The sequence below is a fragment of the Jaculus jaculus genome, chromosome 2 (genome assembly GCF_020740685.1).
Source record: "Jaculus jaculus isolate mJacJac1 chromosome 2, mJacJac1.mat.Y.cur, whole genome shotgun sequence".
Classification (NCBI taxonomy): domain Eukaryota; kingdom Metazoa; phylum Chordata; class Mammalia; order Rodentia; family Dipodidae; genus Jaculus; species Jaculus jaculus.
In genome coordinates, this window is record NC_059103.1 from 4,594,816 (window position 1) to 4,737,020 (window position 142,205).

The following is a 142,205-nucleotide window of genomic DNA, read 5'->3' on the forward strand; positions in this document are numbered from 1 at the left end:
CTGGCTTACGTGGGTCCTGGAGAACGGAACCTGGGTCCTTTGGCTTTGCAGGCAAACACCTTAATGGCTAAGCCATCTCCCCAGCCCTTTTCTTTCTCTTTCATTCCTTTTTTTTTTTTTTTTTTTTTTGAGGCAGAGTTTCACTCTTGTCCAGGCTGACCTGGAATTCACTATGTAGTCTCAGGGTGGCCTTGAACTCATGGTGATCCTCCTACCTGTGCCTCCCGAGTGCTGGGGCTAAAGGCGTGAGCCCACGATGCCTGACTTACAAACATAGGGTCTCACCCTATAGCTCAGGCTGACCTGGTACTCACCCTGTAGAGCCAGGCTGGCCTCCAACTCATGGTGATTCCTCTGCCTTGGTCTCCTGAGTGCTTGGGATCAAAGGCTTTGAGCATTTCTGGTGGACTGCTCAGGGGCTGCTGTGAGAGAACCACGGTGCTATGAAAGGGCCGGCCTTCCTTGTACCTGTGAGAAGCCCCAACTACCACAACCAAGCAGGTACCTGAGACAGAGTCACCTGTGTCTTAGGGATGAGCCAAATTTACTCCCAGCCAGCCACAGCGCGGGGATCTGTCCAGGTGAACCAGTCCAGCATCCTCCGCGGCCGTGGTCACAGCGCGGGGATCTGTCCAGGTGAACCAGTCCAGCATCCTCCGTGGCCGTGGTCAGAGCGCGGGGATCTGTCCAGGTGAACCAGTCCAGCATCCTCCGTGGCCGTGGTCACAGCGCGGGGATCTGTCCAGGTGAACCAGTCCAGCATCCTCCGCGGCCGTGGTCACAGCAGTCACCCATCTCAGTCGGCTTCCGCTGCCGTCTGTGGACCGCTCGGAGCACCTTCCCCGCGGCCGGCAGTGACGAGTGCTTGGCCACAAACTCTGAGGATAAAAGAAGGCTGTTTTGAAGATCGCCAGACTGGGGGTGAGAAGAGACAGCGGCTCCCTGTGGGGTGTTGCTTCGCTCTGAATGTCCCCAGAGCCATTGAGAACAGTCTATTCTTGGCACTTCTGAAAAATAGACTCCCTTTTCAGGGGAAATGTCTGATCTCCAACCAGACTCAAAGCTCCCCCCGCCCCCCGTTTGCATTGCTACCGACCTTAGCTTCTAAGTACTTTTTCCTTTGGTGGGGGAGGGGCACCTACTGAGCAGAGCACCGTCTGAATGCACTCTTATCAAGGCCTTTGCAAACATGTGAACATAGAATCTGAAAATGTGATCGCACCAGGGAAGACTGGATGGAGCCCAGCCCACATCCACAGTGGGTTAGATTTCATCACGGTCCCAAGTGGACTTCCTCCTACTGGTGGCTGAGTATTTTGAATAATCTCTTTTTTCCCCTCATAAATTCAGAGTTTGAAAAAAAAAATTTAATTCATTTATTTATTAGAGAGAGAGAATGGGCATGCCAGGGCCTCTAGCCATTGCAAATGAACTCCAGATGCATGCGCCACCTTGTGCATCTGGCTTACGTGGAACCTGGAGAATCAAACCTGGATCCTTAGGCTTCACGGGCAAGCACCTTAACTGCTAAGCCATCTCTCCAGCCCAGATTCAGACTTTTATTTTTACCATTTTTGCATTTCTCTGGATGGATTCAGATCAGAGAAAAGTTACATCTCAGTTTAATTTAATCACATATTGCATTATGTATTTGGTTGTCTTGGGGGATGGACGTGTGTGTGTGGTATGATGTAGTGCATCTGTGTGCTGTATGCACATGGATGTGTAGATGAGGTGGCTTGTACTCACACAAAGCCCAGAGAGCATCAGGTCTCCCTCTCCACAGCTCACCAGTGTGGTTTTCTCAAGGAGGCACTTCTCGGAATCTGGAGCTTGCTGTTTTCACCAGCCCCAACTATTCTCCAGTCTCCGCTGCCCATGGACCTAGAACTTGCGTTTTATAAGAGTGAGGAGAGAACATGTTACTGAGGCATAAAATCACAATTTTAATTTAGTGTGATTGAAGGGATTGTATGGCATTTGATATGTGGAATACAGAATCCCTGAGCTAAAGAGATGGCTTAGTGGTTAAGGCATTTGCCTGCAAAGCCAAAGGATCCAGGTTCGATTCCCCAGGACCCACATAAACCAGAAGATGCACAAGGTGGCACATGGAGTTCTTTTGCAGTGGCCAGAGGCCCTGGCATGCCCAGTCTTTCTTTGCATCTTTCTCAAATAAATAAATAAAAATACTTTTTAAAAAACATATTTGGGGCTGGAGAGATGGCTTAGTGGTTAAGCGCTTGCCTGTGAAGCCTAAGGACCCCAGTTCGAGATTCGTTTCCCCAGGACCCAACTTAGCCAGATGCACAAGGGGGCGCATGCATCTGGAGTTTGGTTGCAGTGGCTGGAGGCCCTGGCACACCCATTCTCTCTCTTTCTTTCTCTCTGCCTCTTTTTTTTTTTTAAGTATTTTTACATTTTTTTAAATTTATTTATTTGAGAGCGACAGACACAGAGAGAAAGACAGATAGAGGGAGAGAGAGAGAATGGGCGCACCAGGGCTTCCAGCCTCTGCAAACGAACTCCAAACGCGTGCGCCCCCTTGTGCATCTGGCTAACGTGGGACCTGGGGAACTGAGCCTCAAACCGGGGTCCTTAGGCTTCACAGGCAAGCGCTTAACCACTAAGCCATCTCTCCAGCCCTCTCTGCCTCTTTTTTCTCTGTGTGTGTTGCTCTCAAATATATATGTGTGTGTGTGTGTATGTGTGTGTGTGAAATGAGTGGGGGGATGAGAAATATCTACAGTGATCTATATTATAGATAATACCAGGATATAAATGATTCTGGCCAGTAGGTGGAGCCACAGTGTGTCACTTTCAGCTGGGGCACAGCTGAAATGTGTGGGTGCTGTTCTCATTCACCCTATCCAGTTCCTGCCTGCCTGCCCTTGCTCCTGTGGCAGCTGCCCTTTCGAGCAGTGTGCTCAGGCAACTCATGAAAGGGGACTGACTGGCAGAACGCAAGCTCCACTTCCTGTCATGTTTTTGTTCATAAATCCTCCTCAGCTCTGTCTTAAATGTGATGGGCTGTGTGTGCAGTGGTTAGTGCTGCCTCTCACCTTTGGTTATGGAATTTCTTTCCCGTCACTGCAGTGACTAGTGGCCAGGCTCAAAACACATCAAAGTGCTTTAATGAATGTGTTAGTTACTCTTGTGTCACTGCGACCAAACAACTGCCAGAAACAACTTAGGGGAGGAAAGATTTGTTCTGGCACATGGTTTCAGAGGTTCTGTCTGTGGAGAGCTGGCTCCATGCACTTGGACAGAACGGCATGGTGACAGGAGCCTTTGACAGATATTCTTTCCTTCTGGGCAGACAGGAAGCGGAGAAGGAGACCTTAATACTCCCAAGGACCCACCCCCAGTGACCTACTTCTTCAGGTAGGCCTTGCCTTGAGCGTGGTGGTGCACGCCTTTAATCCCAGCACTCGGGAGGCAGAGGTAGGAAGATTGCCATAAGTTCGAGGCCACCCCGAGACTACATAGTTAATTCCAGGTTCAGCCTGGGCCAGAGTGAGACCCTACCTCAGGAAAAAAAGAAAAGAAAAAGAAAGAAACTTCAAACATGGAGCCAGCAGCTGGGTACCAAGGGTTCAAAACATGAGCTTTTAGGGGATATTTTACGTGAAACTATGAAGCTGTTACTGTGGTGACCAGTACTCCAGCTCACCACCAGCTGTGGGGTCTTTCCTACAGGATGAGGCTGAGGAAGGAGAGGGCATAGCATCCAAACCTTCCGCTCAGACCTGTGGGCAGACAGGAATGATAATGTTCACTTAGTGCTCACCATCACGTGGCTTGTTCGTTAAGAGATATGGTGGGCTGTGTGTGCAGTGGTTAGTGCTGCCTCTCACCTTTGGTTAGGGAATTTCTTTCCCATCATTGCAGTGACTCGTGGGGAGGCTCAAAACACATCAAAGTGCTGAGAACAAGTGTCAGTTGAATGCTCAGCACTGAAGGAGACATCTCTATCACATCCTCCAAGACTCAGGGAACGTTGCAGAAGGAAACAGTTTTAAGAGCCAGAAGGGACCGGAGAGATGGCTTAGTGGTGAAGGCACTTGCCTGACAAGCCTAAAGATCCAGGTTCAATTCCCCAGGACCCTTATAAGCCAGTTGCAAAGGTGGCAAATGCATCTGGAGTTCATTTGCAGTGGCTGGAGGCCCTAGCATGCCCATTCTTTCTCCTCCCCTCCCTTCTTTCTCTCTCAAATAAATAAAATGACATTTTTTAAAAAGCTATAGAGAAGGAGGATGATTCCTATAGAATGCTGTCTCTATACATGACTTGGCCATTGCAGTCATGACTGGACAGGGACCGTCCCTGCACAAGACCTGCACAGTACGGGGCCATCGACCTTCCATCATGAGTGATGGAAGAGCGCAGGAGACCCTCCATCCCTCACTGAGGTGTTACTGGCAGCTAATGATAGCTGGGGGATCAGGAGACATTTACTGCAGCAGTGTGTGCTCTGTAGGCAACCTTAATTCAACTCAGTGGGCCCCATAAATACACAAGAAAAAAAAAAACACATCAAAGGCTGGGTGTGGTGACGCATGCCTTTAATCCCAGCACTTGGGAGGCAGAGGTAGGAGGATTGCCATAAATTTGAGGCCACCCTGAGACTACATAGTACATTCCAGGTCAGTCTGGGCTAGAGTGAGATGCTGCCTCAAAAAACCAAAACAAAAAAAGGTATCCCCCCCACCCCCAGACCCATGGAGAGAGTCGGGCATTTTATCTCTCTCTCCAGAGCTGGTAGTAATGTGTTTTGGGTCTTCAAACAGAAAAGCTTCTCTTTTCAGATGGCAGTGACCACTGGGATGACCCAAAAGGCACCATAGTGCTGAGAAGAAGTGCTGGAGTGTCCAGCACTGAAACATCTCTATCACATCTTCCAAGACTCACGGTCCATTGTGGAAGAGGTGGCAGAAAGAATGTAAGAGCCAAAGGAAGAGTAGGACTCCTTACAATGTAATAACTCGGACAGAGAGTGGCCTTGATATCCGTTACCTCACAGTGCCTAGCACTACCTTCATAAAGCTCTCATAATAGGGAAATTGATGACATCAAAATAAAAGAGAAACTAATGGGGAAAGAGAGGGGATATGATTGGGACTGGATTTGTGAAGGGGGAAGTAGGAGAAGGGAGGGAATTATCATGGTTTATTGTCTGTAATTATGTAAGTTGTCAATTAAAAAGTTTAAAAATAAAGATATATTGTGTAGTCTCCTAAATAAAATACAATCAAAGTAGGAGAGGGACTAGTTGGGAAGAAGGAGTTCAGTGAAAGTGGGCAAGAGAAGGTAATAGGAGATGATGACCAAAAATCACATTATATACATGCATGAAAATTGTTGATGAAAACAAAATTAAAGATTTTAAAATAGATGTGTGGTTAATAATAATTGTCAACTTGACTGGATTTAATTTTTTTTTTTTATTTTAGGAAAGTAAGAGACAGTGAGAATTGGCACACCAGGCCCTCTAGCCACTGAAATTGAATGCCAGACACTTTCGCCACCTAGTGGGCACGTGCAACATTGTGCTTGCCTCACCTTTATGCATCTGGTTTACATGGGATTGCAGGCAAGTGCCTCAACCACTAAAGAAGTCTCTCTAGCCTTTGGCTGGATTTAGAATCACCTAGGAGACAAACCTCTGGGGCATGTCTTTGAGTGGTTTCTAGACTGAGTTACTTGAGGTGGGAAGAGCCACTCAAACTACAGGCAGCACTATTCCATGGGCTGGGGTCCCAGGCTGAATAAAAAGGAAGACAAGGTGAGCAGCAGCATTCATTACTCCCTGCTTCCTGGCTGGACGCAGTGTGACCAGCTCCGTCCACTCCTGTGGCCGTACTTCCTGTCCCAGTGGATTGTGTCCTTTCCTCAACCAATGATCCGAAATAAACCCATCTTCCCTGAAGTGGTTCCACTGGATATTTTCTCAGTTACAAGAAAAGTAACCAATCTCACACCTTTGAAGCTAAGCGCAGGGAGCTGAAACCGAGATGTTGTAGACTACAGGCAGGAATGATTACAAGGCTCAGCAGTTAAAGCCACTTGCTTGAAGGGCTGGAGAGATGGCTTAGTGGTTAAAACGCATGCCTGCGAAGCCCAAGGACCTCGCTTTGATTCTCCAGGTCCCACATAAGCCAGATGCACGTGGCGGTATGGGCATCTGGAGTTCATTTTCGGTGGCTGGAGGCCCCGGCGCGCCCATTCTCTTCTATCTCTCCCCCCCCCCCGCCCAATAAAGAAAGAATAAATCTTACAAACAAAATAGTCAAAGGCACTTGCTTGAAAAGCTTGACTCAGTATCCACAAAAATCCAGATGCCCAAAGTGGTGCATGCATTTGGAGCTTGTTTGCAGCAGCAAGAGGCCTTGGCACACCCAAACACATCCTCTCTCTCTCTCTCTCTCTTAAAATAACAGAGTGTGCACTCAAGCCAGGCATGGTGGAGTGCACCTAAAGTCCCAGCACTTGGGAAGTTGAGGCAGGAAGTTGGTGAGATTGAGGTCAGCTTGGGCTACACGGTGAGGCCCTGCCTCAAAACAAAGCAACACACATGTTCACTCAGGAATCAAGCTTCCCAGCTTCCAGGAGAGCACCCACCTCTTCCACCTGCGGGGCTTTAGTCCAGTTTCTTAACCTCTCTGTTCTTCACGTTCTTCACCTGAAATGTGAGGAGAAGAGAATTTGCCTCAAAGGATTGTTGTGAGGATTAAATGAGATAAAACCTATCCAGTCAACACTGACCACTCTCACACAATCCCCAACATTACCAAATGTGATTAAAATAAGAATGAAGTCAGAAGTGATTCTGCTGCGAAGGTCTAGGGGGCCCCGAACACTTCATGTTGTTAAGGAATAGTCACCCAAGCTGGAACAAACCACAAGGAGACGTGTTGGCCTCTGCCAGAGAAATTTCCAGAGATAATGATGACTTCAAGGATGGACCAAGTCAGTAGCTTAGTATTGCAGTCAGGTTCACATGGCTGGCAGAAATCACCCGACCAAGAGCAGCTTGGGGGGGGGGGGGTGGGGGAGAGGTTTATTTTGGCTTACAGACTCGAGGGGAAGCTCCATGATGACAGGGAAAACGATGACATGAGGGTAGACATCCATCACCACCTGGCCAAAATCTGGTGGACAACAGCAATAGGACAATGTGCCAAACACTAGCAAGGGAGAGCTGGCTATAACACCCGTAAGCCCGCCCCCAACAATACACTGCCTCCAGGAGGCATTAATTCCCAAATCTCCGTCAGCTGGGAACCTAGCATTCAGAACACTTAAGTTTATGGGGGACACCTGAGTCACTTAAGTTTATGGGGGACACCTGAGTCCAACCACCGCACGTAGTGACATCAGTACGCAGGGGTGGGAGAGTGAGAGGCAGGGTCTGACCAGGCAGCTCCATCGTGGCCTGGAACTGACTGTGTGATCCAGGCTGGTTTCACAGTCATGATTCTCCTGCTTCCGTCTCTCAAGTGCTGGAATGGAAGGCATATGCCACCATGACCGGCCAGAGGTTCTCCCCCACCCCACTCCCCTGCTTCATCTCAGAACCAGTTTTCTTCCTGGTGGGAAGACAGGGGCTTCACTCTCCCACATCTGCATGCAGTGAGAGGCGAGGAGGAAAGAGGGCTTAGGATTCCAAGTAGGGGTGCTTAGATTCACCTTGATGGGGGCTAGCATGGACCACAGGTTCACACACACACACACTGAAGCTGCACTGGGGAGACCAGTTACTCCCCAATTCAAGAGCTGCTGATAAAGGGGGAGAGTGCCAGAAGGGAGATCTGAGGAGAAATGGAGATGCTAGTTAGGCAATCAATGAGTGGAGTGGGTATCTAATCAGTTGTAGTATTTGGGATGATGGAAAGAATGTGTCCAAAACTATCCCCCGCCCCCGCACTTTTGTGGGACACTGTCCTCTGAGATAGCAATAGTAGTTTATTTTTTAACTTTTTATTTATTTACTTGAGAGAGTGAGAGGGAAAGAGGTAGACAGAGAGAGAGAGAGAATGGGCAGGCCAGGGCCTCCAGCCACTGCAAATGAACTCCAGAGGCATGAGTCACCTTGTGCATCTATTTTACGTGGGTCCTGGGGAATCAAACCGAAGTCCTTTGGCTTTGCAGGCAAATGCCTTAACCACTAAGCCATCTCTCCAGCCCCCTATTGCTATCTTTTATCAGAAGCAATTGCCACCACTCAGAGGGGTGTGGGGAGGGTCCTCACAGGGGTGTCAGGCACTCCCTGTGCTGGCTGAATGCAGTGTGGTCTTGTGGCCTCAGCAGGAGACAGAGTGCTCAGAGTGGGGAAGAACAAGGGACCCGGCCTCCATCTAAGCAGACTGGAATGACAATTTTCAGAGCTATGGATGCTCTGGGGTCTCCATACTCCATTAAGTAACCCCTCCCCCCAATCTCTGTAAGGAAGCCTGTAAAGGCCAGGCGTGGTGGCGCACATCTTTAATCCCAGCACTTGGAAGGCAGAGGTAGGAGGATTGCCGTGAGTTCAAGGCCACCCTGAGATGACATAGTGAATTCCAGGTCAGCCTGGGCTAGAGTGAGACCCTATCTCAAAAAATAAAAATAAAAACAAAAATAAAAAAGGAAGCCCAGTAAAATCAATGGCTTGCCATGTTGAACTTTGATGGGATCGTCCCTCCGTCTGTCACAAACAAGATCGCACGAGCTTCTCCCCAGGAAAGAGTTCACACTACACTCATATTTCATATTAACCCCCAGGATGAGCGGAGATGCAATAGTAAAAATATGGAATGCTTCAGAGCGTGGCAATAACTTATGGTCAATGCCCTTCAGTTACTGGACTCAAAGACGAATCTATTAATAATATTCCTTCCTGGCAGCCATCTCTTGGTGCAGGCTCAAGGAAATGTACTCCAAGTCAGGGGAGAGAAACTGTATCCAGCCCGCCGCAGCTGCAAGGTCAAGGGGAGCAGAAGCGCTGCCTCAGAGGAGCAAAGGGTGGAAGGAGAGAAGATGCTGAGGTGTTCCGTCCTCCTGGGGTCAGCAGAAAGGAGGAGCTGGTGGGGAAAAAAAAAAAAGGCCAGGATTAGAGGGAGAACCAAGCTGGCACTGGAGGGGTTCGCCTGTACTCTCAGCGCGCGGGAGCTGGAGGACAGAAGATCAGCAATTCAAGGTCATCCTTGGCTACATAATGATTTTGAGGCCAGCCTGGATTACGTGAGACAATGTCTCCACAAAGATGGGGAGGGGGCGCGTACGTGGTGGCGCACACCTTTAATCCCAGCACTCAGGAGGCAGAGGTAGGAGGCTCACCATGAGTTCGAGGCCACCCCAAGACTACATAGTGAATTCCGGGTCAGCCTGGGCTAGAGTGAGACCCTACCTTGAAAAAACAAAATAAATTAATTAATTAAATGGTGTGAGCCCCAAGTTCGGTGAGAGACACTGGCTGACAGAAATAAGGCAGGAGAGTGATACAGGCATTGGAACGGTAAGGCAGATGACAGTCGCTGTCTTTGAGCCTCTATGTGTGCATGAGGCGCACGGACACACGCATCACCCACACACACTGCACACACACACACCAAAAAGAGGAGGTGCTGGAAAGGTGGCTCAGCTGATGAAGTGCTCATACGTGAGCATGAGGACCTGAGTTCAGATCCCCAGCACCCATGTCAAAAAAATCCGGGTGTTCAGGGCTTGGGGGATGGCTCACTGGTTAAAGACAGTTGCTTGCAATGCCTACTGGCCCAGATTGGAGCCCAGGGAAACCAAAGTTCCCGAATCAGCCAGTCTTGACCTTTGCAGTCTGGGACTTAGTTTGCAGCTTCAAGAGACCTTCTCATGGTCTAGCACCCATGCCTTGAAGTTGTCCTCTGAGCTCTACATGCATGCATGTATACACACACACACACACACACACACACACACAGAGAGAGAGAGAGAGAGAGAGAGAGAGAGAGAAATTTTTAGAAAACGTAGTTTTAAAAGAAATGTAATTAAAAAGGCAGGGCTGTCTGGCATGGTGCCACACGCCTTTAATATCAACACTTGAAAGGCAGAGGTAGGAGGATCGCTGTGAGTTCAAGGCCAGCCTGAGGTGACATAGTAAATTCCAGGTCAGCCTGGGCTAGAATGAGACTCTACCTCGAAAAACCAAATTAACCAAAAAAAAAAAACAAAAAAAAAACAAAACAGGCGGGGCTAGAGAAATGGCTTAGTGGTTAAGGCACTTGTACCCAAAGCCAAAGGACCCAGTTTCAATTCCCCAAGACCCACGTAAGCCAGATGTACAAGGTGGCGCATGCAACTGGAGTTTGCAGTGGCTGGAGGCCCTGGCATCATGCCCATTCTCTCTCTCTCTCTCTCTCTCTCTCTCTCTCTCTTTCTCTTTCTCTCTCTGTATCTGCCCCTCTCTCAAGTGAATAAATAAAATGATTTTTTTAATAAAATTTTTTATTTTTATTTTTATTTTTATTTGAGAGCGACAGACACAGAGAGAAAGACAGATAGAAGGAGAGAGAGAGAATGGGCACGCCAGGGCTTCCAGCCTCTGCAAACGAACTCCAGACGCATGCGCCCCCTTGTGCATCTGGCTAACGTGGGACCTGGGGAACTGAGCCTCGAACCGGGGTCCTTAGGCTTCACAGGCAAGCGCTTAACCGCTAAGCCATCTCTCCAGCCCTAAAATGATTTTTTAATAAACAAAATGAGGGCTGGAGAGATGGCTTAGTGGTTAAGGCATTTGCTTGCAAAGCCAAAGGACTCAGGTTCGATTCCCCAGGACCCACGTTAGCCAGATGCACAAGGGAGCACACGTGTCTGGAGTTTATTTGCAGTGGCTGGAAGCCCTGGCACACCCATTCTCTCTCTCTCTCTCTGCCTCTTGCTCTCTCTGTCGCTCTCAAATAAAACTAAACAAAAAATTAAAAAATAAATAAATAAAATCAATCAAAATAAAACATGTCTATGCAAGAATAAAGGGTACAAGCAAATGATAAAATGCTGGAGTCCATGTTGTGAGGCTTGAGAAGGTTCCAAGCACAGAGCTTCTGTCTCAAGGAGTTGAGGCCACCACCTTCCCAAGCGTGAAGGTGTGTTGTTCCCCAATCCAGGCACCTCAGAAGCCTGTCCTTTAGAGATTTGATGTTGCTTTCATTCAGTCGCATGACTGATTACACCATTGGCCACTGGTGACCAACTCAGTTGTCCGCTCTTCTTCTCTCCCTGGAGGCTGCAGGTGGAACTGAAAAGTCCAACCCTCTAATCACAAGCCTGGTTCCCCTGGCAACCAGCCCCCATCCTGAGGCTACCTCAGAGCCCACCCACTCATTTCATTAGCACAAAAAAAAAAAAAATTGCTAGCATTCAGAAAATTGCAAAGGTAATAAAAGTTCTATGAAAAGACCTAGGGCAGAGGACAAGTTATATGTTTCTTTTCATTGCTGTGAGTCAGGGTCTCATTCCAGCCCAGGCTGACCTTGAACGCACAGCAGTCCTCCTACCTCAGCCTCCTGAGTGCTGGGATTACTGGCATGAGCTAACACACCTGGCTATATATTTCATACATGTATTTCAAATATATATTTCAAAGGAATCAAACCTGGGTCCTTTGGCTTTGCAAGCAAATGCCTTAACCGCTAAGCCATCTCTCCAATCCCCAATGTATATATTTCTTATTATTTCCTCTGACAAAGAATGATGAGCTCTGGATACAAAGACAAATACTGCCTCGGCCATTCAGGTTAGTGTGATCCTGGCTAGTCCCTTAATGTTTCCAAAGCTCTATTTTCTCATCTCTAAACTGTAAAGAACATTTCTGGATTTATGGGGGAACTGTGACAACTGAGTGAACCAACAAATGTATGACAATTGTCTGGCCTAAGATTGGGTCTGGCTCAGTAGCTGTTGCTTTGTGAGGTGGTTTCACTCAGGTGTCCCCCATAAGCTTAGGTGTTCTGAATGCTAGGCTCCCAGCTGATGGAGATTTGGAAATTAACGCCTCCTGGAGGCCGTGTATTGTTGGGGGTGGGCTTATAGGTGCTATAACCAGTTTCCCCTTGCCAGTGTTTGGTACACTCTCCTGTTGCTGTTGTCCACCTTATGTTGGCCAGAGGGTGATGTCCACCTTCTGCTCATGGCATCATTTCCCCCTGCCATCATGGAGCTTCCCCTAGAATCTGTAAACCAAAATAAATTCTTTTTGCCCAAAAGCTTCTCTTGGTCAGGTGATTCTGCCAGCAATGTGAACCTGACCGTAACACTTTCCCTAGTAATTCCAGGTATAGGAGTGTACTTAGCCAGCTCTTTGGAATTTGACTCCAACCTGGGTCACATAGTAATACCTGACTTAAAAAAAAAAAAAAAAAGCAAAACAGAACAACAAAAGAAATCAACTTTGTGGAAGTGTAATTTATATGGAATAAGTCAATTTACAGTATATAACCAAACAAGTTTCATCATATATATTCCTGTAACTACAGCACAATAATCTTTTTTTTTATTTTTTATTTTTCATTTTTTGGCAGTGCTAGAGACTAAGCCCAGGGCCAGTGGGAAGATGGCTCCCTAACTAAAGACACTTGCTTGCAAAGCCTACTAGTCTGGGTTGAATTGCCCAGTACCTAACAAAGCCCAATGCAGAGTGACGAATGTATCCAGTGTTCATTTACAGCAGCAAGAGACCCTGGTGTGCCCCCCACACACATGCACAATTAGATGGCTTAGCGGTTAAGGCCGTTGCCTGCGAAGCCTAAGAACCCAGGTTTGACTCTCCAGATCTCACATAAGCCAGACCCTCAAAGGTGAGGCAAGCACAAGGTCGCACATGCCCTCTAGGTAGTGCAAGTGTCTGGAGTTCAATTGCAGTGTGTGAGGCCCTGGCGAGCCAATTCTCTCTCTCTCCCTCTCTAAAAAAAAATAAAAATAGAATGATTGAGCTGGGGAGGGGATATGATGGAGAATGGAATTTCAAAATGGACAGCAGGGGGTGGGAGAGGAGGAAGGGTATTACCATGGGATATTTTTTATAATCATGGAAAACGTTAATAAAAATTAAGAAACAAAATAAAAAATAAGACAGGCATTGTGGCCCACACCTTTAATCCCAGCACTTGGGAGGCAGACTTGGAGGATTGATGTGAGTTCAAGGCCAGCCTGAGACTACATAGTAAATTCCAGGTCAGCCTGAGCTAGAGTGAAACTCTACCTCGAAAATAAATAAATAAATAAATGAAATAAACAAGTGGCAATAGGCCCTGGTGTGCCTATTCTCCCTGTGTCCCCCGACTCCTTACTAATAATTTTTATTTTATTTTATTTCATTTTTTTGTTTTTCAAGGTAGGGTCTCGCGCTAGGCCAGGCTGATCTGGAATTCACTATGTAATCTCAAACTCATGGTGAGGGCTGGAGAACTGGCTTAGCGGTTAAGCACTTGCCTGTGAAGCCTAAGGACTCCAGTTTAAGGCTCGATTCCCCAGGTCCCACGTTAGCCAGATGCACAAGGGGGTGCACACGTCTGGAGTTTGTTTGCAGTGGCTGGAGGCCCTGGCACGCCCATTCTCTCTATCTTCCTCTTTCTCTCTCTGTTGCTGTCAAATGAATAAATAAAAATAAACGAAAAAATTTTGAAAAAAAAAAAAACTCATGGTGATCCAGCTATTTCTGCCTCTGTGTGCTATGATTAAAGGCACGTGCCACCATGTCGGGCATAAACAATTAAAAAAAAAAAAAGAATTGAAAAATGACACACAAGTCACAAAGCAGGAAGGAATTTTTTTCATGAAACACGGCTCAGGAGCAGCAGGCTACGTAAGGGAGAGACCTCAGAAGTGTTGGTCACTGTTTGGGGTTTTCTTCTAGGAGGTCCAGGAGAAGGAGTTGGTTGGTAGAGGGCCAACATAGATGATTTCCTGGGGTTTTTGTTTGTTTGTTTTTGTTTTTCAAGGTAGGGTCTCACTCTAGCCCAGGCTGACCTGGAATTCACTACAGTCTCAGGCTGGCCTTGAACTCACAGCGATCCTCCTACCTCTGCCTCCTGAGTGCTGGGATTAAAGGTGTGCGCCACCATGCCCGCCTGGTTTCCTGTTTTAATTGACAGGCTTGGATTATGTAAACCTTTGTTTACTGTGCATGTTCTTTCCCATAATGCATCTGACTTTAATCACATGCATATACCCAATCATGCATAAGATAATAGACAGGAGATTTGTTTTGTTTTGTTTTTATTTCCTAAAAGTTCACTCAGAGGGTACAATTTGCCTTACCATGCATGCACCCAAAACCAGTCCAGGCTGGATTGGCCTCCTGCCTCTAGTTCTAGGATGTATTTCCAGAATGGCGTGTTTGAACGGAAACTGACCACCAAAGGAGAGTTGCCAAGGGGTTGCTAAGGAGAAATGGCCTGTTACATGGTTTCAAGCCAAGTGCATGCAGCTCAGGGCCGGCGGGGGTCCCAGGTTGCTAAGTGCCCTGCTGGGAAAGGGATGCGTGTGTAACTCCAGCCACACAGAGTCTCAGGCTGCCGAGCTTTCTCTGGGCTTTCCTGTTTCATTTGTCACAGGAGGACACATGAAGGTGTCACTTTGTTGTGTTTTGTTTTTTTCGAGGCAGGGTCTCAGTCTAGCTCAGGCTGACCTGCGTTTCAAGGCAGTCAGAGGGTGGCCTCGAACTCACGGCAATCCTCCTACCTCTGCCTCCCAAGTGCTGGGATTAAAGGCGTGCGCCACCACGCCCAGCAGAAGGTGTCGCTTACGAGGAACAAACAGACCCTTGCTGGACACAGCCTTGGCTGACATCTTGATCTGGCACTGCCCACCCCCCAAAACTGTGAGCTGTTCATTTTTACTGTCCATAAATCACCCAATTTATGGTAATTTTGTTACAGCAGATGGAGCTGACTCAGACAGGTGGGCATATACTGAAGCGGCTGAACACTGTCAAAGACTTCCCGTCATTGTTGTCCTATTTTACACCGTCACCAGCGATGTCACCGAACACCAACTTATCATCCCGGAGGAACATCAGTTTCTTTCTTTTCCTTTTTTTTTTTTTTTTTTCTTTTCTTGTCTTTTTTTTTTCTTTTGTTGACACAAGGTCTCATGTATCCAAGGCTGGCCTAGAACGCTCTCATTTATCTTTGTACTTATTCTTTGCGTGTGTGTGTGTGTGTGTGTGTGTGTGTGTGTGTATGCATGTGTGTGTGGAGGGTAGCAGTCATCATCTCCTTGCGGGGACAGAAACCTGACCAGAAGCTGCTTAGGGAAGGAAAGAGTTTATTTCAGCTTACAGTTACTTGCTTCATCAATAGTTGGGAAGGGAGGGCAGGGGTTCAGAAGGCAGATGAGGCATCACATCTTTTAGTTTTGTTTTGTTTTATGTTTATTTATTTATTTGAAAGTGACAGCCAGAGAGAGAGAGGGAGAGAATGGGCGCGCCAGGGCCTCCAGCCACTGCAAATGAACTCCGGACGCGTGCGCCCCCTTGAGCATCTGGCTAACGTGGGTCCTGGGGAATGGAGCCTTGATCCGGGGTCCTTAGGCTTCACAGGCAAGTGCTCAACCGTTAAGCCATCTCTGCAGCCCGAGGCATCACATCTTGTCAAGCAACAGAAAGGAAGTCGTCTGAGTCAGCTAGCTCCCAACACCCAGTGGGCTAGACAAATAAACCTCAAGGTTGACCCCCAATGACACGCCTACACAAGCAAGGCTCCACCTCCCAAAGACCCTACCCACTGGGGAACAAGCATGAGGCTTCATTACAAACAGACGAGGCTATGGGGGGACATTTCACATTTGAACTATCAAAGCACGTATGTATAGAGGCCTTAGTTTGATGTCAAATCTCTCTTGCTATTGCTCTCCATCTTACTCACTGAGACAGAGTGTGACACTGCCTCAAGAAAACAAACAAACAAACAAACAAGCACAGAGGTGGTTGGAGAGATGGCTTAGTTGTCAAAGCACTTGCCTGTGAAGCCTAAGCACCCGGGTTCGATTCCCCAGTTTCCACGTAAGATAGATGCACAGGCTGGAGAAACCTAGGAACTCATGTTTGAACCTCCAGGTCCTACTTAAGCCAGACACACAGGGATGCAAGCATGCAATGTTGCATATGTGCACAAGGGGGAGTACGTGTTCTAGAGTGTGTTTACAGTGGCTGAAGGCCCTGGCATGCCCATTCTCTCTCTCTCTCTCTGCCCACCTGCTCAAACAATTAAGATTACGCACAAGGTGGTGAGTGCATCTGGAGTTTGCAATGACTGGAGGCCCTGGCATGCCCATTCTCTCTCTCTCCCTCTCTTTCTCATACACAGAGACGGAGAGACAGAATAAAAGAGACAATATGTTTGGATTCCGAAAGTTCAGAGAGCACACAGCTCAATCATAATGGCTAATGGCTGATTACAAGTAACTTCTAGTCTTAGTCCCTGAACAGGTTTTTGTTTTATTTTGTTTTTCCCAGTACTGAGATTAAATCTAGGGTATCACTCAAGTCAGGCAACTGTTCTACTGCTTAGCTACACCCCAGCTACCAGCTACCACACACTGAGCCACGCCCCCGCCCCCTCCCTGGGGGATTCTAGGCAGGAGTTCTACCACTGAGCCACGCCCCCAGCCCCTCACTGGGGGATTCTAGGCAGGGGCTCTACCACTGAGCCACGCCCCCAGCCCCTCACTGGGGGATTCTAGGCAGGAGCTCTACCGCTGAGCCACGCCCCAGCCCCTCCCTGGGGGATTCTAGGCAGGAGCTCTAGTATCTAGCCAAGCCTCAAGTTCCTCACTGGGGGATTCTAGGTGAGCCTTCTGCTGTTGAGCTACAATCCCAGCCCTCTTTTGATTTTTTTTAATTATTAATTTGACATGTCTCACTAAGTTGCCAGTCAAGCCTTGAGCTTATGGCCTCTAGGTCCATGACTTTGAAAACTGTATCTTGTCCCCAGGCAAGATCTTGTCCTCCTTCTCTTTGCTTTCTGACCATCACATGCTGACCAAGGCCCTCTGCCATGATCTACCTCAACAGGGCCGGAGAGCGCTGACGGTAGATGAGCACACACAGGAAGTGAGACAAGATAAACCCGTTTTCTTTCTACAATGTTTCTTTCAGGACTGGAGGGATGGCTTAGTGGTGAAGGCACTTGCCTGCAAAGCCAATGGACCCAGGTTCGACTCCCCACGACCCATTGGGCCAGATGCACAAGGGGGCACATGTATCTGGAGTTTGTTTGCAGTGGCTGGAGATCCAGACATGCCCATTCTCTCTCTCTCTCTCTCCCTGCCTATTCCTGTATCTCTTTCTCTCAAATAAATAAGTAAAAATAAAATATTACAAAAACAAAATGTTTCTTTCAGGCAGTTTTGCCACAATGATGACAAATTAACATAGAAATTCCTTACCTTCCCCTTGTGCCCTCCCTGTGTCCCAGGTTATCCTCCAAGATAGCACAGTGTGTCTATTCACCATGTCCCTTTAGGGTCTTCCAATATGAGGCAATATCTCAGACTTCCCTTGCTTTTATTGATCTGGACAGTTTTCAAGAATCAAAGATTTTGTATAGATGGAGATAATGTTATGCCCAGAAGCCATAGATTGTTATTAGAAAAATTTCAGTGCCAGGGCTGGGATACCTTCCAGAGAGTTGTCGGCCAGGGAGACCTCTGATAACCCCAAAACATCATTACAGGTTATTACCAAGGCTCTTGGTTGCCTGCCAGAACTAGATGGTAGCACCCTAAGAACTAGGTGTTGAATCCTCCACATGCAGGTCACGGAGAATCACACTGGAGCTGAGCAGGAAGCCTCCTTCCATGTTGAAAATTCATCAATGGTATTAGCTATCAGTGGACCCCACAAGCTTTATGGCTGGCCAGCCAGGTCAAATGTACCAACTAATTCAATGATGTCATGTCTGTTATGTGGGAAACCAACTGTTCTCTGATTGGATTTTAGGCTTGCTCCATGATCCATGGTTGGGAATTCCTACCTGGTACTGAAAACCTAATCAAAAGCCTATGGAGCCGGGCATATTGACACACACCTTTAATCCCAGGACTTGGAAGGCAGAGATAGGAGAATCACTTCAAGGTTAGCCTGAGACTACATAGTGAATTCCAGGTCAGCCTGGGCTAGAGTGAGACTCTATCTCAAACAAACAAACAAACAAATAAACAAGCAAACCAAAAGCCTATGGGGCTGGATAGATGGCTTAGTGGTTAAGGTGAGAAGCCTAAGGACCCATGTTCTACTCTCCAGATCCCACATAAGCCAGATGCACAAAGGTGAGGCAAGTGCACAAGGTCGCACGTGCCCACTATATGGCCCAAGCATCTGAAGCTTGATATCAGTGGCTGAGGCCCTGGCATACCAATTATCTCTCTCCTCTCTGTCTCTCTCTCTAAAATTCAAAAAATAAAAATAAAAATAAGGCCTGTGGTTGGGGAGGTCATAAGCCCTAGGAAGGAAACTACTACTGTTGTCTGGCTAAATGCATATATTATGCCCATTAAACTACCCTCTAAACACTTGTGCTTATGCCAATGTATGTGGGTGTTGAGGGTCCTTACACTGGTGCAGGAAGCTCTTTATCCACAGAGCCAGCTCTGCCTTACATTTACAAACGCTATTGATTTCCAGAGTTACATAGGTCAATATCTCCCTCTCACCCACCAATAGCAAAAAAATATTTTTTCCTAGATTTTTCCTAGATTGGTTCTCCCCTCCTGTTGCCAATAAACTCAGCCTGGGGGATTCCTGTGAGGACTGGATCCCATGACCAACTGAGTCACACCATCACTTGTCCCAGTGAAGCAATGGCCACTGTCTGCTTCCCTTGACAACTCAGGTGGGACCTCTGTACCCACGTCCCGAGGCCCAAGGTCAGACAAGCTCTAGGCTCAGCCTCAGCAAGTCTCCACATCTACTTGAAGACCACTGTTCATTCTCTCCACAGGACTATACAGCAGGGGCTGGCCAACTTGGGTCTTGGCCAAGTTGTCCAGCCGAGATCCACCTGGTAACGGGGGACCTTCTCAGGTTACACAGAGGATCACTTTGCCTTAGAAACTCCAGCTGTCCCCTCAGGCATACCAGAAACGGATGCCAAGGCCCTGGGCAGCAGGGAGCCGGTAAGGAGCAAGTGTCCCTGCGTGGTCCGCGAATGCTACACTTTGTCCTCTGACCCCGTGGTCATCGGTGTGGAAGGTGAGTGAGAAAAAAAAAAATGTGTGCAGCGGGCACAGCATCCAGTAATCTGGGATGCAGGATCCCCTGAATGCCTCCCACTCATGCCCTGAGATAGCTCTGCCAGCCTGATCGGGAGCCTGGATTCCTGCACCCAGGGGCTGGTGAGGACAGAATAGCCCAGAGGAGAAGGCTTGCTTGCCCCTGGTGGGTGGGAGAGGACGCTCAGGTCAGTTGACAAGGCAGGGAACGTGACAGAGGGTTTCACATGTTCAGAAGCCTTGGGCGGGGGAGGGCGGACAGCTGCTGACAGCATCTTTGGACTTACAGTCTCCTCAGGTTAAGTGTACAGGTGTTTGGGGTGACCTGCCAGGCAGGCAGCCCATCACCCCAGCATGGGTGTGCTGATAAGGGGAGGTATGTTTGAAAAGAGGCTGTGGAGCCTGTCTCCAATGTTTGTTTCCAATTAGCCACCTCCCCCCAGTCCCAACTTTTTTTCTGAAACAAGGTCTCACTATCTAGCTCAGGCACTATCGAGCCCTTGAACTCACAATCCTTCTGCCTCCGCCTTCACGGTGCTGAGATCACAGGCTTTGGCATACTACATGGTTTAGCCGCTGTTGACGAAATCTTCTGCGTGAAGGATGATGGCTTTGCAGAGACAGGGTTGGAAGGAGGCACTGTGGAAAGAGTCTTGGGGGAGGGCCTGGCTCTGCCTTTCTCCACAGGGCGACCTTGGGTTAGGGCCTGCTCATCTCAAGTAGGAGACATTACTCTTTCTGGGTCTAGGGAGGTTTATCATGCTTCCCTCTGCCCAGGAAAGGGGGATACAAATGGTTGCTGGGGTCTCCTCCTGCTCCAGTGTTCTGGGGGCATATAGAAGAAAAATTCTGTTCCTTTTTTTCTTTTTCTTTTTTTTTTTTTTTGTTGAGGCAAGCCCAACAGACTGTCATTTATTTATTTATTTATTTTCTTTCGAGGTAGGGTCTCACTCTAGCCCAGGCTGACCTGGAATTCACTATGTAGTCTCAGGGCGGCCTCGAACTCATGGTGATCCTCCTACCTCTGCCTCCTGAGTGCTGGGATTAAAGGCATGCGCCACCATGCCTGGCTTGTCCTTTTTTTCTTTTTTTTTTTTTTTTAATGCGAGACAGTGACAGGGACAGAGACAGATACAGAGAGAGAGAGAAAATTGGCATGCCAGGGCCTCCAGCTACTGAAATCGAACTCCAGACGTGTGCACCCCCATGTGGGCACGTGCGACCTTGCACGCTTCTGTCACCTGTGTGTCTGGCTTACGTGGGATCCCGGAGAGTCAAACATGGGTCCTTAGGCTTCGCAGGCAAGCGCCTTAACTGCTGAGCCATCTCCCCAGCTCTCTGTTCCCTTTTTATTGTGTGTGTGTGCCACGTGTATGTATACCATGCTAGTGTATGTACGTGTGTGCACTTGCACGTGCCCTGTGAGCACGCATGCAGAGGCCAGAATGGAGTATCAGGTGTCCTGCTCTGTCACTCTTCCACGTTGCTTCCTTGAGAGGGAGTCGCTCACTGAACACACACTTGCTGTGTCATTGTCCGTCTGTCTGGCCAGCAGTCCCCCGCTGTTCTCCGGCCCCACCTCCCTGCTCCCAGGCTGGGGTTACAGGCGTGCATGGCCATGCTCAGCATTTTATGGGAAACGGGATTGAACTCAGGACCTCGTGCTTGCATGGCAAGGGCTCTTACCCACTGAGCCATCTCCTCAGCCCCTCCCTGTGTTTTCTGAGACAGTGTCTCCTGAAACCCAGGCTGGCCTGGCCTCATGGCCGCAAACTCTTTTTATTTTTGGCTGATTTTTCCAAGGTAGGGTCTCACTCTAGCCCAGGCTGACCTGGAATTCACTACGTAGTCTCAGGGTGGCCTCGAACTCACCATGGCAATCCTCCTACCCCTGCCTCCTGAGTGCTGGGATTAAAGGCATGTGCCACCACCTCAAACTCTATCTGTAATGTAAGCTGGTCTTGAACCACTGATCTGCTTCTCTCCATTTCCCGAGTGCTGGGATGATTGGCAAGTACCGTTACACTTGGTTTATGCAGTGCTGGGGATAATAAGACCCAGGGCTAGGCAAGCACTCTACCAACTGAGTCTCATCCCCAGTCCAAAAACTCTGGTTCTCTTGCAGTGTAAGAATTAACCTTAGACCCTCCCCAAGATGTGGGGATGGATGCCAGGCGTGGTGGTGCACGCCTTTAATCCTGGCACTCAGGAGGCAGTGGTAGAGAGGTAGGAGGATGGCTGTGAGTTCAAGGCTACCCTGAGACTACATAATGAATTCCAGGTCAGCCTGGACCAGAGAGAGACCCTATCTTAAAAAAAAAAAAAAAAAAAGTAGGGATGTCTGCACGCTGACTGTGCCCAGTAGACCACAGGAGCCCAGTGTTTTGAAATGTGACAGATGGGGCTGGAGAGATGCCTGAGTGGTTAAGCGCTTGCCTGTGAAGCCTAAGGACCCCAGTTCGAGGCTCGATTCTCCAGGACCCACATTAGTCAGATGCACAAGGGGGCACATGCGTCTGGAGTTTGTTTGTGGTGGCTGGAGGCCCTGGAGCTCCCATTCTCTCTCTCTGTACCTCTTTCTCTCTCTCTACTCATCACTTTCAAATAAATAAATTTTTTAAAAAGTTGAAAAAAAAAGAAATGTAACAGAGGAAGTGTCCCCCAGGAGTCCATGCCCAGCCTGGTGAAGACAAGGACAAGAACCTCTGGGGTCAGCTCAGGACTGACACCCCAACATACTCAGGATGCATTAGCCTCCACTCCACCCGCTGTGAGACGCTCCCACATGGTGCTCACTAGTGGCCAGGTGACAAGGCCTCTGCACCGATGTCACCTGTAGGACATTTACTTCTAGTTCACCATGCTGTTGGAAATCTGGACTTTTTCCCCCCTTTCCCTCAACTCCCCAGCTTCTAAGAAGTGATCCCCTGGTCTTTTCAGGAAGGATGTGTCCTGGGGGGAGGAAGTCCCGGAGATAAGTCTACAGGACATCCGAGTCTAGGGCCCTCAAAACCCAGCACTCAGAGATCCCCCTAAGTCAAGGTCATCTATCCTTCAGTTCCCCGAGCAGACAATGAGACTGCACACTGCTGCCAGGCATGGTGGCTCAGGCCTGTAAGGAAGGGTGATCGGCAGGAGTTTGAGGCCAGGCAGCCTGTGCTACATAGTAAGACTCTGTCTCAATTGAATAAATAAAGCAACGGCCAGAGAGCGAGTGCAGTGTGCAACATGTTCACCATGAGAGCAAGCGGACCTGAGTTTGACCCCTAGAACACGCCGGGGTGTTTCATAATCCCAGGGCCGGGGAGGCAGAAACAGGCTAATCCCTGGGATTTGCAGGTCAGTCAGTTTAACCTACTTGGTGAGTCCCAAACCAGTGAGAAATCCTGTCTCAAAAAAAAAGGGGTGGCAGCTGGAGAGATGGCTTAGCAGTTAAGGCACTTGCCTGTGAAGCCTGAGGATTCAGGTTCGATTCCCCAGTATCCACATAAGCCAGATGCACAAGGGGGCGCACGCATCTGGAGTTTGTTTGCAGTGGCTGGAGGCCCTGGTGCTCCCGTTCTCTCTCTCTCTGTCTTTCTCTCTCTCTCTCTTTCTCTCTCTGTCACATTTCTTAAGTGGATAGTCTACAGATGTGCACAGGCACACACATGCACACAAGAGGAGACGTTTTACACCCCATACTGTTCACTCTGCAGAGGGCCCTCCAAAGACTCCTGCATGGGGTTTCTGCTCCTGAAACAAACACATAGATGATTCTATCCAACATGTCCTGCCCTTGCCTTCCCAGACTCTGTCTGTGTCCTTAGGACACCACACAGTAGGCCTCTTTTGAGGACAGACATCTCTTCCCCCAAGCCCACCTATAGCTAAGATTTAGAAACCCCCAATCATCCATGGCATCCATCCCCCCAAGAAGGTTAAGAAGGAGGATGTCAGCTTAGAAGGTAAATTCCAACACCCCCCCCACCCCCGGTGGTCCGGCAGCAATCAGAGGTTCACATTTCAGGACTGCTGGACTACAGGGCAAGTTCAAGGCCAGTCAGGGAAAATCCATGTATGGTGCCATATATTTGATATTCCAGCACTCAGGAGTCAGAGACAGGAGGATTGCTGTGATTCTGAGGCCAGCCTGGCCTATATCCTGACCAGTCCTTGCTATATAGCAAGACCTAGTCACACACACACACACACACACACAAATGGCTGGGAGATGTCTCAGTGGTTAAGGTGTTTGCTACTTAAACATAAGGACATTTCAGGCTGGATGGAGACCAGAGTTTGACTCCCCAGAATCCATGTAAAAATCTAGATGTGAGGCTGGACATGGTGGCACACGCCGTTAATCCCAGCACTTGGGAGGCAGTGGTAGGAGGATCGCTGTGAGTTCGAGGCCACCCTGAGACTACAGAGTGAATTCCAGGTCAGCCTGCGCTAGAGTGAGACCCTACCTCGAAAAACCAAAATATGTGTGTGTGGTGTGTGTGTGTGTGTGTGTGTGTGTGTGTGTGTGTGTGTTGTGTGTGTCCACGCATCTGTAACCCCAGTGTGGGGGAGGGGACAGAGACCAGAGGATCACTGGGGCTCCTTGATGGGCTTCAGCTCCAGGTTGAGGGTGAGACCCTGTCTCAAGGAAAGGAGCATGTGGATGAATGGTCAGAGAAGGGCACTGTTGCAGTCATCGCCTCGTTCCTGGCACAGAGCAGCTGCTCGTGAAAGGAAAGGACTTATTTTCGGCTTGCAGACTCAAGGGGAGGCTCCACGGTGGCAGGGGAAACAGGCATGGCAATGAGCAAAGGTCAGACACCACCTCCCGGCCAAAGGCAGCAGGAGAGTGTGCCTAACACAGAGGAGGGGAAGCCAGCTACAACACCCATGAGCCCCCCCTGAACAGCATAGCTCCAGGAGGCTCCAGCTCCCAAACTGCCACCAGCTCAGGATCAAGCATTCAGAACACACAAGTTTATGGGCGACACCTGAATCAAGCCACCACAGTCCACCCCTGGCCCTCGTCAACAGATAACCATCCATGACGTAAAATGCAATACGTTCAGTCCAACTTTTTTTTTCTTTTTCTTTATTTATTTGCAAGCAAAAAGAGACAGAGAGACAGAAGGGCATGCTATGGCCTCCAGCCACTGCAAATGAGTTCCAGATGCATGCACCCCTTTGTGCATCTGGCTTTATGTGGGTACTGGGGAATCAAACCTGGGTCACTAGGCTTTGCAGGGAAGTGTCTTAACTGCTGAGCCATCTCTCCAGCCCCAGTCCAACTTTGAAAGTCCCCACAAGCCGGGGGGGGGGGGGTGCACGCCTTTAATTCCCACACTCAGGAGACAGAGGTAGGAGGACTGCTGTGAGTTTGAGGCCATCTGAAACTACATGGTTAATTCCAGGTCAGCCTGGGCCAGAGTGAGATCCTAACTAAAAAAAAAAAGTTTTTTCTGCCATCTTTCCATGCCACCATCATGGTGCGCATCAGTGTCCCGGCAGACGCTCTCAAGAGCATCAACAATGCTGAAAAAAGGGGCCAACGCCACATCCTTATTAGGTCGTGCTCCACAGTCATTGTTTGGTCTCTTTTTATTTTATTGTATTTTATTTATTTGAGAGAAAAAGAGGCAGAGAGAGAAAGAGAACAGGTACACCAGGGCCTCCAGCCACTGCAAACAAACCACACTCATGCACCACCTCGTGCATCTGGCTAATGTGGGTCCTGGGAAATTGAACCGAGGTCCCTTTGGCTTTGCAGGCAGATGCCTTAACTGCTAAGCCATCCCTCCAGCACGTCATCGTTTGGTTTCTAACAGTGATGATGAAGCATGGTCACATTGGCGAATCTAAAATCACTGATGATCACAGAGCTGGGAAAATTGTGGGGAACCTCCCAGGCAGGTTAAGCAAGCGTAGAGTGGCCAGCCCCAGATTCAATGCACAGCTCAAAGACTTAGAAAAGTGGCAGAATAATCTGCTCCCATCGCGTCAGTTTGGTTTCATTGTCCTGACAACCTCAGTTGGCATCATGGACCGTGAGGAAGCAAGATGAAAACACACAGGAGGGAAAATACTGGGATTTTTTTTCCCCTAGGGGTATAAAGAAAGCATACATATGAATAAAATATCTCAGTGGGAAAAAAAACCCACAGATTTATCCATCACAACACTGCTCAACAACTCTGTAGTCCAAGGTCTCTTAACAGCCCTAAAGCCAAAATGCGTAAAGGCACAGAACATACATTCACACTGCAAAAGATACCACTGGGCATAACAAGGAAAATTAAACTAATAAAAGATCTAAAGAAACAGAGCAAACAAATTCCAAAGCTCCAAGTCTGCCATCTCTAAGCAGTCTCTGGAGTTCCCAATCCATCCCTCCAGCTAGGCCGCTCACAGCTGAGGGAGCCACAGGCATCTGAGTCTCCACCCCAACCCTCAGTTTATCCTCATGGCTCCATCGGTTCCAACAGCCCTGCTTCACACTGCCCATGGCCATATCAAAAAACAAACAAACAAAACTGCGTTGTGAATCCAGTGACCCTCTCTGTCCCGCATTTGTTATACTCTCATAGCACCAAGCGGGCTACTAAATATGTTCATAAAGCAGGACACTCCTTCAGCAGCCAGGCCTTTCAAGATTCTGCATTCTTCCTGCTGCCCCAGTGCAGATCAGCTGACCCAATCTCAATGGTCGTAACCTCGCAAGCAATTGCAGCTGAACAGGCAGTAGTACTTTTGGCTCAAAGGATTTTTTTTTCTTTCTTTTTTCGAGGTAGGGTCTCACTTTAGCCCAGGCTGACCTAAAATCCACTATGTAGTCTCAGGGTGGCCTCGAACTCATGGCGATCCTCTTACCTCTGCTTCCCAAGTGCTAGGACTAAAGGCGTGTGCCACCAGATTTTCTTTCTGTGCTGTATCCTTCCGCTCACACCAGTCCATTTTTATGCAATGCCACCTTACATAAGTTCTCAGGCAAAGCTGGCAGAACACAGCAAGCCTCTCTCACAGTCTGCTTCTAGACCAGTCCCAACAAAGTTCTCTCTTCCCCTCATGAGCCAAACCTCACAGTGTTACTACATCCAGCTCTTTCAACTGTGACCAGAATGGTCCATGAAACTCTGTCTTCAGTTCTTGGTCTCTCAGAACGAGCTTTCAAATCCTTCCACATTCCTCCCACAAATCAGTTCTAAAAGGCCAAAAGCCATAGCCAGGCTTCTAGCAGTGACAACCCCACTTCTCAGTACCAGTTGTCCTGGTGAAGTTACTTTCTCATAGCTGGCACAAAGTACCCAACCAAAAGCAGCTTGTGGGAGGAAAGGGCTAATTTTGGTCTACAGGCTCCATGATGGCAGGCAGGAGAAAACGTGGCAAGAGCAGAGGGTGGACATCACCTCCTAGCCAACTTCAGGTGAACAACAGCAGCAGGAGAGTGTGCCAAACACTGGCAAGGGGGAGCTGGCAAAACCCCCATAAATCCGCCCCCAACAACACACTTCCAGGAGGCTCTAATTCCCAAATTACCACCAGCCAGGGACCAAGAATTCAGAACCCATCAGTTTATTATGGAGGACACTTGAATCAAACCACCAGACATCAAGTATCTTCTCTAGCCTCCCCCCACACTTATGTGGGGCACACACACATGCATACAACACACATCACACACATACTCTACACACAAAAACAATGGCAAATAAATGATAAGACAGAAAGAGACTAAGCAATTTAGCAAGACCCCTGTTTCAAATTTTTAAAAATTCTAGAAAGGGGTTGTATATGTAGCTTAATAGCAGAGTACTTTCCTAGCATTTGCAAGGCATCTGGGGTCTAACCCCAATATCACAAGAAAAGAAGGTCAAGAGAGAGAGAGAGAGCACTCTTCATCGAAGATTTATTCTTCTCCACTTCCTCTTTCCCTTTCCATCTCTCTTTGAGGTACAGTCTCACTTTAGCTCAGGCTGACCTGGAACTCACTACATAGCCCCAGGCTGACCTCAAACTCATGGCAATCCTTCTATCTCAGCCTCAATGCTGGGATTAAAGGTTTGAGCCAATTTGCCTGGCTTAGGTTTATTACTTTAAAAATTCTTGGGGCCAAGCATGGTGGTGCACACCTTTAATCCCAGCACTCGGGAGGCAGAGGTAGGAGGATTACCATGAGTTCGAGGCCACCCTGCGACTACATAGTGAATCCCAGGTCAGCCTGAGATAGATCAAAACCCTACCTCAAAGAAAAAAAAATTCTAGCTGGGCGTGGTGGCACATGCCTTTAATCCCAGCACTTGGGAGGCAGAGGTAGGAGGATCGCTGTGAGTTCGAGGCCACCCTGAGACTCCATAGTGAATTCCAGGTCAGCCTGGACTAGACTAAAACTCTTCCTTGAAAAACAAAAACCAACAACAAAATTCTGGGGTTGGAGAGATGGTTTAGCAGTTAAGGCGCTTGCCTGTGAAGCCTAAGGACCCAGGTTTGATTCTCCAGGTCCCACATAAGCCAGATACACATGGTGGCACATGCATCTGGAGTTCTTTTGCAGTGGCTAGAGGCCCTGGCATGTCCATTCTCTCCTTCTCCCTCTCCCTCTCTCTCTCTTTCTCAAATAAATAAATAAACTTTTAGAAAAAAAAAAAAGTTTTACTCTTTTTTTTTTTTTTTTTTTTTGGTCTTTCGAGGTAGGGTCTCACTCTGGCTCAGGCTGACCTGGAATTCATTATGTAGTCTCAGGGTGGCCTCGAACTCACCACGATCCTCCTACCTCTGCCTCCCAAGTGCTGGGATTAAAGGTGTGTGCCATCACGCCTAGCAAACATTTACTCTTTTAAAAAAAGAAACACAAGTGGGTTGGAGACATGGCTCAGAGATTAAGGGCACTTGCTTGCAAAGCCTAACAACATAGGTTTGATTCCCCAGTACCCACAAAAAGACAGATACACAAAGTGGCACATGTGTCTGGAGTTAGTTTGCAGCAGCAGGAGACTCTGGCATGCCCAAACTCACTCTCCTCTCATAAGTGATTAAAAATATTTAAAGAGGGCTGGAGAGATGGCTTAGTGATTAAGGCATTTGCCTGCAAAGCCAAAGGAGCCCAGTTCAACTCTCCAGGACCCACATAAGCCAGTTACACAAGGGGATGCATGCATCTGGAGTTCATTTGCAATGGCTGGAGGCTCTGGTGTGCCAATTATCTCTCTCTCTGCCTCTTTCTCTCAAATAAATAAAATATATTTTTAAAAATATTTAAAAATAAAAATGCAACAAAGGAGAAGGGCCAGTGGGGCAGGTATGCCTGAGATCCCAGCTATTTGAGAGGCTGAGGCAGGAAGAGCCCCAGTCCATTGCCTGCCTGGGCTATAGAATTCCAGGCAGCCTATGCAGGTGAAATCCTGTCTCAAATTTGAAAGATGGGCTAACATGGAGCTCAGTAGAGAAGCACCTGCCTAGAATCCCCCAGTGAGAGGCTGGGGGTGTGGCTCACTGGTAGAGCTCCTGTCTAGAATCCCCCAGTGAGGGGCTGAGGTGTGGCTCAGTGGTAGAGCTCCTGCCTAGAATCCTCCAGTGAGGGGCTGTGGGTATGGCTCAGTGGTAGAGCCCCTGCCTAGAATCCCCCAGTGAGGGGCTGAGGTGTGGCTCAGTGGTAGAGCTCCTGCCTAGAATCCTCCAGTGAGGGGCTGTGGGTATGGCTCAGTGGTAGAGCCCCTGCCTAGAATCCCCCAGTGAGGGGCTGAGGTGTGGCTCAGTGGTAGAGCTCCTGTCTACAACCCCCCAGTGAGGGACTGGGGGCCTGGCCAGTGGTACAGTGAGTACCTAACATTCTCAAGACCCTGAGTTCTATTGCCAGCACTATCATAGCAGATCGCTATGAGTTCGCGGCTGACCTGGGACTCCAGAGTGAGTTTTATATCAGGTTGGGCTAGAATGAGACTGCTTGGAAAAAAATAATAATAATAATGATTGAGGAAGACACCTGATGTTGGCCTCTGGCCTCCCACACACACGTGTACCCACAAAACAAAATCTAAAAAGAAATTCAAATGAAGACTTGAAGAAAGTGGCAGTTGTCTTTCACAGCAATAAAGGGAATTTTTCGTCCATTCTAGTGTCCAGAGCTTCGGGTATCGCAGAGAAGTGAGTGGGTGTCTTCAGGGAGCCCCACCTGGCCTTTGGCCTTTGCTGTCACCTTCTGTCTCCCTTCCTAAAGGTCACAGGTCTTGGTCACGGCCCTGGAACCGCCATGAAGTCTCTGTGTCTCTAATTGCTTTCTCTTGGGGTCCATCATTCCTCCTGCATTTCAGTGACATAATAGAAACTCCTACCCAGGCAGGCGACAACAGCAGGTAAAATATCAGACAGATGGGTGCTGGTGAGATGGCTTAGCGATAAAGGCTTTTGCCTGCCAAGCCAAAGGATCCCAGTTCGACTCTCCAGGACCCACGTAAACCAGATGCACAAGGGGGCGCATGCGTCTGGAGTTCATCTGCAGTGGCTGAAGGCCCTGCTGTGCCTCTTTCTTTCTTTCTCTCTTTCTCTCTTTCTCTCTTTCTCTCTTTCTCTCTTTCTTTCTTTCTTTCTTTCTTTCTTTCTTTCTTTCTTTCTTTCTTTCTTTCTTTCTCTCTCTCTCTCTCTCTCTCTCTCTCTCTCTCTCTTTCTTTCTTTCTCTTTCTTTTTCTCTCTCTTTCCCTCCCTCCCCCCCTCTCTCTTTCTCTCTGCCTCTTTCTCTCTCAAATAAAAGACACTAACTCAAGCATGTCCTGGGCCTCCATGGACGGGATCATAGTAAGGGGCTTCTCCGTCTCTCTCTCACACAGCTGCAATGCTGACCACCAACCAGGGCTGGCCCGAGGTCTTCGGCTTCCGGCTGGGCGGCTCTGGCCCCTGCTTTGTCCTGGAGGTGGCCGAGGGGAGCAGCGCTCACGCCGGGGGACTGCGTCCAGGGGACCAGATCCTGGAGGTGGAAGGGCTGGCCGTCGGTGGCCTGAGCCGGGAGCGCCTCGTGCGCTTGGCACGGAGCTGTCCTCGCGTGCCACCCAGCCTGGGGGTGCTCCCGGGCCCCGAGGGTGGCTCCACAGCCCCGTGTGCAGCCTTGCTAGGCCGCCGATCCCACCGTGTCCACGCTCTGGGCCGCGAGTGGCCGCGCCCAGCTGCTCGTCTCCGAGAGCGCAGGCGCAAGGCCCAGGAGTTCAGCAGCAAGGTAGGGCGCACGGGGCGGGGCTAAGTGGTGTGGGCGGGGCTTGATGGTGTGGGTGGGGCTAAGTCTGGGGGCGGGGCAACAGCCCACCTTAGGTGCCATAGTGAGACCCTATCTTGGATAAAGAAGAGGAGGGGAGGGTTGGAGAGATGGCTTAGCGGTTAAGCACTTGCCTGTGAAGCCAAGGACCCCGGTTTGAGGCTCGATTCCCCAGGACCCAAGTTAACTAGGTGCACAAGGGGGCGCATGCGTCTGGAGTTCCTTTGCAGTGGCTGGAGGCCCTGGTGCACCGGTGTTCTCTCTCTCTCTTTCTATCTGCCTCTTTCTGTCTCTCAAATGAATAAAAATTGAATAAAATTTTAAAAAAAAGAAAAGAAGAAGAGCCGGGAAGCCGGCTGTGATGGTGGTGGGAGGCACAGGACAGGTAGGAGGATCGTTGCGAGTTTGAGGCCCGTCTCAGACTGCAGAGTGAGTTCGCCTGGGTTTGATTCCCTAGTATCCACAGAGAGCCAGATGCACTAAGTGGCCTATGCAACTGCAGTTTGTTTGCAGAGGAGGAAAGATGCCATGATGCTCCCATGTTCACTTTCTCTGCCTCTTTCTCATTCTCTCTCCTTTTCTCTTTCAAATAAATAAATAAAATATATTTTTGAGGCAAGCCCACCAGGCTGGCCATAAGAAAACTGGTGTGCCAGTGCCTCCAGCCACTGTAATTGAACTTCAGACACATGTGCCACCTAGTGTGCATGTGTGCCCTTGTGCAGCTGGCTTACGTGGGATCTGAAGAGTTGAACATGGGTCCTTAGGCTTTGCAGGCAAGCGCCTTAACTGCTAAGCCATCTCTCCAGCCCTGAAATATTCTTTTAAAGTTGGGCATGGTGGCACATACTTGTAACCTCAGCCCTGGGGAAGCAAAGACAGGCAGATCTCTGAAGGCTTGCTAGCCAAGTTTACTTGGCAGGTTCCAGGACAGTAAGAGACCGTGTCTCCAAAAAAAAAAAAAAAAAAGATGGATAGGGGCTGGAGAGATGGCTTAGCAGTTAAGGTGCATGCCTGCACAGCCCAAGGACCCAGATTCGGATGTCCAGGTCCCACATAAGCCTGATGCACATAGTGGTACATGCGTCTGGAGTTCATCTGCAGTGGCTAGAAGCCCTGGTGCACCCATTCCCTCTCTCTCTCTCTCTCTCTCTCTCTCTCTCTCTTCCTCTCTCTCTCTAATAAATAAAATAAAATAAAATCGTTTCAACAAATGGATGGTACCCAAGGAGCCACACCTGAGCTTGTTCTGTGGCCTCCACATCCATGCACATTCACATGAGCAAACACAAAAACATGCACTGACACCTGCATGTACACACACAAAGAAAGAGGGAGAGAAGAGGTGAGGAGGGGAGGAAAGGGAAGGAAATCTGGGTGTGGTGGTACCCAGTTGTAGCATGGGGAGACGGAAGCAAGAAGATCAAAAGTTCGGTGTCATCCTCAATTATATAATGAGTTTGAGGCCAGCTTTGGTCACATGAGACCATGCCAAATGAAAGACGGGTTGAGGGAAGGAGGAAGGGAGGGAGGGAAAGAGGGAAGCTGGACGTGGAAGAGCACTCACCCCAGAGGTTCTGCTTCTAGAACAAGCAAGATCAGTGCCACATTGCCTTTGTACTACAGAAGTTTATTGCTCACATGAAGTCCACTAGGTGTCCAGGTGACCTTCAAGAATGACTGATGTGGGCTGGAGAGATGGCTTAGCGGTTAAACGCTTGCCTGTGAAGCCTAAGGATCCCAGTTCAGGGCTCGATTCCCCAGGACCCACGTTAGCCAGATGCACAAGGGGGCGCACATGTCTAGATTTCATTTGCAGTGGCTGGAGGCCCTGGCGCACCCATTCTCTCTCTCTCCCTCTTTCTCTGTCTGTCACTCTCAAATAAGTAAATAAAATTTTTTAAAAAAAGAATGACTGATGTCAATATCCCAGATTCCTCCATGTCAACATGAAGCCTCAGGCTTCCCCACAGAAGACCGAATATGCTTTAGGTCTGATGAGGGCACCTTCCTTCCGTAGCCATTGGCCAGAACTAGTCACCTTGCTGCTCCCCATGGTTGCTGGGAAATGTAATCTTTTGTATGTATAACGAGGAGAGGGAAGAATACTGGTGACTTGCCAGTGAACCAAAGACTCCTCCCATCTAATTCCTGCAGTGTTGGAAGGGCATGTGCTCAGAACCTCCAGTCAGGCAAGGTAGACACACAGACCTGCTCAGAAAGCAGGGCTGGCAGAGATGGAACTTGCCGGCAGGCTATCGGGGGAGCTGTGATTCACTCTTTGGCCTGGGGTGGAGGGGGGAGTGGGAAGTGGTAGATTCTGATTAGGAGTCACCAAAGCACCCCCCAAAATGAGTGACTCTCCATAAACGATAGCCTCTGGAAGATGAAGGGCCTCTGGGGAGCCCTAACCAGTTCTCAATAACCCAGGCTCTCAGTAGCAGCCTGCCCGCCCCAGTTTTTCCTCCTTGAAGCGACTGATATTTAACAGCGAATCTGTTAGCGTCCCGTGATGGAGCCGCGTGCTCAGATGTAGGTTGGGAACAGCTAGGTAATGACTGACACCGAAACTGCACTGTGGCACGGGCCCCAGGAGGGAGAACTATTTTTTCCCCCCGTTTCTTATATAAAACGTCTTTGCAGCTAGCCATGGTCTTTGAATGACGGCGACTGCTGGCTTTGATTTCAAACCATCAACCCTCACGGCACAGCAGGTGTATGACGGCGGTCGCTTGCTGTTGTTGTCTGTCCTGCGGGAGGGGAGAGCCACAGAAGTCAGCCGGGGGCCTGCAGGAAGTGTAACAAAACCCGGCTGTTTGATTCCAGCCCTCAAACATGCCTGTGTGCCAGGACCCGTGTTTCAGGCTTGACAGACAACGTTTAGACGGGTGCATCATCATACCTGGCGGGGAGACAGAGAGTGACAAGCACAGACTCACAATGTGTATGTGCTAGGCACAGGCGCACAGAAAGTGGCACCTGCCTAGAATCCCTTGATGTCGCCTGCTAATGCTAGCCCTTCCTCTCTAATGTCACTGCTCTGAAGAGCCTTGTCCTTCCACTGCTGGAACCAGCTAGAAGGCAGTTGGACATAAGTTCAGCTCCAAAATCCAGTAGCAAGGTCTGGACCTAAGATCACGACCTGGGGTCCTTGGCCAGAGCAGCCACGGAGCTTTGCAAGTCAGGGGGTGGGCTGTTCTGGTTAAAAGCATCGCCATGGCAACCACAAGTGCTGACAGCTCTGGGCTAGATAAAGACAGAGATGGGCCAGGTTGCCACATCAACGTGAATTAATTAATTAGTTAATTAATTAATTGTAGCCATTGTAGTAGAGATGCTGAAACCAAAGCCAGGTATGGTGGTATGTGCCTTGTAATACCAGCACTCAGAGCCTGAGGCAGGAGGATGGTGAACTCAAGGCTAGCCTGGGCTACATGAGAACCTGTGTCAAAAAAATAGTGGGGCTGGAGAGGTGACTTATCAGTGAAGGTGCTTGACAGCAAAGCCAAAGGACCCAGTTTTGATCCCTCAGCAACCACATAAAGCTGGATACACAAGGGGGCGCATGCATCTGGAGCTCATTTGCAGCGCCTAGGGGCGCTGGAGTTCTCTCTCTCTCTCTCTCTCTCTCTCTCTTTCTCTCTCCTTGCCTCTTTCTCTTCTTGCTTTCTCTCAAATGAATTTTTTTGTTGTTGTTGTTTTTGAGGTAGGGTTTCACTCTAGCCCAGGCTGACCTGGAATTCACTATGTACCCTCAGGGTGGCTTCGAACTCACGGCGATCCTCCTACCTCTGCCTCCAGTGTGCTGGGATTAAAGGTGTGCGCCGCCGCGCCCGGCTAACTAAATAAAATTTTAACAAAAGATCGCAGCATCTCATGGCCTCGTCACCCTCACTGTCCACATGCCACATGGTATCAAACAATAAATGATCTGTTGCAAGATGCAATGGTTTTTAAATTTTTTTTATATCTTTCTTATTTTATTTGAGAGAGAGGGAGCGAGAATGGGCACACCAGGGCCTAAGGACCCATACGTAACTCTCCATATTCCACATAAGCCAGACGCACAAGGTAACACAGGCACGCACGGTTGCACGTGCGCACAGACGGTGCACGTGTCCGGAGTTCAATTGCACTGGTGGCGGCCCTGGCACGCCAGTTCTCTCTCTCCTCTTTCTCTCTCTGTCACTCTCTCTCGCATAAAAGAGGTACAGAAAGGGCTGGAGAGATGGCTTAGTGGTTAAGGCGCTGACCTATAAGGCCTGAGGACTCACGTTAGGCTCTCCAGGTCCCACCTAAGTCAGATGCCCAAGGCGACGTAAGTGCACAAGCTCACACATGCACACAAGGGGGCGCACGCGTCTGGAGTTCGATTGCAGGGACTGGAGGCCCTGGTGCACCAAGTGTCTCTCTCTCTCTTCCTCTGCCCCTCTCACATTAAAAAAAGAAGGGCACTGGAGAAATGGCTTAGTGGTTAAGGTGTTTGCTTACAAAGCCAAGGGACCCAGGTTCGATTCCCCATGACCCACATAAGCCAGATGCACAAGAGCGTGCACGCATCTTACCTAGTTCTCTCTGTCTCTCTCAAAATAAAGAAGAAAAGGGGGCATGATGACGTATGCCTTTATTCCCAGGACTCAGAAGGCTGAGGTAGAGGGATCACCATGAGCTAGAGGCCACCCTGAGACTACATAGTGAATTCCAGGTCAGCCTGGACTAGAGTGAGACCCTACCTTGAAAAACCAAAGAGAAAGGGCAGGGGACCAGTCTGTTGGGCTTGCCTCAAAAAATGTAAATAAGCCGGGTGTGGTGGCGCACGCCTTTAATCCCAGCACTCGGGAGGCAGAGGTAGGAGGATCGCCGTGAGTTCAAGGCCACCCTGAAACTCCATAGTGGATTCCAGGTCAGCCTGGACCAGAGTGAGATCCTACCTTGAAAAACCAAAAAAAAAAAGTAAATAAATCAATACCAGAAAAGAAAAGAAAGGAATAGCAGCTCCAAGCCTGGTAAGAGTCTGTCTCAAGGAAATTAATTAGAGGAGAGAGATGACCCTTGACTTTTTCCTATGCCTCTGAACATGTGGTCCCTGGGTGTGTGCACCTGCACACATTTGTACATACCACATATTCACACCCACAATGAAAGAAAAGAAACTTGGGCCTGGAAAGATGGCTTGGTGGCTAAGCGCTTGCCTGTGAAGCCTAAGGACCCCGGTTCAAGGCTCGATTCCCTAGGGCCACCCATGTAAGCCAGATGCACAAAGAGGTGCATGCATCTGGACTTCCTTTGCAGTGGCTGGAGGCCCTCATGCATTTATGCATTTCTCTCTCTCTCTCTCTCTCTGCCTCTTTCTCTCTCTCAAATAAATTGGTACTGGGTCACAAAAGTAGTGCAGGCTGGCCTGAAATTCACCTTGTGCTCTGGCTGGCCTCAAACTGATGCCAATCCTCCTGCCTCAGCCTCTTGCATGCCAGGATTACAGGCATGATTCACCAAGTCCAATTCAGAGATGTTGAAATATGAAGAAAAGCTCTCCCTAGAACCCATGATATATAGTGCTGACACTACTGGAATGTCCTGGAGTACTCGACAATGAAAATCCAGCCCATGGACTTAGGGACAGAATCTGTGGGACTGCAAGTTCACAGAACCATTGCTGGAGACTCAGGCTCAGGAGCCAGGAAGGTCTGCCAATCAGGAGCTCAGACGTCGTACATTGGCCGTCAGGAAGCATGCACTCACGGTGCCTTAGACGCTCTATCGCTGCCCTGAAGCGTTTGCATTTCTGCACCATTTATGTTTATTTCTTTTTTGTCTTTGATTTTCATGGTAGGGTCTTGCGCTATCCCAGGCTGATCTGGAATTCACTATGTAGTCTCAGATTGGCCTTGAACTCACAGGGACCCTCCTCCCTCCGCCTACTGAGTGCTGGGATAAAAGGCGTGCGCCGCCACACTCGGCTCTGCATCGTTCCTTTAAGAGTCAAAGAGTAGCCTCCAATTCACCGCCAATTGGTCTCCAATCAACCAGAGGGCCTCTGATTGGTCAAAAGTAAAATATAAAATATAACCATGAGTGGCCGATGAGATTGCTTAGTGGTTACGGTGCTTGCCTACAAAGCCTAAGGACACAGGTCTGATTTCCCAGGACCCACGTAAGCCAGATGCACAAGGTGGTGCATCCATCTAGAGTTTGTTTGCAGCGCCTGGAGGTCCTGGTGTGCCCATTCTCTTCCTTTCTCTCTTTCTACCTCTTCTCTCTCTCAAATAAATATATAAAACATTTTATTAAAAATATTTAAGGGCTGGAGAGATGGCTTAGCGGTTAAGCGCTTGCCTGTGAAGCCTAAGGACCCCGGTTCGAGGCTTGGTTCCCCAGGTCCCACGTTAGCCAGATGCACAAGGGGACACTCGCGTCTGGAGTTCGTTTGCAGAGGCTGGAAGCCCTGGCGCGCCCATTCTCTCTCTTCCCCTCTATTGGTCTTTCTCTCTGTGTCTGTCGCTCTCAAATAAATAAATTAATTAAAATTTAAAAAAAAAATTAAAAAAAATTTAAAAATAAAGCCTGGCATGGTGGTGCACACCTTTAATCCCAGTAATCCAGAGGCAGGGGTAGGAGGATTGTTGTGAATTTGAGGCCACCCTGAGAATACAGAGTGAATACCAGGTCAGCCTGAGCTAGAGTGAGACCCTACCTTGAAAGACAAAAATAAATAAATAAATAATATTTTAAAATAGGGCTGGAGCTAGGCATGGTGGCGCACGCCTTTAATCCCAGCACTCAGGAGGCAGAGGTAGGAGGATCGCTGTGAGTTTGAGGCCACCCTGAGACTACATATTTAATTGCAGGCCAGGCTGGGCCAGAGTGAGACCCTACCTTGAAAAAAAAAACAGGGCTGGAGAGATGGTTTAGCAGTTAAGGCACTTTCCTGCAAAGCCTAAGGACTCATGTTCAAATCTCCACGTAGCCAAACACACAGTGAATGACACAAGCGTGCAATGTTGCAAATGCGCACATGGGGGTGCACACATCTGGAGTTCGTTCACAGCAGCTAGAGGCCCTGGCGTGCATATTTTCTCTCTCTCTCTCTCCTCCTCTCTCTTTCAAAATAAATAATAAAAAAATATTCAAAAAATATATATAGCTGGGCGTGGTGGCACATACCTTTAATCCCAGCACTTGAGTGGCAGAGGAAGGGGGGATCACTGAGAGTTTGAGGCCACTCTGAGACTACATAGAGAATTCCAGGTTCGTCTAAGCTAGAGTGAGACCCTGCCTTGAAAAACAAACAAAAAAAAATTACATATATTGCGATCAAGAAGGTTATGTTACCTCCTGGGTGGAAGAGATGGCCCAATTGGTACAATGTTTGTTTTTGGAAGTGTAAGGATCTGAGTTCTGTCCCTGACACCCACATAAAAAAGCTGGGCATGATGGTGTGCATTTGTAATCTTAATGCTGTGGAAGACAGTGGTAAGCAGGTCCCTGGCACTCACTTGCTGGGCAGCCTAGCTAGCCTAATCGATGAGCTCTAGCTCAGACTGACCTGGAATTCACGATGTAGTCTCACGGCGATCCTCTGACCTCTGCCTCCCCAGTGCTGGGATTAAAGGCGTGCGCCACCACTCCCATCTTGCGGTTTCCTTTTTTTCTTGGCTGAATAACTAAGAAATTACAAATATCCTCCACATGGAAGTGTAGCTGTTATTTAGATAATATTCAGATATTTATAGTGTTCACAACATCTAAGTATTACAAATGCTGCCGGGGTCAACCTCACTCATACGTCACCATGCTTTGTCAGGACCTGACTAGAGTACATTCCCTGATGCTGAGTCATTGGGTAAAAGAATACGTTCTTTTTTAAAAAAAAAAAATTATTTTTATGAGCCGGGCGTGGTGGCGCACACCTTTAATCCCAGTACTTGGAAAGCAGAGGTAGGAGGATTGTCATGAGTTCGAGGCCACCCTGACACTACATCGTGAATTCCAGGGTAGCCTGAGCCAGAGTGAGATTCTACCTGGAAAAACCAAAATAAATAAATAAATATAATTAATTAAAATATAATTTTAAAAAAGAAAGAAAGACAAAGGAGGGCTGGGGAAATGGCTTAGTGGTTAACACGTTTGCCTACAAAGCCTAAGGACCCCGGTTTGATTCCCCAGGATCCACGTAAGCCAGATGCACAAGGCGGTGCATGTGTCTGGAGTTTGTTTGCAGTGCTGGCATGCTCATTCTGTCTTTCTGTCTGCCTCTTCCTCTCTCTCTCTCTCAAATAAATAAATAAAATATTTTTTAAAAAGAAGAGAAAAAGGAGTGCTGGGGATAGAGCTCAGTGGTAGAGCATTTTCCTAACATGTGAGTTCAATCCCTAGTACTGCAAAACACTGAAAAAAAATGATAGATAGATGGATAGATGGATAGACAGACAGACAGAAAGATAGACAGGTAGATAGATAGACAGACAGACAGACAGACAGACAATAGATGATGGACTTTAGACACATTTAAGTAGCAACTTTCCAGAACCTTCCAGGAACATTGTGTGCATTTGCAGGCCCATTTTAATGCCGCCCCACCTCCCCCCGCCACGCCTCTGAATACATGTTCCTTGATTAATATTAGCTTGCTTGTGCACAAAGAGAAAGAAAACAAAAAAAGTTCCAGGAGAGAAGTAAAGGAGTCAAAATTCAGGGCTGGGCATGCCCACTATAGTGCTTTTATGGAACTAGAATATTCTCTGTGGGGACTCTCTGCAAACAGGGCCGTGGAACACAGCATAGTAGTATAATAATAGTAACCAGCAATTAGTGAGCTCTTCACACACACACAAGCTGTCCCATTAAGTACTTTGATCTACAGGGTAGGCATTAGAATGGCTTGTCTCTGGGTTGGAATCTTGAATCAAGAACCCTGTAACGGGGCTGGAGAGATGGCTTAGCGGTTAAGTCATTTGCCTGCAAAGCCCAAGGACCCAGGTTTGACCCACTTAAGCCAGATGCACAAAGTGGTGCATACATCAGGATTTTGTTTGCACTCGCATGCTCAGCCTCTATTTGCCCCTCCCCCTTCTCTCAAATAAATGACATATTTTTTAAAAAAATAAGAAGAAGCTGGTCATGGTGGTGCATACCTTTAATCCCAGCACTTGGGAGGCAGAGGTAGAAGGATCACAGTGAGTTGGAGGCTACCTTGAAACTACATATAGTGAATTCCAGGTCAGCCTGGACTAGAGTGAAACCCTACCTCAAAAAAAAAAAAAGAAAGAAAGAAAGAAAGAAAGAAAGAAAGAAAGAAAGAAAGAAAGAAAGAAAGAAAGAAAGGAAAAGGAAAAGAAAAACAAAGAAAGGAAGAAAGAAAACAAGAAAAGAACCTTGCCACCCACATTGACCCTACAAACTGTCTCTTCTACACATTCCTTTACTGCAAGTCACTTCACCTCTATAAGCCTGTTTCCTTGGATGCAAAACTGAGATACTAGCTGTGCCCATCTCCAGGGCAGCTGAGAGGTTGGAAGTGATATCCTTATGGGCAAAGCACTCCCCATGTCTGCTACCCTGTGGAGGTAAACTGAGGAAGTAGAGAACGGGAGTGATCCTCCGTGACTCACTTTAGATCCCTCCTTGCAGGTGGATGAAATCTTGGGGGACCAGCCAACTGCCAAAGAACAGGTGTATGCTGCCCTTAAGCAGTTTGCGGCTGAGCAGCGGGTGGATGAGCTGGTGTGGGCTGTTACCCTGGCACTGCCCAGCGCTGCCCAGGGGCCACTCCTGGACAATCTCAGGTACCTCCACTGGGGTCAGGATGGGTCTCACTTAAGACTGGCACCTCTCCAGTACCACAACAAGTATCCTGCCAGCCCAAATGGGAAATGGAAACTGCTCTTGAGTTAGCCTGTGTGTGGTGGTAGCAGGGACGGTCAGTCCTGGCCTGGGGCAGGCCTCAGAGAGGACCTACCTCCTTGTGTAAAACCCACTGCAACCAAGATGCTGGAAATATCTCTAAGAGGAAACGAGGATACTCTGGGCTTTATTCTGTGGCTGAGGAAGGACCTGGGGCTACACTCACCTGATGGGAGAGGGAGTTTGAAGAAGCTGTTCACATTAATCCACAGTGAGGAAGGGATTCTCTCTCCTTTTTGTTTTAAACATTTATTTTTATTTGTTTGAAAGAGAGAAAGAGGCACGCACAGAGAGAATTAGCATGCCTTCAGCCACTGCAGATGAACTCCAGACACATGCACCCTGTGCATCTGGCTTACATGGGTCCTGGGGAATCAAAAGTCCTTCGGCTTTTCAGGCAAGCACCTTAACTGCTAAGCCATCTCTCCAGCCTGTCTCTCTCCTTTTTGTATGGTCCAGGATCCTAACCCATGGAATGGTGCCCCTTACATTTAAGGTAGGGCTTCCTGATGCAGTATTTTGGCCCCAGGGAGGGATTAAATTCTGTAAAGATGCAGGTGATCCTAGGCCTATGGACCTCAACTTTTGAGTCCTTATCCATATTAGTAAAGAACTGAAAAACCAAACCCTAAGAAAGGTAAATTATGAATGAAGAGGTTGATTTTAGGGAGAATTAGGATACAGGGGAAGGAAGGCTAGCTGAAAGACTCAAGCCAGGAGGAATTCTCTCCCCTTGTCTAGATGGAAAGGGGGAGGAAAGAAGGAGAAAATGTCCTTCACAGAGATCTCCAGGGAAGAAGCCTCTGGACACACACACACACACACACACAGAGAGAGAGAGAGAGAGAGAGAGAGAGAGAGAGAGGGAGGGAGGGAGGGAGGGAGGGAGGGAGAGAGGGAGGGAGGGAGGGAGGGAGGGAGGGATTGAGGGGGAAGCGTGAGAGCCCAAGCCACAAGACCCCTTTCACCTTCACGCACACACAAAGGGTCACAGAAGACTAACAGCACAGGACTCAGGGCTCAAAGAGATCAGCAAAACAGGGAGTCATGTTCATCAGGCTCAGGTGTGTAAGAGAGGGACTCGATTGGAGGGTGGAGTTGAGAGACTAACTCAGGAAGAACTGCTGAATTGTTGCATGTAGCTATCTTGCACGAGACTGGATTAGACACTGGTTCTAGTCCTGCCAGGGCAGGCAAGGTGGCATCCACGTTCTCGTTGGGCCTGTATCCCTGGCTGACTGCCTATAAAAAGGCTATCTTTCTCCTGTTTCTCCTCCATTCCTGATTAAAATTATCCCTCATAGCTGGGCATGGTGACGCATGTCTTTAATCCCAGCACTTGGGAGGCAGAGGTAGGAGGATCACCGTGAGTTTGAGGCCACCCTAAGGCTATATAGTGAATTCCAGGTCAGCCTGGGCCAGAGTGAGACCCTACCTTGAAAACCCCCCCCAAAAAAAAAAGAAAAAAAAAGGTAATCCCTGACATGCACGCTCAGAGGCTAGTTCTTTGGGGGATTCTAGGTCCTGTCAAATTGGCGATCAATACACACTGCCCTTGGATGCCTTCTTATTCCTTATTTATTTTGGTTTTTCCAGGTAGGGCCATGCTCTAACCCAGGCTGACCTGGAATTAGACTCAGGCTGGCCTTGACCTCACAGTGATCCTCCTACCTCAGCCTACAGAGTGCTGGGATTAAAGGGGTGCTGTGTTACCACTCCAGGCTCTTCTTTGTTATAATAGTCCATCTGGCCTTGAACTCACGATTCTCCTGTCTCAGCCTTCTACATGATGGGGTTGCAGGATGCTTTCGGGTACCATTTTGATGATGGTGACAGGTATATGCCAAAGGCCTCCTCATGCCTTAGAGGGGATACTCTGTCACTGAATTAACCTCACTTCACAGTCACACAGCAAATTAGTGACTGTCACAGTGTCTTGAACGAGGTCAACTCTGCATTGGGCTCACCCTTTAAATTTCTTAGAAACAAAATTAAAAAAAAAAAAAATCCTGGGACTGGAGAGATGGCTCAGCACAGTTAAAGAGCTTGCCTGCAAAATCTAACCTCCTGGGGTTTGATTCCCCAGCACCCACAGCAAAGCCAGAGGCACAAAAGGGGCGCATGCACCTGGAGTTCTTTTGCAGTGGCTGAAGGCCCTGGTGTGCCCATTCTCTGCATGTCTTCCTATCTCTCTATATATACAAGTTTTCAAATAAATAAATAAAAATACTTAAAAAAAAACAAAACAAAAAACTTCTGGTGGGTCCTGAGGTGACCCCCGCCCCCCAGTGTCCTAACCTGGGACCTCCTTCTTGAGGTTCTCATGGACTGCAATTTCCATCTGACCACATTCCGGGGTTTTCCCTACCAGGGTGCTGGATCCTTAAGGGCTTTCTCACCCAGCATTGCCTTCAGGGCCTGCGACTGCTTCTACCCCTCCCCCTTCCGGGGCTCAGCCCACCCTTCCTCCCCCCCCCCCCCGCCGCCATTCACCCCGCAGCCTGCCCCTCCCTCTGGGCCTGGCCAATGTCAGGGACAGGGCTGGCCACCCTCCCGCCCCCACCAGCCCGGGCGCAGCATCTCTTGGCTCCGCCACGAAGCCTAGGAGGCCACCGAAAGAGGCCACCATGAGCTGCCTGGGGTGAGTACGGGGGTCTGCTCTGTGCTGGGTAAGAAAAAAAGAAAAGAAAAGAAAACCTGGAGTGGGGGATGGAAAAGAAAAAGTTATTTCTAGAGCCGAATTTGTCGCGGAGGTGACGCCGGGGGCTTCCTGGGGAGGTGACGACGGATGGGCAGCCGAGGCGTCTGTCCAGTTCCCCTAGGCTTGGGGCTCGGGGGAGGGTCAGGGCTGGGGGGACCCTGATGTCCCCCGGGGGAGGGGGGCTTGGCACGCTGCTCTCCACGCTGGATTCAGCTGAAGGCTCTCTCTCTCTCTCTCTCTCTCTCTCTCTCTCTCTCTCTATCTATCTATCTATCTATCTTCTCTCTCTTCCTCTCTCTCTCTCTTTCTATCTTCTCTCTCTTCCTCTCTCTGTCTCTCTGTCTCTCCATCGGGACTGCCGGGCATCTGTCCCCGCCACCTCTCCCGGGACAGCCCGCAGCCGCGCCTGCCTCTCCCGGCCGCTTTTGGTCCCCAAGCGCGCTGGGTAGCAGCGGGTCAGGGAGGAGAGAGTCTGGATTTAGATCCTAGAAATGGGAACCCTGGACGCCTGGGGGATGCCCAGTGCCCGCAGGGTTCCCCGGGGCGCTGCTGAAGAGGATGGGAGGAAAACCAGTGCTGTCAGCGGGTGACAAGAAAATTGGAGAGGCTGCTGGAGGAGGGGGCGGCGCCCAGCTGGGTTCCTGGAGAGGATTATAGCGCAGCGGAATTTCAGCCAATTTCCCCAGCCATCACCACCTCTCCAGCCTCTCTCCACTTCCCAATACCTCCCTCCTCCTCAGGGCTGGCCAACTGCCAGCCTCCCTCCACTACCACCCCTCCCCCACAATATGCTGGGTGTAGGGATCCGGTGGAGATCCTGGTGCAGCGACTTCTGGAAAGGGCCCAGAGGGGATCCGGAGCAAGCACAGTCACAGCTAGCTGTGATTCTGAGGCCTGAATCCAAGTTCAGAGAAAGCTCGGTTGCTAACCCAACCCCGGACAGCAGGTGTCCGTCCTATAGCTCAGATCGTGGGCGCAGGAGGGCTCTAACAGTGTGTCCCCTGAATAGGAAGTTCAGTCCCCAATAAGGCCAAGCATCTAGCTACAGAGGATAAGAGGCAGTACCACCCCTGGCCCAGCATAGGTTAGGGGACCCCAGAGAGTCTCTGCTGTAGCCAGAGAAGTCCACATGAAGAAGAGAGTAGTTCCAATGGGTTGAACAGACAAAGGCTGGCAGATGATAAAATGTAGATTTGTGTGTGTGTGTGTGTGTGTGTGTGTGTGTGTGTGTGTAGATAAATATCTGGGCGTGGTGGGGCATGCCTTTAATCCCAACAGGCAGAGGTAAGAGGATTGCTGTGAATTCGAGGCCACCCTGAGACTACATAGTGAATTCCAGGTCAGCCTGGGCTAAAGGAAGACCTTACCTCAAAAGAAAAAAAAAAGGGGGGGGGGCGCTGGGGAGATGGTTCAGTCAGTAAAGCACTTGAGACCAAATCCCCAGTACTTGTGTGAAAGGCTGGTTTGGTGTGGTGGCACATCTGTAATCCTAGTGTCCTGGAGGCAGACATGGGGTTCCCAGAGCAAGCTGGCTAGCTAGAATAGTCAAATAGATGAGCTCTGGGTTCGAATGAGACCCCCTGTCTCAATAAATAAGGTAGAGAGCAATAGAGAAAGACACCTGACCTTCACCTCTGACTTCTGCATGCACACCTGCATGTACCCACGTCCATGTGAGCATGCATGCACACCTGCACACACATATACACATAAAGATTAAAACTAACTAGGTAAATGAATAAATCCCTCCACAAAGGCTCCCCACCCAGGTCACAGAGATGTGGCGTCTGATAGATGGTCACAACAATGTCCAACACAGAAGGCTCAGGGGAGCTCCAGGAAGAAACAGCAAAACATGATCCTGGACCATCTGGCACAATGGCCACTAACCACATGTGTTTATTGAATTTGTGTTAATTTTTTATAAGTTAAGGTGGTGCACACCTGTAATCCCCAGACCTTAGGAGACTGAGGCAGGAAGATTACAAGTTTGAAGTCATCCTGGGCTACATAGTGAGACCCTGTCTCAAAAAAAGAAATGGGGCTGGAGGGATGGCTTAGTAGTGAAGACATTGCCTGCAAAGCCAAAGGACCTAGGTTTGATTCCCCAGGACCCACATTAGCCAGATGCACAAGGAGACACATGTGTCTGGAGGCCCTAGAATACTCGCTTGTGCTCTCGCTCTCTCTCTCTCCCTCTGTCTCTCTCCCTCTCTCTTTCTCTGTCAAATAAATAAATAAAAATGAAAATATTTTTAAAAAATGATAGTGAGAGCTGGGCTTTAATTCCAGCCCTCAGGAGACAGGGGTAGGGAGATCACCATGAGTTTGAGGCCACCCTGAGAGTACATAGTGAATTCCAGGTCACCTTTGGCTAGAGTGAGACCCTACCCTGAAAAAAAAAAAAAAAAAGTTGACAGGAGGCTGAAGAGATGGCTTAGTGGTTAAGGTAGTTCCCTGCAAAGCCAAAGGACCAAAGGTTCGATTCCTCAGTATCCATGTAAAGTCACAAGGTGATGCATGTGTCTGGATTTCATTTGCAGTGGCTAGTGGCCCTGGCACACTTTTCTCCCTCTGTCTGCCTCTTTCTCTCAAATAAAAAAATAAAATATTTCACCCTGAGACTACATAGTGAATTCCAGGTCAGCCTGGGCTACAGTGAGACCCTACCTCGAAAAACCAAAATAAAATAAAATATTTTAAAAATAAAATAAAACTTGAAAAAAAATTGATAAACTTCAAGTTGAGGTTTCTCTTCAGGTCATGCTTTACAAACTTAATATGCACATGGAGGGCTGGAGAGATGGCTTACCGGTTAAGGCACTTGCCTGTGAAGCCTAAGGACCTAAGTTTGACTCCCCAGAACCCATATAAGCCAGATGCACATGGTGGTGCATGTGTCTAGAGTTCATTTGCCATGGCTAGAGGCCCTGGCAGGTCCAGTCTCTCTCTTTTTCTCCCTCTCATAAATAAATATCCATGTGTAAATATAATGACTATTACCTGGGACAGAGAAGACTTTAAATGTGTCCAGATTCCTTTGTACAGTGCTGTGGTGAAGGGAGAGATGAGCCTGTGACCACAATGTGCAAAGAAATCGTACTTTTTACGACAGCAGCCCATTCTGGCATCAGAGACCAATTTGGGTCTGTCCCCAAAGGAATCCCAGTCTGATTAAGTGATGGCTTTCTAATTAGGACAAGCCAGGCAGTTTGGAAAGTGTGACAAGACCAGGAGGGAACAGAGAAGCAGTTTCACGGTGGGCTAGCCGTTACGGAAACTGTGAAGAGGAGGGGGGGCGGCTGAAGGTACGGTGAGGTGGGCAGAGGATCGAGCACCTGACATGGCAGAGAGCCTGGAATTTGTGATCGTGACCTGGAACCCCGGAGTCCCTTCACTGATGTTGCAACCTTGAGGAGGCCGATTGACCTTCATAGTTTGTGGAATGGGGTTAGGTATATGTTCCCAGTAGGGCTGTGGGTAGGAAGCCATGTAAGTGAACTGTGCCAAACAGAAAAGAGATTAGCTGGAAGTCTGGGGGTGGAGGAAGGGCCATCTGTACCCCTTTCCTCTTTTTCTGCTTCAATGATAAGTGTCAGGAACACAGTACAGTTATTGGAGCCAAGTGTGGTGGGCCATCCGGGCACAGTAACCACAAACCATGTGTGGTTATTCAATACATGTAATTTTTAAAATAAATTTAGGTGGTGCACACCTATAAATCCAGAACTCAGGAGGCTGAGGCAGGAGGATTGCAAGCTTGAGACCAACCTGTGTTACAAAGTGAGTTTAAGGCTACATAAGAAGACCTTGTATCAAAAAGTAAATAAATATAAACCGGGCATGGTGGCCCATGCCTTTAATCCCAGCACTTGAGAGGCACAGGTAGAAGGATCAAAGTGAGCTTGAGGGGCCACCCTGAGATGACATAGTGAGTTCCAGATCAGTCTGGGCTAAAGTGAGACCCTACCTCAAAAAAATCTAAAAGAAAATAAAGTAAATAAATAAAAATAAAGCAGAGGCTGGGCGTGTAGCCCAGAGATAATGCACTTGCCTAGGCCAGAGTTTGATCCTCTGTACCACACACACATTTAAATATGGGCTGGAGAGATGGTATAGCAGTTAAGGCACTTGCCTGCAAAGCCAAAGGACCCAGGTTCATTTCCCCAGGACCCACGTAGGCCAGATGCACAACATGACACATACTTATGTAGTTTTTTGCAGCTGATAGGGGCCCTGGCACACCCATTTTCTCTCTCTACCTGCCATTCTCTCTCTCTCTTTCTCTCTCTCTCTCTCTCAAATAAATATCTTAAAATACATATTTTTAAATATTTAAATAGGGGGCTGGAGAGATGGCTTAGTGGTAAAGGCACTTACCTGTGAAGCCTAAGGACCCAGGTTCAATTCTCCAGGTCAAGCCAGATGCACATGGTGGCACATGCATCTAGGGTTTGTTTGCAGTGGCTAGAGGCCCTGTCATGCCTATTCTCTCTTCCTGTGTCCCTTTCTCTGTCTCTACTAAATAAATATAAGCAAATAAATCGGAAATTTTAAAAAAAAACAGTATTTAAATAGAAAGGAAGCTAGTAAAATGGCTCAGCAAAAGAGTGCTTACCATGGACACGTCAGGACATGAGTTTAATATCCAGGGGCCCATGTAAAAAGCAGGGCATGGCCACACATGCCTGGAACCCCAACACTGCGATGGGGGAAAAGAATCCCAAGAACTTTGTGATCAGCCAGTTTCATAAAATAAAATTAAAATTAAAGTTAAAAAATTAAAAAACAGGGAGTTGGGCATGGTGGCTTATGCCTTTAATCCCAGCACTCAGGAGGCAGAGGTAGGAGGACTGCTGTGAGTTTGAGGACACCCCAAGACTACATAATGAATTCCATGTCAGCCTGGGTTAGAGTGAAACCCTACCTCTAAAAAACAAAACAAACAAACAAAAAGGTAGAGGTGCTGAGCGTCGTGGCACACACCTTTAATCCCAGCACTCGGGAGGCAGAAGTAGGAGGATCACCCTGAGTTCGAGGCCACCCTGAGACTCCATAATGAAGTCCAGGTCAGCCTGGGCTAGAGTGAGACCTTACCTCGAAAAGCAAACAGGGAACTGCAGGTTGAGTGAGAAATTCTGTCTCAGAAAAACAAGGCAGAGGAGTGGTAGAGGAGGATTCTTGGGATCTTCCTGTATCCTCTGAATGTGTACACACGCAGGACGCGTGCACCTGCACACACACATGCAAACGCTGAATACACACACCCTAAGGTGTTTATGAATAGATGTAGTTATTGGAAGAATTAGATGAGCTGGTAGGCAGAAGTGCCTGGGACAGAGTATGTGCTGTGTTTTCCTTAGGCAATCTCTCCCCCCAAGCCCCCGCCCCACCAAGAGCTGGTTTCTCAAAGTAGCATTCATCACTGACATTTGGGACCTGCCGTTTCTCTGTTGCTGGGAGCTACTGTTTGCATGTAGGGTGTTTGTAGCTGTGTCCCTGGCCTCTATCCACTAGATGCTAATGGCGCATCTCGCTTGCAGCTGACACTCTGTGACAGCCAAAAATGTCTTAATGCAGTGCCAAAATGTCCCCATTCTAGGGTTGGGCATGATCACCCCCTGGTTGAGAACTATTGCTTTAGAATGACTTTTTTCGCTCTGTCACTGAGGCTCGTGCAGCTGTTGCCTGTCCCCTGGTGCCTGTTCCATGCTACCTTGAGTTACCTGGCCAGAGGCACCTGCTGCTGCTCCCTAGCTGGGGACTCCACTGAGGCTGTGAGGACCAGGCCCTGAGGCAGCCTGTCAGGATTCCAGCATGAGCACCTGATTCCACATTTTCATCTCCTCTGTGCTCAGCACAGTGGACAGTTTTTATAGCCTTTGGGTGTTCCTGATTCTGAGCCATTGCAGCTGGCACAGATCGCCAGAAACGGCTCCATCATGACGATGATGTGGCCTTGCGATGTCGGGAGCTGTGAGACAGCTCCCCCAAGCAGGGATGAGGATGAAGTGGGTGTGGCAGGAGGGGCCATTGCGAGTGGTGCTAGAGAGAATCACCGGGCGCTGAGGTGTGGAAGGCGGCATGTCAGACCCCAAGATGGTCAGCTCAGTCAGTACTTATTTCTGCAGGGCTACGGATATACTTCAGAGCCTTGCTCATTATAGGCATCTACCTACCACTACTGATCCTCACTGGAGGATTCTAAACAAGAGTGCTACCACTGAGCCAAGCCCCCAGCCCCTCACTGGGGATTCTAGGCAGGAGCTCTACCACTGAGCCACTTCCCAGCCCCTCACTGGGGGATTCTAGGCAGGAGCTCTACCACTGAGCCACTTCCCAGCCCCTCATGGGGGATTCTAGGCAGGAGCTCTACCACTGAGCCACACCCCCAGCCCCTCACTGGGGGATTCTAGGCAGGAGCTCTACCACTGAGCCACACCCCCAGCCCCTCACTGGGGGATTCTAGGCAGGAGCTCTACCACTGAGCCACAACCCCAGCCCCACACTGGGGAATTCTAGACAGGAGCTCTACCACTGAGCCACGCCCCCAGCCCCTCACTGGGGGATTCTAGGCAGGAGCTCCACCACTGAGCCACGCCCCCAGCCCCTCACTGGGGGATTCTAGACAGGAGCTCTACCACTGAGCCACACCCCAGCTCCTCACTGGGGGATTCTAGGCAGGAGCTCTACCACTGAGCCACGCCCCAGCCCCTCACTGGGGGATTCTAGGCAGGAGCTCTACCACTGAGCCACACCCCAGCTCCTCACTAGGGATTCTAGGCAGGAGCACTACCACTGAGCCACACCCCCAACCCCTCACTGGGGATTCTTGGCAGGAGCTCTACCACTGAGCCACACCCCAGCTCCTCACTGGGGGATTCTAGGCAGGAGCTCTGCCACTGAGCAATGCCCCCAGCCTCTCACTGGGGATTCTAGGCAGGAGCTCTACCACTGAGCCACACCCCCGCCCCTCACTGGGGATTCTAGGCAGGAGCTCTACCATTGAGCCACACCTCAGCCCCTCACTGGGGGATTCTAGACAGGAGCTCTACCACTGAGCCACACCCCAGCCCCTCACTGGGGGATTCTAGGCAGGAGCTCTACCACTGAGCCACACCCCAGCCCCTCACTGGGGGATTCTAGGCAGGAGCTCTACCACTGAGCCACACCCCAGCCCCTCACTGGGGGATTCTAGGCAGGAGCTCTACCACTGAGCCACGCCCCCAGCCTCTCACTGGGGATTCTAGGCAGGAGCTCTACCACTGAGCCACACCCCCAGCCCCTCACTAGGGGATTCTAGGCAGGAGCTCTACAACTGGGCCACACCCCAGCCCCTCACTGGGGGATTCTAGGCAGGAGCTCTACCACTGAGCCACGCCCCCAGCCCCTCACTGGCGATTCTAGACAGGAGCTCTACCACTGAGCCACTCCCCCAGCCCCTCACTGGCGATTCTAGACAGGAGCTCTACCACTGAGCCATGCCCCCAGCCTCTCACTGGGGATTCTAGGCAGGAGCTCTACCACTGAGCCACGCCCCCAGCCTCTCACTGGGGATTCTAGGCAGGAGCTCTACCAGTGTGCCACGCCCCCAGCCCCTCACTAGGGGATTCTAGGCAGGAGCTCTACCACTGAGCCACACCCCAGCCCCTCACTGGGGGATTCTAGGCAGGAGCTCTACCACTGAGCCACGCCCCCAGCCCCTCACTGGCGATTCTAGACAGGAGCTCTACCACTGAGCCATGCCCCCAGCCCCTCACTGGCGATTCTAGACAGGAGCTATACCACTGAGCCATGCCCCCAGCCCCTCACTGGGGGATTCTAGGCAGGTACTCTACCACTGAGCCACGCCCCCAGGCCCTCACTGGGGATTCTAGGCATGAGCTCTACCACTGAGCCACACCCCAGCTCCTCACTAGGGGATTCTAGGCAGGAGCTCTACCACTGAGCCACGCCCCCAGCCTCTCACTGGGGATTCTAGGCAGGAGCTCTACCACTGAGCCACACCCCCAGCCCCTCACTGGGGGATTCTAGGCAGGAGCTCTACCACTGAGCCACAACCCCAGCCCCACACTGGGGAATTCTAGACAGGAGCTCTACCACTGAGCCACGCCCCCAGCCCCTCACTGGGGGATTCTAGGCCGGAGCTCCACCACTGAGCCACGCCCCCAGCCCCTCACTGGGGGATTCTAGACAGGAGCTCTACCACTGAGCCACACCCCAGCTCCTCACTGGGGGATTCTAGGCAGGAGCTCTACCACTGAGCCACGCCCCAGCCCCTCACTGGGGGATTCTAGGCAGGAGCTCTACCACTGAGCCACACCCCAGCTCCTCACTAGGGATTCTAGGCAGGAGCACTACCACTGAGCCACACCCCCAGCCCCTCACTGGGGATTCTTGGCAGGAGCTCTACCACTGAGCCACACCCCAGCTCCTCACTGGGGGATTCTAGGCAGGAGCTCTGCCACTGAGCAATGCCCCCAGCCTCTCACTGGGGATTCTAGGCAGGAGCTCTACCACTGAGCCACACCCCAGCCCCTCACTGGGGATTCTAGGCAGGAGCTCTACCACTGAGCCACACCTCAGCCCCTCACTGGGGGATTCTAGACAGGAGCTCTACCACTGAGCCACACCCCAGCCCCTCACTGGGGGATTCTAGGCAGGTACTCTACCACTGAGCCACACCCCAGCTCCTCACTAGGGGATTCTAGGCAGGAGCTCTACCACTGAGCCACACCCCAGCCCCTCACTGGGGGATTCTAGGCAGGAGCTCTACCACTGAGCTACGCCCCCAGTCTCTCACTGGGGATTCTAGGCAGGAGCTCTACCACTGAGCCACACCCCCAGCCCCTCACTAGGGGATTCTAGGCAGGAGCTCTACAACTGAGCCACACCCCAGCTCCTCACTGGGGGATTCTAGGCAGGAGCTCTACCAGTGTGCCACGCCCCCAGCCCCTCACTAGGGGATTCTAGGCAGGAGCTCTACCACTGAGCCACACCCCAGCCCCTCACTGGGGGATTCTAGGCAGGAGCTCTACCACTGAGCCACGCCCCCAGCCCCTCACTGGCGATTCTAGACAGGAGCTCTACCACTGAGCCATGCCTCCAGCCCCTCACTGGCGATTCTAGACAGGAGCTATACCACTGAGCCATGCCCCCAGCCCCTCACTGGGGGATTCTAGGCAGGTACTCTACCACTGAGCCACGCCCCCAGGCCCTCACTGGGGATTCTAGGCATGAGCTCTACCACTGAGCCACACCCCAGCTCCTCACTAGGGGATTCTAGGCAGGAGCTCTACCACTGAGCCACGCCCCCAGCCTCTCACTGGGGATTCTAGGCAGGAGCTCTACCACTGAGCCACGCCCCCAGCCCCTCACTAGGGGATTCTAGGCAGGAGCTCTACCACTGAGCCACACCCCCAGCCCCTCACTGGGGGATTCTAGGCAGGAGCTCTGCCACTGAGCCATGCCCCCAGCCCCTCACTGGCGATTCTAGACAGGAGCTCTACCACTGAGCCACGCCCCCAGCCCCTCACTGGGGATTCTAGGCAGGAGCTCTACCACTGAGCCACGCCCCCAGCCTCTCACTGGGGATTCTAGGCAGGAGCTCTACCACTGAGCCATGCCCCCAGCCCCTCACTGGCGATTCTAGACAGGAGCTCTACCACTGAGCCATGACCCCAGCCTCTCACTGGGGATTCTAGGCAGGTGCTCTACCACTGAGCCATGCCCCAGCCCCTCACTGGGGGATTCTAGGCAAGAGCTCTACCACAGAGCCACATCCCCCAGCCCCTCACTGGGGGATTCTAGGCAGGTGCTCTACCACTGAGCCACGCCCCTAGCCCCTCATTGGGGGATTCTAGGCAGGTGCTCTACCACAGAGCCACGCCCCAGCCCCTCATTGAGGGATTCTAAGCAGGAGCTCCACCACTGAGTCATACCTCAATCCCCTCACTGGGGGATTCTAGGCAGGAGCTCTACCACTGAGCCACTCCCCCAGCCCCTCACTGGGGGATTCTAGGCAGGAGCTCTACCACTGAGCCACACCCCAGCCCCTCACTGGGGGATTCTAGGCAGGAGCTCTACCACTGAGCCACGCCCCCAGCCCCTCACTGGCGATTCTAGACAGGAGCTCTACCACTGAGCCATGCCTCCAGCCCCTCACTGGCGATTCTAGACAGGAGCTATACCACTGAGCCATGCCCCCAGCCCCTCACTGGGGGATTCTAGGCAGGTACTCTACCACTGAGCCACGCCCCCAGGCCCTCACTGGGGATTCTAGGCATGAGCTCTACCACTGAGCCACACCCCAGCTCCTCACTAGGGGATTCTAGGCAGGAGCTCTACCACTGAGCCACGCCCCCAGCCTCTCACTGGGGATTCTAGGCAGGAGCTCTACCACTGAGCCACGCCCCCAGCCCCTCACTAGGGGATTCTAGGCAGGAGCTCTACCACTGAGCCACACCCCAGCCCCTCACTGGGGGATTCTAGGCAGGAGCTCTGCCACTGAGCCATGCCCCCAGCCCCTCACTGGCGATTCTAGACAGGAGCTCTACCACTGAGCCATGCCCCCAGCCTCTCACTGGGGATTCTAGGCAGGAGCTCTACCACTGAGCCACGCCCCCAGCCTCTCACTGGGGATTCTAGGCAGGAGCTCTACCACTGAGCCATGCCCCCAGCCCCTCACTGGCGATTCTAGACAGGAGCTCTACCACTGAGCCATGCCCCCAGCCTCTCACTGGGGATTCTAGGCAGGTGCTCTACCACTGAGCCATGCCCCAGCCCCTCACTGGGGGATTCTAGGCAAGAGCTCTACCACAGAGCCACATCCCCCAGCCCCTCACTGGGGGATTCTAGGCAGGTGCTCTACCACTGAGCCACGCCCCTAGCCCCTCATTGGGGGATTCTAGGCAGGTGCTCTACCACAGAGCCACGCTCCAGCCCCTCATTGAGGGATTCTAAGCAGGAGCTCCACCACTGAGTCATACCTCAATCCCCTCACTGGGGGATTCTAGGCAGGAGCTCTACCACTGAGCCACGCCCCCAGCCCCTCACTGGAGTATTCTAGGCAGGAGCTCTACCACTGAGCCACTTCCTAGCCCCTCACTGGGGGATTCTAGGCAGGAGCTCTACAACTGGGCCACCTCCTCAGCCCTGATGGTGAGTTTTGTAGGATACTTCCTGGAACAGCTAGGAACTATAGGCTGGCTGCTGTGTGGTGTTCCTCTGATGGAGACAGATGAAAGTTCTGGGGCTCTCCGTTTCTGCCTCCACCCTTCTGCTGATGTGCCCTTATAGAGGCTATCCCTGAAGAGTAACCAGCTAGACTGCTTGGCCTGGCTGCCCAGCATCTGCCAGTGCTCACCAAATCCTCTTCAGCACTGAGAAGTCTGGGTCAGTAGAAATGACTAGCAGTCTGGTCCTTGGCTTCTGCTTCCACTCTGACTGCCTGGGAGAGCAAACCCAGCGCCAGGCAAGAGTCTAGATCATTTCCTATCACCTTCTCCTCCCTGGCGGATCTTCACCTCTTCTCTCGCAGCAGGTTACAGTCCACCTCAGAGAAGCCCTCTACACTCACCCGCTCCACACTCACCTTGGGGTTGTCCCAGCCTGATTACCCCCTCCTCACCAAACTTCAGACTGGGTTTTGCACATTCCAGGCAAATGCTCTACCACTGCCCCGAATCCCTAGCCCAGCCCTGTGTTTTAAAATCCAGAGCCCATGACATTGACAGCCTCCCTCTCCAACCTTCTTCCCATCAAAACTTCCCTCTAGATGGGTAGGGAGGGAAGGCTTCTTCCAAGCTGTCCAACTCCTGCTAAGCCCTGGAAGGCTGGCACAGTGGCCACCGCTTCTGGGAAGCCTTTTATACTCTACAAAAAGAAGTTCCAACAAGAGGGGGAAAAAAAAAGACTTCTGTGCGTGATGGCGCACGCTTTTGATCTGAGCTCTCGGGAGGCCGAGGTAGGAGGATCGCCATGAGTTCCAGGCCACCCTGAGACTACATAGTGAATTCCAGGTCAGCCTGGGCTATACCCTACCTCGAAACAAACAAAGCAAAACAAAGAACAACAACAAAAAAGAGGTTCCTTAAATTGTCGAGTTCAGGCTTGACTTGCAGCCTCGGTAAGGAGGACCAGGGCGCGAGGGTGGGATTGTGACAGCTTCCCACCAACCCCGATCTCCACCCTTTCTGATCCCCCAGCTAGCTGAAGGGTCCCCAGGCGGAGACGACGGGGCGGGGAGGGGCGGGGCCACCGAGGAGGGGCGGGCGCCAGGACTCCGGCCCGGAGCGCTCGGGAGGGGCGGGCGCGCTCGCCCGGCAGAGGCGCGTGGAGTCGCTGCGCCCTGGCTCGGATCTCGGCCTCGGCCACCCGGTGGTCCGTCTGCACCTGCCGCGCCGCCACCGCGGATCCAGATGGGGAAGGACCAGGGCTTCTCTCGGCACTTTAGGTAGCTTCCCCATCGCGCCCTGCACCTCCGGGCACCCTGCGCCCACGGCGCCACGCACCCACCGTGACTTTCGGCCAGCCAGAAGCCGGGGAGGGAGTGGGTGGGACATCGAAGGGGTTCTTCTTCCTTGGGTGGGCACCCACTGAGACTGGGCGGAGCCCAGGAGCTGGAGATAGTGGAAATAAACTAGGTGGGCAAGAAGAAGGGAGGTGAGGTTCTGGTGGTAGGTTCTTGCGCGTTCCTGGGAGCTGGGGCCAGAGCGAAAGGGGGTTGCGTGCCCTAGATAAGAGCTCAGCGTGACGCGTCCTGAGTTTGGAGGTCAAGACCTCTCCACGGCCGCGTTCCGCAGAACGACGCTATGGGGAGAACCAGGGCCGCTGGCCCCCATCCCCATATCCACTAGTGGCTGGTTGGTGATCAAGGGCCAGGTGGAGCAGGGAGACGGGACCCTAGGGGAAGCCGCTGGTAGCAGAACTGACCCTGAGCGGCCCCCAGAAAGGGTCCTGGGATCCGAGAAAGACCTGTAGACATAGCGGGGACGTAGGAGCCCTGGATTCCTACCTTGCGGTGTCAGAGAGACAGTCATTAGAACCTATAGTCAGTTCCACCCCAGTGCACTTGACTGTGCTGGCTTTAGAAAAAAAAAATACTACTAATAATAATAAAATTAAAAATTGTGCCCGAGTAGACAGAGCTGCATGGAGGTTGGTGCTAGCCAGGAAGGGTGTCTGGCTCAGCAAGCGGCTCTGGCCTCTGGCCCAGCAGCACCCTCGACGTCATGCAGGGAAGTAGCCAGCTAACCTTCTTGGACTCCTCCACCTGCCCTGTTGGTGACTCAGCCTGCTTTCTTTCCAGCAGGAATTTTTCCTACTTCTTTTGGAGGCAGAAGTAGGCTAGTCATCTGGCCCCTAACTCTGGCTAGACATTGGCGGGGGCTATCTATGCTTTGCAGAACTTGGGGCTGGAGTCCCCAAACGATGACTTGGACCGTCTCAGACTTTGTGGCCTGCTTTGCGTGGGCACAAGGCATGAGCTTACGCAGACAGACAGAAGCGTCAAGCTCCGGAGACCTTGAGTGAGGCTTCAGGTTTGCAGAACTCACTGCGGTGGGCAGGAATGGGCTTCCAGCAGCCGGGAGCAGCGCATGCTGATCTTCTAGTCACCTGGAGCAGCACCCCCTAAAGGGAGAGGCCAAAAGCACTCTGGGGGTGGGGATATACACCCTTTCTTTCCCACCAGGCAGTTTGTTCTGCCTGCGGGATGCCTTATTAATCAGTCCTACCCACTGAGGCGGAGGGAACTAGGCCGGAGAGGGTTACAGTCCAGACCAACCTCAGAACGGGTTGTATTTCAGCTGGCTTCAAGGCCGCTGCTTCCCCTCTCTCCTTACCCCCAGCATGCCCTTGGCATTGACTTTCCGTACAAGGAACAAGAAAGGCGTCTTGGAACACAGCCAGGGCTAGCTGCGTCCCCCACGCTGGAAAGTTATGCACTTGGAATCTTTGGTGGACCACTAAATCCACCAAGATGTGGGCCGCTGTGCTACTTAGAGGTGGGGTTGGGCCCTTCCCAAATGCAGAGAACTAGCCCATCGCTGAGGCTCACAGCCCAGCTACAGCCTCTGGAGAGCTCCTGCCCTCACTGAAAAGACTCACAGGTCCCAAGGACTCGCCCAAGGCTGCAGATGTTCATGGGGGTTGGGTCATGCCACCCTCTCCTCACCTCCATGGCGCTACAGCCTCCTCGGTGTAAAGCCCCGTACCTGGCTAGCACAGATGGCCAGGGACTCACTGAACACATCCAGGGGACTTGGGAATGGAGCTCAGTGGTGGAGCACTTGCCCAGCACGTGCAAGGTTCTGCCTTCCATCCCTTCACTGGGAAAAGAAAGCAGAGTAATGTAAATTGGAGAGAGGCCAGTTGTTGGGTATGAAAAGAGGGGCCCAGTTTATCTGAGAGACCAAAAAAAAAAAAAAAGAAAGAAAGAAAAGAAAAGAAAAGAAAAAGTGTGGGCCAGGCAAGGACAGCGGCTGGGAGCTGGAACTGAAGGGCCTGGCAAAGTGCAAGTTGACAGTACAGCCGGCCGGCCGGAGGCGACGGCGGTTAAGACTGAGGTGTAAGGACGGCCGGGGAGGGCGGGGGGCGGGCTGCCAAGGTTTTCTCTGGCGGTCGCCTGGAAACTAGCAAAGGAGAGATGGGGGGGGGGTCCCTAGCTGGGTTTGGCTCAGCAGGTGCTACAGCATGAAAGGATGGAGCCAGGAGGAAGCGGCTGGAGGTGGAAGCCGGATGGCCTCCACTAACCAGCTTTGGAAGGAGGAGGAGGCCAGAAAGACGAGAGTAACAGAGTCTGGTCTTGCTGGGCGTGGTGGCGCATGCCTTTAATCTCAGAACTCAGAACTCGGGAGGCAGAGGTAGGAGGATCGCTGTGAGTTCAAGGCCACCCTGAGACTCCATAGTGAATTCCAGGTCAGCTTGGGCCAGAGACCCTACCTGGGAAAAGCAGATTAGATAGATAGATAGAGAGAGAGAGAGAGAGAGAGAGAGAGAGAGAGAGAGAGAGAGAGAGAGATTGAGACCGAGACCGGTCCATTTAACTTTCCCAAGGTGGAGTAAGCACAATGGTGTGGCCCAAGATAGTTGAGACCCTTAAGTCTGGATACCGGTAGGTAGGGATTCCGCAGTCACCAGTAGGGAGGGGCGGGGAAAGCCCAGTGGGTCCCCACCAGGAGGCCTTCAGGACGTGGTGCTGAGGGGGGTCGCACCCCTACTGTGCGCGGTCGCCCTGTTCTTCTTGCAGGATCTTCATCCCCAAGAAGCACCGGGCGCGCTTCGACGAGGTGGTGTCGCAGGGTCTGCTGGGCAAGCTGTGCCGCGCGCGGCGAGCGCAGGGCGCGCAGCGGCTGCGCCGGAGCCGCAGCGAGGAGCGGCCCGAGCGCCTCCTGGTGTCCACGCGCGCCAGCGCCCCGCCGCGCCGCCCGGACGAGCCGCCCCCGCGCAAGGCTGCCTCGCTGGTGGGAGGCCGGGCGGGCCCCGGGGGCGTGCGCAGGTACCCGGGACGCCTCCCGACGGCGGGCTGCTTGGGGATGGAGACGTGGGCAGACGGCAAGGGAGGTGGACAACCTGGGAAGGGCGTGAGATGTGTCCATCTCCTGCATCCTGGTCCTCTGTCCCCCGGGACGGGGCGGGACGAGTGAGGTTACCTGTCTCCCATCGCACACCCCCCACCCTCTTTGTCCAGGACCGTCCGAGTCTACAAGGGCAACAAGAGCTTCGGCTTCACTCTGCGGGGCCACGGGCCGGTGTGGATCGAGTCTGTCCTGCCTGGTAAGGGGGTAGGCAGGTTGTCCCAAGTCCCTAAGACCCAGGATGGGTGAGGGACTCCGTGGTAGTTCTCTGTAGTTCTCTCTGGTAATTCAAAGCTACTGGTCAGCAACCCTCCCCCATCCTTGCTGCATCCCGCACCAATCTCCTGGACGCTACCTCCCAATCCATCTTATTCCATTCAGCCACCTACCCAAGATGCTTCAGACCCCCGGCCTGAGTCTGGGCATCTCTCTTCCAAGTTCAACACCGTCCCAAGGCTGCATCCAGACCTCTGCTTGTCTACAGGCAGGGTTTGGGGCACTTCTTTGAAAGGGGGAGTGAGGACAGAGCTGGTACCTGCCCCGCCTGTGCTCCAGACGATGTTGCATGTACAAAGGGAACTTGTCAGCAGGCCAAATTTGAGACCTCTGTCCCCAAACTTGGATTCCCCTTTTTCTTCCATCCCTTCTTGGTCCTGGAATCATGACATCTTGGATCAGGTAGAGCCTTCCCCAGTACAGGAATTCTTTTGATTTTAGTTTGGGTGTTTTTTTTTTTCTTTTCTTTTCTGGTGTGTGTATACATGTGTGTATGTGTGTGTGGGCACATGTGTGTGTGCACACTCATGCATGCACCAGCTTGAACAGTGTCAGTGAGGATAAGATTAAGTGTCATTCCTCAGGTACGCCATCCATGTATTTTGGGACACGGTCTCTTATTGGTCTGGGGCTCACCACTTAGTCTACATTGGCTGGCCAGTGAGCTGCAGGAATCCTCCTGTCTCTACATCCCCAGTGCTCCTGTTACAGGCGCACACACCCCTATGCTCAATATTTTTCATGGGTGCTAGAGATTAAATGCATGCCATCATGTTTACAAGGCAAGCACTTTACCAACTTAGCTATCCTTCCACAGCCTATCTTTATTAGAGACAAATCATCCACTGTAGCTCAGGCTGTCCTAGAACTCACTCTCTAGCCCAGACAGGTTTCAAACTCCAGATTCTCCTGCCTCAGACTACCAAATGCTAGAATGATGGGATTATACCACTAGACCCACCCTCATATATTTTATTTTCAGTTTTTTGAGGTAGGGTCTCACTCTAGCCCAGGCTGACCTGGAATTCACTACGTAGTCTCACACTGGCCTCAAACTCACAGCGATCCTCCTACCTCTGCCTCCCAAGTGCTGGAATTAAAGGGTGTGCCACTGTGCCCGGCTCCATTTTTTTAATTTGTTTATTTTTATTTACTTATTTAAGACTGACAGACAGAGAGAAGGAGGAAGGGAGGGAGAGAGAGAGAGAGAATGGGCGCGCCAGGGCTTCCAGCCACTGCAAACGAACTCCAGATGCTTGTGCCCCCTTGTGCATCTGGCTTACGTGGGTCCTGGGGAATCGAGCCTCAAACCGGGGTCCTTAGGCTTCACAGGCAAGTGCTTAACCACTAAGCCATCTCTCCAGCCCCATTTTTTTTATTCAAGAAAGCAAGAGCAAGAAAGAGAAAGAGAGAGGGAGAGAACTGACATGCCAGGACCTCTAGACACTGTAATCAGACTCCAGATGTGTGTGCCACTTTGTGCACATACAACCTTGTGTGTCTGCATCACCTTGTGCATCTGGCTTATGTGGTACCTGGAGAGTGGAACATGGGTCCTTGGGCTTCTCAGGCAAGTACCTTAACCAGTAAACCATCTCTCCAGGCTTGTTTTTTTTTTTTGTTTTTTTTTTTTAAATCCAGGTTTTAGGCATATTGGCACATACCTATCACCCCAGCACTCAGGATGTAGAGGCGGGAGGATCAGAAATTCAGGGTCACCCACAACTATATACTGAATTTTTCATTTTATTTATTTATTGGAGAGAGAGAGAGAGAGAGAGAGAGAAGGAAGGAGAGAATGGGTGCACCAGGGCCTCCAACCACTGCAACTGAACTCCAGATGCATGTGCCACCTTGTGCATCTGGCTTATATGGGTAGTGGGGAATCAAACATGGGTCCTTACGCTTCTCAGGCAAATGCCTTAACCTCTAAGCAATTTCTCCATCCCTATATATTGAATTTGAGTCCAGGCAAGTCTACATGACATCCTGTCTCAAAAAGAAACTAGCTGGGCGTGGTGACGCACTCCTTTAATCCCAGCACTCGGGAGGCAGAAGTAGGAGGATCGCCGTGAGTTCAAGGACACCCTGAGACTACATAGTGAATCCCAGATCAGCCTGGGCTAGAGTGAGACCTTACTTTAAAAAAAAAAAAAAAACCTTCAGATTTGTTATGATTCAGATGTGGTGACAGAACAGGTCAGGAGGCAACTTCCACTGGAAGATTGTTTGCTACTCACAGGGCTTAATAGGAGGGGCACGAGATGCCATGCTGATACATGGGGCGTGGGGAGGCTGGCAAGGAGGCAGTTGAAAGAGAGAAGGAGACACAAGCAAGTGGTTTTTATGTTGGTTTTCACTGGAAGGTAATAGGGAGGTGGATTACAAAGGTTAAAAACATACTTGGAATTGACCAGTTTGAACCATGCTAATGAGCTCTGGGGTCTAGGGTCTGTCCCTCCTGTCTGGTTCCTGGTCCTAAGCTGACTAGGGCAGGTGGACAGTGGCCCAGAAGAGAACTCCCCAGAGGGGGTGTTTGGGGTACGGGCTGTGGGTTGGTTGCTTTGCGTGTGAAATGTATGCCTACAGGTAAGGCCTCCTCCCTCTCTGAGTGAGCTCTGGGTCTCGTAGCTCATCTAACGGTGGTGGCGGGGAGGAGGGTCGCGTATTCATCCAGGACGGAGCCAGTCAGTGGGCCGCCCTCTCTTCCCACCTCCAGGCAGTCCAGCTGACAATGCTGCTCTCAAGTCAGGCGATCGAATCCTCTTCCTCAATGGACTGGACATGAGGTCAGCAGCGGTGGGGGATATCAGATCCCGGTGACGATCTGTCGTTCAAGACGTTTTGCCTTTTAGGATTGCCCCCACCATGGCCCTTATCTCCTCATTATGCGCTGGCCCGCAGTGTCTGTCTGTCTTCCAGGGGAGACCCTTTTGTCTTTGTCACACAGAAAATTGAAACCAGAACCTTCAGTGAGCTCGTGCCTTGACCAAAAAAAAAAAAAGGAGTTAAATTCCCAGCTGTTTCTTTCCTTCTTCCTTCCTTCCTTTCTTATTTATTTACTTACTCTGGTTGTTTTTCTGTTTGAAATGAGTCTCTGTAGTCCAGGCTGGCCTCAGATTTGCAGCAATCCATCTGCCTGGGCCTCCAGAGTGCTGGGATTACACGCCCGGCCGCCAGCTCGTCTCTAAGTTTTTATTTTGAGACAGGATGTCATTAAATTATCCAGGCTGGCCTTGAGCTCGCTATGAAGATCAGGCTGCCCTCAAACTGTGCAATTAAACTGCCTCACCTCCCAATGCTGGGTTTACAGCTGAACATTACCACACCCCCACCAACACTGGGAACTGTTGCCTATCCTCAACTTCACTGGGGCCTCAGTGGGATTATGCTGGATCCACAGGATGGAAGGAACCATCTAGCTGTGTCTTCCTCTGGAAGGAAGCCCAGCCTGGGAGTGACATAGGTGCAACTCCTATGCCCAGGGACGCCAGGCCCAAGGTAGCAGCAAGCCAGGCTTCCCGAAGCATGGGGTGTCTCCTGAATAGTAGACTAACATGCAGGACAGAGCTGGTCATGGTGGCTCGTGCCTTGAATCCCAGCACTCAAGAAGCTGGGAACTGAGAATTGCCATAAATTCAAGGTCACTTTGGACTACTGAATGAATTCTAGATCAGCCTAGAGTGAGTGAGGCACTGCCTCAAAAAAAAAAAAAAAAAAATGCCAGAGAGGCAAGGCCGTGAATAGTCCTGACTCAACAGTAGATTTTCTGGGTGGCCCTAAGAGAACAGGAAGGTCTGTCTATGGTGGCCACAGAGGCGGCTCACATGTCAGGCCCTACTGGGGCCATCTCCTTGGCAGGAACTGCTCCCACGACAAGGTGGTATCCATGCTGCAAGGCAGTGGTGCAATGCCCACGTTGGTAGTGGAGGAAGGGCCGGTCCCATTTGCCAGCGGTGAGACTCCCATGCCACTTGGCCTCTTTGGTCTGCAGATAGGGGATTTCCCAGTGTGTAGAGCCGACTACCAAGTGTCTCCCTTCCCAAGGGATGCTGTCGAGCCCAACGTGCATCATGGAAGGTGCTCTCCCTCCCACAGGGCTTCCCCGAAGCATGTCGTGCCCCAGCTACCAGGGACACTAGCTGCACCTGGCTTGGGGACCCTGGGTCATCCACGGCTCTCCACGCCTTTGCTCACAACAGATTCCGATTCTCTGGATTCCCCCAACCGGTCGTCGGCACTCACCTCCCTGCAATGGGTAGCAGAGATCCTGCCTTCCAGCATCCGGGTCCAGGGGAGGACTTTCAGCCAGCAGCTGGAGCGCCTGCTCACGCCGCAGGAGCGCTACGGAGTCTGCCGGGCCCTTGAGAGCTTCTTCCAGCACAGGTGCCTGGCAGAGTGGTGGAGGGACTGGGGGGGGGGGTCCCCTCCAGACTTGCCCTCCTGGTGTCGTCAGTGACTCCTGTGCCTCCTTGGGAGTGGGGCAGGGAAGCTCCAAGAAGGCAGAACCTGGTACCAGGGGACCCAGGAGAGGAACCCCGGCTTTGATACCATCCTAGACGTGTGGCCATGAGCAAGTCACAGACTTCTCTGTGAATTTAGGCAGATAGGGACAGTTGGTGGGACTTGGACAGGATTAGTCAGGCTTGTTTTTCTTTTGCCCCAGTGTAACTTCAGTAGGATACCCTCACGTCATCCTCCCCCATCGCTGGGGTCATTGTGGTGGTCTGGACCAAGCCCCTCACCTGTTCATACCCTAGGGCTTTGTTTAAGCAGGTGTGGTTTTTTTGTTGTTGTTTTGTTTTGGTAAGGTTTGGTTTTGATTTCTCAAGGTAGGGTCTCACTCCAACTCAGGCTGACCTGGAAATCACTATGTAGTCTGAGGGTGGCCTCGAACTCATGGCGATCCTACCTCTGCCTCCCCACTGCTGGGATTAAAGGCGTGCACCACTACGCCTGGCTGTTTAAGCAGTTTTGGCAAGATGGAACTCACCTGTTACAGTAGCTTCAGGCATGCACCCCATTCCTAGTTCTTTCTGTCATTGCCTGTTATGTCTATTAACACATCTAAGTTTCGCTTCATCAGACACATGTCCTTGGCTTTTCGTAATCAAACTTACCACATTTTTAAAATATATCTTAGTTTTGACTTCTGAAAAGTTAAGTCTTTTTCTGCTGCCCCTAGCTCAAAAGATATATCCTAGATTTTGTAATTGTACCTTTCATACTCTGGTCTTTTATTTAATTAGAGGTCATCTTGTGTGTGATGTAACATAAAATCTAACTTCTCGAGCCGGGTGTGGTGGCGCACGCCTTTATTCCCAGCACTGGGGAGGCAGAGGTAAGAGGATTGCCAAGAGTTCGAGGCCCCCCTCAGACACATAGTAAATTCCAGGTCAGCCTGAGCTAGAGTGAGACCCTACCTTGAAAAACAACAACAACAACAAAAATCTAACTTCTCAAGGTGAGCAGAGTAACATATGCCTGTAATCCCAGCATTCAGGAGGCTGGGGCAGAGGGTCATGAGTAGGAAGTCAGCGTGGGCTACAGAATGAGACTCTGTCTCAAAAATTGAATTTGCCTTTCCCCTATAATGCAGGAGTCAGCAAACCTTATTCTATGATAAATAGTAAATGTTTGTGGACCATGTGGGCTTCCATCACAACTGTTCAATCCTGCCATAGCAGCTTGGAAACAGACAAAATGTAAACGATTGGCTGTAGCCATATTCCAATTAAACTTTCTTTATAGGAACAAGCAATGGCAGGTCTGGGGAGCGGGCTCAGTGGGTAAAGCACTTGCCTGCAAGTGTGAGAAGTGGGGTTTGGACCTCCAGGCACACACAAATGCTGGGTGTGATGATGCCACATGTAAGCCCAGTGCTTGAGTGGCAGGAATAGGATTCTCTGGGCAAGCTGGCTAGCTAGACTCATCAAATTGGCAAGCTGCGGGTTCAAGTGAGAGGCTGTGCCTCAGTAAATGTGAAGAACAGTCAAGGAAGACACCCCACATCAACCTCTGGCCGCCACATGCAACCACACGCCACACACACACAAACACACACTACAATCAGGCATTCAATGAGTCCAGCTTCCCAATACACTTTAAACGACTTAATCTTATATGTGATAGGTGTTACTTTTTAATTGCTTTTTTATTTTTATTTATTTATTTGAGAACAACAGACAGAGAGAGAAAGGGACAGATAGAGAGAGAGAATGGGTGCACCAAGGCCTCCAGCCACTGCAAACAAACTCCAGACGCATGAGCCCCCTTATCCATCTGGCTAACGTGGGTCCTGGGGAATCGAGCCTCAAACCGGCTTCCGGGGTCCTCAGACTTCACAGGCAAGCGCTTAACCGCTCAGCCATCTCTCCAGCCCTGCGTTACTTTTATCCCCATTTTACAGACAAGGAAACAGGGGAAGTAACATGAAGTAACTTGGCTGGCCCATGGCAGAGCTGGGCTTTGAACCTGGAGCAGCCTGTCCCTAAAGCCTGCTTTCCTGTCCTCTGCTGAATTTGGTGGCCTGAAACCGTCACCTTGCCCACCCTCACCCCTGAACCCCTGAGTCCTCATGAGCTCCCTGTTGCTGCCTCCCCAGGAGCATTGACACCCTCATTGTGGACGTCTACCCTGTGCTGGACACGCCCGCCAGGCAGGTGCTGTGGCAGTTCATCTACCAGCTGCTGACCTACGAGGAGCAGGAGCTCTGTCAGGAAAAAATCGCGTGCTTCCTGGGCTACACTGCCATGACAGGTAAGCAGCCCCTGCCCGCAGGGCCAGCTGCCCGGCCAACCAGGTGAACGGCCAGACATTTATTGCCACCTGGGAGGTCTTACAGCCACCCTGGGCCCTTCCCACACATACATTCCGCTCACGTACTGAGACCTTTTTCTTTGGCCAGTGGGGTGGGCAGAGGGGGGGAATGTTGAGACAGAGACTCATGCAACCCAGGCTGACCTTGAACTCAGTATGTTCCTGCTGGCCATGAACTTCTGATCTGCTGATTCAACTTTCCAAGTACTGGGATTACTGAAATGTGCCACCACCAAAGCCAGCTTTTTATTTATTTTTACGAGAAAGAGAGTGGGTGAGTGAGTATGGGCACACCAGGGACTTCTGCCACTGCAAGCAAATCCCAGACACATGCAGCACTTTGTGCATCTAGGTATATGTAGGTGCTGAGGAACTGAACCTGGGCACTCAGGCTTTGCAAGCAAGTGGCTTTAACTGCGAAGCCATCTCTCCAGCCTCCCACACCCAGCTTTTAAAAGTATTTTTAAAAATTTATCTTGGGGGGCGGGCATACCTGGGCTTCTCGCCACGGCAAACAAATATCAGAGGGATGTATCACTTTTTGTCATCTGGCTTTACCTGAGTACTGAGGAATCGAACCCAGGCTGGTAGGCTTTGCAAACAAATGCTTTTGACCACTGGGCAATCTCCCCAAACAAACACCCAGCTTTTTTGAGAGAGGGTCTCTCACTGAACCCAGGACTCAACAATTCGGCTGGACTAGCTAAACGGCAAATCTCTAGGACCCTGCCATCTCCCACTGCTGTGCTGACAGGTACATGCCACCAGCCCTGACTTTCACATGGGTGACGGAGATACAACCTAAGGGCCTCATGCTTGTGTCACAAGCTAGCTTCCCAGCCCACGGCAACTTTCTTTCTTCCTCCCCCCCTCCCTTGGGGCCTTGCTCAGGCTAGGCAAGCACTCCACTACTGAGGTACACCTAGAGCTGTTGAGAACGTTGCTTTATTTTTAAAAATATTTTTATTTATTTGAGAAAGAGAGAGGCAGACCGAAAGAGAGTGGGTATAGGCATGGCAGGGACCCCTGCCACTGCCAAGGAATTCCAGATGCATGTGCTACTTTGTGCATCTGGCTTTACACGGGTACTGGGAAACTGAACCTAGGCCATCAGGATGCTTTGCAAGCAAGTGCCGTTAACTGTTGAGTCATCTCTCCAGCTCCTTGAAATTTCTTTTTTTTTTTTTTTTTTTGGTTTTTCAAGGTAGGGTCTCACTCTAGTCCAGGCTGACCTCTACCTCCCAAGTGCTTGGATTAAAGGTGTGCACCACCACACCTGGCTTATTTTCTTAATACCATTTATTTGCAAGGAAAGAAAGAGAGAGTTAGCATGGCACTCCAGGGCCTCTTTCCACTGAAAACAGCCTCCAGATACACATACCACATCGTGCATCTGGTTTTTTGTCAGTGCTGGGGAATTGAACCCATACTGGCAGGCTTTGCAAGTAAGCACCTTTAACCACTGAGCCTTCTCCCCAGCCCTTGGCCTTGAACTTTAGACTCTTCTATATTTCCTCTCAACATCTGGGGTTACAGGCATGTACTACCAACCACCAATCCCAACGATAGCACAAAGCTTTTTGTTTTTGCTTTGGCTGGTACTGGGGATGGAACCCAGGGCCTTGTGTATGCTAAGCAAGTGCCACTGAGCCACACCCAGCCCCTCTCTTGCTGGCAGATTCTGGCCAGTCACTCTACCACTGGGCTACATCCTCAACCCTTTTTTTTTACTTTTTGTTTTGAAACAGTGTCTCAATACATTGCTCAGACTGGCCTTGATTTCACTCTGTAGCCCAGGCAAGCCTTTTTTATTTTATTTAACATGTATATGTTTGTTTGCTTGCTTGTTTGTTTTTTCGAGGTGGGGTTTCACTCTAGCCCAGGCTGATCTGGAATTCACTATGTAGTCTCAGGGTGGCCTTAAACTTACGGGATCCTCCTACCTCTGCCTCCCAAGTGCTGGGATAAAAGGCACGCGCCTCCACGCCTGGCTTTTATTTTGTTTCTGAAAGAGAGAGAGAGAGAGAGAGAGAGAGAGAGAGAGGGAGGGAGGGAGGGAGGGAGGGAGGGAGAGAGAGAGAGAGAGGGAGAGAGAGGGGGAGAGAGGGAGAGAGAGAGGGAGAGAGAGGGGGAGAGAGGGAGAGAGAGAGGGAGAGAGAATGGGTGCGCCAGGGCTTTTCAGCTGCTGTGAACTACAAACACCAGACGCATGCGCCCCCTTGTGTGTATGTGCAACATTGCATGCTTGCGTCACTTTTGCGTCTGGTTCTACGTGGGACCTGGAGACTCAAACAAATATTCTTAGGGTTCCCAGGCAAGCGCCTTAATTGTTAAGCCATTTCTCCAGCCCCCAGGCAAGCCTTTTCTTCTTCCGGCCTTGCCTCCTTAGTAGTTGGGACTCCAAGCCTGAAATGTCACACTGGCCTGGCCTGGCTTCAATTTCAGTACCCTGCTTAGCCACCTAGGGTCTTAGGGTTTACATCCACAAAGCAATGGTGACTTCAGTGACTCTGCACCCTGGGAAGAATGTCACAAATCAAGAAATGCATAGCCAGGTATGGTGGCACAAGCCTGTAACCCCAGCACTTGGATAGCTGAAGTAGGGGGATTTTGAGGGGGCCAGCCCTGGCTAGATTGTAAGTACCAGGCGAGCCAAGGCTACACATTGAGACCCTGTCTTGAAAACAAAATAAGGGCTGGGGAGCTGACTTAGTGGTTACAGGCTCATGCTCCACAAGCCTGCCAGCCAGACATGGATGGATGGATGGATGGATGGCACCCACAGAAAGCAGGACACATAGTGGCTCACATGGCTATAACCTTAATGTGCCTTCAGCAATGGGAGGTGGTGTCAGAAGACTCCTGATGCTGATAGGCTCCAGACATGGTAGCTCATGCCTGTAATCCCAGCACTCAAACTGAGGTAAAAGGATCCTCATGATTTGAGGCCAGCCTGGGCTAAGGTGAGACCCTGCCTCAAAAGCAAAAAACAATGGAGCTGGGCATTTTGGCACACACCTTTAATCCCATCACATGGGAAACAGCAGTAGGGGAATTAGTGTGAGTTCAAGGCCAGCCTGGGACCATAGAGTGAGTTCCAGGGCAGCCTGGGTTAGAGTGAGACACTACCTTGATAAGACAAAACAAAACAAAATGTTGGGCTATAAAGATGGCTTAGTGGTTAAGGCGCTTGCCTGCAAAGCCTAAGGACCCATGTTCTACTCACCAGATCCCACATAAGCCAGATGCACAAGGTTGCATCTGGACACAGGGTGGTGCATGTGTCTGAAGTTCAACTGCAGTGGCGTGCCAATCCCCCCCCCCCGTCTCTCTCTCATAAAAAAGGGGGCTGGAGGGATGGCTTAGCGGTTAAGGCGTTTGTCTGCAAAGCCAAAGAACCCAGGTTCGATTCCCCAGGACCCACGTTAGCCAGATAAACAAGGGGCACATGCATCTGGAGTTCGTTTGCAGTGGCTAGAGGCCCGGGGCGCCCATTTTCTCTCCCTCCTCCTTTCTCTGTCAGATAAATAAATAAATATTTTTTTAAATTTTTTTTTAAGTTCCTGAAATTCATGGGTTTGCTAGACTGGTGTTTGTAACGGCAACAATAACAAGGGAGAGCCAGACATGGTGTGCACACCTTTAATCCCAGCACTCAGGCAGAGGCAGGAGGACCGCTGTGGTTTCCAGGCCACCCTGAGTCTACATAATGAATCCCAGGTCAGCCTGGGCTAGAGTGAGACCCTACCACAAAAAATCAAACAAAAGATCAGGAGGACTGGAGAGATGGCTTGGCAGTTCAGGTGCTTGCCTGCAAAGCCTAAGGACCCAAGTTTGGCTCCCCAGCACCCATGTAAGCCAGATGCACAAGGTGACACATGCACACAAGATGGCATATGCATCTGGAGTTCGACTGTAGTGACTAGAGGCCCTGGCATGCCAGTTCTCTCCCTCCCTCCCTCCCTCCCTCCCTCCCTTCCTCTCTCTCTCATTTTCTCTCTCTGATAAATAAATTTTAAAAAATAACAAGGGAGAGGCTGGGGAGATGGTTTAGTGGATAAAAGGATAAAGTGCTCAAGCCAGGGCTCCATCCCAGAGCCCACATAAAAGCAAGAAGCCGGGCTGGGGAGATGGCTTAGCGGTTAAGCGCTTGCCTGTGAAGCCTAAGGACCCCGGTTCGAGGCTCGGTTCCCCAGGTCCCACGTTAGCCAGATGCACAAGGGGGCGCACGCGTCTGGAGTTCGTTTGCAGAGGCTGGAAGCCCTGGCGCGCCCATTCTCTCTCTCTCCCTCTATCTGTCTTTCTCTCTGTCTCTGTCGCTCTCAAATAAATAAATAAAAATTTTTTAAAAATTAAAAAAAAAAAAAAAGCAAGAAGCTATGGAGGGCTTCTATAGTCCCCTGACAGTGACAGTGAGATGGGGGTGGAGGCAGGATAATTTTCCTGAAACTCATGGCCAAGGCAGCAAAGTGAGAGAAACCCGCCTCACAGTGGCAGGAGCGGACCAACACTCCAAGGTTGTCCGCTGAGGTCCCCAGTGTTCACTGTGGTATATACACACAGTTGACAGTCACCAGCAGCACATGCCACACCAGGGTCGTGGCCTCATAGATGGGCCATCTTGGCTGGTGGACTCCAGCGCACTTGTATATACATGTGAGTGGGCCGGCCTGCTGGCTACATGTGGGTTTATTTTCCCACTGCCACCTTCGCTGTTAAAGAGTGTACCCCTAGCCGGGCGTGGTGGCGCACGCCTTTAATCCCAGCACTTGGGAGGCAGAGGTAGGAGGATCGCTGTGAGTTCGAGGCCACCCTGAGACTCCATAGTGAATTCCAGGTCAGCCTGGGCTAGAGTGAAACCTTACCTCGAAAAACCAAAAAAAAAAAAAAAAAAAGAGTGTACCCCAAAGCCGAGTGTGGTGGCACACGCCTTTAATCGCAGCACTCGGGAGGCAGTGGTAGGAGGATCACCGTGAGTTCGAGCCCACCCTGAGATTACCTAGTGAATCCCAGGTCAGTCTGGGCTAGAGTGAGACCCTACCTCAGAAAACCAAAAAAAAAAAGAGTACCCCACATGTGCCTACAAAACCGTGCACTTTAACTACTGTACATTAAAAAAAATAACCTGTGTACTTTAATGCTGAGGACATTTAGATGGAGAGTGCCAACGCTCCATGACTTCACTTACTGCAGTCACTCTGCAGCTGCTGTGGAAGTTCCTGCTATTTGCAGACCCTTTGTGCCCAGCATGCCCGGTCCTAGGCAACCAGAGTTGCTAAGGAAAGTCTAGGGCTTTAACATGATGCTTAGGGTCCAAGATGGGCAGCACATGCATCCGCGTAGGCCTGGGACCTTTTGTTTTATCCTGTGAGCCTCTTGAGAACCAGGGACCAGTCTGCTTTGTTTAAGGTGTACAGAGACCCTAAAAGCATAATGTTCTAAGAAGAACCCCGTTGGGGATAATTGGGCATTGCCACACAGTCCATAGCCCTCATAATTGTTGCTCTCTGGTGCTTTTCTGCTCTGGATACCTGGTTTCTGTTTTCCCAGGATTTCCCCTTGACAGTTATCCTACAGGCTGGGGGTGTGGTTCAGCAATGTAGTACTTGTCTAGAACCCACCAGTGGGAGGCTGGAGTATGGCTCAGTGGTAGAGCTCCTGCCTAGAATCCCCCCAAGTGAGAGGCTGGGGTATGGCTCAGTGGTAGAGCTCCTGCCTAGAATCCCCCAGTGAGGGGCTGGGGACGTGGCTCAGTGGTAGACTGGTCGCCTACCATACACAAGATGGGGTCCATCACCAACACCAAAAAAAAAGTAGAATTATGGGCTGGAGAGATGGCTTAGCAGCTAATCACTTGCCTATGAAGCCTAAGGACCCCAGTTCGAGGCTCGATTCCCCAAGACCCACATTAGCCAGATGCATAAGGGGCGCACGGGTCTGGAGGCCCTGGCGCGCCCATTCTCTCCCTCTCTCTCTCTCTCTCTCTCTCTCTCTCTCTCTCTCTGTTGCTCTCGAATAAATAAATAACAATGACCCCCCCCCCAAAAAAAAATAAAGAACCTTTCTTCTAAAAAAAAAAAAAGTAGAATTATCCTAAGAGACGAAGAAGGAAAGCCCAAGGCCCACAGTGCACGCGTTGATATCTTCTGCTCTCGCCCTCCTTGCTTGTGGAGGCTTCATGTCACACTCTGCACGTCCTACAGCAGAACCTGAGTCCTCACTGGACCTGGAGCCGGAGCCGGAGCCCACACCTGAGCCCACGCCTGAGCCGCAGCCGCGGAGTTCCCTGAGGGCCTCCTCCATGTGCCGCCGCAGCCTTCGCTCCCAGGGCCTGGAGTCCAGCCTCAGCTGTGGTAAGGCCCCAAATGCAAACAGAGCCTGGGAGTTTGCAAGGCTGGGCAGTGGCCATCTTGGGTCTGCCGGGCCTATTGGGTCCAAGATGGATCCTGAGACTGAAAGCTAAGATGTGATAACAAGGTTTCCATGGTACCCTCCTGATAGAGATGTGGTAACAAGATTTCCTTGGTACCCTTCCTGATAGAGATGAAATAACAAAATTTCCATGGTATCCTTCTGATAGAGACATAACAACAGTTTCCATAGTATCCTTCTGATAGAGATGTAACAACAAGGTTTCCATAGTACCCTTCTGATAGAGATGAGATAACAAGGTTTCCATGGTACCCTCCTGATAGAGATGTGGTAACAAGGTTTCCATGGTAACCTTCCTGATAGAGACATGATAACAAGGTTTCCTTGGTACCCTTCCTGATAGAGACAAAGTAACAAAATTTCCATGGTACCCTTCTGTTAGACACATAACAACAGTTTCCATAGTATCCTTCTGATAGAGATGTAACAACAAGGTTTCCATGGTACCCTTCTGATAGAGACGTGGTAACAAGATTTCCATGGTAACCCTCCTGGTAGGTCCCAGCGACTGCCCAGAGATGCCTCTTCCTCTGATCCCAGGTGAACGCCAGGCTGGTGATGGCACGTCCCTCCCTGAGACCCCCAACCCCAAGATGGTAAGACCTTTCTGCCTTTTTTTTTTTTTTCCAAGATATAGGGTCTTGCTCTATCCCTTGAATTCACTATGTAGTCAGGCTGGTGTCGAACTCACAGCGATCCTCTTACCTCAGCCTCTTGAGTGCTGGGATTAAAGGCATGCGCCACCACGCCCAGCCTTTCTGCCTTTAAAATGGAGTCAGGGATGGTTGGAGATGGGTGACCAGTACGTGGATACCCCAGACCAAATTGCCCCTGGTGCTACTTCTGGCTCCAGCACACTGCCCAAGTGTTGGCAGGGGGAATAGACTACACTCATCTCTGCTCCCTCTCAGATGTCGGCTGTCTATGCAGAACTTGAGTCTCGTCTGAACAGCAGCTTCAAAGGAAAGATGGGGTCCATGTCCAAATCCCGGACCTCCCCGCCTGGCCCCAGTCTGGTAGGCACAGCAGGTAGGGGCTCAGCCAGACTCTGGTCCTGAGGGGGGGCTGCTGTGTTTCTGGCTGCCTGTCCAGGTGTCATCCCTACCCCCCGGGAATACCCCTGACATACCCCAGGAATGATGGTGGGGAACCCCAGGAGCCTCCAGATATACGTAGTGGGGACATCAAGGTTGGCTTGTCTCTTGTGCTCTTCACACCAGCTGGCGACCTGGAAAAAGAAGATGTGCCCCAAAGAGGCCCTTACATTAGCATGGGGGCTCTTGAGTAAACTATGAAGTGTCTGCACTGCTGTGGGAACGGCATTCATGGGAAGATAGTTACTCTGCAGTCAGAAAGTAGGGCCAGCCATGACGGATGAATAGTCCTGTCATGCCAGCTACCCAGGAAGCTGAGGCTACAGGGTCATAAGTTCAAGGCCTGTCTGGCCTACAAAGTGAGTTCAGGACCAACCAGGGCAGCTTATTGAGACCTTTTCTCAAATCTTTTAAAGCTTTTAAAAAGTGTTTATTATTATTTATTTATTCTTATTTATAAGCAGAGAGAGAGAAAGAGAAAGGGGGGAGAGAGAGAGAAGAAGGAGGGAGGGAGGGAGGGAGAGAGAGAGTAAGTGTACCAGGGCTTCTAGCCACTATAAATGAACTCCAGATGCATGTGCCCGTTTGTGCATCTGGCCTGACGAGGGTACTGGGGAATCGAACCCGGGACACTAGTCTTTGCAGGGAAGCACCTTAACCACTGAACCAACCATCTCTCCAGCCTTCAATTTTGTTGTTGTTGTTGTTGTTTGTTTCTGTTTGTCCGGTTTTTTTTTTTTTTTTTATTAGGTAGGGTCTCACTCTAGCTCAGTCTGACCAGGAATTCACTATGTAGTCTCAAGGTGGCCTCGAACTCTCAGCGATCCTCTTACCTCTGCCTCCCGAGTGCTGAGATTAAAGGCGTGCGCCACTGCGCCCGGCTAGCCTTCAAATTTTTTAGAAAGTAAAAATATCAAAAAGTGTGGGTGGGGGGATGCTGGAGACCTATCTTACTGGTGCAGCATTCGTCTCATATGCACAAGGTCCTAGGTTCAATCTTCAGCACTAGAAAAAGAGAAGACAGACACTCCTCACCCGGGGGGTGATCCTGGGTGCCCAGGGCTTACTAGGCAGGGAACATACCTTACAACTTCTTAGAAGCCCAGAGAAATTTCTTTGGTGGGTCTTGATCTGAACCTTGGGGGTATGGTAAGGTCACCTGATGCTCTTTTCCTCTGGCCTCCCCTCTACCCCCCCCCCCCCCCCCCCCCGAGGAAGAGCCTGGGAGACAGAGTTGCCAGGGTGTCTTCTGGTACTGAGTTGAGAGAGAAAGAGAAAGTAGCATGTCTTGGGACACGGAGCTGACTTGCCCCAGAACCCTCTCTTCCAGCCCACACTGGGTGCTGGCTGAAAGGGATCCTTGCCCTCCACCCTCAACACAGGGCCCAGGACCCTATCCGGCGTCTCATGGCCCAGTGATCGGCTCCTGCCATCCCCCTGCTACGACCCACTGTGTTCTGGGGGTCTGGCTTCCCCCAGCAGCTCCGAGTCCCACCCCTATGCCAGCTTGGATAGCAGCAGGGAGCCATCCCCGCAGCCAGGCTCCGGACCCATCCGCGCTGACAGTCCCCCAAGCCCAGAGCCTGCCCGGCCACCCAGCCGCAGGAAACTCTTCACCTTCTCACGCCCCGTGCGGAGCCGGGACACAGATCGCTTCCTGGATGTGCTGAGCGAGCAGCTGGGACCCCGGGTCACCATCGTGGACGACTTCTTGACGCCAGAGAATGACTACGAGGAGGTGAGCGCGCCCGCAGGCTCTGGGAGGCTGAGGTGAGGGGACCGTGATGGGCGCAGGGCACTCCCGGCTCCTGCAAGAGGTCTGCTGCCCTTGCATCTCCCCACCCACCTCTCCGCCTGCCCACTCCAGGGGTCAGAGACTGTCCCCAAACTAGCCCAACTCTGGCTCCAATCTAATTCCCTGTTGGAGGCCAGCCTGACTTACCTCATTCCTCACCCCAGGATACCCCACTCCAGCTTCAACTGAAGCCAGCAAGCCCTTCAGTCCCTTTCCCCGGGCTATCAAGTCTTTTTAAAAATCGTTTATTAGCCAGGCGTGGTGGTGCATGCCTTTAATCCCAGCACTCGGGAGGCAGAGGTAGGAGGATCGCTGTGAGTTCAAGGCCACCCTGAGACTACATAGTGAATTCCAGGTCAGCCTGGGCTAGAGTGAGACCCTACCTCAACACCCCCCCCCAAAAAAATAAATAAAATTTAAAAAATCATTTAAGGATGGGCGTGGTGGCGCACACCTTTAATCCCAGCACTCGGGAGGCAGAGGTAGGAGGATTGCTATGAGTTCAAGGCCACCCTGAGACTACATAGTGAATTCCAGGTCAGCCTGGACTACAGCGAGAGCCTACCTTGAAAAACAAAACAAATGTGTGTGGGGGTGTATATATTTTTTTTTACTTTATTTTTAAGAGAGAGAGAGAGAGAAGGAAAGGGCATGCCAGGGCCTTTGGCCACTGCAAACAAACTCCAGATGTGTGTGCCCCCTTGTGCATCTGGCTTACATGGGTCCTGTAAAATCCAACCTGGGTCTTTTGGCTTTGCAGGCAAGTACCCTAACTGCTAAGCCATCTCTCCAGCCCAGCTATCATGTCTTTTCCTTAAGGCTCCTCTATATACCCTGTCTTAGGTCAGCCTTTTTTTTTTTTTAATATTTATTTATTTATTTATTTAAGGTGGGGGAAGAGAATTGGTGTATCAGGTCCTCCAGCCCTGCAAATGAACTCCAGATGCATGCGCCACCTTGTGCATCTGGCTGGCTGGCTTTTGCCAGCAAGCACCTTAACCTCTAAGCCATCCCTCCAGCACAGGTCAGCCTTTTTTTTCTTTCTTTCTTTTTTTTAAAATCTCAGGCTATCCTCCACCCTCTCAGGCTACCCCACTCAAAGCCTCAGGCTAACCCATCACACTGCTTACCCTCCCCAACCCGTCTTGCCCTAGGACCCCCGCGCACTATCTATCCATTGGTGCCTCTGGTCCCACCTTCTCCCTCCACTCACCTGCTGTCTCCCCCGTCCCCACTCTAGATGAGCTTCCACGATGACCAAGGCAGCTTCGTGACCAACGAGCGGAGCAGTGCAAGCGACTGTATCAGCAGTAGCGAAGAGGGCAGTTCCCTGACCTACTCGTCCATCTCCGACCACATCCCCCCTCCCCCGCTCAGCCCCCCACCGCCACCGCCCCTGCCTTTCCACGACCCCAAGCCCAGCTCCCGCGCCTCTGATGGTCCCCGTGGCCCCCCTCAGACACTAGCGAAACCCCTCACCCAACTCAGCCACCCAGTGCCACCACCGCCTCCACCACCCCTGCCCCCACCAGTGCCTTGCGCACCCCCCGTGCTGTCCCGTGGCCTGGGCCATCGCCGCAGTGAGACCAGCCACATGAGTGTGAAGCGCTTGCGGTGGGAGCAGGTGGAGAACTCAGAAGGGACCATCTGGGGCCAGGTAGGTGACCTGGAGCTCACTGGCGCTGTCACCCTCGTGGGTGGGCTGGGCGGCGACTTCGAAGATGCAGCTCATCTTCTTGGCTTCTTCCAACATCAGCTGGAATGTTCTCCTGGGTCTCCTCACCCTGAGAGGAGTGAAGGCCTGCCCAACCCCAGGACAAACGACCCTTGGTAGTCAGTACCTGGCCAACAGTGTCCCTAAGCAGATGCCACCGTACCCACCCACCTGACAACTTGTCACTCTTGAGGCTGGACTAGTTCTCTTGTGTTTTTTTTTAAATGTATTTTTAAATTTTTTATTATTTATATATTGGAGAGAGAAAGATGGAGAGAGAGAATAGAGAAGGGCCACACCAGGGCCTCCAGCCACTGTAAACAAACTCCAGACACATGAGCCACCTTGTGCATCTGGCTTATGTGGGTACTGGGGAATTGAACCTGGGTCCTTAGGCTTCACAGGCTAGCACCCTAACTGCTAAGCCAGCTCTCCAGCCCAGTTTTGTTTGCTTTTAAGAACATTTTATTGATTTATTATAGAGTGTGAGTGAAAGAGGCAGAGAGAGAGAGAGAATCAATGGGCATGCCAGGACCTCCAGCCACTGCAAACGAACTCCTGACACATACTCTAGCTTGTGCATCTGGCTTACATGGGTCTTGGGGAATTGAACCTGGGTCCTTTGGCTTTGTAGGCAAGTGCCTTAATAAGTCATCTCTCCTCCATTTGGTTCTTTTTGTTCTTGGGGGGTCTTTTGTGTTTGTTTGTTTGTTTGTTTTTAGCAAGTTTTCACTCTAGCTGAGGCTGACTTGGAACTCACTCTAGTCCCAGTCTGGCCTCAAACTCACAGTAATCCTCCTACCTCTGCCCCCTGAATGCTGGAACTAAAGGCATGCGTCACCACACCTGGCTTAGGTTTCTTTTTTTTTTTTATTTGAGAGCGACAGACAGAGAGAGAAAGAGGCAGAGAGAGAGAGGAGAGTGGGCACGCCAGGGCTTCCAGCCACTGCAAATGAACTCCAGACGTGTATGCCCCCTTGTGCATATGGCTAACGTGGGTCCTGGGGACTCGAGCCTTGAACTGGGATCATTAGGCTTCACAGGCAAGCGCTTAACCACTAAGCCATCTCTCCAGCCCAAGGTTTCTTTTTTTAAGCAGAATTAGAGCTTATTAAGAATAGATGTTAGGCTGGAAAGATGGCTTAGCGGTTGTCTGCAAAGCCTAAGGACCCAGGTTCGATTGCCCAGAATCCACATAAGCCAGATGTACAAGGTGGCACATGCATCTGTAATTCGTTTGCCGTGGCTGGATGCCCTGGCATGCCTATTCTGTCTGTCTCCCCCTCTTCCCCCTTCTCAAAATGGATAAAATTAAATGTCAACCTTGCTTTAAAAAAAAAAGATGATAATTTAGATTTAAGTGTTGAGAGTTAATAGGAAGAGCAGCACTTAGGAAGGATGCATATCCAAGAGTATAGGTGTGAGTTTATTTGCAGGCAGAAACAGAAACAGGGAGAGAGGAAGGGAACGGGCATGCCAGAGCCTCCTACCACTGCAGATGAACTCCAGATGCATGTACCACTTTGTGCATCTGAGCTTGAAGGACATGTTATAAGTCACCTTTAGTGTTGAGTACTCAGCAGCCTCTGATTTTCTGCTTTCATGGTTTTCTTTTTAATATATTTTTAAACTTATTTGTTTGAGAGCAACAGAGAGAGAGAGAGAGAGAATGGGCACGCCAGGGCCTCCAGCCACTGCAAACGAATTCCAGATGCGTGTGCCCCCTTTTGCATCTGGCTTATGTGGGTCCTGGGGAATCAAGCATTGAACTGGTGTCCTTAGGCTTCACAGTCAAGTGCTTAACAACTAAGCCATTTCTCCAGCCCTGATTTCATGGGTTTTGAGTCTCCTCAGTGTCCACTGCCATCTCCCTGGAGGAGGTTTTCAGGCTCACCATGAGAACAGCACTGATGTTTAATCTACCACTTCCTCTGGAATGTTTCCTGGATCCTGAGAGAAGTGACAGAGATGGCTTGCCCTGTGCCAGGCAGTCAGCTTTCTTTTCTTGTTGTACTGAGATCCCACTACGTAGCTCTGGCTGGTCTGAAGCTCGCTATGTAGCTAGCTTAAGCTGGCTTGAAATTCCTGGCAATACTTCTGTCTCAGCCTCCTGAGTTCTGGGATTACGGACATGAGCCACTACAACCAGCTCAACACACTCCTGTAAGGACTAGGAAACTGAGATATGGTGGCTCATGTCTGTAATCCCAGCACTCAGAAGTCTGAGGCAGAAGGATTGTAAATAAGGCCAACTTGAGCTACATAGCAAGACCTTACCTAAAGAGGGGTGCCTAAAGAGATAGCTAGATTGGTAAAGCGCTGCCTTGCGTTTGGAAACTCTCCCTTGGCAGTTACCCCATCCTCACTCCCTGTGCAAAACCCACATGGCCATCATAGATGGTCACCTCCTACCTAGACCATCTCAACCAATAGTCCAGCTTCCAGCCCTTTGCCTTTCACTGCTTCAGCCACCTCCTAGGGGATGAAGGCAACCCAAACAAGACCTCAAGCTGGGTATGGGTGCACATGCCTGTGATCTCCGCACTCAGGCGGACGAGGCAAGAGGATCATGAGTTCAGCGTCAGCCTACATAGTAAGACCTTGGAGAGAGAGAGAGAAAGCGCACACACATTCAGGCTGGGGAGATATTCCGTGGGTCAAAGTGGTTGTCATGCAAGCATGAAGATCTGCATGTGGGTCCCCAGTATCTATGTAAAATGCTGGGCATGCCGGGCGTGGTGGTGCACGCCTTTAATCCCAGCACTCAGGAGGCAGAGGTAGGAGGATCGCCGTGAGTTTGAGGCCAGCCTGAGACTACATAGTGAATTCCAGGTCAGCCTGGGCTAGAGGGAGACCCTACCTCGTAAAACCAAAAAAATAAAATAAAATAAAATAGGAGGATCCCTGGGGCTTACTGGTGAGCTCTGGGTGCAGCAAGAGACCCTCTCTCAAAGAATAAAGAGGAGAAGGATACCAGATATCCATATCTGGTCTCTGTGCGCGTACGTGTGCACACGTTCACATCCACACAAAGGAGACCTCAAAATAGGGTAAATCCTTCAGGCACCTTCTTTTAGCCCATGGTCTCCCCTGTGCCAACCCAGCTCCAGCCCAGCTCCTACAGCAATAGAGTTCCAAGAATGGCTGCATTGCTGACCAGAAGGGGAACTGGTATCTTACCTTGTAATTTGAATTATTATTATTATTTTCGAGGTAGGGTCTCCCTCTAGCCCAGGCTGACCTGGAATTCACTATGGAGTCTCAGGGTGGTCTCGAACTCATGGTGATCTTCCTAGCTCTGAACTTGGATTATTTAGTTTCTCCTGCAGCTTCCTCCTGCTCTTGGCTTCATCATGGGCCTGATGAGGGCTCTCCCTTTGGGAGCCCCCGGGACAGCCCTCAGAGGGCAAGTGGTGCCGGGCTCCTCCCCGGGCAGGTGGTGCTGTGGAAGGACCAGGCCTGCTGGTTCCTCCCAAGGGGTTAAGGAGGAAGATGAGCGTACAATGACTCAAAAACCTCTCCTAGCCACCGGAGAAAAACCACACTGAGTCAGGAGTCTTTTCAAAGCAGGAACTCACAGAAAACTCACTTTATTGCATTGAGCAGCTGCCTATATCATGTTGGGGACGAAGGCGGGGATTTTAGGATGGGTGGGGAGAGGTAAGGGCCAATAGTAAACTGTAACTATTGAAATGGTAATTTCAACTCCTGCGCAGAAGTGGCAGGCAAGAAGCCATTAGGCATCTTGCTGAGTCCTAGAGACAGGTCGCCAAACTTCAGCTAGACTCAGGAAGTTCCACTAGGCCTCACACCTGGGCCTTTCGGGTCCAACAAAGTGGGACCGGGGAGAGCAATCTAGCTGTGACCCCATCCTCCCAGTCTAAACTTCCCATGCTTCCTTGCAGCTTGGGGAGGACTCTGACTATGATAAACTGAGTGACATGGTGAAATACCTCGACCTGGAGCTCCACTTCGGTACCCAGAAACCTGCAAGTGAGTGTACTGATGGCTTTAAGTGTGGTCCAGAAGCCACGCTGTGTGGTCAGCCCCACTTACTGCGCTTTGCAGTATCCTGGGACTTAGGGCCCCAAAGGGCTGTTTACTGAATGTGTTTTCAAACTTTCAAGTCCTGGGTTAGTTATCCGCCCCCTCCCCCCGCCCCCAATATCAACGTGGACACTTGTACTTGAATCGCGGGCAACCTCCGCTTCCTAGTGAGGAAGCGCAGGGAGTCTGGACAATATGTTCACATGCAGCCCGAGACACCCATAAATATCTCCTCCAGTCTACCCCCACCCCCCACGGCCTTCTGAGTATCTCTCTATAGTGGCTGGGTGGGACTCCAAGCAGCCAGGTTTACTGCGTGTGGCAGGTGGCACCAGGATAGAGGAGGAAAATGTTGCCCATTCAGAAATCATCTGAGGCTGGGAATGGTGACGCACGCCTTTAATCCCAGAACTTGAGAGGCAGAGGTAGGAGGATCACTGTGAATTCGAGGCCACCCTGAATCTGCATAGTGAATTCCAGATCAGCCTGGGCTAGAATGAAACCCTATCTTTAAAAAAAAAAATCATGTGAAAGGTCAGAACCTGGTCAGGTGAGGGTGACCGACACAGGTAGAGAAGGCATTTGAAGAGGAGGGACCCATGCTGACACAAAACGTGCTTTGGGCTGGATCTGGGATCCATGAGTTAGAGGCTGAGGACTGAGGGAGGGAGATTGCCTGGAGCCATCAGTCTAGGTGGCGCATGCAGTTAAGAGGGCCTTCCTCAGTCATTGGTTGGGGCCACACCTCTTCCTTGTCTTGCCACAGCAGCCCTGGTCTAGGTTCGTACCGCATTAAAACTGGGAGGTTTTCTTTAAATTCTTTTTTTTTTTTTTTTTTCTTGAGGCAGTCTCACTTTATTTTATTTGGGAGAGAGAGGAGAACGAGACAGAAAGTCTGGGCGCGCAGGGGTCTTCAGCCGCTGCAAACCAACTCGAGACACATGCGCCACCTTGTGCATATGACTAATATGGGTCCTAGGGAATCGAACCTGGTTCCTTTGGCTTCACAGGCAAATGCTTTAACCGCTAAAGCATCTCTCCAGCCCAAACTGTTGAGTTTCTCCTTCCAGAGCCGATGCCTGGGCCTGAACCTTTCAGGAAGAAGGAAGTGGTGGAAATCTTGTCCCACAAGAAAGCCTACAACACCTGTGAGAAACCAGGGGACCCCAGGGACTCTAAGGGCCGTGGAGGCCCAACCTCTGGGCCATAGAGCCTCGGACCTGCTGCGGGGGTGGGAGGTTAATACTAGAGATCAGGGGTCCTGGACTGGCTCCAGGAGAGCAGGATTCCCCCACCTGGGCACAGTCTGAGTCCCGCCCCCTGCGGTAGTCTGTAATCCCCAGTTCTAGCCCTAGTTCCAACTACATCCTAGGCAGACCCCCCCGGGCCCCGCTCTCCGCAGTTCCATGCCACACCCACAGGTCACACCCACCTTCCTCTCCCTTTACCCTTCAATCGGTGTCCAGGAGCCTCACTGACCACGCGCACTCTGCGGCCCTTCTCTCAGACCCCGCCCCTAAGCCACCTTCCACCACCACCACCACGCCCTTCACCTCCCTATAGCGCTACTCTGCAGGGACCCCGCCCCCGTGCAACCTTCCCCACCCAACCCCGCCCAGTATCCGCAGCCAATCGCAAAGCCCCGCTTCTGGTGAGACACGCCCCTCTAGTGGCCACGCCCAAACCTCTACCTAAGCTCCTCCCAGTAGCCGCGACCAATCGCAAGGCGCCGCAGTCCCCGGGCGCCCCGCCCCTACCTAGGCTCCTCCCAGTAGCCGCGGCCGACCAATCGCAAAGCGCCGCCGCCCCTGACGCCCCGCCCCGCGCGCTCACCGTCGCGGCCCCGCCCGCAGCCATCCTCCTGGCGCACCTGAAGCTGAGCCCCGGCGAGCTGCGGCAGGCGCTCATGAGCATGGAGCCCCGGCGCCTGGAACCCGCTCATCTGGCGCAGCTGCTGCTCTTCGCTCCCGACGCCGACGAGGAGCAGCGCTACCAGGCCTTCCGGGAGGCGCCCGGCCGCCTCAGCGAGCCGGACCAGTTCGTCCTGCAGGTGGCCGGCCTGGGCTCACGCCGTGGCCGGGGAGGGCGGCCGTGGAGGGGTCAGCCGCTTCCGTCCCGCGCCCCTTGGCTTTCTGGTTTCCAATTTAACATATTTAGAGCCACAGGCTGAGGTGGGAGGATGGCTGTGAGTTCTAGACCCGCCTGGGCTAGAATGAGACCCAGGGTCAAAACAAAAACCACCTTGAGGGTTGAAGGGATGGCTTAGCGGTTAAGGCATTTGCCTGCAAAGCCAAGGATGCCAGGTTCGGTTCCCCAGGACCCAGGTAAGCCAGATGCACAAGGTTGTGCATGCGGCTGGAGGCTCTGGCCTTTCTCTGTCGTAAATAAAAATAAAATAGAATGACCAGTTCCCACCGAAGGTCTAGCCCCCGACGGGTCTTGCTTGCTTTTCTGAGTGGTACTCACCCCAGGCTGGAGTGGGGCAGACAGTCCTGTGGCTGGGGATGGCTGAATCCTGACCCCTGTCTCTGCTACAGATGCTTTCAGTTCCTGAATACAAGACCCGCCTGCGCAGCCTCCATTTCCAGGCCACCCTACAGGAAAAGACCGAGGAGATCCGAGGTAGCCTCGAGTGCCTGCGACAAGCATCACTGGAGCTCAAAAACAGCCGGAAACTCGCCAAGATCTTGGAGGTGAGGGTGCATCTCTTCTCTGGTAGTTCAGCTTGCTTTTCCTCCTGTCTCCTGGAGATCATTCCAACACCTGGATATGGGGGTTGGTAAACATCTGGACACGACCCCCTTTTCTTCCCCCTCCCCCCAGTTTGTGTTGGCCATGGGCAACTATCTCAACGATGGACAGCCCAAGACCAACAAGACCACGGGCTTCAAGATCAACTTTCTGACAGAGGTGAGAGCCTCTAGCTGCCGGACTTGGAAGTCAAACTTAAGTTGTGTGCTGGCACACATCTGTAATCCAAATCTCCCAAGAGGTTGAGGTAGAAGGATTAGGAGTTCAAGGCCAGCCTGGGCTCTCCAAGACACCCTGTCTCAAAGCAGAACAAACAAACAAAAATAAGATGGAGGAGAGAAAAGGAACCTTTGTGAACAAGAAGCCCCCTCACCCTGGGTGGGCAGGGAAAGAAGCGTCTGCCCCAGGCCCATGACCCCTATGACATTAGCAAGGGAGGGGGTGGGCAAGGGAAGTTGGAAAGAGTATCAAAGGCCGAGGATTCAGGGGACCCAAAGCAGCCAGAACTGGGCGAGATGGTGCACACCTGTAATCTCAGCACATGAGAGATGGACATAGTGGTTTAAGGCCAACTTGGGATCTAGAAGATCCTGCATCAGACAGACAAAAGTGAAGCGGCTGGGGCATGTGACCAGGAATCTGGTGGGGGGTCTTAAGGAGGGGTGCGTGTTGGGTGTCCATTGCAGCTGAACTCCACCAAGACGGTGGATGGGAAGTCCACCTTTCTGCACATCCTTGCCAAATCGCTGAGCCAGCACTTCCCCGAGCTCCTAGGCTTTGCTCAGGACCTGCCCACTGTGCCCCTGGCTGCCAAAGGTAAGCAGGGCACATGGGTGTGGGAGGAAGATGCATGCTGCAAACCCCACGATGCCTCACTCCCCTTGCCTGCATGTAGTGAATCAACGAGCCCTGACCGGCGACCTGGCTGACCTCCACGGCACCGTCAGTGAGATACAGGTGGCCTGTCAAAACATGTCCCCCTCCAGTGAGGACAGGTTTGCCCTGGTCATGGCAGTATCCTCTGAGAAGCCTGTCCCCACATCAGACTGGACCAACCCTAGGGTAGCTGGGTAGAACTATATCTCTAGTGCTCAATGTAGACCCACCAGGGATTTCAGCGCAAGCTATTGTGTGTGCCCAGGGGACCTGGAAGAAGTTCCCTCATTGAATCCAAGCATCAAATCTGGAAAATTGAGGCTAGAGGACGGTCTTCTGTGTGATACTGGGGGATCAAACCCACAGCATTACACATGCTAGGCAGGCGCTCTGCTGAGGAACCGCCACCAATCCTCACTGGGGGATTCTAGGCAGGAGCTCTACCACTAAGCCACACCCCAGCCCTTCACTGGGGGATTCTAGGCAGGAGCTCTACCACTGAGCCACACCCCAGCCCTTCACTGGGGGATTCTAGGCAGGAGCTCTACCACTGATCCAGGCCCCCAGCCCCTCACTGGGGGATTCTAGGCAGGAGCTCTACCACTGAGCCACGCCCCCAGCCCCTCACTGGGGATTCGAGGCAGGTGCTCTACTTTGGAGCTGTGTCTCCAGTTCAAAGTAGGCATTTGGCATCAGACCACACCCCCTCTAGGAGTACACTAAGTACAAAGACTTGATGAAGGTGCTGCTCACCCCATCACCTGGTGTCTATATCATACCAGGTAGGGTCTCTCTCTAGTCCAGGCTGACCTGGAATTCACTATGTGGTCTCAGGTTGGCCTCAAACTCACGGTGATCCTCCTGCCTCAGCCTCCAGAGTGCTGCCACTCCCTACTCCATGCCAAGCTTGTTTTTTGTTGTTGTTGTTTTTGTTTTATATTTTATTTACTTATTTATTTGGTTTTCCAAGGTAAGGTCTCACTGTAGCTCAAGATGACCTGGAATTCACTCTGTACTCTCAGGGTGGCCTTGAACTCACTGTGATCCTCCTACCTGGGCCTCTAGAGAGCTGGGGTTAAAGGCGTACACCACCATGCCCAGCGTTTGTTTATATTTTTACTTATGAGTGAATATGGGTGCAGTAGGGCCTCCAGCCACTGCATATCAACTCCAGACACATGCATCACCTTGTGCATCTGGCTTACGTGGGTCCTGGGGAATCGAACCCCTAGGTCCTTTGGCTTTGTAGGCAAACGACTTAACTGCTAAGCCATCTCTCCAGCCACCCCCCCCCTTTTTTTTTTTTTTTTTTTTTGAGGTAGGGTCTTGCTCTAATCTACACTGACCTGGAATTCACTATGGAGTCTCAGGTGGCCTCAAACTCATGTCAATCCTCCTACCTCTGCCACCCAAGTGCTGGGATTAAAGGCGTGCGCCACTGTGTCCAACCAGTATACCAGATTCTTGTCCATGTGGAAATGAAGGCTATTCAAGTAGGATTTGTGCCCTTTGTTCTGCCTGTCCTCGGCCCGGTGTGTCTGCTTGTTCCCATAGTTGTGGAGGTTCCCAGAGGTGAGATAGGTGATGAAGCCTTTGCATAAATATTTTCACTGGCACATCAGAAAGGCCGAGGTCCAAATCCTAATTCAATTTCTTTACAGACTGTGTGACTTTGAGCAAGGCACATACTCTCTCTGGGCCTACTTTTCTCATTAATAACAAATAAATAAATACTGGGATGGAGAGATGGCTTAGCAGTTAAAGTGCTTACCTGCAAAGCCTAGCAAGCCAGGATTGACTCCTCCAAAACCTGCATAAGTCAGATGCACATGGTGGCACATATGTCTGGAGTTCATTTGCAGTGGCTAGAGGCCCTAGGACCTCTCTCATAAATAAAGAAATAAATATAAAATAAATACTAAGAACTACTAGTCAGGTGTGGTGATACATGCCTATAATCCCAGCACTCGGGTGACTGGGCAAGGAAGATTACAAGTTCAGGAGTAAGTAAAACAATGTGTTTTGAAAAAAAAAAAAAAATCCCAGCTGGGCATGGTGGCACACACCATTAATCCCAGCACTAGGGAGGCAGAGGTAAGAGGATCACTGTGAGTTCAAGGCCACCCTGAGACTACAAAATGAATTCCAGGTCATCCTGGGCTAGAGTAAGACCCTAACCTCAGGAAAAAAAAAGAAAAGAAAGAAAAGAAAAAGAAAAAGAAAAAAGAAAAAAAGAAAAGAAAAAGAATCCCTCTCCTAGAGGGACCATGTAGTGGAGAAGGGTGGCCACTTCATAGCAGACAGGAGGAGGGAGAGGAGGAGGAGGAAGGTGGGCCTTGGGGCCAGGTATAATTTCTTTGTGTGTTTTGTTTTTCAAGGTAGGGCTAAAGGTGTGTGCCTCCACGCCTGGCTTCCCGGGTATAATCTTTGAAGTCTCACCCCCAGGGATCTGCTTATCCCAGCTACGCCCCACCTCGTCTAACAAGTCCACAACCCCAAAATAGAGCCAAGAGCTGGGAACCTATGGGAGGGGAAAGGGGAAAATTCATATTCAGACCACAACAGGGGGCCACTGTGGTCTGCACTGGCTATGATAAAGATGGTGCAGCCTTGACTCTAACACTGTTTTCTTTATGAACTTGGGCTGCTTACCAAAATCCTCTTCTGCTTGACTATCACTTATTTATTTGCAAGCAGAGAAAGAGATGAAGAGACAGAACAAAAGAGGGGGTGAGAGAGAATGAACACTCCAGGGCCTCTAGCCACTGCAAACAAATTCCAGATATATGTACCTGTTTTTGTTTTGTTTTGTTTTGTTTTTGTTTTTCAAGGTAAGGTATCACTGTAGCCCAGGCAGGCCTGGAATTCACTACAGAGTCTCAGGGTGGTCCCGAACTCATGGAGATCCTCCTACCTCTACCTCCCGAGTGCTAGGATTAAATGTGTGCGCCACCACACCCAGCTTACATGTACCATTTTGTGCATCTGGGTTTACATGGGTACTGGGGAATCGAACCCGGGCTGTTATGCTTTAAAGCACATGCCTTATTCCCTGAGCCATTTCTCCAACCCTGCTCTGCTATCTCGTGTCTTCATATATAAAGCAGGGCTTATCTACCTCACTGACAAGTAAATGAGAATGAGTGCAGAGGGCTGGGGGACAGCTCCGTCAGTGAAGAGCTTGCCACACAATTATGAGGTCCTGAGCTCGAGTCCCAGAACCCACATAGAAGATGCCAGGCATGGCGATATGACCTTGTGATCCCAGCAGTGGGGAGGCAGAGACAGGCAGGTCCCTGAGACTCACTGGCCAGCCAGTCAGCCTGCTTGGGGAGCTCCAGGCCAGTGAGATACCCTCAAAGAAAAGGTGGGCAGCAGGGCCGGAGAGATGGCTTAGGGGTTAAGGCATCTGCCTGTGAAGCCTAAGGACCCATGTTCCATTTCTCCCTAGATCTCACATAAGCCAGATGCACAAAGGGTGAGGCAAGAGCAAGGTCGCACATGCCCACTAGGTGGCGCAAGTATCTGGAGGACCTGGCACACCAGTTCTCTCTCTCTAAAAATTAAAATTAGCCAGGCATGGTGTTACATACCTTTAATCCCAGCACTTGGGAGGCAGAGGTAGGAGGATCGTTGTGAGTTCAAGGCCATCCTGAGACTATATAGTGAATTCCAGGTCAGCCTGGGCTAGAGGCCCTACCTCAAAAAAATAAATAAATAAATAATTAAAATTCTTAAAAGGTGGACAGCATTTAAGGAAGAGCATCTGAGGTTGACCTCTTGACTCCATATATAACACCCCTCCCCCCCCACATGCACAAGAATGAAAGACCCTACCTTAAAAAAAAAATGGATCAAATGATGCCAGTTGGGCCAGTGAATTGTGTGTGCACACACTCGTGCCCACATAGAATCCCAGCATTTGGGAGGTGGAGGCAAGAGAATCAGGAGTTCAAGGTCACGCTCAGCTGCATAGCAAGTTCCAGGTCAGCTAGGGCTGCAATGAGACCTGGTCTCAAACAAACAGAAGGGAGTTTAATTAAGTTTGAGAGGAGCAGAGGGAGCCAGTGTAAGTGGCTGGCTTGGAAGAAGGGGGAGCGAGCCCCAGACGTGGTTACTTATACTTGTAACCCAGCACTCAGAATGTTGAATTAGGAGGCCAGCCTGGCCTAGGTAGTGATGCCCTGTCTAAAGTGAAGGGGCGAAGAGCTCCCAGGAGGGTGACGCCCTCTTGTGGAGAGAGCCGCAGGCTGCCTGGAACATAGCAGGTGCTGAGTGAAGTTAGGGGGAGGTGGGCCTGGACCCTTGTGAATATACACAGGGCTTGTCCCTTGGACAGTAGATCCCGCACAACAGGAGTTGTGCCTCCAGGGCAGTGTCCGTCCAGGGTCCCAGCCCAGCCAAAGAGGATGGGCAGGCATCTAGTGGTTGGGTGTCTCCTTAACCAAAGCCCTACAGTCCTTTCTGGAAACAGCCCAACCCGTGCTGCGGGCGCTGGACGGGCTGCAGCGAGAGGCCATGGAGGAACTGGACAAGGCGTTGGCCTTCTTTGGAGAGGATTCCAAAGCCACCACCTCGGAGGCTTTCTTCGGCATCTTTGCGGAATTCATAAACAAGTTCGAGGTGAGCCTTGGTGGTAGAGGCTTAAGGGATCTTTGAGCCAGAGGTCACACGAGAGAGTATCCTTGGGGAGCCCCAGTGGGGCGGGGCCACAGCCTCAGCTCTGGTGGTCTGGGTGTAGGAGGAGGCAGGAAAGGGTGTCGGCACTGCGGGATTCACTCCCGGTTCCTCCCCTTGTGCCCTGGTCTTCAGAGAGCGCTCAGCGACCTGCAGGCCGGGGAGGGCCCACGCAGCTCCGGGATGGTTTCACCCCTGGCCTGGTGACAGCAGTCGGAGAGAGGTGATTGATGCTGGAGGTGACAGGCATGGACCACGCCGCCTGGCTGCAGGAAGGAAAGGCCTGGGCGCTGGCCCTCGCTGCAGCCCATGTCTCCAGCTACCTCAGCGGCCCAGCCCTCCTCCTCCTCCTCCTCCTCGGGTCCTCCAGCCATGCTGGGACTCCCCGGGAGTCCAGAGCCTTGGTGGTGAGCCCTGCCTAGCTGCGCCCACTGCTTCCCAGGCGTCCTGCGCAGCCAGCCTGGTGAATAAAGTACTGCTGTGTCCATGGGATGCCGCCGCACCTGAGGGTGGATTGCGAGGGGTGCTGCTGCCCTGGGGCAGTGTCTGTGGCTTGGCAGGAGTACACTTGTCAAGGATGGGCAAACTTTCCTGAGCCTGCAGGAGTGGGCTTGGGGAGAGGTGCTGGGATCCACCCATTAGCCCAGCATCAGAAGGCTTGCTGGGGATCCTGGTCCTGGACTTCGAGCTGGATGAAGATATGAGACAAAGGCTCTTAAAAAGCTGCTGCAGTCTGTATGCAGGTGAAGGCACGAGAGAGGATGGTGATACAGAAAAGGACTGGGGTTGGAAGGGCCACTATGCCACCACAGAGCCCATGTTTTGTGTTATATTTTTGTTTGTTTGCAGAGACAGACAGAGTAGGCACACCAGGGTCTCTAGCCACTGCAAACAAACTCCACATGTATGTGCCACTTTGTGCACCTGGCTTTATGTGGGTACTGGGAAATCGAACTCAGGTCCTTAGGTTTTGCAGGCAAGCACCTTAACTGCTGAGCCATCTCTCTAGCCGTGTGTGTGTGTGTGTGTGATATGTATATTATTTATGTATTTGAGTCAGAGAATGGGCATGTTAGGGTTTTCAGCTACTACTAACAAACTCCAGATGTATGTGCCACGTTTGTGGCTTTGTGTGGGTACTGGGGAATTGAACCCTGGCCATCATGCTCTTCAAGCAAGCACTTTCAACCACTAAGCCATCTCTCCAGCCCACCACTTAAACCATTTATTTGAGAGACAAAAGAAGATAGAGAAGAAAGCTGATGATTATTTTTTTTAATATACTATTTATTTATTTGAGAGAGAAAAGGGGAGAGAATGGACGTGCCAAGGCCTCCAGCCACTGCAAAGTCCAGACACATGCACCTCCTTGTGCATCTGGTCTACGTGGGTACTGGGGAATCAAACCAGCGTCCTTTGGCTTTGCAGGCAAATGCCTTAACCGCTGAGCCATGTTCTCCAGCCCTGTCTTATTTGATTGATGTTTGAAAGACAGGCTCATGTAGTCCACACTGGCCTTGAACTCCGTGTGTACCCCAGAATGACCTTGAACTTGATCATTTTATCTCTGCCTCCTGAGTAGCGGGGTTACAGATGAGGATCACTATGGCTGGTTCCCTCCCTCCCTTTCCCTTTTCTCCTTCCTGATCTTTCTTTCTTCCTTCCTGTTTTATTCTTTTTTGGAGACAGGATTTCTTGATGTAACTTGGACTAGCCTCCAGCTCATGATACAGCCCAATCCAGCCTCCAACTCCTTGCAATCCTACTGCCCCATCCTCCCTTAGTGCTGGCCTATAAGCATGTGCCACCATGCCCAGCATGAATGGAGGTTTTACTTTATTTCTGGCAGTGCCAGGGAATCAAACCCAGGTCTTCCTACATACTTGACAAGCATTCTTCCATGGGACTTTTTTTTTTTTTTTTCTTTTGAGGTAGGGTCTCACTCTGGCCCAGGCTGACCTGAATTCACTATGTAGTCTCAGGGTGGCCTTGAACTCACAGCAATCCTCCTACCTCTGCCTCCCGAGTGCTGGGATTAAAGGTGTGTGCCACCACGCCTGGCTCGGGATGTTTTTACTATTTGTTTTGAGCCAGAGTCTCACCGAGTGACCCAGGCTGGCCTTAAACGTTCAGTCGCCCTGCTTCAACCTGCAGAGTAGCTGGGATGGCCTTCTCCACCGGGCCTGGCCAGAACTGGTGGTGTAATCCAACACAAACTCAGATTCTGTTTAGAGGTGGTCACAATCTGAGTGGGGCAGTTGGGATCCTCAAGGTAGAGGCTGAGAAGACAAGGAGAACTTGGTGAGCCATTGCTGTGCTTCTCACTGTCATGATGTGGGTGTCCCCTGGAACAGGGCTTGTGAGCAGAGCGGGTCTGGAGGACAAATGGCAGTCTGGGACATGTGAGGTCCTCAAGCCTAGCTTATTTTGTTTTTTAATTTTTTTTTCTGTTATTTATTTGAGAGCGCGAGACAGATAAGAGAATGGGCATGCCAAGGCCTCTAGCCATTGCAAACAAACTCCAGATGCGTGTGCTTCCTTGTGCATCTGGCTTACATGGATGCTGGGGAATTAAACGTGGGTCTTTAGGCTTGCAGGCAAGCCATCTCCCCAGCCATATTTTATTTATTTGGTTTTCTCCAGGTAGGGTCTCACTCGAGCTCAGGCTGACCTGGAATTCACTATGTAGTCTCAGGGTGTCCTTGAACTCATGGCAGTCCTCCTACCTCTTCCTTCCCAGTGCTGGGATTAAAGGTGTGTGCCACCATGCCTGGTATTTTTGTTTTGAGGTAGGGTCCAGCCCCATTATTATTATTATTGTTGTTGTTATTATTATTTGGCTTTTCAAGGTAGGGTCTCACTCTAGCTCAGGCTGACCTGAAATTCACTATCTCAGGGTGGCCTTGAACTCAGGGCAATCATCCTACCTCTGCCTCCCAAGTGCTGGGACTAAAAGTGTGTACCACCATGCCCAGCTACCTATTTTGATTTGTTAAAATTTATTTATTTAAGAGAGAAAGAGGCAGAGAGAAAGAAAGAATGGGAGCTCCAGAGCCTCCAGCCACTGCAGACGAACTCTAGATGCATGCAACTCCTTGTGTCCTGGGTCCTGAGAATTGAACCCAGGATCCTTTGGCTTTGCAGGTAAATGCCATCTCTCCAGCCCCTATTTTGATTTTTTAAAATAGGGTCTCATGTAGGCCAGGCTGGCCTACAACTTGCTGTGTAGCTGAGGACATTGAACTTTCGCTTTTTCGAGGTAGGATCTCACTCTAGTCCAGGCTGACCTAGAATTCACTATGTGGTCTCGGGGTGGTCTCGAACTCATGGCGATCCTCCTACCTCTGCCTCCCAAATGCTGGGATAAAAAGCATGCACCACCATGCCCAGCTGACCTTGAATTGCATTTGATCTTCCTTAGATTCCCAAGTGCTGAGATTGGAGGCGTGCATCACCACATCCAGTTGTGGGGTGCTGGAGACTGAACCTAGGGCTTCTTTGTTCTTGCTTGGCAAGCCCTGTACTGAGCTACATTCTCAGCCCCCAAGAATGCTTTCTGTAAGTCTTGGGATAGTAAAAGGAATTAGGAACTCCGAGGTTAAGTACACTTCCTGCTCAAGCGTGAGGCTTCCAAACCACCTGTGTCGATTGCCAGAACCCGCAGTAACAGCTGGGCATGCCCATGCAGTCTGTAACCCTCCTTTGCAAGGACAAACAGGTGAGTGAGTGATGGAGAAGGACATCCAGTGTTTCCTGCCACCAGACAAGCACACAGAGTCCTGTCAGCACATACCACACACACACACACACACACACACACACACACACCACACAGTGCTGGGCATGGTGGCACTTGGGAGGCCGAGGTAGGAGGATCACTATGAGTTCGAGGCTAGCCTAGGACTACCAAGGAAGTGCCAGGTCAGCCTGGGCCAGGGTGAGACCCTACCTTGAAACCCCCACCCCAAACAGGGATGGGAGCAGACAGGGGATTCTTGAAATTGTTTTCCATGCTGAGTCCTAATCCCGACAACAGGCAGCTTCCCCTATTATTCCTTCCATTGACTTTATTTTTTTATTAAAATTTTTTTTCATTTTTAGAGGCAGGGTCTCATTCTAACTGAGGCTGACCTAGAATTCTCAGGGTGGCCTCGAACTCACGGCGATCCTCCTGCCTCCCGGATGCTGGGATTAAAGGCGTGGGCTGCCACCACACCTGGCCTTTTGTTCTTGTTGTTTCTTTGTCTCTTGTGTCTTTGAGGTAGGGTCTCACCCTAGGCCCAGGCTGAGCTGGAATTCACTATGTAGACCAGGGTGGCCTCAAATTCACAGTAGTCCTCCTATATCAGCCTCCTGAGTGCTGGGATTAAAGGCATGAACCAAGCTATTTCATTGATTTACTTACTTGAGAAACAGACACATAGAAAAAATGGGCACACCAGGGCCCCTAGCTGCTGCAAATGAACTCTAGGTACACGTGCCACCTTGTGCATCTGGCTTTACATGGGTACTGGGGGATGGAACCCAAGGCCTTCATGTTTGCAGGAAAATGCCTTAACTGAGGCATCTCTCCAGCTCTTTCTTTTCTTTTTTTTTTTTTTTTGGTTTTTCAAGGTAGGGTCTCCCTGTAGCCCAGGCTGACCCTGAACTCACAGCGTTCCTCCTACCTCTGCCTTGTGCTGAGATTAAAGGCATGTGCCACCATGCCTGGCTTCTAATTTATTTTTTAGTAATTAAAAAATTTATATTTTTTTGCTGGGTGTAGTGGCATACATCCTTAATCCCAGTACTCGGGAGGCAGAGATAGGAGGATTGCCAAGAGTTTGAGGCCACCCTGAGACTACATAGTGAATTCTAGGTCAGCCTGAATATATATAAATATAATACATTAATATACACACACACACATACGGTGGTACTGGGGCTTAAATCCAGGAGTTTTGTTTTTTTTCAGGGTAGGGTCTTGCTCTAGTCCAGGCTGACCTAGAATTCACTATGTAGTCTCAGGGTGGCCTCAAACTCTTGGCAATCCTCCTACCTCTGCCTCCCAAGTGCTGGGATTAAAGGCATGCGCCACCACGCCTGGGAAAACAAAGAATTTTTATTTATTGATTTATTTGCAAGCAGAGAAATACAGAGAGAGAATTGGTGCACCAGGGCCTCTAGCCACTGCAAATGAACTCCATTTGCACCCACCACCTTGTGCATCTGGCTTACGTGGGTACTGGAGAATCGAACCTGGTTCCTTGGGCTTTGCAGGCAAGCGCCTTAACCACTGAGCCATCTCTCCAGCCCCAATTTGTTTTTGAGAAAGGATCTTATAGCCAAGGCCAGCATCCAACTCACTATGTAACCAAGGATGCCTTTGAACTCCTGATCCCCCTGCCTCTTCTTTGCGAGTGCATGCACCACCACACTCAGTTCTCGATTACCATTGTCACCCTCATCAGAGTCTATAGGCCAGGCTGGCCTCAAGCTCATTGCAGCCTGCTTGCTTCAGACTTGCAAGTACCGGGATTGCAAGGCTTGTGCCACCAAACTCAATTCTTACCTTGGCTCTTTTTCCCAGAGAAGTCTGAAATGGGCTTTCATTCTGTCTTTTGGATTTTTTTTTTCCCTCCCACTACAGTCAAACAGCTAATGTTGCTGTCAGACAGAACTTGGAACCCATTTGGCTCCTCACTGTCTTCCAGGTCTTCGAGGTCATATGTGTGTGTTCCTTCTTACTCCCATTGTAAAAAATGTCCAAGCCTGGTTGGAGAGATGACTTAACAGTTAAGGCGCTTGCCTGCAAAGCCCAAGGAACCAGGTTCGATTCTCCAGGACCCACGTAAACCAGATGTACACGGTGGTGCATGCAAATGGAGTTCGTTTGCAGTGGCTGGAGGCCCTGGCGTGCTCACTCTCTCCCTCTCCCTTCTCTAATAAATAAATAAAATACTCTTCAAAATGTCAAAGCCAGGTATGGACACATCTAGGAGGAATCCTGGAACTCAGGACTCGTCTTTTCCCAGGAGCTGAAGCCAGATAGCTTCCACAAGTTCCTGGTCTTATGGCTCTGGGGAACATGTCACACAGTTAGTTAAAATCCCTGTGGGAGATGCTCCAGTGTGGTGGCACTCATCTTTAATCATCCCAGCATTTAGGAGGCTCACTGTGAGTTCAAGGCTACCTTGAGAGTACATGGTGAATTCCAGGTCAGCCTGGCCTAGAGTGAGAATCTACCAAAAACAAAACAAAAAATTCCCTGTTGGCCAAAGTCATACATGCACACAAGGTTGCACATGTGTCTGGAGTTTGATTTTAATAGCGTGTGGAGGCCCTAACATGTCAGTGTTCTCCCTCTCCCTCCCTCCTCCTCCTCTCTCTTGCTCTGCATTCTCTCTCATAAAAAAAAAAAAAAGGCCACTCTGTTGGACCTGCCTCAAAAAATTTTCTATTAACAGTAATTACTAGTAAAGTAAATCTTTTTTTCCCTGGCTACTGCAAAAGTATCTGGGAATGCTACTTTCACTTACTCATCAAATCTTTGCATGTTATTCTTACAAAATATAACCTTAGAAGCAGGAGAATCACTGTGGGCTTGAGACTAGCCTGGAACTACAGAGTAAATTCCAGGTCAGCCTCGGCTAGAATGAGACCCTGTGTTGAAAAAAGAGGTAAACTGAAAGTTCTCAGTTAGAAGTTAAGTATTCATTAAAATAATAATATTATAAATAGTAAAATCAGTTTTGATTTTTAAGTTTAAAAAAAATTTTTTTTTTTTTTAAATCCCTGTTGGATAAACCAGGCATGGTGGCGCATGCCTTTAATTCCAGCACTCAGGAGACAGAGGTAGGAGGATTGCCCAATTTGAGGCCACCCTGAGACTACATAGTGAATTCCAGATCAGCCTAGTTAGGCTGACACCCTACCTCAAAAAACTGAAAAAACAGAAATCCCTGTTGTAACCAGGACCTTTCTAATCCCATTTTAGGCAAAATAATCTACAATTTCAGATCAGCCTGGGTGACTTAATTTGTCCTTTAAATAAAACATGTTGGGCTGGAGAGATGGGTTAGTGGTTAAGGCACTTGCCTGCAAAGCCAAAGGACCCAGATTTGATTCCCCAGGACCCATGTAAGCCAGATGCACAAGGTGGTGTATGTGTCTGGAGTTCATTTGCTGTGGCTAGAGACCCTGGCATCTCATTCTCTCTATCTGCCTCTTTCTGTCTCTATCTCTCTCAAGTAAATAAAATAATTTTAAATCATTTTGTTTTTAAAAACCCACAGGGCTGGGAGTAGAAAGATGGCTTAGCTGTTAAGGTGTTTGCCTTCAAAGCCTAAGGACCTAGGTTCAATTCCCTAGTACTCACAAAAGCCCAGATTTACAAGGCGGCACAGGCATCTGGAGTTTGTTTGCAGTAGCCAGAGAACCTGGCACACCCATTTTGTCTCTATCTGCCTTTCTCTCTCAAAATGAGCAAATGTTAAAAAAAAAAAAAAGCAACACGGGTTGTGGCTCAGGAGACTGAGGTAGGAGGATTGTTATTTGTTCAAGGGCAGCCTGAGACTACATAGTGAATTCCAGGTTAGCCTGGGCTAGAGTGAAACCCTACCTCAAGCAAAAACAAAAGTAAATAAAGAAGAAAGAAAACCCACCGGGCTGGGGAGATGGCTCAATAGATAAAGCGTTTGCTGGGCAAATGTGACTACCTGAGTTCAAATCCCCCGCACCCATCCAACAGGCCTATGGCAAGATGGAAGGTAACACCGGAGAGTCACCTGCAAGCTTGTGGGCTAGCTAGCCTGGCACACCCAAAAATGAACAAGAGACCCTGCCTCAGATAAGTGAAAGGTGAAGACCAACATCTGAGGCTGTCCACTGACCTCCAGGTACATGTGCCTGCATCCGCATTTACATGGTGCACGCAAAAGGTAAAATAAGACTGGGTGTGGTGGCGCACACCTTTAATTCCAGCACTAAAAACAGAGGTAGGAGGATTGCTGTGAGTTCGAGGCCACCCTGAGGATACACAGTGAATTCCAGGTCCACCTGAGCTAGAGTGAGAACCTGCCTCGAAAAAGCAAACAACAACAACAAAAAAAAAAGGTAAAATAAAAGCTAGCAAAAGGGGCTGGAGAGATGGCTTAGCAGTAAAGCGCTTGCCTGTGAAGCCTAAGGTACCTGGTTCGACACTCAATTCCCCGGGGCCCATGTAAGCCAGATGCACAAGGGGGTGCATTCATCTGAAGTTCATTTGCAGTGGCTGGAGGCCATGCGGCACACATTCTCTATCTATCTGCCTCTTTCTCTCTCTCTTGCTCTCAAATAAATAAAAATTTTTAAAAATTGAAATACTAAAATGGGCCTGGAGAGATGGCTTAGCAGTTAAGGCACTTCCCTGCAGAGCCAAAGGACCCAGGTTCCATTCCCCAGAACCCATGTAAGTCAGCTGCAAAAGGGGAAGGGGGCGCACGCATCTGGAGTTTGTTTGCAGTGGTGGGAGGCCCTGGTGTGCCTATTCTCTCTCTCCCAAATAAGTAAATAAAATAAAATTTAAACACTACCAAAAAAGAAAAAGCTGGAGCTGGAGCTCGGTGGTAGAGTTTGTTGACGTGGAATGTGTAAGGTCCTAAAGTCACACTGCAGCAGCTGTGATTCCCCGGGCCAGGCAGGACTCCCTGGCATTTTCTTGGAAGTAGAAACATCCTACTTTCCAGAAGGTCCAGCCCCTAGATTACAGTTACAAGCCAACCCTTAGCTAGGTTTTCTTTCTCTTTAACATGTTATGTACCTGTTCTCTGACACACCTCTGACCTGGTGTTCACTGAGTAACCAATCTTTTCTTTCTTTCTTTTTCTTTTTCTTTCTTTTTTTTTTTTTTTTTTTTGCAATTCTTGAGTCAAAGGCATTACATATGCTATGCAAATACTCCACTGAAACACATCAGTGCAGGAAGCGATACAGTAGAGGGACTAGAGCTCTGCCACGAGCCACACCCAAGGCCCTCACTGGGGATTCTAGGCAGCAGCTCTACCACTGAGCCACGCCACCGGCCCCTCACTGGGGATTCTAGGCAGGAGCTCTGCCACTGAGCCTCAGCCCAGCCCCTCACTGGGGGATTCTAGGCAGGAGCTCTACCACTGAGCCACACCCCAGCCCCTCACTGGGGGATTCTAGGCAGGAGCTCTACCACTGAGCCACACCCCAGCCCCTCACTGGGGGATTCTAGGCAGGAGCTCTACCACTGAGCCACGCCCCCGGCCCCTCACTGGGGGATTCTAGGCAGGAGCTCTACCACTGAGCCACACCCCAGCCCCTCACTGGGGATTCTAGGCAGAAGCTCTACCACTGAGCCACGCCCCCGGCCCCTCACTGGGGATTCTAGGCAGGAGCTCTACCACTGAGCCACGCCCCCGGCCCCTCACTGGGGGATTCTAGGCAGGAGCTCTGCCACTGAGCCACGCCCCCAGCCCCTCACTGGGGATTCTAGGCAGGAGCTCTACCACTGAGCCACACCCCAGCCCCTCACTGGGGGATTCTAGGCAGGAGCTCTACCACTGAGCCACGCCCCCGGCCCCTCACTGGGGATTCTAGGCAGGAGCTCTGCCACTGAGCCACGCCCCCGGCCCCTCACTGGGGATTCTAGGCAGGAGCTCTGCCACTGAGCCACACCCCAGCCCCTCACTGGGGGATTCTAGGCAGGAGCTCTGCCACTGAGCCTCAGCCCAGCCCCTCACTGGGGGATTCTAGGCAGGAGCTCTACCACTGAGCCACACCCCAGCCTCTCACTGGGGGATTCTAGGCAGGAGCTCTACCACTGAGCCACACCCCCGGCCCCTCACTGGGGGATTCTAGGCAGGAGCTCTACCACTGAGCCACGCCCCCGGCCCCTCACTGGGGGATTCTAGGCAGGAGCTCTACCACTGAGCCACGCCCCCGGCCCCTCACTGGGGGATTCTAGGCAGGAGCTCTACCACTGAGCCACGCCCCCGGCCCCTCACTGGGGGATTCTAGGCAGGAGCTCTACCACTGAGCCACGCCCCCAGCCCCTCACTGGGGATTCTAGGCAGGAGCTCTACCACTGAGCCACACCCCAGCCTCTCACTGGGGGATTCTAGGCAGGAGCTCTACCACTGAGCCACACCCTGGACCCTCACTGGGGATTCTAGGCAGGAGCTCTACCACTGAGCCATGACCCCAGCCCCTTACTGGGGGATTCTAGGCAGGAGCTCTACCACTAAGCCACACCCCCAGCCCCTCACTGGGGGATTCTAGGCAGGTGCTCTACCACTGAGCCATGACCCCAGCCCCTCACTGGGGATTCTAGGCAGGAGCTTTACCACTGAGCCACACCCCAGCCCCTCACTGGGGGATTCTAGGCTGGAGTACCAGCACTGAGCCACGCCCCAGCCCCTCACTGGGGATTCTAGGGTGGTGGTCTATCACTGAACCACCCCTCTCAGCCTCTCACTGGGAAGGCAGGTGCTCTAACACCAAACTATACTCGTAAGCCTTTTTTTTTTTTCCCTCAACAGTCTTGTAAAAATACCCAGGATAACCATCCTTGAGCTCACTCATTCTTTAGTCTTGGCAGGCGTTGAGTTTGTGATCTTCCTGCATCAGCCTCCCAAGTATCTGGGATGACAGGCTCTAACTTAGAATAGCCATCACTTCGTGCTCACAGCGTACGGGTGACCTGGGCCATGATGACCTTTGCCTGGCGCAGTGGCCACTGGCAAGCGCAACCGCTGGGAGTCAGCTAAGCCACCCTCCCAATCATGCAGTGTTCTTTCCCCATCTGGAGCTCCACCTAGAGCTCTCCCAGTTAGCTAAACTGATCTAGCTAGCCAGCCCCACCAATTTACACGGACATAAGGGATCAGAACTCAGGTCCTCTTGCTTGCATGGTCAAGCACCTTACCCGCTGGAGTCGTCTCTATGGGCCCTTTAGTTGTTGTTTTCTTGAATCCCGGAGGGTGTCCCTGTGTCACCCCAACTGGCCTTGAACGAGAGATCCTCTTTTTTTTTTTATTTTGTTTATTTATTTGAGAGCGACAGAGAGAGGGAAAGAGATAGAGAGACAGAATGGGCGTGCCAGGACCTCCAGCCACTGCAAACGAACTCCAGACACGTGCACCCCTTGTGCATCTGGCTAACGTGGGTCCTGGGGAATCAAGCCTCGAACCGGGGTCCTTAGGCTTCACAGGCAAGCGCTTAACCGCTAAGCCATCTCTCCAGCCCGAGATCCTCTTGCCTGCGGCTCCTTCCATGTGCTGGTATAACAGGTGTGCACCAGCATGCCTGGTTACAAACTCTACCACTGAGGGGGTCGGGGGAGAGGTGGGCAGACAGATGCTGGTAAAACCGCATTGTGCAGAGTGTGAATTCAAGGGTAGGTAGAGAGTACAGCATTTTTGCAATCTGCTACGTGGCCCCTTGTCCCAAACGCTCTGAGGCAGGTTCCAGCGTTTTGGGGATGCCAGGTAGCAGCCAGGGAACACGGAACAGCTTGGGCACTGTACACGGGGCTATCAAGGGTGCATGGTCGTCCTCGTCTACGTAAGGAGTGAGGCCAGCCTGAGCTACAAGAGAACAGTCTCAACAAAAAAAAAAAAAAAAAAAAAAGCAAAGCCCAGGTGACTCTAATCTTGGCTGGACCCAACACTGCTCTGGGTCCAGGGTGTCTCCAGGTGGCCTGGCTCTCTTACCTGGTCACCATTCAGTTATCTGACCCCTTTCCAGATCGTCCAGTGGTAAGTAGTGATCTGTGGCTGTCTAGCAACCACTTACCCTTCTGTTAGAAAACGTTCTCTGGTCTGCCTGTGGAAAATTAGCCCTCCATTTTCCCCAGGATTTGGAGCTGTGCTCGTTGGATACAGACGTTCTCACGCCTGACTGGATGGCTAAGAGGCCATTCAAGCCTCAAGTTTGGGCCAGGCGTGGTGGCGCACGCCTTTAATCCCGGCACTCGGGAGGCAGAGGTAGGAGGATCACCGAGAGTTCGAGGCCACCATGAGACTACAGAGTGAATTCCAGGTCAGCCTGGAGTAGAGTGAGATCCTACCCCCCCCCCCCAAAAAAAGTTGGGATTGTTTGTAAAGGAAAGCTTCCTTCCTCTGGAACTGATGGGCGTGTGGAAGGTGAGAACTTGGAGGGAGTTGTCTGGGCGTAATGCCGAAAGAGGGGAGCTTACCGTATACATCTCTGCCCCTCGATCCAACCGTTCCACAAATGCACACCTGAACTCATCAGTTTCAGAGCTGCCATATTCCCTCGCCACTTTTGAATTTTAATTTTTTTCACTTAGGCTGGTTTGAATGGGTCTTTATCACTTGCAGCCCTAAGAGCATTGAATAACACGCTCATCAAATGGTACTTATAAAGGGTTCCTGGGGAGGAGGCTCAGAATTTAAACACACTAGCTCGCAAAGCCTTCTGGCCTGTGTTCGGTTCCCCAGTACCCATAAAGGGCCAGGTTCACTTGCAGTGACAAGAGAAGAAGGCAGAACACAGACAACACTGACCTCCATATGCATGCACACACACAAATAAAATTTTTTTCAAATTTTTATTAAGAACTTCCACGATTATAAAAAACATCCCATGGTAATACCCTCCCTCCCCCCACTTTCCCCTTTGAAACTACATTCATCCTCCATCATTCCCCCTCCCAATCCCAATCAGTCTCTCTTTTATTTTGATGTCATGATCTTTTCCTCCTCTTATGATGGTCTTTTGTGGGTAGTATTAGGCACTGTGAGGTCATGGATATCCAGGCCTTTTTGTGTCTGGAGGAGCACATTTTAAGGAGTCCTACCCTTCCTTTGGCTCTTACATTCTTTCCACCACCTCTTCTGCAATAGACCCTGAGCCTTGGAAGATTGTGATAGACATATTACACTTCTTTCCAGCACCATGGTACCTTCTGAGTCATCCCAAGGTCACTGCCATCTGAAAAGAGAAGATTCTCTACCAAAGTGAGAGTAGCATTAATATAACGGTATGAACATTAAGAGAAGTGCTTACTGGGCAGTTTGATAAACACAGTATATACATTTAGCCAGGCAGCAGCAGACATTACACCCCTAGGGCTGGCCCATGACTATCCCTGTTTTAAGTTTACAATATCAGGGATGTATTCCCTCCCATGGAGCGGGCCTCCAGTCCATTTAGAGGGCAGACATGCCACTATTTGCTTGGCTGGCCAAATGTAAGGCTTGCAGTGTCCACTGTGGAGTATCTTCACTGGTGATTTCTCTGTCTCCCATTGAACTGTGTGCAGAATGGCTTCTTCCAGCTTTCTGTCAGCTGGTCTACATGGAGGAGGTTATCAGCTCAGTTCCAGCAGGATTTCTCGGTGGCCTTGCAGCCCAAGTATGTGGAGTCTTCAGCAATAGGGTCTTATCATCTATTCCTGGTGGGAAACCAAGGGCTTCGGCAATGGCCTTTAATATTTTGGGGGCATCAGGGACCTCCCTGGCCAACAACTCACTGGAAGGTATCCCATCCCTGGCACTGAAAATTTTCTAGCAACAATCTATGGCTCCTGAGTGTTCCATTGTCCAAAAAAATAGGATTCCATGTGATTTATTTATATCCTCTTAGATTTTGATTAGCCCTCCCTCCACCTTTCCTTTACTCAATCTCTTCCCCTGACCTCACTTTGGGCCTTTTCACCCCCATAAAAACATTTTTTAACCAAAGGTACTTATAGATGTTCAGGCTTTTTAGCATGCTCTCTTCATTCATGCATGTATTTCCTGGGCGGGGGCACCCATCTTTACATGGGTGCAGTATTGCATATCTGTATTCCCAGTGTTCCTGTGCAGGCGAAGTGGAGACAAGAGTCCCTGGAAGTTTGCCGGTCGGTTAGCCAGGGGTTCCCAAGAATCATCAACAAGGTATCTTGCCTCAAATAAGGGAAGGTGAGGACTGACTGGCAAGATTGTCCTTTGACCTCCATGCTTGCACTGTGGCATGTGTGCACCCACACTCACTCCACACACACACACACACATCATAGACACATAAGTAATAACAATAAATAAATAATAAATACATTTGCCAGTACTTTTCAACATGTGCTAGGCACAAGGATGCACACATGATATAGGTCAGATTACTTGACTTTATTATTAATTAATTTTATTTATTTATTTTTTCTTTTTTTTTTTGGTTTTTTGAGGTAGGATTTCACTCTAGTCCAGGCTGACCTGGAATTCACTATGTAGTCTCAAGGTGGCCTCGAACGCACGGTGATCCTCCTACCTCTGCTTCTCGAGTGCTGGGATTAAAAGCATGCGCCACCACGCCCAGGTCTATTTTTTTTTTTTTTCTTTTTCTTTGGTTTTTCGAGGTAGAGTCTCGCTCTAGCCCAGGCTGACCTGGAATTCACTATGGAGTCTCAGGGTGGCCTCAAACTCACGGCGATCCTCCTACCTCTGCTTCCCGAGTGCTGGGATTAAAGGCGTGCGCCACCACGCCCGGCTTCCAGCTCTATTTTTAAATTTTTAACATTATTTATTTACTTGAGAGAGATTGATTATGGGCGCATCAGAACCTTTTGCCTCTACAAATTCCAGATACATGGGCCAATTTGTGTGTCTGGCTTTACATGGGTACTGGGGAATTGAACTCAAGCCAACAGGCTTTGTACCTCCCCACCCTCATTGTTTTTTTCAAGGTTGGGTTTGGCTGTAGCCTCGGCTGACCTTGAACTCTCTGTAGTCCCAGGCTAGCCTCAGACTCACAGTGATCCTCCTACTTCTGCCTCCCGAGTACTGGAGTTAAGACGTACACCATGATGTCTGGCTGGCCAGCAGGCATCTTTAACCTCTGAGTCATCTCCCAGCCCCTCTGACTTTAGTTTACTGTTTCGTTTTTTTTAATTTTTATTAGCATTTTCCATGATTATAAAAAAAAAATCCCATGGTAATACCCTCCCTTCCCCCCCCCGCACTTTCCCCTTTGAAATTCCATTCTCCATCATATTACCTCCCCATCTCAGTCATTGTACTTACATATATACAATACCAACCTATTAAGTATCCTCCTCCCTTCCTTTCTCCACCCTTTATGTCTCCTTTTCAACTTACTGGCCTCTGCTACTAAGTATTTTCATTCTCACGCAGAAGCCCAATCATCTGTAGCTAGGATCCACATATGAGAGAGAACATGTGGCGCTTGGCTTTCTGGGCCTGGGTTACCTCACTTAGTATAATCCTTTCCAGGTCCATCCATTTTTCTGCAAATTTCATAACTTCATTTTTCTTTACCACTGAGTAGAACTCCATTGTATAAATGTGCCACATCTTCATTATCTACTCATCAGTTGAGGGACATCTAGGCTGGTTCCATTTCCCAGCTATTATAAATTGAGCAGCAATAAACATGGTTGAGCACGTACTTCTAAGGAAATGAGATGAGTCCTTCGGATATATGCCTAGGAGTGCTATAGCTGGGTCATATGGTAGATCAATCTTTAGCTGTTTTAGGAACCTCCACACTGTTTTCCACAATGGCTGGACCAGATTGCATTCCCACCAGCAGTGTAGAAGGGTTCCTCTTTTTCCACATCAACACCAACATTTATGATCATTTGTTTTCATGATGGTGGCCAATCTGACAGGAGTGAGATGGAATCTCAATGTAGTTTTAATCTGCATTTCCCTAATGACTAGTGACGTAGAACATTTTTTAGATGCTTATATGCCATTCATATTTATTCCTTTGAGAATGCTCTATTTAGCTCCAAAGCCCATTTTTTGATTGGCTTGTTTGATTCCTTATTACTTAGCTTTTTGAGTTCTTTGTATATCCTAGATATTAATCCTCTATCAGATATATAGTTGGCGAAGATTTTTTCCCATTCTGTAGGTTGCCTCTTTGCTTTTTTCACTGTGTCCTTTGCAGTGCACAATCTTTGTAATTTCATGAGGTCCCAGTTTACTGTTTCTTAAAGTACTTCTAGCTCAGAGTCAGTGCCCAGTGCTATATGTGAGCCAGTATGTGTTCCCCCCCCCCCCGCAGTCTATCTCCTGCCCAGGGAATTTATTTATCTCAATAATACTAACAAAGTTGCCTAGCCTGATCATGCATCACCTTTCTAAACAGCAGCATCAGGTGAAGTTGGCTAGGGACTGTGCTTAGTGTTTTGACACAGATCATCTCAGTTTCTGTGCACAACCCTCCAAGGTGGGTTTCGTTATCTCCTTTTTACAAACACCCAAAACTCAGGAAGTTTATGGAACTTGCTGGATTTGAAACTTGAGTCTGTCTAAATCCAATGCCAATCCCCTGGAAGTGTCTTTCTCCTATAGCAACTATTTCATACATGTTTGGGAAACCAGAAGGCCGAAGTCAAGGTGCTGGCTTGTCAAATGGTTGTCTTCTTTCTGGAAGTTTCTCTTGGCCCATGCCTATCCCTGGTGGTTCTTTGGAAATTTTGTTCTTGTAGTCTGGCACTGGAACCTAGGTTTTGTGCATGCCAGGCAAGTGCTTTACCACTGAGCCACACTCCAGCCCCTCCCTGGGGGATTCTAGGCAGGAGCTCTACCACTGAGCAACACCACCAGCCTCTCACTGGGGGATTCTAGGTCATCACTCTACCAGTGATCTAGATACATCTAGTCCTTTGGTGTTTTTTGTTGTTTTGTTTTGCCTTTTTTTCGCAGTAGTGCCTCATTCTAGCCTAGGCAGACCTTGAATTCACTCTGTAGTTTCAGGGTGGTCTTGAACTCACAGTGATCCTCCTACCTCTGCTTCCTGAGTGCTGGGATTAATGGCGTGTGTCACCAGGTCCGCATCTTGTTTTGCTTTTTTTAAAAAATTTTATTAGCATTTTCCATGAATATAAAAAAAATCCCATATTAATTCCCTCCCTCCCCCCACACTTTCCCCTTTGAAATTCCATTCTCCATCATATTACCTCCCCATCACAATCATTGTACTTACATATATACAATATCAACCTATTAAGTACCCTCCTCCCTTCCTTTCTCTTCCCTTTATATCTCCTTTTTAACTTACTGGCCTATTTTTTGTTTTTTTGAGGCAGGGTCTCACTCTAGCCCAAGCTAACCTGGAATTCACTATGTAAACTCAGGGTGGCCTTGAACTCATGGTACTTCTCCTACCTCTGCCTCCTGAGTGCTGGAATTAAAGGCGTGCGTCACCACATCCGCATCTTGTTTTGCTTTTTGAGATAGGCTTTAGTAACCTTTTAGAAAATATTTTAGGTATGGAAAGATGGCTTAGCGGTTAAGGCACTTGCCTGTGAATCCTAACTCCTGTTCCAGTCCTTCAGATCCCAAGTATAGCCCGACCCAACAGCGCTGTAAGTGTGTAATGCCACACATGCCCACAAGGGGGCGCAGGCGTCTGGCGTTCGTTCACAGCTACTGAAAGGCCCTAGCACACCCATTCTCTCTCTCAAACAAATTTATTTATTTATTTAATTTATTAATTTCAGAGAGAAAGAATATGGACACTCCAGGGCCTCCAGCCACTGCAAAAGAACTCTAGATGCATGCACCACCTTGTGCATCTGGCTTAGGTGGGTCCTGGGGAAGTGAACCTGAGTCCTTAGGCTTTGTAGGCAAGTCCCTTAACTGCTAAGCCATCTCTCCAGCTCCTTGACAACCTTTTATGAGACAGGGTCTTGCTATGCAGCCCAGGCTGGCCTTGAACTGGAAATCCTCCGATTTCTGCCTTTAATGACCTCTTTAAAGGCCTCATCTCCAAGTACACTCATAAACTCCAGTGGCAGAGATGAGGGCCTCGGCATCTGAACTCGAGGGGTTCACAACTGAGTACCTTACGCTCCCTCACAGAAACACCAAGGAGTCTCAGATGAGACGACGCTCTGCATGGAAGGGGCTGTACCAGACAGGAACCGCCCCCTCCCCACTTCTACTAGCTTCTGTACGTCTGCCCATCCCCAACCCATGGCATTGGGGCCTGCCTTCCCTTCCTCTACTGCAGAGCTGGTTCTCCACCCATGCCCAACACCTGCCTCCTCAAGCTGCCAGGGCTCTCAGATCATCAGTGACCACAGACCACTGTCCACCAGGTCCCTAAGAATAGTTCTAGTCCCCAGTGGCTGTTGCCTTCTCCCCACTTCAGAGCCAAAGCTTTCTGAGCTGTTTTCTGCACCTGCTACCCCGGAGCCCTCGCCTCACCCGGCAGTAGAATGTAGGCTGCTTTCCCTCCTGTCCTTCCGCTAAGCCTGCTACTTGGCCCCACCTAGGGAGCCACAAAAACTCGTTCTCCTTATCTGTCTTGACCTTTAAGCTAGGGCACTGTTTGCCCTCCCTTGGCAAATTCACACACACCAAGGGTTCAGCCGCCAGGTGTCTACCAGCTGGTAACCCTGTCGTCAGCTTCCATCCCATTGCGTGCAGCTGCTTCTGGCTGTCGTCTGCACACAGCAGGTGCTCAATAATTGCCCGCCAAATCAAACCAAAATAGCATCAAAGTAGGGGGGGAGGGTCTACCAAGTTGTTCAAGAAAAAAAAAAAAAACTGGAGTTTTTGAATTTGGTCCCCAGTGCCACATAACTCACGTGTGGTGGTGTCTACCTGTAATCTTGGCACCTGGGAGGTAGAGGCAGGAGGTCAGACGTTCAAGGTTATTCCCAGCCTGGACTACATGAGGCCCTGTTTAAAAAAAAACAAAACATAAAAACAAAAAACGATTGTCTTAATTTAAAAAAGAAAACCACTGGTTCCTTTCTATAAATCACTTTGGCCACTGTGCATCCAAAATTCTAAAACAGCTGGGTGTGGTGGCGCACGCCTTTAATCCCAGCACTCGAGAGGCAGAGGTAGGAGAATCACCACGAGTTCGAGGCCACGCTGAGACTCCATAGTGAATTCCAGGTCAGCCTGGACCAGAGTGAGACCCTATCTCGGAAAACCAAAACCAAAAACAACACCACAATGCTAAACCAGCTTGCAACCTGAATGCCCACAGAGGAGGGCACACAAACAGTGCAGTCATACGAACTGGTCCAGGGGTAAGAGACCAATCGCACGTGGCCACGGATGGAGAGCGACTGATACACAGTCACGGGGGAGATGGCAAAGAGCTTTGGAGCAAGGGGCAAGGAGCTGGATGCCCTGGGAGTCTCCATTCCTCTCTGGCTGTGGACTTCCACATGGCAGGGCAAGCCTCATGCTGTCCACTCTTCTTTCTCCAGTGAACCCCAGGCCAGCAGGTGTGGCAAGCAAGCGTTTTTAACTGCTGAGCCATCTTACCAGCCCCAGATTTATTTATTTATTTTTTATTTTTTCGAAGTAGGGTCTCACTCTAGATCAGGCTGACCTGGAATTCACTCTTTAGTCTCAGAGTGGCCTTGAACTCACGGAAATCCTTCTACCTCTGCCTCCCGAGTGCTGGTATTAAAGGCATGCGCCACAATGCTCGGCCAGCCCCAGATATTTATTTATTTATTTACTTATTTACTTACTTACTTACTTACTTATTTATTTATTTTTGAGGCAGCGTCTTGTCCTGGAACTGATTGGAGTGGCTTGGAACTCAGGACCCTCCTGCCTCTACCTCCCTGGGATTCATGATCTGGCAGGCTTGTCTTGAAGCTTTGTTGTTTCACCTCCTGAGTGCCAGGAGTACAGATATTTGCCCCCACACCCAGATTTATATGGTGCTAGGTATGTAATCCAGGGCTTCATGCATGCTAGGCAGGCACTCTACCATTAAGCTACACCCCAAATCCACATCCACATTTTCTATCAGGGCAGTCCACAGAATGGCAAAATCTTCATTCTCCCACAAAGCCCACACCCTTCACAGCACTCCCCTTATGTGTATTGAGTGATACGATCATGAATTATTTTTCTCTTACTCTTTTTTTTTTTCTGAGGTAGGGTTTCACTAGAACCCTGGCTGACCTGGAATTCACTATGTAGTCTCAGGGTGGCCTCAAACTCACAGCAATCTTCCTACCACTTTTTCCTCGGTGCTAGGATTAAAGTCATGTGCCATCACACCAGGCTTAAAATAGTTTTTTTTTTTATTTACTTTTATTTACTTGAGAGTTACAGACAGAGAAAGAGGCAGAGATAGAGAGAATGGGCGCACCAGGGCCTCCAGCCACTGCAAACGAACCCCAGATGCATGCATCACCATGTATATCTGGCTTACGTGGGTCCTGGGCAATCGAGCCTTGAACCGGGGTCCTTAGGCTGCACAGGCAAGCGTTTAACCACTAAGCAATCTCTCCAGCCCTTAAAATAGTTTTAATATATGCTTTATTTGCAGTGAGACAGAGAGAGAATGAGAATGAATGGATGTGGAAGGCATTTTGCCCTGCAAATGAGCTCCAGATGCATTCCTTACTTGGTGCACCTGGCTTCATGTGTCTACTGTGGAATTGAATGCTGGGTGGTCAGGCTTTGCACGAAAGTGCCTTTAATCACTGAGCTGTCTCTGCAGCCCTCTTATCCCTTTAATAACATCTACTTGTTTATTTGCAAACGGAGAGAGAAAGAGATGGAGAAAGTGGCCTCCAGCCACTTCAGATGAACTCCAGATGTATGTGCCACCTTGTGCATCTGGCTTATGTGGGTCCTGGAGAATCGAGCCTTGAACTGGGATCCTCAGGCTTCACAAGCAAGCGCTTAACTCTCTCCAGCCCTGCCACTCTACACTTCTAAAAGTAGGCAAGAAAAATAACACTCATGGAATGCTGCTTTCCAGATGACCCACAGGGCCTAACAGCCTACTCCTATAGTCAGAGAAGGGGTCTTTGCACCAATCACAGCAAACCTGATATGCAAATATCAGGCTTGTGTTTGCAACAATCACAGAATCACCTCTCTCTGCTTTTTGTGTGTGTGTGTTGTTTAGTTTAGTTTAGTTTTCTACATAGGTTCTCACTCTAGTCCAGGCTGACCTGGAATTCATTAGGTAATCTCAGAGTGGCTTTCATTTCCCAACAATTCTCCTACCTCTGCCTCCCAAGTGCTGGGATGAAAGGCGTGTGCCACCATGCCAGGTGCCTCTCTTTTAATATATGTAAAATTTGGGAGCAGAGAGATGAAAGAGAGGGAGAGAGAGCAAGAGAGCGCTAGAGTTGAGTATGAGCTGGGTGTGGTGGCACATCCCTTTAATCCCAGCACTTGAGAGGCAGAGGTAGGAGAACTGTCAAGAGTTTGAAGCCACCCTGAGGCTACATAGTGAACTCCAGGTTCTGGACTAGAGCCTAAAGCGAGACCTTACCTTAAAAAAAGTGTGTGTGTGTGTGGGGGGGGGGTGCTGGAGAGATGGATTAGCAGTTAAGGCACTTGCCTACAAAGCCTAAGGAAGGAGCCAGGTTTGATTCCTTAGGATCCATATAAACCAGATGCACAAGGTGGCACATGTGTCTGGAGCTCATTTGCTATGGCTGGAGACCCTGGCCTCCCTATTCTCTCTCTGTGTCTTTCTCTCTCAAATAAATAAATAATAAAAGAGCTGGAAGCAGGGCATGGTGGTACATGCCTTTAATCCCAGCACTTGGGAGGCAGACGTAGGAGGATCGTCATGAGTTCAAGGCCACCCTGAGACTACATAGTAAATTCCAGGTCAGCCTGGACTAGAGTGAGACCCTACCTTGAAAAACCAAAGGGGACAAAAAAAAATTAAGATGAAGAGGACGAGGAGGAATAAGAGGTGGAAGAAGAAGAAGTGGTGGGGGGGGGGAGGAGAAGGAAGAGGAGGGGGGAGGAAGAGGAGGAAGAGGAGGGGGGAGGAGGAGGAGGGGAGGATGAAGAGGAAGAGGAGGGGGGAGGAGGAGGAAGAAGGGGAGGAGGAGGAGGAAGAGGAAAAGGAGGAGGAGGAGGAGAAGAAGAAGAAAAGGAAGAAGAAGGAGGAGGAGGAAGAGGAGAAGAAGAAGAAAGGGCTGGAGAGATGGCTTAGTTGTTAAGGCATGTGCCTGTGAAGCTCAAGGACCCAGGTTCAATTCTCCAGGTCCCACACAAGCCAGATACACAAGGTGGTACATGAATCTGGAGTTCATTTACAGTGGCTAGAGGCCCTGGCACACCCATTTTATCTCCTTTCTCTTTCTCCCTCCCTCTGTGTCTCAAATAAAAATAATTTAAAAAATACTTCTCAAAGCTTAAAAAAAAAACAAACTCTAAATGCACACACCATTTCATGCATTTTGCTTTACATGAGTCCTGGGGAATTGAACCTAGGCGGGCAGGCTTTGCAAGTAAGGGCCTTTTAACCAGTGAGCCATCTCCCCAGTCCCAGAATTACCTCTTTTGTATGACCAGCAGAGCTTCCATAAGCCTCTGGGGAAGTGCCTTTCACTCAAGCTAGAGTTCACCAAGATTAGCGTGATGTCAAGAGGGCCAATAAGAACGGAAGAGTTCTGGTGCAGGCTGCACCTTCTGCAGTTGGTGCAGCCAACAGCCATCATTGTGGGCCCTTCTCGAGGTGTCTGTGTTCACTGTGGGTGCTGTTGTGAGGATGGCCCTTCTGGCTGATTGACAGACCTTTTACTGAGGAGAGTCCAGCAGCTCTCAACTCGGGAGTCAAATTGCCCCAAAGCCCAACGTCGTTGCTTATTTGGAGGACTACGAATATCAGAGAGTCCTCATAATAAAAACTTTAAAACCTGGGCTGGAGAGATGACTTAGCGGTTAAGGCGTATACCTTTGGAGCCTAAGGATGCAGGTTCAATTCCCCAGGTCCCACAGAAGCCAGCTGCACATGGTGGCTCATGCGTGTGGAGTGTGTTTGCAGTGGCCAAAGGCCCTGGTGCACCCATTGTATTCTCTCTCTTCCTCTCCCTGTCTCTGTCTCTAATAAATAAATAAATAAAAATAATTTTAAAAAGCAAATGTTGGGCTGGAGAGATTGCTTAGTGGTTAAGGCACTTGTCTGCAAAGTCAAAGAACCCAGGTTCAATTCCCCAGGACCCACATAAACCATATGTATAAGGGGATGCATGTGTCTGGAGTTCTTTTGCAGTGGCTAAAGGCCCTGGCATAATACCCATTTTCTCTCTCTCTCTCTTTCTCTCTCTGATAAATAAATAAAAGGTAATTAAAGTATTAAAAAAAACACTTTAAAACTTCATCAATAACATTCATAGCGATTTTAACAGTACTTAATACCCGCGCAGCGTCCCCAGGAGAGATGGGGAGTCCCCTGATGTATCTCAGTAAGGAAGGACATCAGAATTCTTTCAAGGGAGTGTCATTTGAAAACTCGGAAAGGAAATCGTTGGCACTGAGGCGGAAACCAGAGTGGGAGAGGGAGTGGAGGGGGACTCTGGCTGCTCAGTGGGCACGCCCGAGCGGGGTGCGCGTCCCCTTTAAGGGGCGGGGCCTAGGGGCGGGGCCCAGCCTCGGCCCGCTCTCCCAGGCTGCCCCGCGCGCGACGGCAGTTCGGCCACGTCCCCCAGCCACGTCGCGCCCGCTCTCGCCATCTTCGCCGCTTCCTCTCCCGGCGGCCGTCTCCTCCTGAGCCTCCCGAGCCCCGGGGCCGTCGTGCCGCGTCGCTCCGACCTCTAGCCGCCGCCATGAACATTTTCCGGTTGACCGGGGACTTGTCCCACCTGGCGGCCATCGTCATCCTACTGCTGAAGATCTGGAAGACGCGTTCCTGTGCCGGTGAGCGTCTGAGCAGGGCCTCCCCCATCCGCCTCCACCACCGCCGACCCCGGAGAGGGAAGGGCGCGGGACTGGCTCGTCCACTCGCCGCTCGCCGGCCTGTGCCGGCCTGACACACCCCCCCGGCCTGCAGGGCCGGGGATCGGGGCCCGGGGCGGAACCTGCAGCCCCCCCTGGGGGTGGGCACCGGGTCGGACCGGGATTCTCGCGGCGCCGGGTCCCGCTCGGCTCTTTAGGCCGTCCGCGAACTCCAGCCGTGGGGGGCGCAAGGGACCGCTGGCTGCACCAGCGCGGTCTTCTCCAGTCGGAAAAGTTCAGGATGGGGGTCGGGGGGGGCCCGTGGGCGTAGCCGTGGCCGTGGGCTTTTCTGGGGTGCTTCTCCAGGTGGGGAGCCTTCCACTCAATGGAACCAGCCGCAGGAGGATGGGCAGGACCGCGTCCGGCTTAGCCCAACGTGGCAACCAGGCCACGCGGGAGAGAGATGCGGCGGCCCAGGGAAGGGGGCATTCTGTCCCCAGCCTGTAGGATGTTGGGCCTGTTACTTAAGAGTTGAATGAGCTTCACCGAAGCCGTGGTGGGGTGGGGGGATGCGGGAGGTAGGTGTCTCAGAGAGGTTTCGTGCAGCTTGGAGAAAGGGAGCCGGCTTGTCAAACTCTGGAGTGCCTCCATCTAATAACTGGTTCTCTTAAAACGGCGGCGTTGGGTACCATTGAGGTCTCATGTGGTCTTCTCGGGAAGCTCCTTCCTCCACGTCACCAGTGAGTTGGCCCAGCCCCTCCCCACACAGACTGCATGCAAGGGAAGCAGCGAAATGAACCTTACCTACACAATAGTGGTGAAGTTCTTCATCTCATTAAAAGCTTAAGGATTTTGTGAATCTTGAAATTATTTCTTAAAATGTAAAGCCTCCGTTAAACAAAATTAATGATATGGTCCCCAGTGAAAAACAACTTTTGATGAACTCAATTTTTTCAGAGGCAGCAGAAGATGACTGTCTTAAAGGACCTGAGTGACAGAAACGCCTATTTGGTTTATTTAAGTTATAAACAACAAGACTCCACATCTAAAGTATCACCTCGTCTTTGATTCTGCACTCTGCAGCCTCATCTGTCTCCCTGGAACGTAGCTGAGATCCAGGAAGCAAACAAAACCATTTAGACCTTTGAGCAATCAGAATGGATGTTACAAAGTCCATGTACTGAAGCCCGTGTGTGTGAGTTGGAGGTGATCTCAGAGGCTCTCTTGCATGATTTCAGTGACATCAAATTAATTGCAGCAATTGTGATAACTGGAGTTTCAACACTTGCCATGGATTCAAGTGTCAGGCTTTATATGGCTTCCCCAGTCAGTCCTCGGTAACCTTGCGGACCAGGACTATGGGCCCCTTTCTGAAAAGGAGGGAACTGAGGATTGGGGAGATGAACAGAATTGTAATACATCCACTATGGAAACACAAACAGTGATTCTCAATGAAGGATTCAAATAAATATTTGTCTGCTTTGGCAAAGTAGTTTCAGTTTATACATCTGATGCCAATTGTTTTGGGACTTTAAATTTTTTTATTATTTTTTAAAAATATTTATTAGCCGGGCGTGGTGGCGCACGCCTTTAATCCCAGCACTCGGGAGGCAGAGGTAGGAGGATCGCCGAGAGTTCAAGGCCATCCTGAGACTACATAGTGAATTCCAGGTCAGCCTGAGCCAGAGTGAGACCCTACCTCAAAAAAACAAAACAAAAAAAAAATATTTATTTATTTGTCAGGGAAAGGGAAGGGCAGATAGAGAGAATGGGGGCTCCAGGGCCTCCAACCACTGTGAACGAACCCAGACACATGTGCTACTTTGTGCATCTGTCATATGTGGGTACTGGGGAATTGAACCTGTGTCTTTAGGTTTCACAGCCAAGCGCCTTAACTGCTAAGCCATCTCTCCAGCCTGGGCTTTAAATTTTTATTTATTTTATATTTTGATTGTTTCACTCCACCATCCCTTAGGTAGGGTCTTGCTCTAGGCCAGGCTGACCTGGAGTTCACTATATGGTCTCAGGGTTGCTTTGAACTTACAACGATCCTCCTACCTCTGCCTCCCAAGTGCTGGGATTAAAGGCATGTGCCATCACACCCTGCTTCAGGAGTTACTTTTTTTTTCCCCCCATACTTCTTTTTTTCAAATTTTAAAATTTTTATTAACATTTTCCATGCTTATAAAACAAATCCCGTGGTAATTCCCTCCCCCACACACTTTCCCCTTTGAAATTCCATTCTCCATCATATTACCTCCCCATCTCAATCATTGTACTTACATATATACAATATCAACCTATTAAGTACCCTTCTCCCTTCTCAATTTTTTTTATTAACAACTTCAATTATAAAAAATATCCTATGGTCTCATGGAAAATGTTAATAAAAATTGAGAAAAAAAATCATGAAAGAGAAAAATGAAAAAATATATATCCCATGGTAATACCCTCCTTCCCCCCACTTTCCCCTTTGAAATTCCATTTTTTCATCGTATCCCCTCCCTGTCTCAACCAGTCTCTTATTTTGATGTCATGATCTTTTCCTCCTGTTGTGATGGTCTGGTGTATGTAGTGTCAGGCACTATGAGGTCATGGATATCCAGGCCATTTTGTGTCTGGGGGGAGCATGTTGTAAGGAGTCCTACCCTTCCTTTGGCTCTTACATTCTTTCCGCCACCTCTTCCGCAATGGACCCTGAGCCTTGGAAGTTGTGATAGAGATATTTCAGTGCTGAGCACTCCTGTCACTTCTTCCCAGCACCATGATGCTTCTGAGTCATCCCAAGGTCACTGCCATCTGAAAAGAGATTTTCTACCAAAAGTGAGAATAGCTTTAATATGTGGGTATGAATTAAGAGAAGTGCTTACTAGGCAGTTTGATAAGCATAGTATACACATTTAGCCAGACAGCAGCAGATTTTACACACCTAGGGCTCATGACTAGCCCTCTTAAGTTTTCAGTATCAGGGATGTATTCCCTCCCATGGAGCAGGCCTCCAGTCCAATTAGAGGGCAGTTGGTTTCCCCTGTGACAGACCTGCCACTATTTCACCCATTGGCTCATTTGGCCTGGCTGGCCAATTATAAGGCTTGCAGTGTCCACTGTTGAGTATCTTCACTGGTGATTTCTCTTTCTCCCATTGAACTGCATGCAGAATGGCTTCTTCCAGCTTTCTGTCAGCTGGTCTACATGGAGGAGGTGATCAGCTCAGTTCTAGCAGGATTTCTCAGTGGCCTTGCAGCCCAAGTATGTGGAATCTTCAGCAATAAGGTCTTGCCATCTATTCCTGGTGGGAAACCAAGGGCCTCAGCAATGACCTATAATGTTTTGGGGGCATCAAGGACCTCCCTGGTCAACAAGGAGTTTTTTTTTAAATTTAATTTTTATTTATTTATTTATGTGAGAGAGAGAGAGAATGGGTGTGCCAGGGCCTCCAGATGCATGCACCACTTTGTGCACCTAGCTTACATGGGTCCTGTGGAATCAAACTGTGGTCCTTTGGCTTTCTAGGCAGCACCTTAACCACTAAGCCATTTCTCCAGCCTGGGTGTTACTTTTTAAAAATATTTTTGTTTGTTTGTTTAGGAGAGAAGCAGAGAGAGAATGGGTGGGTCAAGGTCTCCAGCCGCTGCAAATGAACTCCAAACGCATGCACCACTTTGCATTTGGCTTATGTGGGTCCTTAGGCTTTGCTGGCAAGTGCCTTAACTGCTAAGCCATTTCCCAAGCCCTAGGTGTTACTTTTAATCTCTAGCTTTATTTCAAAATCCTTGTGTCTCTTTATTGTCTCTGTTCCCCAAAATCCCTTCTTCTGCCAAGTAGTTAACTATTTCAGTGTGTTCTATCCAAAGTAAGATGTTTGGGAAAATTCAGTGGTACTCTTCTCAAAAGAGAATTTTTTTAAAAATTTTATTTTTATTTATTTGAGTCAGAGAGAGAGAAGGAGAGGGAGAAAGAGAGTGAGTATACATGTGCCAGGACGTCTAGCCACTGCAAACGAACCCCAGATGCATGTGCTATCATGTGCATCTGGCTTATGTGGGACCTGGAGAATTGAACCTGTGTTCTTAGGCTTCTCAGACAAGCACCTTAACCTCTAAGCCATCTCTCCAGCCCATCGAAAGAGAATTTTTAAAGCTGAGTGTGGTGGCACATGCCTTTACTTCCAGCACTTGGGAGGCTGAGATAGGATTGCCAAGAGTTCAAGGTTAGCCTGGGATAGAGTGATACCCTGCCTCAAACAAAAAAACAACTAAAACAAAACAAACAAATGGAAAAAAAAAAAAAGAGAGAATTTTATTTTGAGCCAGGGTCTTATGTAGCCCAGACTGGCTCACTATGTTCCTATGAACAAGGTTTACGTTAAATTCCTGATCCTCATGCCTCCAGTGCCCAAGTACATAAATAGAATTTTAAAAAAATTATTTATTTGAGGGGAAAAAAGAGAATAAGAATGGATGTGCCAGGGTCTCTGCTGTTGCATCCACCATTTTGTGCATCTGATTTTATGTGGGTACTGGGGACTCAAACTAAGGTTGTCAGCCTTTGTAAGTAAGCACCTTTAACCCTAGAGCTATCTCTTCAGACAAGAAATATAATTTTAAAAAATATTTTTTTATTTAATTATTTGAGAGAAAGAGAATGGGTATGCCAGGTCCTCCAGCCACTGCAAACTCCACATGCATGCGCCCCCTTATGTAGGCTCTGGAGAATTGAACTGGGGTTCTTTGGCTCCTCAGGCAAATGCCTTAACAGCTAAGCCATCTCTCCAGTCGCAGAAATAAAATTTTTCAGGGAACTTCGAGTAACAAGGAGAGGGCTGGCTGTTTTAAGATTTAGAGCATTAAGGAAAATAAAATGTGTTTCAGCTAAGTTGACAAGAAAGGAAAGTAAACGGGTGAATTAAATTAGTATGTGGAGCCAGGCATGGTTATGCACACCTGCAATCCCAGCACTTGGGAGGTACAGGCAGAAGAATTAGGGGTTGAAGGTGATCCTGGCCATAGCAAATTCCAGGCCAGCCTGGGCTACATGAGAACTTGCTTCAAAACAAGATTGTATGTAGTTCCCAAGTATTCTTTGAGCTTTATTAACCTGTCCTCAGGCTCAGAATGATTTTCTGGCTAGTGTATTAATTTTCCTGGCCATGTATGTGGGGGTGGGGGTAATTCCAAGGTAGGGTCTTACTCTTTCACTGTATCCCAGGCTGACCTGGAATTCACCATATAGTCTCAGGGTGGCCTTGAACTCACAGCAATCCTCCCACCTTTACTGGGATTAAAGGTGTGTACCACCACACCCAGCTTTTCAGAATCAAAGTCATTAAGATCCTTTATTCAGAATTAAATAACTAAATCTAAGTAGCTGCTTTGTTTTTCCAAACCAAATTGTAAAAGTTGCTCAGAGACTTTTGGAAGAGACTAAACTGACTTAATAGAGTTTCTCAGATAGCTGGAATATAAGGCTGTATCTCTCCCTTGGCAATACTACAGAGCCCCATTTCTGAATTTCAGCACATGTAAATCTCCCTGCCAGCCTCAGACCTGCTCCCCAAGAGCAGCACAGATTAGGAGGCTCACCATGGAACCAGAGATCTATTTGCCCACTTTCTAGTTCTAGAACAGCTACTCTTAAGGGCCTGTTATAGGTTCCCCCAGCTTTTTCCCCCTGAGATAGGGTCTTGCTGTATGCTGGCTTCCACTTTGAACTCCTGCTTCAGAGACTAGAGAAATAGCTTAGTGGTTATAGGTGCTTGCTTGCAAAGCCTGCCAGCCTAGGTTCAATTCCCAAGGGCTAGATGCACAGAGTAGCACATGCAACTGGAGTTCATTTGCAACATCGAGAGGCTCAGGTGTGCCAATACTCTTTCCCCCTCCTTCTTTGTCTCTGTTCTTGCAAATTTTTTTTTTTTTTTTTTAAAAAGGTGGGCTGGAGAGATAGCTTAGCGGTTAAGGCACATGCCTGTGAAGCCTAAGGACCCAGGTTCGATTCTCCAGGTCCCACATAAGCCAGATGCACATGGTGGTGCCTGCATCTGGAGTTCATTTGCAGTGGCTGGAAGCTCTGGCATGCCCATTCTCACTTTATCTTGTTCTGTCTCTGATAAATAAGAAATAAATAAATCTTTAAAATTAAAAAAAGGGGGGGGGTGGAGAGATTGTTTAGTGGTTAAGATGCTTGCCTGTGAAGCATAAGGACTCATGTTTGACTCTCCAGTTCCCACGTGAGCCAGAGCACAAAGTGAGACACAAGGTCGCACATGCACACAAGTGGGTATGTGCTTCTGGAGTTCAATTGCAGTGGCTGAGGCCCTGGCATGTCAATTCTCTCTCACATTCTTGCTCTCTCACATAAAAACAAAAACAGTCTGTTGGACTTGCCTCAAAAAAAAAAAAAGAGGAGGTTGGAGATGTGATGTACACCTTTAATCCCAGCACTTGGGAGGCAAAGGCAGGAGGATTACCATGAGTTCAAGGCCATCTGAGACCATATAGTAAATTCCAGGTCAGCCTGGGCTAGAGCAAGATCCTGCCTCAGAAACCAAAAGGGGGTCGGGCCTGGAAAGTTAGGTGTGGTGGTTCACACCTTTAATTATAGTACTCTGAAGGCTGAGATAGGAGGGTTGCTGTGAGTTCCAGGCCAGCCGGAGACTGCAGAGTAAGTTCCAGATCCATTCAAAAAATGCGGGGTGTGGCGGAGGGTGGCTGGAGAGATGGATCAGTGGTTAAAGGCGCTTGGCTGGCAAAGCCTAACGTCCTGGGTTTAATATACATCAGTACCCATGTAAAGCCAGATGTACAAAGTGCCACATATGTCTGGAGTTTGTCTGCAGTAGCAAGAGGCCTGGGCGTGCCCATCCTCTCTCTGCTTCTAAAATAAAAAAGTAAATGAAATGCTGCTTCATCTTTGCGAGTGCTGGGATTGCAAGTGTGCACTGTCTTGTTGAGCTTCTAAAGACCTGTTGTAAAGTGTGGGCACTAAATTGGTCTTGTTGGAATCTGCTTTCTCTTGTGGCTGCAGCTGTCACTGTGACTACAGAAGGGTTCCATAATAAGTGTGTCTTCCATTCCTGAACTGCTGTGGCATCTTGGTTTGTAATATGCTGATAATCTCACTGTCCTAAATTCTAACCTATATTTTGGGAGAGACTGCAGTATTTTGTACTTACTTATTTATGTACATATGCATTGAGACTTAAACCCAGGGCCTTGTGCGTATATCTCCAGTACAAACTATTGTCTTTATGGGTTTTTGTTTGTTTTTGAAAAAGGGTTTCACTGTACTACTGTAGCCCAGGCTGACCAGGAACTCACTCTGTAGCCCAACCTGGCCTTTAACTCATGGCAGTCCTACCTCAGTCTTCCACGTGCTGGGATTAAAGGCATGCACTGCCACACTTAGCCAAACTTTTTTTTTTGCGGGGGGGGGGGGTGCGGTTTTCAAGGTAGCGTCTCATTCTAGGCCAAGCTGACCTGGAATTTACTAGGTAGTCTCAGGGTGGCCACAAACTCTTAGCGTTCCTCCTACCTCTGCCTCCTGAGGGCTGAGATTAAAGGTGTGCGCCACCATGCTTGGACCAAACTGTAGTTTTTATTTTATTTATTTACTTATTTATTTTTGTTTTTTCAAGGTAGCCCATGCTGACCTGGAATTCACTCTGTATTCTCAGGGTGGCCTCTAACTCATGACAGTTCTCCTACCTCTGCCTCCAGTGCTGGGATTAAAGGCGTGCACCACCACACCTGGCTTTATTTTTTTTTTTAACTGTTTGTTTGTTTGTTTTTATTTTTTGAAACAGAGACTCACTCTAGCTCATGCTGATCTGGAATTCTCTGTGTAGTCTCAGGTGGCCTCTAACTCACACTCATGGTGATCCTCCTATCTCTGCCTCCTAAGTGCTGGGATTAAAGGCCTGCGCCATCACGCCCGGCTTAAACTGTGGTTTATAAATTTTTTAAATCACTTTATTTATCTATCTATTTATTTATTTATTTGTTAGATAAAGAGGGAGAGAAGGAGAGAGAGAATGGGCACGTCAGGGCCTCTCGCCACTGCAAACAAACTGCAGATGCATGTACCACTTTGTGCACCTGGCTAACGTGGGACCTGGAGAATTGAACCTGGGTCCTTAGGCTTCACAGGCAAGTGCCTTAACCACTAAGCCATCTCTCCAGCCCTAAACTGTGTTTTTTAAATGGAAGGGTTTCTGATCTAAATGTTCTTACAGGCTAGTAATAATGTTCTATGTATTGAGTTTAAATGACTAATAGGTCATTTAAAGGTCCATGACCTCCAGCCTTCCTTCTTCAGTCTCTCTCCTTTCCTCCTAGCTCTATGCTATTTGTAAATTTTTATTTTCTTTTTAAAAAAATATTTTATTTATTCATTTATATGAAAGAGAGAGAGGCAGATAGAGAGAGAATGGGCGTGCCAGGGCCTCTAGCCACTGCAAATGAACTCCAGATGCATATGCCCCCATGTGCATCTGTCTTACGTGGGTCCTGGGGAATGAACTGGGGTCCTTAAGCTTCACAGGCAAATGCCTTAACCACTAAGCCATTTCACCAGCCCATTTGTAAATTTTTCAACTAATCAAATCAAAGAAGACAGAAACTGTCCTTGCATTTCATACAATTGATTAGCATGTATGTGTATATTATGAAATGTTTTTATTTGTAAGCAGAGATAGAAAGAGGAAATATAATTGGGCACTCTGGGGCCTCCAGCCACTGCAGACAACTCTAGACACATGTATAACTTTGTGCATCTGGCTATATGTGGATACTTGTGAATTGAACCTGGGTCTAGCAGGCTTTACAAGCAAGCACTTTAACCACTGAGCCATCTCTCCAGCCCCAGTCTGTGTTTTTGAAACAAATAGAAAATACTGTGTGGGTGGGGGGGTTCAAGTTGACACTAAGTACTTGAGGTTTTTGTCGTCCAGTCCCACCTCCCTTTGGAGCAGTTACCTCTGTGATGCTAGTTTCCTGAGCTGTCATTGCTCTCGAGTTTATTGACACCCTTTGTATGTCCCACACTAAGACATTTCAGAGCAACAGCTGACAACAACGTTTCTGCCCCGAAAGCTGCAGTAAGGACTGGGGAAATAGCAGTTAAAGGTGCTTGCTTGCAAAGCCTGCTAGTCTGGGTTCAAATCCCCAGCTACCCATGTAAAGCCAGATGGACATGCATTTGCAGAGGCAAGAGACCCTGGCACATGTACACACACACAAATAAATAAATGTTTTGAGGCCAACAGTCTGCTTTTTTTTTCTTTTTAATGTGAGAGAAGGAGAATTGGCAAGCCAGGGCCTCCAGCCACTGCAAATGAACTCTAGATGTGTGTGTCACCTTGTGCACACATGTGACCTTGCGTACTTGGGTTGCTGTGCATTTGGCTTACATGGAATCTGGAGAGTCTAGCATGCGTCCTTAGGCTTCATAGGCAAGTGTCTTAACAGCTGAGCCAGGTTTGATCTTTAGAACTGCGAAAAAGAAAGAATGCTGGAATTCACTTGATGGCAGCACAGGTATGAAAGGTAAAAATGTGGGTGTCAGTTTATTTTGGATAACAAATTCTGTAGGTATCAAATGCTCCCCCCAAAATGCTCCCAACAGTGCCTCCTTTGAGTTTCCTACAAGGAGTATAAAGACTGCTGAAGAAAAGAGTGACACTAGCCGGGCGTGGGAGTGCATGCCTTTACTCCCAGCACTAGGAAGGCAGAGGTTGCCAGTGAGGTCAAGGTCACTCTGAGACTAGTGAATTATTCCAGGTCGGCCTCGACTAGAGTGAAACCCTACCTCAAAAAACAAAAACAAAAAAATGAAGAAAACAGTGGCACTGTTGATGAACACACAGGATGACCTGGATGCAGTCATATTGTGGCCATGATAGGACCAGGCAGGTTGACGAGGAAGAAGGATGCCCATCCCTCCAAATTAACTTAAATAACTCAGAGTACAGTCCAGACAGTAGATTGAGAAAAACAGTCTAGTGTACATGATAGACTGTTAGTAGCCATAATAAACTAAGTCAAAACAACCTGATAGAAACATGGGCAGAGTTGATACTTGACAGAGTGACAACAAAGGATGCATCAGGCATGGAAAAATGTGTGGCCTCACTAGGAGCTGGGGACCTGGGTATGAAAGTGACATTGCGTACCATTATCTTCCCACTGGGTAGGAAAAAGTGAAAGGTTTACAATTCTCTAACATACATACACAAGAGTGTGAAAAAATGGCATATTGCCTTTTACTGTCCATGAATTTGTAAATTAGCACAGCCTTTCTAGGAGAAATTGGCACTATTAAAATACAAAATGGTGGGCTGGGATGTGATTCATCTGGCAGAGTTCTTGCCTACCATGCATGAAGCCCTAGGTTCCTGGATGTGGTGGTAAATGCCTTAGCACTCAGGAGGTGGAAGCAGGAGGATCAGAAGTTCAAAGTCATTCTTGATTGGGTAGGGAGTTAAGGCCAGCCTGGGTTACATGAGACCCTGTCTCTAAAATGTTCATGGCTTTTGTCCTCACAAAGGGAATCTGAACTATAGAAACTGTTAGGTGTTAACAAATATATTAGTATAAAATATACCTAAATAAGGGCTGGCGGGGGGACAGCCTAGAAGTTAAGGGCACTTACTACCAAAGCCTGCCATCCCAGTTTCAATTTCCCAGTGCTCACAGAAAGCCAAATGCACAAAGTGGCACATGCATCTGGAGTTTGCAGGGGCTGGAGGCCCTGGTGTGCCCATGCTTGCTTGTACTCACTTTCTTGTTCTTGCTGTCACTCTCTGCTTGAAAATAAATAAAAATTTTTTAAAATATACCTTAAAATAGATATGGTGGCACACACCGTTAATCCCAGCACTTGGGAGGCAGAGGTAGGATTGCCATGAGTTCGAGGGCACCCTGAGACTACATAGTGAATTCCAGGTCAACTGAGCTAGAGAGAGACCCTACCTCAAAAAAAAAATTTAAAAAATTAAAAATATATATACCATAAGATGGGTGTGGTGGCACATGCCTTTAATCCCAGCACTTGGGAGGCAGAGACAGGATGATCTCTGTGAGTTCGAGGCTACCCTGAGACTACATAGTGAATTCTAGGTCAGCCTGGACTAAAGTGAGACCCTACCTTGAAAAAAAAAGTTGAGAGATGGCTTAGCGGTTAAGGTGTGTGCCTGCAAAGCCAAAGGATCCTGGTTTGACTCTCCAGGACTCATGCATCTGGAGTTTGCTTGCAATGGCTGGAGGCCTTGGCGTGGCCATTCTCTCCCTCTCCCTCTCCCTCCCTCCCTCCTTCCCCCCCTCCCCCTCTCCCTCTCCCTCCCTCCCTCCCTCCTTCTCTTTCTTAAATAAAGAATATATATATTTGAAACAGCAAGTTGTAAAGTACAAGGATGGCCCCACTTTAAGGTGGGGCAAATATATAAGTGATACACAAATAGAAAAGGAAATTTTTTTGGTATTTTTAAGGTAGGGTCTTACTCTAGCCCAGGGTGATCTTGAACTCACAATTCACAGCAATCCTCCTACCTCTGCCTCCCAAGTGCTGGGATTAAAGGCATGAGCCACTATGCCCAGTTAATTTTTTGAAAAATTTTGAGGCAAGGTGTTGCTCTAGCCCAGGCTGACTTTGGAATTGACTATGTGTTCACAGGGTAGCCTGTGACTCAGTGATCCTCCTACTTCTGACTCCCTAGTGTTAGGATTAAAGGCATGTGTCATCACATGCTGCAGAAAAGGGAATTTTAAAACCATGGAAAGTCATACTTAAAATAGAGATGGGAAGGCTTGGAAGGCTCTTGAAAAGGCCTTTATTTTGGTTATTCTAGCCCATTTGAAAAAAAATTAAGAATAATTGGCATGATTTCTTTGAAAATACAAAAAAAGACAGCACAGTATATAATAAATAAATAATAAATAAATAAATAAATAAATATCTTGCAGCGTCCACAAATGGAGGGTATAGTATAAAGCACTTCTCTCTCTGCAGCATTCCCATGAAGTTACTATGATCTGTGCCCATCTGACAGACATGGAAAATGGGGTTATGGTGTTAACGTGACTGGCCTAACCTATGCCTTAAGTGACCAACATTGATCCTATACCCTGTGGCTGCAGTCACCCTGAGAAACCCTTGCATATGCTAGGCAAATCCTCCACCAGCCTTGGAATTTTTGAGACAGGATATGCTGCCATGTGACAGTGAACACAGATCCTCTGCTTCAGCCTTCTGCCTGCAGGGAGTGTGGGGTTTAGCTTTTGCCACCATGCCTGGCTCTGAAGCGGTGGATTCCAGGGGAAAGTCATGGCTTTTAACAGAATACCCAGGGGTTGGAGAGGTGGCTCAGCAAGCTGGATGCACAGAGTGGTGCATACATCTGAGTTCATTTGCAATGGCTAGATGCCCTGGCATGCCCATTCTCACTCTCTCTCAAGTAAATTTTTTTTTTCTTTTAAAAAGAGACTGTCCAGCCGGGTGTGGTGGCTCACACCTGCTTGCAACTTTGCTTTTTTTTAAAAATATTTTATTTATTTATTTGACAGAGAAAGAGGGAGAGAGAGAGAATGGGCATGCCAGGGCCTCCAGCCACTGTAAACAAAGTCCAGATGTTTGCGCCACCTTGTGCATCTGGCTTACATGGGTCCTGGGGAATTGAACCTGGGTCCTTTGGCTTTGTAGGCAAACACCTTAACCGCTAAGTTATTTTCCCAGCCCCCAATTTTTTTTTTTTTAAATTAGAGAATATGGGCACCAGAGCTTCCTCTACACTTGCAAATGAATTCCAGATGCATGTATCTGGCTTTACATGGGTGCATGGGAATTGAGCCCAGATCAGCATGCTTCGCAACCAAGTGCTTTTAACTGCTGAGCCACATCTCCAGCTCCAGAAATGTAACTTTGAACCTGTAGTATCATTTATAGTTAATAGCTGCTGGACGTATAGAAGTGGGCTTTGGGCTGTATCCAGTAAGTTTTTATTTAAGTGCTGGAAAGAGTGGGGCATGGTGGCACATGACTTTAATCAGCCCTCAGAAGGCCAAGGTAGAAGGATCACTGTGAGTTTGAGGCCAGCCTGAGCTGAGACTACATAGTGAGTTCCAGCTCAGGCTAGGCTAGAGCAAGACCGTACTTCGAAAAGCCAAACAAGGAAGGAAAAATAAACTGGAAAGAGGGGCTCAGCAGCTAAAGGACTCTTGCCTCTAAAAAAAGGGAGGGGGCTGGAGGGATTGCTCAGTGGTTAAGGCGTTTGTCTGCAAAGCCAAAGGACCCAGGTTCTATTCCCTAGGATCCACCTTAGCCAGATGCACAAGAGGTCTCACACATCTGGAGTTCTTTTGCAGTGGCTGGAGACCCTGGCGTGCCCATTCTCTCTCTCTCCCTCTTTCTCTGTCAAATAAATAAAACATGACCAAAAAAAAATAGGCGGGCATACTTGTGCATCCCTTTAATCCCAGCACTCAGGAGGCAGAGGTAGGAAGATTGCTACCTCTGAGACTACATAGTGAATTCCAGGTCAGCCTGAGCTAGGGTGAAACCCTTCCTTGAAAAACCAAAAAAAGAGACTGGATATAAGCAACAGACAGACTAGATATTTGTTGAAGCAATGAAAAATTTCCACTTCATTTTCTATATGGTTCTTTTTGGTATTTTATTTAAAATTTTATTTACTTATAAGCAGTGACAGAACACACCAAGGCCCATTGCCACTGCAGACAAACTCCAGATGATGCATGTGCCACTTTATGCATCTGGTATTATGTGGGTACTAGAGAACTGAACCTCGACTGGCTGGCTATGCAAGCAGTCCGAGAGTTGCTTTTGAAAACTGGTTGTGAGCTCCTGTTCTTTCTTTCTTTCTTTCTTTCTTTCTTTCTTTTTTTTTTTTTGTTTATTTGTTTTAGGTTTTTCAAGGTAGGGTCTCACTCTAGCCCAGGTTGACCCGGAATTCACTATGTAGTCTCAGGGTGGCCTTGAACTCATGGTAATCCTCCTACCTCTGCCTCCTGAGTGCTGGGATTAAAGAGTTCTTGTTCTTGTTGCCGTAGCACCCAGAGGCACTTAGAGTCTGTGAATGCCAGGCAAATGCTTTATTACTGAACTATACTTCTAGTTTAGGAAGATTATTTTTTCCCCCCAAGGTAGGGTCTCACTCTCGCTCAAGCTGACGTAGAATTCAGTATGGAGTCTCAGGGTGGCCTTGAATTTACAGTAATCCTCCTACCTCTACTAGGATTAAAGGTGTGCACCACCATGCCTGTCTCTGTTTAGGAAGATTTTTATACAAATATGTTGTCTGATAACTCTAAAAAATTCAGTTTTTACAAGTTGAATATATCCAAGAATGTTACTGTCAGCACTGTAGCCATCCTGGGAGGTGATGTCATTATCCCAGGGACAAAAGACTATTGCTCAGATCATGGGAGTCACCAAAACCAGCATTCCTTAATTGATTCCTCATCCCCTAGTGGATTCCATGTTTAAAAGATTGGCCAACATAGAGATAATAGACTACTTGATTTTTGTTGTTTTTGTAGTGCTGAGGTTTGAACCCAAGACCTTATACATACTAAGCATGCACTTGATTACTGAGCCACACTGCTAACCTATGGAGATGCCGTGGTAAAATGTGAGGACCTGCAGGTAAAGACAAACTGCAACCATAAATAACAGCACAATTATTGAAAGAAAATTATTCCTATCCATGGGATCTATTTGAGGTGGTTAGTCCTTGAAGGGTGCACACGTTGGCATCCTGGAGGTCATATAATGCAGTCACTTCCTAGAGCTGTCCTTCCAGTGGGACAAGAGCTGTAGCCTCCCAAAGGAGCGTGCTGGTAGTGTGCAGACCGACCGGAGCTGCCTCGCTTACTCACGGCTGCCCCCGACCCAGGCCCTGGATCCCGAGCCCACTGCCTTTCCTGCACTGTGCTCCAGGACATAAAGTTCTCCAGGCTTTGTTTTGTCATGTTTTGTTTTTAACACTTTCCTTTTGTTTCTTTAGGCATTTCTGGGAAAAGTCAGCTTCTGTTTGCACTGGTCTTCACAACTCGTTACCTGGATCTTTTTACTTCATTTATTTCATTATATAATACGTCTATGAAGGTATGGTATGGAATCCAATCAAATTTATATCGTGATATTCAGACCTGTGGAAACTGTTACTTTATGTCAGTTGTGTGTTTTTATTAAAAGCTTCCAAGAATATTATCTAGATGTGCTGTTCTTGTTTGTTTGTGGTTTTCGAGGTAGGGAATCCCTCAAGCCCAGGCTAATTTAGAATTCACTATGTAGTCTCAGGGTGGCCTTGAACTCATGGCAATCCTCCTATCTCTGCCTGGGATTAAAGGTGTGCACCACCACACCTGGCTTAGATATGCAGTTTTTGACTTTAAACTCTTAGATCAGGGCTAGAGAAATGGCTTAGCAGTTAAGGCGCATGCCTGTGAAGCCTAAGGATCCTGGTTCATTTCTCCATGTCCCACATAAGCCAGATGCATATGGTGGCACATATGTCTGGAGTTCGTTTGCAGTGGCTAGAGGCCTTGGCGTGCCCATTCTCACTCACTCACTCCCTCTCTGTCTCTAATAAATAAATAAGTTTAAAAAATTAACAAAAAAAACCCCACTTAGGCTGGAAGCTGAGGGGATGACTTCATGGATAAAGTGCTTACCACTCACATCAAGACCTGAGTTCAGATTCCCAGCAACCATGTGAAGTTGAGCACAGTGGCAAATGGCTGTCATCCCGGTGTTTGGGAGGCAGTGGCAGAAGGGAACCTAGGGCTTGCTGGCTAGGTAGTCTAATTGAATTGGTGAGCTTCAGGTTCAGTTGAGATCCTGTCTCAAAAAATAATGTGGGGACTGGAGAGATGGCTTGGTGCTTAAGGCATTTGCCTGCAAAGCCAAAAGACCCCAGTTCGATTCCCCAGAACCTACTTAAGCCTGCTGCACAAGGAGGAGCGTGTGTCTGGAGTTTGTTTGCAGTGTCTGGAGGCCCTGGCATACCCGTTCTCTCCCCCCCCCTTCTCTACCTCTTTCTCAAGTAAATAAATATAAATTTTAAAAATAATAGTAATATGGGGACTGGAGAGATGGTTCAGTGGTTAAAATGCTTGCCTGAATAGCTTAAGGACCCAGGTTAATTTCCCAGTATCCATATAAGTCAGATGCACAAGGTGGCACATGCCTCTGGAGTTCATTTGTAGTGGCTGGAGAGCCTGGAGTTCTCTATCTGCTTCTTCCTCTCTAATAAGTAAATAAAATAAATATTAAAAAATAATAATAATAAGGGAGCCAAGCATGGGGCACACCTTTAATCATAGCACTTGGGGAAACAGAGGTAGAATCATATGAGCTTGAGGCCAGCCTGGGACTACAAAGTGAGTTCCAAGTCAGCCTGAGCTAGAGTGAGAGCCTACCTTGAACACCTCCCTCCCCCCCCACAAAAAAAATAAAGTGGGGCTGGAGAGATGGCTCAGTGCTTGCTTACAAAGCCTGACAGCCTGAGTTCAGTTCCCTGGTACCAACATAAAACCAGATGCAGAAAGTGGCAGATGCACCTGGAGTTCATTGCAGTGGCAAGAGGCCTTGCTGTGCCCATTCTTCCTCCCTCCCTTACTAATAACTAAAAATAAATATTTTAAAAAATAATGTGAAGAGTTACTGAGGAAGATACCAGACATTGCCTCTGGCCTCCAAATGTATTATGTGCACACAAGCACACATACCATACACATGTCCACATGCCCCCCTCCAAGCCAAGCATGGTGGCACACACCTTTAATCCCAGCACTCAGGAGGCAGAAGCAGGACGACTGCCATGAGTTCAAGTCCACCTGAGACTACATAGTGAATTCCAGGTCAGCCTGGGCTAGAGTGAGACCCTACCTCAAAAAACCAAAAAGAAAAAATTTTAGCCGGCCTTGTATGTATAACTGGGAATAGTTCTCATTAGTGTACTTCTGTCTCAAAGCAGTATCCATTTAATTAAAGAATTTGAACTTGGAGATTTTTAAACTGAGATGGTCAACCTTCTGATACTGTGATAGTAGCCCTCTAAGAAAGAGGGGTGTCTGTTCTGCTTTGAAGCAGTGGGAGTTCCAGGCGTAGAGAAAGGCAGTAGGCTAGTACCCAGTGAGGGACTGGAGCCAGGCTGCTGGTTGTGCTCTCCCCCTGGCTGGGAGGGCTCGGTGTGGAGCCTGCTGCTTGCTTGCTTCCGCTGCATCACTGTGTCTTGAACCCCTGCTGTTTGTGTGCTGTCATTACTTTGGTCATGTTGAAATAACATCTATACCACAATTTACTTAATAATGTTACAATCATTATTTTTAAACCTTTTAAGTTTTCATAGCATTGATAAATGTCCATGACACCTATGGCGTCCTCATGTTTCTCCTAGTTCACATTAAAGCAGGTGTTTGACTGTTAAATACAAAATGCTTCCATATTACCTAACATCCGTATGCCAGTGGTGGAGCTGGACTAAGTCATTGAGCTCGTGCTGTGGACACCTGCAGTGCTCACGCTGAGCACCTGGCAGAACCGCAAAAGTCTTTCCCGATCAGATTCAAAGTATATTTCTTGGCCTGTTTCTTACAAAGTTAAACGTATACTTAACATTTGCTCTAGATACAAATCTAAGAGAAATGAAAAGCTGTATTCATGCAAAAGGCTGTGTCACATGCTCAAAGCAGCTTTATCCACCGTCCCCCATTCTGGAAACAGGCTACCTGTTCTTTAGTGAGGAGGGAATGAACAGATAGTGGTGCACCTATGTGGTAGACGGCCACTCAGCAGAAACAGGACAGGCGCTAATATGTGCAGTGAGCTCGGCTGTCTCGAGCATTGTGCCGACTGAAGAAGCCAGCTGCAGAAAGCGCCATGCTGTGCGGCTTCATTCCTGGGGCGTTCGAGCCAAGGCAAAGGCAAAGCTGGGAGCAACACATCAGTGAAGGCCACGGCTGAGGTCAGGAGGGAGCGTGACTACAGAGAGAGAGTGGTAGAATCTGGGGTGACAGTGGATACATGTCAGAACTGTGCACACATCCCAAAGAGAATTTCATTGTATTGAAGTATTATTTATTTACTTGAGACAGAGAGAAAGAGAGAGGCAGGCAGGCAGGCAGAGAGGGTAAGTGTGGGTGCACTCTGACCCCCTGCCACTGTAAATGAACTCCAGATAAATGTGCCACTTTGCATCTGGCTTTATGTGGGTACTGGGGAATTGGACCCAGGCTACTAGGCTTTGTAAACAAGTACCTTTAACCCATTGAGGCATCTCTTCTGTCCTGAAATTTTTTTTTTTTTTTTTGAGGCAAGCCTCCCCCTTTCTTCCCCCTTGTTTTTTAGTGATGAGAGAGAGAATTGGTGTGACAGGCCCTCCAGCCACTGTAATTGAACTCAACATATGTGCTACCTTGTGTGGATGTGAATCATGTGCACTTACGTCACCTTGTGTGTCTGGCTTATGTGGGATCTGTAGTCAAACATGGGTCCTTACTCAGACAAGTTCCTTAACTGCTAAGCCATCTCTCCAGCACTCTTTCTTTTCTCTTCTCTTCTCTCCTTTTCTTTTCTAATGAGGAAACTATGCATGTGTGACACAGTAAGCATACAGAGCTGGGGAACAACTGCAGTGTATTGATAAAACCTGGTGTTTTCTCATGTTTATAGCTCATCTACATCGCCTGCTCCTATGCCACAGTGTACCTGATCTACATGAAATTTAAGGCCACCTACGATGGAAATCATGATACCTTCCGAGTGGAGTTCCTGGTTGTTCCTGTGGGAGGCCTCTCATTTCTAGTCAACCATGACTTCTCTCCTCTTGAGGTTAGTTCACAGGCTGTTCGGTGGTCATGTTTGGCTTCCTGGGTAAAAAGACATATTGGTAGATAATGGATGGTTGTAGTGGATTTTTATTTTCTTCACAGTTTGACAAACTTCTGGTGTGTAACATACACTTTTATGTAAATAAATTATTAGGCATTAACATCCAAGTATTTGTGTATCTGATGATAACAGATTGCTTGATGCTCCTTGAGAATATAAATTCCCAACTAAGCTGGGTATGGTGCTTCAATGCTATAATCCCAGCACTAGGGAGGGAGTAGGATCAGGAATTTTCCGAGTCATCTTTGGCTACAGATGAATTCAGGCCATTTCTGGCTACATGAAACCTTGTCTACATAATTCAAAAGACAAAGCTAGAGCCGGATGTGGTGGTGCACGCCTTTAATCCCAGCACTTGGGAGGCAGAGGTAGGAGGACCACTGTGAGTTCAAGGCCACCCTGAGACTCCATAGTGAATTCCGGGTCATCCTAAGCTAGAGTGAGACCTTACCTGGGGTGGGGGACAGACTGGGGCTGGGGAGATGGCTCAGCAGTTAAAGGCACTTAAAGCTGGATACAAAGTGCCACGTGCATCTGATACTGGTTTGCAGCAGCAGGGGTCCCTGGCATGTGCATGCACACACACATGCATGCAAATAAAATTTTTTAAATTGGGTCTGGGGAGGGCCCTCAGCAGGTTAGGGTACTTGCCATGTGAACATGAGAGCCTGAGTTTAATCCCCTGCACCTATGTAAAAAGCCATGTATGGCCACACATGCCTGTAACCCATCACATGGGTCAAAGACAGAAAAACCCTGGGGCTCATTTATCAGTCAATCTAACCAAAAAATGGCAGCTATCAAGTCAGAGCGACAGTTGCAAGGAAACCATGTGGAAGACCCAATAGAGGAAGAAACTGATGTTCTCCTCTGGCCTTTGCTCACATGTGTGTGTGCTGTGCATTCATCTCTGTATGCACATGCATATACACTATATGTAAATACAGCTCACCACATACCACACACATACAAGCCCAAAACACAAAAACCTCCTCCAATGTGAGCAGAGGCCTGCCTGCCATGGACCTAAGGAGCACAGTCTTCCTAGGTTTGCTTCTTCCCCACGTACAGCATCACACATTCTTCTCTTAAGCGGGACTGTTGCATCCCTCACCCTTGGGAACAGTAGGTCCAGCGCCTCTGGCTCTGAAATGACCTGCTCCTAAGTGCCTTCCTTTTCCAGTGAAGAGCTACTTTGCCTCGGGAGCTTATGAAGTCAGGACAGTGCTGGAGTGCCTGGACAACTGACAGGCCCTTCTGTTGTTAACCTAGATAAAGTACCAAGCGGGACAGGGTTTGCACAGTGCCACCTCTGATTTCTGGCCCCTTTGATGTAGCCACAGCAGAAAGTCAAAAGAGTAAGAACACAGATGCTCCTTGACTGAAGATGGATGTGGCATTGTAAGCCCACTGTGGGAAATAGCATGGTTAAAAAAAACAACACTGCTCACCTACCCAACATCATAGTCAACAACACGGCAAGCTGTAGGATGTTGTTCCCAGTGCAGTACGGCTGACTGCTGCCCCACTCAGCCATGGGGATCTCACTAGCTCAGGAGACAAGAACCTCAAGGGTGGTTTCTGCTGCATGGGCATTGCACTCACACCTTCAGAAAGTTGAAGAATTGAAGGTCTCAGATCATCTGTAGTGAAAGACACATGGTGTGGAACAGAGGTCAGGTGGTGGGGAGTCAGCATGGTCATCTGGCAGAAGGCAGAGTGGACTTGGGGCTCTGGGTTTGGAGTAGGACAAGCTTATATAGGAGGAGCATCCTGTAGGTAGATGCAGAGAAGACTGCACGGGGCAGAAGTTAGGCTGAGGAGTGGAAAATAAAGTGTCCCTGTATCTTAAGTGTCTCTTAACATCCCCCATAAGAGAAGGTCTTCATGATGCAGCTGACTGCTTCTCTTCCAGATTCTGTGGACCTTCTCCATCTACCTTGAGTCAGTGGCCATCCTTCCCCAGCTGTTTATGATCAGCAAGACTGGCGAGGCCGAGACCATCACTACCCACTACCTGTTTTTCCTGGGGCTCTACCGGGCTTTGTATCTGGTCAACTGGATCTGGCGCTTCTACTTTGAGGGTTTCTTCGACCTCATCGCCGTGGTGGCTGGGGCGGTGCAGACTATTCTCTACTGCGACTTCTTCTACTTGTACATCACAAAAGGTAGGCCAGGTCCAGCCTGCAAGGTTCCTCGTCGTCATAGTGTTCAGTGGAGCTTGCTTGCCTGACAACACTGCTGATAGGCATTGTCTCACAGGGCAGAACTGGCTTCAGAAAAAACTTGTTGTTTTGGCCATTGTTAGGTAAGCACTGTGTCATTGAACTATACAGCTCCAGTCCCTGGGGGCAGGGGAATTTAATGGTTGTCAAAATTGTAACTCAGGATTTTCTGTCTTAAAAGAACTTTTTTCCTTGTGCTGTAGCTTCATTATTTTTATAATATAGTATGTTTTCATTGTAAAAAAAAAAAAAAAATTCATTAGGAGAGCCGGCCGTTGCTGTTGCGTGCCTTTAATCCCAGCACTTGGGAGGCAGAGGTAGGAGGATCACTGTGAGTTCGAGGCCACCCTGAGACTACATAGTGAATTCCAGGTCAGCCTGGACTAGAGTGAATCCCTACCTTAAAAAAAAAAAAAAAAAAAAATCATTAGGGCTGGAAATGTAGCTCACTTGCTAGACAGGATGCCCTGGGCTTGATTCCCAGCACTGTGTAAAATACATTGGTGGCACATTACTGTAATCCTAGCACTGGGAACATAAAGGCAGAGAGATCAAGACTTTAAGGTCATCTTCAACTATATAAGGCATTTGTGGCTAGCCTGGGAGAAATAAGACCCAGACTCGAAAGGGGGGGGTGGGGAGCTGGAGAGATGGCTTTAGTGGTTAAGGCACTTGCCTGCAAACCCTAGGACCCATGTTCAACTCTCCAGATCCCACATAAGTCAGATGCACAAAGGTGAGGCAAGCACAAGGTTGCACGTGCCCACTAGGTGACACAAGTGTCTGGAGTTGGATTGCTGTGACTGAGGTCCTGGCACGCCAGTTCTCTCTTGCTCTCTCCAAAATTAAAAAAAAAAAAAGAAAAAGCCATTCAGCCAGAACTAATCATTTTAGACAATTATCTTCTGCAGTCTTACCACTTATAATCCCCGTATGTGTGTGTGTGTATGTGAGAGAGAGTGGGGGGGGATACTTCCAGCTCTCTACAGTCATGTACCTACAAGATTTAAGCCACATGCAATTCTGTAAGCTGCTTCCCCCTCCCTTTTGTTTTCGTGTTAATCTGTACAAACTTATTTTGTAATTTAGAATTTTTTTTTTTAATTTATTTGAGAGTGATAGAGAGAAAGAGGCAGAGAGAGAGAAAGAGAATGGGCACACCATGGCCTCCAGCCACTGCAAATGAACTCCAGGTGCACGCACCCCCTTGTGCATCTGTCTTATGTGGGTCCCAGGGAATCAAGCCTTGAACTAGGGTCCTTAGGCTTCACAGGCAGGCGCTTAACTACTAAGCCATCTCTCCGGCCCCCATAAAATTTTTTATTAGGTTTTTTTGTCCTGTCATTCACTTACCCAGCCTGTTTGTGGGTGTTCATGTTTACCAATTTGCTGTAAGGAAAACCCAGTGGTTAAATTTGTACAAGGATAGAACATGTAGACTTCGCTAATATCTTAGTGAAAGCTATCTCTGTATATTATTTATATAGACAGATATATACAAATTTATGCACACAGCCATGAGGGATTTCATCTGACCACAGATAAAGATTTGAATCTGCTAACAGTGATAATCCAAAATGGTGAACCTGCTCTCTACAAGGACATACATATGTTAGCATTTTTTGGTGGGGGAAGGAGGGGTTTCAAGGTAGGGTCTCACTCTAGCCCAGCTTGACCTGGAATTCACTAGGTAGTCTCAGGGTGGCCTTGAACTCACAGCAATCCTCCTACCTCTGCCTTCCAAATGCTGGAATTAAAAGCATGTGCCACCACGCCTGGCTTTGTTTTGTTTTCTTTTCTTTTTTTAAAATTATTTATTTATTTATTTGAGAGTGACAGACACAAAGACAGATAGAGGGAGAGAGAGAGAATGGGTGCACCAGGGCTTCTAGCCTCTGCAAACGAACTCCAGACGCATGCGCCCCCTTGTGCATCTGGCTAACGTGGGACCTGGGGAACCGAGCCTCAAACCGGGGTCCTTAGGCTTCACAGGCAAGTGCTTAACTGCTAAGCCATCTCTCCAGCCCATTGTTTTCTTTTTTTAAAAAATATTTTATTTATTTGTTTGACAGAGAAAGAGGGAGAGAAAGAGAATGAGAATGGGCGCACCAGGGCTTCCAGCCACTGCAAACGAATTCCAGACGCTTGTGCCCCCTTGTGCATCTGGCTAACCTGGGTCCTGGGGTATTGAACTTGGGTCCTCTGGCTTTGCAGGCAAACACCTTAATTGATAATCCATCCCTCTTTCCCTGTTTGCTTTTTCTTTTTAAATTGTTTGGGCTGGAGTGATGGCTTAGCTGTTAAGGTGCTTGCCTATAAAGCCTAAGGACCCACATTGGACTCTCCAGGTCCTTCGTAACCCAGATGCACAGTGACACAAGCTTGCAACGTCACACATGTGCATAAGGAAGGCATGCATCTGGAGTTTGATTGCAGTGGCAGGAGGCCCTGGTGCACCAATTCATATTCTCTCTGTCAGGCCAGAAAGCTTTGCAAGCAAGTCCTTTTAGCAGCCAAGCCATCTCCCCAGCCTGTTTTTGTTTTTGTTTCCTTGAGATACAGTCTTGCAGTGTAACTCAAGTTGCAGTCACACTTGCAGTCCCGCTATCTCATCCTCCCAAGTGCTGAGATTATATCCATCAACCACACTGGCTTGGGTCTTTGTTTTTGGTTTTTTATTTTCCATTTACAAGAGAGATTGTCACTGCAATCAGACTTGTGTATCTGGCTTATGTGGGTTCTTAGGTTTTGCAGGCAAGTGTCTTAACCACTAAGCCATCTCTCCAGCCCCCAGTAAAATATTTTTAAAGAATAAAATAAAATTTGAGCCAGGTGTGGTGGCGTATCTCTTTAATGCCAGCACTCGGGAGGCAGAGGTAGGAGGATTGCTGTGAGTTCGAGGCCACCCTGAGACTAATAGTGAATTCCTGGTCAGCCTGAGCTAGAGTGAGACCCTACCTCGAAAAAAGTAAAATAAAATTTTAAATTTCAAGGCCCTGCCATAGGCATTTTTTATGTGTGTTGGTTAGGGGAACAAAGAACAGCTGTGACTGGTGTGGGGTCATATGAGGATCAATATGGGCTGCGTAGTGAGACCCTGTAACTAGTGAGGTGGCATATACCTCTGGTGCCAGCGTCCATGAGGTTGATGAGTAGATCAGCCGGGGCTGCGTAGCAAGACCCTGTTTCCAAAAAAAGGCACAGGTGTGAATTTGGTTGTACTTCAAGTTGACTTTGTATTTGTTTTTAATTGCTATGGTGTATTTTCTTATACTTGAGTAGCTAGAATCGTGTATGACAGATAGGAACAGGAAGAGGGAAGCTGAAAGCTTGTCAGCATGCTAACCCATGTTTCTGCTCTCTTTGAACTTGCAGTTCTCAAGGGAAAGAAGCTCAGTTTGCCCGCGTAAGTGCCAAAGACCATCAGTGTCTGTCCTTCAGGTGCTCGGACAGAATCCTGACCACAGCACAGGCAGGAGACGCTTGATGCGGAAAAGCAGAAACTGCTCTGCTGCAGACAGTCACAGTGGCTCTGTGAGAGCAGAGGGAAAGAACCAGAAGGTTTCTGTTCAATGCATCTTGCCTTATCTTTTTTTATTACAATGTACAAAGATTTTTTTACACAAAGAAACTTAATGCTGTATTAATAAATTCAGCGTGTAGGTAATTGGAATAGTTCCAAAAGTGATGGTTTTGTGCAGAATATGTGCAAACTTTTATTTTAAAAAAAATTGTTGAGATTGTTGATTCTTTGTGTCTACAATCGAATTGTACTCCCTGATAGTTGAGATTATATAGTCAACCATTTATCAAATTTGCATTCTACCATATTTATTTTTTGCCAAAAGATGGGTTGTATGTGTTTGAAATCAAACAGAAAAATAATTGGTTTGAGACACTATACTCAGTTTGGTGTTTCTGTTCTGAATTTATTCCTACCTGCCATGGAAACCCTTCCTTGGACGCCAGAACACTACAGTAGACTTGCAAGTCTTCCAGTTTTCATTACCAAAATTTTAAGGGTCTCAATGTAGGTGGGATGTCAGCTAAGGTCACCAAAGGTGCCTGTTCTCATCCCCTGCTAGGAAGTGTCTGTTTGAGACTGTCCTGAAGGTGCTGACGATTTCCCGGGCGGGATTTGGGGCCATGTGAGTGCAATGGGGAGGGGGCTAAAACATCACTCTGGTACAGGACTCTGCTCCTTTGTGGAATGGAACACAAATATCATTTTGCAAATCAAAAAGATCACTATAACCATGTCTGTGCTCAGATTTCAGTTGTTTTTCATACCACTTCTGGGAGATAAAATGATTTACGGTATTTTTAATTGGCAGCACCAATTATTATTCCCTCCCCTCTTTTTTTTTAACTGAGCTCTTGCATGATTTACCTTGTGTTACCTTCCTAAATAAACATTTTATTAAACAGGATGACTTGTCCTTTCATAAATTAGGCTTTGAGCATCCTGTGTTGGGTTATGGTTTTCATCTGGAAGCTAAAGCTCTATGGGGCTGCACACTCGGAGTTCACTGGGTCTGCACAACGTCCTATACGTAAGAGAAACAAGCTAGGCCTTTCCTCCTGGTTTTCTGTTGTACCTATTTGGTATTTATTTATGCACAAGTATATATGGCTTTGTTTTTATGTGATGTACCACACATATGAAGTGTTGACTATGAACTGCTGTCTACCAGGAGGCTGTAGTATCCTGTTTTTTTTTTTGTTGTTGTTATTGTTTGGTTGGTTTTTTTTTTTGTATCTTATTCATTACTCATCTGAGAGAGAGGCCTATAGAGAGAATGAGTATGGGCTCGTCAGAGCTTCCTGCTACTACAAACAAAATCCAGATGCATACGCCACTTGGTGCATCTGCCTTACATGGGTAGTAGGAAATCAAACCCGGGTCATTAGAATTTGCAGGCAAGTGTTTTAACCTCTGAGCCATCTCTCTAGCCCTGCTGTGTCTTTCCTCCTACATTAAAAGTGTCTTATAAGGGTAGAGAGATGGCTTACTGTTAAGGCACTTGCCTGAGAAGCCTAAGGATCCAGGTTTGTCTCCCCGGATCCTACGTAAACCAGAAGCACGAGGTGGCACATGCATCTGGAGTTTGTTTGCAGTGACTAGAGGCCTTGGTGTGCCAATTCTTTCTCTAAATAAATAAATAAATAAATAAATATTTTTGTAAAAAGTCATGTGGAAGAAGGGAGCCGGGTGAGTTGTGATTATATTTATTGTGTCTTCACGTCTTCCTAAATTGGCAGTGTAACTGCATGGTCTTACTCCCTTACTGTCCTGTCTTTCTTTTCCTCCGTGGCCTTGTGTTTTTGTTTTGTTTATCAGTACTCTTCCCCCCCCCCCAACACCCCCAGCATCTTACTCTTGGTTGAGTTTCTGTGGTCTGTCTTCCTCCTCCTCGGACAGTTCTGAAGGTGGGAAGCCCGGTCTTCATGAGTAAGCTGAGCAGACTGCCTGCTCCTCACACTGGGGTGGGGATGGATCACATACTGCAGGGCCTTTATCTCTTGCCCAAGTGAGGGGAGGGTGCCTGTGTAGAAATTCCTCATGTGGTGGAAACAAGCCTTGCCCTATGTCGCCTGCCTTATGAAGCACTCTTTCGTAGTTCCTTCATTGCCTGAATAACGGTCATCAGGTAACTGATGACATCTTTCATGAGGTCCCCCAAGTGGGCTTTCTCACTCTGCCTCAGGCTGACTTTGAACTCACAGCAATACTTCTAGCTCTGCCATGTGTGCTGGGACTAACTCATGAGGTTTTGTTTGCTCTTGCTTTGGTTTTTTGAGGCAGGGTCTCACTCTAACCCAGGCTGACCTGGAATTCACCATGGAGTCGCAGGGTGGCCTTGAACTCACAATGATCCTCCTACTGCTGCCTCCCTGCTGGGATTAAAGACATGCACCACCATACTTGGCCCCTCATGAAGTTTTTTTGTTTGTTTGTTTGTTTTTTTGCATGTACCAGTTATGTTTGTTTTATGGGGCTGGGGATCAAACCTAAAGTCTAACATGTTAGACCATTACTCTACCACTCTACCACTGAGCTATATCCCTCTGTATGAATGATCTTTTTTTTTTTTTTTGAGGTAGGATCTCACTCTAGCTCAGGCTGACCTGGAATTCACTATGGAGTCTCAGGGTGGCCTCGAACTCACAGCAGTCCTCCTACCACTGTCTCCTGAGTACTTGGGATTAAAGGCGTGTTCCACCATGTCTGGCCATGTATAAGTGGTTTTTTTCCCAAGTTTTTTTTTTTTAAGTTGTTTTGATGTGTGAGTAGGTTTTTAAAAATACAATGGGTGGGCTGGAGTGATGGCTTAGCAGTTAAGGCACTTGCCTGCAAAGCTGAAGGACCTAGGTTCAATTTTCCAGTACCCACATAAGCTAAAGTCACAAGGTGGCGCATGCATCTGGAGTTCATTTGCAGTGGCTGGAGGCCCTGTCATGCTTACTCTTTTTTTCTCTTTCCCTCCCTCCCTCTCTCTCAAATAAAATACTTAACAAAAAATATTCATAGGGCTGGGGAAATAGCTTAGTGGGTAAAAGTACAGGCCATGCAAGTATGAGGGCATGAGTTTTGGATCCACAGCACCCACATAAAATGCCAGGTGTGAATGTGCACATCCCAGAGCTGGACAGGCAGAAACCAGGAGGATCTTAGGGGCTTGAAAAAAAGCCGTAACTTTAATTTAAAAAACAAAACATGTGGGCTGGAGAGATGGCTTAGCGGTTAAGCATTTGCCTGTGAAGCCTAAGGACCCCGGTTCGAGGCTCGGTTCCCCAGGTCCCACGTTAGCCAGGTGCACAAGGGGGCGCACGCGTCTGGAGTTCGTTTGCAGAGGCTGGAAGCCCTGGCGCGCCCATTCTCTCTCTCTCCCTCTGTCTGTCTTTCTCTCTGTGTCTGTCGCTCTCAAATAAATAAATAAATAATTTTTAAAAAATTATTAAAAAAACACATGTAATTGTGAGGAGAAAGAAAATTTCACAAATTTTCCTGCGAGTGATATAGACTGTTGGCTGTGCTGCTAAGATGCTAAGACCTAACCTGTTCCTGTTCAGACACATTAGATGCTTGATCTTGGATCTTGGTGTGTGTGGGCGGGGGAGGGGGGAGAAATTTGTTTTTGTTTTTTGCTTTCCAAGGTAGGGTCTCATTCTAGCCCAGGCTGACCTGGAATTCACTATGTAGTCTCAGGATGGCCTCGAACTCAGGACAGCTGCTCAAAAGCTGCCTGGGAACTGGTAGCAGGAACCTGTGGCCTGGATGACTGGTCAGTTTTGCCAGGCTTGGAAGCCTTGTGTGATGGTGTGAAGGGATGTCCCCCAAGCTTGTAACTTGGCTGGAGGAGGTGCTACTGGGGGTGGATCTGAATTCCAGCCTAAAATACGTGAAGAGCCTGTGCTCTGCCATTATGGGTTCCTGAAGTGTGCTTGCTTGTGTGTTGTGTTGGTGGTGGCTTTTCTCTCCCTCTGCTTGGTCCTGTAAAGGGGGTCCTGCTTCTGCCCTTATGGGACTTCCACTGGGTCTGTAAGCTTCAATAAATATCCCTTCCTCCATAATTGTGCCTGGTTTGGAAGTTCATCCCAGTGACAGGTGGCAGTCTACTATACCTTGTTAGAAACAGATGTAGAGAAACGATTTGGATAGCTAGGCTTGATGGCTCAGGCCTATAATCCAAGCACTGGGGAGGCTGAGGTAGGAGCATCACCATGAGTTCAAGGTCAGCCTGGGCTAGAATGAGACCCTCCCTGCCTAGGGAAAAAAAAAAAAAAAAGCTAGGGAGGGAGGGGAAGGAAGGCAGTTGCCATCACTGTCTAGTTTTAGGCTTGTAGCCATTCCTCTAACCCTGCCTCAGTTTAGGGCCGGGCCTGATCAAGTCCAATGGAACCTGAGGCAAGATCTTGCAGTACCTGGGAGGGGGTGGGTCTGAGGAGAAATCGTAGCTCCAAAATGTCTTCCAAAAAACAAAACACTGGCCAGGCGTGGTGGCGCACGCCTTTAATCCCAGCACTCGGGAGACAGAGGTAGGTGGATGGCTGTGGGTTTGAGGTCATCCTGAGACTCTAGGTCAGTCTGGGAAAAAACAATAATAATAATAATAATAATGTCTTCCTGTAAATGCCTGAAGTGGGAGGTGGGCAGCAGGAGGAGGGAAGATTGGGGAAGCAATGGGAGAGGGAGATAGGGCTGAAGATGTAGGCTCCCCTGAAGGTAACTGAGGGGGCTGGGGATGGTTAAAAAGAGTAGTTTCTAACTAGAAACTACTAGAAGGGTTGAGAGAGGACGGTGAGGCCACATAGGAAGGGTGAGACTGAGGTC

The 142,205-nt window shown here is 49.2% G+C and overlaps 3 protein-coding genes across 3 annotated transcripts; all 3 read left to right on the forward strand.

Annotated features, from left to right (window-relative positions):
• The first annotated feature begins 24,693 nt into the window (after positions 1-24,693).
• On the forward strand, positions 24,694-25,271 carry LOC101598612 (40S ribosomal protein S15a-like). Its single transcript, XM_012950629.2, has 2 exons — positions 24,694-24,789; positions 25,011-25,271. Exons 1-2 carry the CDS (start codon positions 24,694-24,696, stop codon positions 25,269-25,271), a joined length of 357 nt encoding a protein of 118 aa, XP_012806083.2.
• Positions 25,272-30,032: 4,761 nt separating this feature from the next.
• Positions 30,033-89,601, forward strand: LOC101598315 (Grid2 interacting protein). Its single transcript, XM_045142813.1, has 22 exons — positions 30,033-30,410; positions 40,077-40,231; positions 58,301-58,549; positions 58,742-58,827; positions 61,624-61,693; positions 62,766-62,860; positions 63,107-63,290; positions 65,509-65,663; positions 71,930-72,076; positions 72,654-72,751; positions 73,067-73,184; positions 74,632-74,987; positions 76,285-76,701; positions 80,664-80,751; positions 81,876-81,953; positions 82,659-82,855; positions 83,343-83,498; positions 83,629-83,715; positions 84,243-84,372; positions 84,452-84,570; positions 88,891-89,055; positions 89,245-89,601. The coding sequence occupies exons 1-22, from the start codon at positions 30,033-30,035 to the stop codon at positions 89,314-89,316; spliced, it is 3,600 nt and encodes a 1,199-aa protein (XP_044998748.1). The 3' UTR covers positions 89,317-89,601.
• A 22,916-nt stretch (positions 89,602-112,517) lies between these two features.
• On the forward strand, positions 112,518-138,300 carry Kdelr2 (KDEL endoplasmic reticulum protein retention receptor 2). Its single transcript, XM_004666358.3, has 5 exons — positions 112,518-112,721; positions 127,756-127,856; positions 131,427-131,585; positions 133,561-133,813; positions 137,246-138,300. The coding sequence occupies exons 1-5, from the start codon at positions 112,631-112,633 to the stop codon at positions 137,278-137,280; spliced, it is 639 nt and encodes a 212-aa protein (XP_004666415.1). The 5' UTR covers positions 112,518-112,630; the 3' UTR covers positions 137,281-138,300.
• Positions 138,301-142,205: the final 3,905 nt, after the last annotated feature.

Excerpts from the sequence above, each read along its gene's own strand:
- LOC101598315 (XM_045142813.1), top strand. The coding sequence starts at position 30,033 with ATGCTGACCACCAACCAGGGCTGGCCCGAGGTCTTCGGCTTCCGGCTG. Across the intron at positions 74,988-76,284 it reads CAGAGAATGACTACGAGGAG|ATGAGCTTCCACGATGACCA; the intron begins GTGAGCGCGCCC and ends TCCCCACTCTAG. Across the intron at positions 89,056-89,244 it reads AATTCATAAACAAGTTCGAG|AGAGCGCTCAGCGACCTGCA; the intron begins GTGAGCCTTGGT and ends CCTGGTCTTCAG.
- Kdelr2 (XM_004666358.3), top strand. The coding sequence starts at position 112,631 with ATGAACATTTTCCGGTTGACCGGGGACTTGTCCCACCTGGCGGCCATC. Across the intron at positions 112,722-127,755 it reads GAAGACGCGTTCCTGTGCCG|GCATTTCTGGGAAAAGTCAG; the intron begins GTGAGCGTCTGA and ends TTGTTTCTTTAG. Across the intron at positions 127,857-131,426 it reads TATATAATACGTCTATGAAG|CTCATCTACATCGCCTGCTC; the intron begins GTATGGTATGGA and ends TCATGTTTATAG.
- LOC101598612 (XM_012950629.2), top strand. The coding sequence starts at position 24,694 with ATGGTGCGCATCAGTGTCCCGGCAGACGCTCTCAAGAGCATCAACAAT. Across the intron at positions 24,790-25,010 it reads TTATTAGGTCGTGCTCCACA|CACGTCATCGTTTGGTTTCT; the intron begins GTCATTGTTTGG and ends CCATCCCTCCAG.